We start from the raw sequence: 144,179 nt of genomic DNA, 5'->3' as shown, positions 1-144,179 counted from the left end.
CAAGAGTCGTGCCAATTTTTTATGAAATATTCAACCCAGCTAGTTATAGACTAAAATCTTGTGACACACAAACATTGCGTGCTCCTTGTCTCAAGTTTTTAAGAAGCTTTTGAAAAAATAAAAAAGATTTTTGCTCAGTCAACTTGACTTAAAGATGAATCGACTACTGTAAAGGGCTTGTGTTTATTTCTGAGTCAAATGTCATGTCAGTGCATGTCAACATTTAATTTCACCTAAGTACCTTAAAGAATTTCACAAAATCCAAACTCTTTCGTGTTTCAACCACTTTCCCTGTTTCTTTTCTTTCATCTCCTCTTCTTCATCCCCTTTGAGCCTTGAGCACAAACCAAAGTTTAGCTAATGTAGAGCAGAGATGAAAGAGGGAGCTGAGATGAAAGAGCTTTGTCATAAAGTCCTGTTTATATTGTCCTAACATCAGACATGATATCAGCTCTCTTGTAATTATCATTTTTATTTCCTTGTGTGTGCTCCTGCTGCCACTGTGAGCAAACTGTGTTGCCACGTTCACTCTGGCCTGCATCTAACTGAGTCATTGGGACATTTCCTGCATTGTTCCCCTGTAATCTCCCACTGCTTTTCTTTCTCTGTTTGTTTAAGTAATGAGTTGCTGCCATCAGAGGCATAAATGACTGAGAACAGGTAGGAATGCAAGCTCCTGTTTTGTTTAATGAAGTTTTACTATTTAAAGATAAAAAAAAAAAAACACTAAATGACTGGCAAGCTGTCCAGCGTATACCCTGTATTTTGCCCAAAAGACTGCTGGGATAGGCTCCAGCTCCCCCGCGAACCTTCATCGGACTAAGCGGTTAGGATAATGAATGAATGAAACAGTAAATAAACAACATAAAAAAAAAACAAATACCTAAGATTTATTATACTACCATCAAGTACAAATGCATGTAAAGAACAGCTTCCTATTCCATTCTCAGCTGTAAAAAAAAAACAGTTTAGTCTTTTCTTGTCTTTCTTCGCACAAAAAAAATCTCCCCAACACATTAAGCCCATTCTGGACAGGAAGTCAGAGAGAAAACTCTGGGAAGAACAGGAAATGATCCACAAGCTGAAGAATGTCCATACGCCTACAGCTGCCCACTGAGAAAAGCTTACAAATAAATACACACACAACCTTCTATAGTTATCTACTAAATTCCACTCTTTGTGGACAGACTAAACACCAACCCTAACATCGATTCACACCTTAACCTGAACTCATCCAGGTCTCCAAAAGTGATTTTGTTGCCTCAACAGGAAAAAGCTTTGGTCTCGGTACAGAATACCGGTCCAGACAAAGTCAGTAAATAAACCAAAAAAGGTCCTAATGAGGCAACAAAAACAAGAACACACACATCCACAAGTTTAGGACAGATCTAACAAAGGGTCTGTGAAAACAGGAAGTACTATTGAAGAAACATTTCCAGGTCGAGCCAACAAAACACTGCTGACATTCTGTCCCTTCCAGAAATACATTGGAAAATCCTCCACCGCTTGAAAAACACCCCCGAGAATATGTCCAAAGACAAAAATACTCAGCGGTGATGACACATTGATGAAAATGTGTTGAGGATAGAAAGTTCATTTGAGGAGGTATGCATAAGATTCAATACAACAGGTATATAAGTGGTTTAACAGTACAGAAGGGAAATGACTGTAAAATATTTCTAACACAATATACATATTTCATAACAGCAGTTTAGTTACAGAGTTACAGCAGGTGTCAAAACCTTTTCTGAGTATCTTGCAGGGCCTACACACCTACAAAGAATCTCATTAATAACTCCATTATTGTAAAGCAATTCTTTTCTGATGTGTTTTTTCCTGAAAATATGCCCGGAGCTTACGGGGTCACACTCGTCGATGTCCGAGTGAGTCAAGTGATTTGAAACGTAAAGAGTAAAAGTCAACATGAGCAGAGGAGATTATAAACCAACAAGGTATAAAGCTTTATAAATGTTATAGTTTAATACTTTTTATTACTCTTCCACCCACAATCATAACCACTGTATTGCATAGTTTAGCGATAAACAATACATATAACTGACTTTCTGCATGTCTGTATACATGTAATACATTTGTTCTAGTGCAACTAAATCATGGTAATAAAGTCCTTCCACTGACAACAAACAAATTAAGAAAGCAACTGAGGGAAAATCATTCGGGTTACAATTAGATTAATCCATTTCAGAATTTGTCATTGATTCTGTTGGTATCCAGGTAGTTTATTCAGGCTGGGTCTGAAGGGAACACCAGACTATTGAAACTATTGTAAAGTTAAAAAAAAAAAAAAATTCAGGATTCTTCGAAGAAGATCGATGAAAGTATTACATAGGTTATCAGAGTGGATTATGATTTCTGCCGTTGCATACATTGGTAACACTAAGCCTACAGATAATAAAACTAAATCCATTGCCAATTAGACTTAGACAATTATTATAATTATTATAAGAGTTTTGTGATTAAATTTAAAGATACCTTTTGAAAGGGACAATGAAGGGATACTTTGTAGTAATGTGGTAGTTTTATGGAAAGATTGCCAAACATGCTGTACTTGTTTTGATATTTTACACTGAACCAATAAGGCTTTGCATCTTTATTTTGAATTAGGTACTCTGCCTTTTCCTTCTCTTTGCTTTTGATTGTTTTTGTTGCTGTTCAGTTTTATGTTGTTAAAGAGTAAAAACTAAAGTCATCAATAAATGATAAATTGGTACCAGTCCTTCTTGTTTGCTGATGATGAAGCTTCATCTTAAATCGCATTTAGTTTGTTTGAGCAGTTTTTCTGTCAGATTTTACTGCATTCTTTAAGATAGTCACAGCCTCAACTACGAGGGAAAAAAACAATGCTGGTTACTAGCAGTTTGGCCCCCAGTAGGTTTGTTAAAAAGCTTATAAAGCATCACTCCTAAATTTAAAAAAAAAAAAAAAAAAAAGGTAATATGGACCTAAACACACTGCTGTCTCACCCTGCCCTGAACTGCTGGGCAGGCCAGTAAATTCCTGCGGTTAACCAGATTTAGCCTGCAGGCCTTCTTTTGGCCCGTTTTCCTTTCAGCAGTACAGAACAAACCAGCAAACTGAATATGTTTTATTTAAAGAAAGAACAATAGTGCAAAGAATGAAGGGAAAACTCAAAAAGAAGAGAAAGCAGAGTTTTGTGTAATTTAGAGAAGGAATTACAGCATTGTTCTGGAGATTGTTCAGATGCAGTATATCATTTTCACAAACCAAACCATGTGAAGCTCACCAGAGTTTAACAGAAATGTTAGACAATTTGTTATTTTTAAAACATCTCTCCTTACCCACTTTACGTTTCCACCTGCTGCATTTACATAATATAATTAAATCCACCTTTTCCTTGCTTGGCTCATCAGCTGAAAAGGCTATTTATTCATTGGTGAATGGTAAAATAAATGTACAGGGGAGCCCCAGTGAGTAATTTCCTGATATTTCCAAGACAAACCCACAAATGACATGAAAAACTATTTTACTGCTCTCTACTTAGCTTTTTTTCACCTAAGCCTAACAGAGGGGGGCATGTAGGAAAATTCCTCATTATTACTGAAATACATGCACATGTGTGTGCATGTAGAAAAGTAAGACTGGAAATATTCTGTAAGGGTGCCATCATGGTTCCATTACATGTTTCCACACATTCTTCCATTACAGAAATGTATCATATTATCTTAAATTAACCCTTAAAACACGACTATATCTCTAACGCTCCAAGTACTAATGCTTTTTTTGTCAACACTGTCTCGGGAACGGTAATGTGCAACTCTTTGTGGTAAATTGTGATCGACTGGAAAAAATCCTTAGATCATGTAAATACCAGTCATTTATATCCTGCACTGGAGGTTTACAAAACAGGAGATCGTGTTTCCATTACACCTAGAATTGCACATAAACTGGAAACACATACATTTTGAAAAAAGTTACAAATAAACTTTTCACGCTCTCATAAGGGAGTTTTTCAGATTTTGATATAGAAACAAATCGCAAAAGTGTAATGGAAACACTTTTTTCACATTTATGTGTCCATTGGGTTGTGGGGAGTGGTGACCAGTTCCTTTCTGGTAAAGTTGACGCAATGTGGAACAAACAACTGTGAATTTCAGGGTTTTAGAAAAGAAAAATAGGGAGAAAAGCTTCACAAAGCTTTAGCAAATTCTCTACGGCAAATAGAAAACCCCACATAATGCTATGTGCTACCTTACATAAGCCGCAATTGAGGCTTAAGCGCAAAACTGTTCAAAGGAAACACCTGTAAATTGCGATTGTTGTTTGTCGAAACGCGGCAAGTGTTTATTCAGACTGTATATGCTAAATCCACCGAGTTGGTGTTTTCAGAATGGTGAATAGTAGCATAAATGACCAAATAGCAAATAATATTTTTCCACAGAAAGCCAGACCAAGAGAGAACGATATGCAGATGAAAAAAAGCTTAGTCACTGTTGATATGTGTGTATTTCTATAAAAAACTTTTTTTTAAAAATGTTATTGGTTTTTGCTCTGTCTGGTGCTATTGATACATTCAGGTTACATCATTTTAGCTTCATAGTCTGACAACTGAGACTGTGCTGAAGACATGGTTGAAAGCTATAGCTAGCTGGGATATTATCAATTAAACCAATTGAAAACAGGAAAAGACTTCTGCATCTGCTTGTTGTTGCTCAGTATCTTCTTCTCTTGAAATAGTAAAACAAACTTGGTGGATCATAATCAATACCCAAATCCTAATCAAAAAAAGTCTTAATGCTGCTAAAACATAAGACACAAGCTGAAAACCTTCAACACTTAACTGGTTTCTTACCGACATGACAAAGTCTCCATCGTGGATCTGGATCTGCTGTGTTGTTCACGTGGATGGTAAATATCTATCCGCCATAGCTCTTCTTTGACTCCAGGGGCAGTGTTAAATAAAATGTGGCGCAAACTAAATCATAAGATTTTCTTTTTCTTTTTTTGGCAAATTGTCAGTTGTAAAACTAAACTTATTGCAAATGTGATATTGGCGATATATATATTTTTTTTTATTAGACTGTAAAATCATCTTTAACTAAATTATTCGAAGGTGAAAAACTATCTGGCTGTCACCTTTTAGACAAGGTCTACTATTCAATCCCTCAAAGAATTCATGATATTATAATTCCAGCTAATCAAGCAAATTTAGCCAATTGTTGCAAATTCTGCATGTCCTTGCAATTATGCAGTTTACAAACAAAATATTTTCTACTGCAATGTTCTAGCAGGTGAGACAAATCAACATGATGGAGTTAATAGCATCCAGGTTGACTATCCACTTTTTTAACTTGCAAAAATGAAGCATTGTTCTGTGTTAGTATCATCAGGTGGTTAAAATAAGACTGCTGCATCGAGATAAGGAACATTTCCTTTACACCTAAATGATTACAGAAATATTGGACAATTATAATCAATCCCTTGTACAATTAACTAACAAAATAAAAGGTAAAGTGGTGCCATGTATGTTTATACTGAGTGTAAACAGTTTTGGTTGAGCCACCTGCTTCAACATATCTCTACAGCTATGCCTTAATCATATGCTTTTATACACTAATAAAGAATTAATAAGAAACACAGAGCTCCATCCATAAAATAGGTGGTAATGAGTTCTGGCTTTTGACTAAGAGGCCTTTTCCACTCTTAAAACCATCCAAAAAGAGCCAAGTTTGAAAATGTGAGCATTTCATCATCCCTAAAACAAGCTGTGTATGCTGTCTAATAGAGGAGTCTTCCACCTTCCAGAGGTTTTGCTGCTCCAACAGTCATGACATTAAATCAGACCAGTGTGCGATGTGACGTGACTGGATGTGAGTCAGGTTTAAAGTGCCACCTGGTCCCACCTCATTGCGAGGCAGAGACTGGCTATTAATATCAGTGACTTGACTAGCAGAGTGTGCATTGCTTATGTGCAAATGGCAGAACTAAGACTTCTGCCAGGAAAACAAGTAAAAAGTTTATGTGGACACAGAATGGGAAATATTCCCATAAAGCATTAATAAAGACAAAGTTCAACCAGATTAAAGGTGGTTCTAACAGTAAATGTCAGCGTTTCGTAGCTTTTTCTGGCAGGTTTCTTATGGAATACTATTGAAGGGTTAAGCTTGAAAATGTCAGTATTATATTACTATATAATACTATCTATCTATTGATCTGTTTTTTTTAAAGGAAGTGTTGGATCACCCTGAATTTCCCCCGATGAATAAAGTACCCACCTATCGACCGACCAACCTTCCTACCTACCTACCTACCTACCTACCTACCTACCTACCTACCTATCTATCTATCTATCTATCTATCTACCTATTGACCAACCGACCTTCCTACCTACCTACCTACCTACCTACCTATCAACCAACCTTCCTATCTATCTATCTATCTATCTATCTATCTATCTATCTACCTACCTACCTATCTATCTAGCTACCTACCTACCTATCTATCTAGCTACCTACCTACCTATCTACATATTGACCAACCGACCTTCCTACCTACTTACCTACCTACATACCTCTTGACCAACCAACCTTTCTATCTACCTACCTACCTACCTACCTACCTATCTATCTATCCAGCTACCTACCTACCTACCTACCTATCTATCTATCCAGCTACCTACCAACCTACCTACCTATCTATCTAGCCATTAACTTTACTACAAGTTTTAATCTCTGACCTCTTGAACACAAAGTAATAATTTCTGACCCATTACCCTTACACGTGTGTAGATCATGTTAGTTCACACCAATAAAGTCACAAGCAAACTCTGGGAAAGCCCCTTTGAGTCAGACATGCAGCACATACCAGACACTGACACACACAGCAGATTAACTGAGTGAGATTCTCATCATAGGCAGTCACATTCCTAAAACCATTTGTCTGTCTGAATCCCTCTGAATGTGAACGTCCAGCATACGTGGTTGGCTGCATTAGGCAGGGGTCCGCCTGCAGCAGGAAACCCCCTGAAAAGGTCCGAGAGCTGGACCTGACCTGGTTTCAGGGCCAGAAGGAGACGCGCTGCTGCCAAACAGCTGTCTGAAGCTGTCCAGGAAGACAAAGTAATAGTAGCAACACCAGTAAAATCTTCCACACTGGTTGTATGCTTTAATCAAACTGGGATTAGGGAAAGTATCAGTGTCAGGATGACAAGGAAAGAAAAGCAAAACACAGAGAAAAGGGTAACAGTGCTTCTGCATGCTAAGTAAAGGCTTTAGTTCCTGCCGTGGGTATGCGCTGCATTTCAACCAGCATCCACTGAGGGGCAACAGCATGAGGCACAACAGCCTTCACATCTCACTGGCACATTGGAAAACTCTTGCACACTTTAAAGTAAAGGTTTCCTGATCCAGAGACATGTGATGCCCCAACTGGTCAGATATATCGACACCAGCGTCATACGTCAGTCCCATTTTAGTGCTGTTTAAAAATATGCCAAAACTTCAAAGTGCACACTTTAATTTGCTTGTTAATATAAGAAACTATTATTGATAACTTTACAAACCATAATCATAACAAATAATATGTATATTTGTGGGTTTATATGTCTTCACTTTAGTCTGTAAGGGCTTCGTCCTACCTTTTCCACTTCTTGGTATTTTACAGGATATTTTTTAGTTATTGTCAGCAATTTAGCTGCATTTGGTTGAATCTAAGCAGCTGCTTAAAATTTACACTGCAAAGTACAAACTAATGAATATCAGTTCATCTTCATACTGATTTAACAGAATTCATTTCTTCTTTTAGGCCTTTAAACAAAGATGAATAAATGTTTCCAACAGCCTAGCTCATTACAATATAAACTTTAGTGTTTAAATGTGGAAATGTTGTCAAGCCTGACCTAAAATCCAGTTAACGGATGGCATTTTTAACCCACATCCTCTAATTAAATGTTAAGATGCCAACTGGACTTTATTTCAGAGGGGAAATGTTCCTGCTGTTAGTTCTGCTTCCAGAGCCAAACTACTAATGACGGGATGAAATGTGCAGAGAAGAAACGCTGCTTCGTCTCCTATAGCGGCTAATGTCCTGCAGCAGCTGCGCAATAACATTTCATTTACAGTTTAAGATTCAAGTCACTATGGAAACAAGATAATCCAGATAAAAAGCTAATTGTTAAAAGAAATCTTCTTTAAAAGACAAAAAAAAAAGTGTTTTTAAAGCAGATTACCTTCAGCCTTCCCTCAACACGTTTCTGCTCAAATAAAGATGGCAGTGGTAACATATATTAACCCTTTCATGCATAGTGGCCCTGCAGTGGACACCTACTTACAAGCTTTTTTTCTTGCATTTTTATGAATGAGGATGGTATTTTTGTAAATAAACCACTTCAATGGATGTCAGTGAATCATCCAATACGTTTCCACTCACTGGAGAATAAATAAATATGTGATATAATTGAACAAAATGTAATTACGCAAGTTTGCCTTTGCAATAAATAGGAAAAGGAAATTATTCAGCTATATTTTATACAAGATTTACATAATATAATTATGATCAGATATTATTTTATAAATCCATCCATACATTCATCTTCTGCTGCTTATCCGGGGTCGGGTTGTGGAAGCAGCAGCCTAAGGAGGGAAGCCCAGACTTCCCTCTCCCCAGCCACATTTGCCAACTCTGCGGGGGGGATCTCGAGGCGTTCCCAGGCCAGCTGAGAGATATAATCCCTCCAGCGTGTCCTGGGTATTCCCTGGGGTCTCCTCCCAGAGGGACGTGCCTGGAACACCTCACCAGGAAGGTCCAGGAGGCATCCTGACCAGATGCCTGAGCCACCTCAACTGGTTCCTCTCCATGCGGAGGAGCAGCGGCTCTACTCTGAGCCCCTCCCGGATGACCGAGCTCCTCACCCTATCTCTAAGGGAGAGCCCGGCCACCCTTCAGAGGAAACTCATTTCAGGCGCCTGTATACGAGATCTTGTTCTTTCGGTCACGACCCACAGCTCATGACCACAGGTGAGGGTAGAAACGTAGATCGACTGGTAAATTGACACCACGACAGACCGGCGCAGAGCCCGCATTACTGCAGACGCCGCACCGATCCGTCTGTCGATCTCACGCTCCATCCTTCCCTCACTCGTGAACCAGACCCTGAGATATTTAAACTCCTCCACTTGAGGCAGGACCTCACTCTCGACCCGGAGAGGGCAATACACCCTATTCCGGCTGAGGACCATGGTCTCAAATTTGGAGGTGCTGAGTCCCATCCCATTTCTTTTATAAATATTTTATAGAATACATTAAAATTAATAATAAATCATGATAAATAATAAATATCACAAATAAACAAAAAAGAATCAATGCATACGTCTGTAGAGGCAAAATACTGTTTTTAAAAATTTGTTTCATTGTTATTTTTTATTAAGTCATGCATTAAAAGGTTAATTATTCAATATTGCTTCTTCAAATTTTACAAATTACAAAACAGATTTGACCCTTTGTAATTTGTAAAGTCATAAAGTGTGGAAATACATTAGTTCTGTTGAAACTGATCGTATATATTTAACAGCTATGTGCAGCCACATTGTTTTAATCAGTTTCAGGCAAAATAAATAAAATACTGAACTAAAATACAAAAAGCTTCCTGCACAACAGCACAAAACAGACAAAAAAGAGGCCGAAAAATACTTTAAAAGAAATGAAAAGTCTGCGTTGGACTGGCAACCTGTCCAGGGTCCACCATGTTTCCCTCCTGGTTAGCGTCGCGATAAGCTCCAACTGCCTCGCGACACTTCATTGGACTAAGCAGTTAGTTAAAAATTCACTCTGTCACTGCTGGATGCAGCTGAAGAGAAGTATTCTTTATTTTAGAAACTTCATAAAACAAAAACATGCCCCAAAACAGACCACAAAACAAACTTCATGCCTGACTGCACACAGGACTCTGTCTGCTGGCAGTCCCACCATGTTGTCAGCCTCTATGATCCTCTCTAAAGGAAAATCCGACTGTCAGCATGTTATTACTGCCCTACATCATTCAAACTAATGTTTGTGACTCATAAAAACTTATCATTTGAAAAATCTTCAATGTTTGGTCCCTTACGATACACGTGCTATGCATTCTGACCCGATGATGTCAATGACCTCGAGACAAGAAGACGACAAAGACGTGAAGGTTAACGTGACTTTTCCTTGAACGGTGGACACACAGAGACAATGCTGAGCTGCACTGTGAAAGCCTGTGAACAAACATGACTTCTCTCTTCATGCCTTTGAGGCATTATTAAAACTAAAGCTGCGAAAGGAGCAAGCTGAGCTGGCCAACGTGAATGAAGGCTTAAACCAGTGTTTTCCAACCCAACATACACTACTGTGCCTTGAGAGATTATCGGGTGTGCCAGAAGTTTCACCTGACTGGTGTAAAAAGCAGCGCTGTGTTCATCCAAACTGGCACAGGTGTCACTCAGTAGTGAAAAAGATCCTAACACTCATTTTCTTGTGTTTATCTGATTTCTCTTTGAGACACTTTGACAAGATGGGCTTTATTTATATTAGGGCTGTGACAATATGCTTTCGTCCCGATTTGACTCTGATTATTTTGGTGCCGATTTAAATTGCGATTCTCATTATTCTTCAATATTGCTGATTTTTGTAGATTAAAAACAAAAAAAAACTGTACAGAACTTCATTTTGCTTGTCATTTTTCTTGATTTCAATTAGGAAAAAACAACACAGTTGCCAGACCATCATTCTGCTGCTATAATGCCCAAAAAGACAAGTAAAAAGATCAATGAAAACAATAAAAGTAACAAAAAAAAAATTTATAATCAATTATCGGTATCTATTTGTAAGAAAAAAACATTTTCTTTTCAGAAAAATATCGATTTTTAAACTGTGAAGCAAAAAATCCCCATTTTTCAACCCCTAGTAGACATGCTGAATAAAAACAATAAAAAATGACCAAAAAATTTATAATAGGTGTTTTTATTTATTTGAAAAAAATCTATTTTTTTTAATGTGACGTCACCCATAAGTTTCTGAAGAGCTGAACTGAAGCTCGGTGGACGGTTCCTACCATCACCATCGTGGCAGAGGCATCCACGTTGTCTCACCCGGACAATACAAATATGGGCACAGAAGTGGAGCTGAGAGGGCAGCCGTGACCGTCATGGTGGATGATTGACACCGTGCGAACTCCAAGCTGCTTGTAACTAAAAGCTAACCGAGCTAACCCGGAGATAACAGGAGCTAACCAGCTAAAGGAGGTAAGCGGGCTAACATTAAGTCACGTTGTTAACCGGCTAAAAACCGCGGTTGTTCTGCATTCTTCTTACTTGAAGCGGGAGATCGGGTACCTGTCAATCAAAATGTCACACCCCTAAACATGCCGAATTTCAAGATTAAATTACTTTTAAACAGACGAGTTGGAAAAAATTCATTCCCCCCACAGTTGTCATGAAGTTAAACCTGACCTATTGAACCTAAAATGGATTTTTGAACCAGGCTGTAAACATGTTTATTTCTGCCGTGAAGTTGGTCTTTTTAACATGGGAGTCTATGGGGATCCGCTCTGTTTTGCAGCCCGGAGTCTCCGTCCATCTTTCATATACGGTCTATGGTAATTCCTCTCAGTCTGAATTATAAACACACTGAATCTCCCAATGATCACTTAGACCTGCGTAAAAGAAACTGTAAATGCTGGTTGAAGCAGAAACCCACTCCTTCCTGCTCGGCTGAGTTTGTCAGCTTTCATTCAGACTTCCCAAAAGAGTCAACTTCCTGTCGAAGGAACGCAATTCCTGAATCTCCCAAAAACACATTTTAAGTATGTTTTGCATGTTTGGCAAACATATTTTTAACAGAGCAGGAAACGGACAGTCCCCAGCTTCACCTTCCTTCCCATCCCACCACAGTACGCATCAAGTGTCAGGAACAAGAACAACAAAACTTCCGGTGACAACAATGCATCTGTTTCTGGGACAAATAGTCATTTGATCAATTCTTCAGGAGGATAACGCTCATCCATGCTGGTTTCACTGCTATTGTGTGTGTTTACCTCCTCACTGTGAGCTTCAGTATCCTGTAGGATCCCTTGATGAGGATGAGGGCTTCCTGTCTGCTGCCGTAGAGCGCAGATCCATTTATGTTGATGAGTTCATCACCGACTTTCAGCTTCTTGCAGTGGGCAGCTTTCCCTCCATCCTCGATCTGAAGACAAAGACGAGAACTTGTTGAGATGAAAGCGAGAAGCTGGAAAAAGCCAACAGAGGGGCATTCAAAGAAGTAAAAAAAAGAGAAAATGCATCCTAAAAAATAAAAGACAGTGAAAGATACCTCTGTGCTGCCAAGGCGACAACTCCTTTTAAACCCATTTTTGAGAGCATTTTTGTTAAATTGTCTCATTCTCCAAGGCAACGCTGCCCTAAAGAGCATCTCCAAAACAGCCCGAACCAAACATCCCAAGAAACCCATCAAATTCCTCAGGAACAGCCTGTTTGTGTGGCGGCTGCGGGTCACACAGTGGTTAGGCCTGTTCTGTTAATGCATTGCTGGGATGCTTCGCTGAGTTTTTTAGGCTGCAGAGTGAAAGTTGGTGGGAGTCTGGTGCAAGACGGGACGAAACAAATAAAGAAACACAGGAACAGACAGATGGACTGGGGTATGCAGACGGCTTGTCAAATGGCCCGCAGAGAAGAACAATACTGGCTTACTGATATCATCGCTGTGAGCATGTTAGCGTGCCGTTAGTCTCTCAGAACAACTAGAATGAATGGAACTATTTATAAATCAAATCAAAGTTTATTTATAGAGCACTTTATCATCCATAAAATACAACTCAGACATTAAAAACGTGATGCTCAACCATCCTTTGCTATCAAATACCATTGTCACGTATACATAAAGATATTAGTATAGGCTCATACACACCCATATACGCCCATGTACATGAAACAATGTCTCAGAGTGCTGTCCTAACCCCCACTATTCCCATCAGGTAAACCAGTACACTGGAGAAATAATATAAAAACTAGGGGTGGGAAAATCGAATCGAAAAATAAAAAATCTGGATCTTTTGCTTCACCATTTTAAAATTGATTTTTTTTTTTTTTTGTTAAAAAATCTTTTTTTTTTTTTCAAAAAAATAAAAATAATCCATTATAAAATTCTGGTCTTTGTATTATTTTATTGATCTTTTTACATGTTTTCTTAGATATTATAGTAGCAGAACGACGGTCTGGCTACTGTGTTGGTTTTTCCTGATTGAAATCAAGAAAAATGACGAGCAAAAAAAAAGTTGAATACATTTTTTTGTTTGTTTTTAATCTCCAAAATTCAGCAATATGGAAGAATTGTGAGGATCACAATTTAAATAGAATCGGCACCAAAAATTGGAATCGAACCGGGACAAAAGCATATCGTCACAGCCCAAAAATAACTATTACAAATCAGTTTTCAACTTAATTTTATAACAAAACAATTTTAAAACTCTTTGTCCTTCTTTGTCCATTGCTTCATTCTGTTCATTTTCAGAATAAAAAAATTGTTTAACCTGTTGATAAAATTATGTGGTTTTTTTTTGGTCGAAAATAAAAAAATATTCATCAATCAATATCAACCAAACTTAACTTATAAATTACAGAATTTTTACAGATGTTTCTTCAAAATGTTGTGCTACAAAATTTGCTACTAAATGCTAATTTAGCAAAATGCTAATGCTAAATGCTAAAGTTGTGTTAATGCTAAATGCTAATGCTACTAAATTTCCCAAGTTGGGATTAATAAAGTACTTCTATTCTATTCTTCTATACAACAAGCAAAATGAATATCTGAAATACAGAGCTAGAGGCAACATCCAGTTTTAGGGAGCATTCACATCAGGATAGTCTGTTAGACTCGGTCCAATTAGGGACTCGGCTCGGTTGTAGGGGGATGTATCCATGTGGACCAAGATCATGTTCACGCTGCACTTTGGTCAAACGAGTCGACCCTTTCCAAACTTTCTAAACATGGAGCCGAAACTATCGCTGTTTTGAGTTTATTTTGTCTTATGGAAGTATACTGCAGAAATTCACTGCAGCAATGGACGCAGAATGAACACCAGACGGGGTAGAGGACCTTTAATGCCATCGCTATTTATTTACCCACAATGCAACACTACGCCATCAGCAGGAAGTGATTCCCCACAGCTAAGGCTTGAACCAGTGTCTTCTTGATGTAAGGCTACAGTGCTAACCACTATTCCACCGTGCAGCATAACTCGGAACTCTCACACATAAATCAGAAACAATGACATGATAAGACCAACAAGTGCTGATAGTTGGTGTTATTTTAAAGCATTTGTTCAACTTGTACTGAGAGGATGAGTTACTCTGAGCAGCGAGCGACTCCAACTGTCTGTTCAACTCCGAGTTGCAACTTTAAAGGCAAATTGTCCTTTTAAACAGATGCTATGTATCTTAGGAGGCTAAAAATTTAAACATTTGTTATAGCCATGAAGGCTCTGATGGACTCCTGATCAGGTCTATATATATCGGGTATCATAAATTGATGACACAGTAGTATTTAATATGAGTAGAAACCACATAGGAATGACTGGTTTCAGTATTAATTCCACTTTCAAGCCTCCACAAAGGCTCAGTACGGATGTATAAAAGTGATTCTAAAGAAACAAATTCCTGATCACATAGCGTGGAAACAGCATGGACGTGCCCCTCCCTCCATCATTCATTCATTCTTTTTCCTGCTTCTTCTGCGGCTAAATCAAAGGACTGTGTGTCATGGAAACACAGGTCTGATTTCACAGTTTTAGACTTTTACAGACGCACAGCAGGGAAACGCTGCTCTGTGAGCCAACTAAAACATAAATCAAGATCTTTCATATATTAACCAGAACTGGTGGCTCTCATGGGCTCAATTCTGTTGTGGATTGTGACTTCAAAGGTTAATAATTTGGAATTTGATCCTGCTGTAATACCACTTTACAACATGGAACTGGTCAAGCACGTATGAAGCGGGCAGCTTTATCATAAGAGTGGGTTTAATACTGGCATGGTTTCTTTTTTCTGTGTCTGAAGCAATTTTTAAATTATTTCAGATGCATCTGTGACCTAATTCTGCATCACAATCATGTTTGAAAGTGTAAAAAGAAAAGTCAGTTTTACACAGGAAACATCTTCATGCGTATTCAGGCTTCCTATTATCCCAAAACTGGAAGGTGGAAAACAGGAAGTAAAGTTATAACTGGTGTGTTTTAGACCCAAGTCTGTGCATATTTTTGAAAGAAACGGGAGAAGACACACAAAGAAAGACAGCCAAGCTAAGCCGACAATGTTTTCATTCACTTGTTTCAAATGAGGATTTCATTAAGAAAACAAACTAAAGTAAAACTGTCTCTCTCACACACACACACACACACACACAGTTCCTAAAGCACAGCAGCCACAATATAATCTCTTATTAATCATCAGTGCAAATAATTCAGCACCAATGAAATAAACGTTGCAAGTGAAAGATTTCAACACACACACACACACACCGCTTGGATGAGCTTAAACTATCTGTGTACCATTAAGCCAGAAATATAATGTAATTTTCCCACAGATACAGAAAAGAGCCAGCGAGAGCAACGAGGGAATGAAGCAGAAAGTAAGACAAGATGGGAATGTGATGGAGGAAGTAATCCATTATAAAATTTCTGTGATTTTTATTGATTTTTTTTTTACTAGTCTTCTTGGGCATTATAGCAGCAGAATGATGGTCCGACTTATTGTGTTGGGTTTTTTTCCTAATTGAAATCAAGAAAATTGATGAGCAAAAAAAAGTTTTATACATTTCTTTTGTTATTAATCTGCAAAAATCAGCAATATCAAAGAATTGTGAGAATCGCAATTCAAATCGAATCGACGCCAAAAAAATCAGAATCGAATTGAATCGGGACAAAAGCATATCGCCACAGCCCTAATAATCATGCACGGCAGAGATCCAGCGCATGACTATGCAGAGTTAACACGCATGTTCTCTTCTTCATGTGTTGGTTTATGAATAACCTGTACAAATACAAAAGTGGCCAAAAAGCAGCAGAACCAAACAGATATGCGCTTTGTTCCCGTGTGCAGAAATGATAAAAAACAACGGATGATGATCATCTGCCTTGTGCTGGCTGCATGTGATGATAAACTGCTGCTGTGAAGGAGATTTTCTTCCCTCCGTTTGTACAATAAGCCATTTCTCAGTTGTTTTCTGGGTCAGTTTCGCTCTGTCTGACCTACGCGTCTGTACAGTATGCGTGCACGTGTTTGTGTGTGTGTTGTATCGCTGTGAGACGGCCAGACCGGGTGAGGTCACCTCGGGCATTGGCGAGAGGGAGAAGAATACCCTCTCTGTGTGCTGAAACACACACGGATCAGACACACCCTTTTATATTTAGATTTCAGGAGTGACTTCATGGCCTTCTGTATGTGTGTATGTGTGTGTGTGGTGGCACTGTGCCGATTACTGTTCCCTAAAAGAGAAAAAAACAAACAGAGGAATCCACATGCTGGTCACAGGTTGTCATCACTTGGCTATCACCTGACACACACACACATACACACACACAAGAGCTTCTTTATCAAAGACTGAAACGATCAGCTTCACACTGATGATCGTTAACGCCACTGTGGGTGTGTGTATACTTGTATTTATGACATTGTGGGGTCATTGTGTGTTTTCACCACTGCTCTGTGGGGACTGACATTCTTTTGGGGACCAAAAGCAAAACCTCACAAATAAATCTTTAAGTTTTTATGATGGAGATTTGGTTTAAGGTTTTAGTAAAACCTAAGGCAGACAGGCAGTGTTTTTCATCAAGTGAAAGTCAGAGTGAGGCCTCTGAAGTGATGGAAATATGGTTCTGTCAGTCTCCCACTGCAAGGCAGTGCCTCCACATGTGCATTTAAACCTCACATTACAGCCAAAATGAGTAGTTCTCTGCATTAGACAGCTTTGGGAAGGAAGATCTGTGTGTATACAAGCACCACAAAGCAGAAAAAAAGCACACACTGCATGAAAATGATCAAAATGCTCACATTAACTACATTGGTGTGGTATGCGGCGGTGGGGGGGCACACAGACACACAAGTATTGGCAAGAAATGAAGAGAAGGAAACAGTTCTTCACTTGTTTATGTGAAGATTTCCAGAGATTTAAAGGGCTTATGAGGGATGCAGGGACGTATTTACACTCAGGCGTCAGAAGAGACGCATCATGCAACTGAATGAAATGAGCTGAAAGGAGGATTTTACTGATAACTGACTTGCACTTGGAGCCCACTTTGGGAAAGTACACGCATCTCTGATGATACCGTCTCTAAACGGTACTTCTTCTGTTTCATTAAATGAAACAAACAAGCAGCAACGTCAGCTTTTAAAATCCAGACTCATGACAGAATAAGCTAAACGCCTTGTAAACGTTACCACAAGTTGTTTTTATTGTGTCATAAACAATTTTGTGATCTTATATGTCACCCTCTGGGTGTCGGAGCTTACAGTATTCCTCACTGAGTCAACATGTTGGAGTAAATAATCATCCCTTTAACAATTGGTGCAATGCTTAAATGGCTTATGATTAAATATTCATCTTTCATAAGTTTATATTTATGAAACAGCCAAATTAGTTTTAAACAAGCAGCAAAAACAGACTTGAAACTTAGGCTGTCATAACATATTGTACAACTGAATTCAGTTTATCCAACCAATAACGTATCTGGAGAGGTTTGGTTTGATTAAGCATCAGAGCCACATCAACACCTCGTCCACCTCATCACAGTGTTGCTGGAGCAGAACTATGTTTGTACCGCAATTTATCTGAACAGATTTAAAGCTCATTTAGCAGGAGATGGGATTTAAATATGGGATGCTGTCACATGTGTAGATGGTTTTACTTTAGATAGAGAGTCTGAATTGACAACGAAACAACAAAAGATGGAAAAACGTTGCCAGGACTGATGAGAGTCCATTTCAGCTCCACATTCGCATGGTTGGATCAGATTTTGGTGGAAAAAAACATGAAACCTTGCAGTGTATCAACAGTTTAGGCTAACCACAGTGTACCATTTCCTGACGGATACTTCTAGAAGGATGATGCACCATGTCACAAAGCTCAAATCCCCTCCAACTGCTTTCTTCAATATAAAGTTCACTGTCCTCCAACGGCCTCCACAGTCACCAGATCTCAGTCCAACAGAGCAGCTTTGGGATGTGGTGGAACCAGAGATTCACATCATGGATGTGCAGCAACTGTGTGATGCTCCATGTCAATATGGAGCAAAACCTCTGAGGAATGTTTCCAACACCTTGTTCAATCTGTTCCATGAATAATTAAGACAGCTCTGAAGGTAAAAGGTGGTCCAACCCTAAACTAGTAAAGTAGGCTGAATAAAGTGGCCGATGAACCCCAAAATAGGCAGCAGAATGTAAATAACAGCAAGCAGACATGTTGCTAAGTGGTGCCTTTAATAGAGCTGTCAACCTGACAGGCCACCACATGCTCCGAGATCCTGCAAAAAGCCCCAACAATGCTGACTGCCCCCTTGGGAGTAAGACCCTGAGACCATGAGAAGGAGGAGGAGGAGGAAGGTGGAGCACAACAGTTCTGTGCTCTTGCTATTGTCTGTCGCTGCCACCGTTTGGCTGCCAAACATAATGTCTCCACAGAGGACTTATTTGGAAACAGAGGTTTGCAAAGCGGAAATATGAGTGGAGGTGGTGGAGGCGGAACTGTCAGGGGTTTTTTTGTTGTTGTTGTTTTTCAGTAGTTTTGAAGGTTTATTCCACATTTCCTGTTTTGACAATGTTTGAATTCACCTTTATTTCCACTAGTGGTTCAGAGCTACTTCTAGCCACAAGTGGGAGTCGCTATGCGTGTGACCTGCACTCCAGAATGAGGTCTGTGAATGAAATATAAACTCAACCTTTGTAGAATGAATAAAGCTATGTCAAATCCAGAACTAGTGGTTTTCTAAGCTGGTCCAGTCAGTCAGCAGGTTCCAAATAGTTGATCCTTGATGCTCCTAACTTAATTTGGAGTAATGGCTTTTACTGTACATATATTGTGTGGTTATGTCATTAAATACCATACCATCAACATTGAATCAAGTTTAGTTTTATCTATTAATATTTTTTTGTTGTTTTGTTCTTTTTTATCATTTGGACTTTGTGTGTTACATGTACCTGCTGTACTGGGTGCACAAAAACAGTTTTTTTTAAAAAACATGTCCCATAGTAAAAAAAAAAAAGGGAGTCATCAACAATATTTTTAAATTTATTTCCTTAGTTAGGGGGGGAAAAAAAGCTACCTAGTGGACCACATCCTGCATATCCAGTCAGTTTTTGCTGTAGTTTACTGTGGTTGCTGAGCCAGTAAATCTATAGTAGTGCAGAACTTAATGTCTATCCGGGTAATGATTTTATCATAGTCTATGAATAAGCAAGATATATTGCAGCTGGATTGCAAACATCCTGATGGGATATAAAAGCCTGAAAAACTTTCACCAAAGTTAAAACACAGTGTACTGTCAATCTAAATTTACTCCACAGTGTTATACACTAGTCTTCCTGAAAACTTGCTGACAGTAAAAGTAATAGGGCACGAAGGTGACATTGCATTAGGGGGTCCTCAAGATGCATGGTGTGCGGAACCACTGGTTTACAGGTCAGAAAACATTCTTGTAAAGTGAAAAAAGAGTGCATCGTTGTGGCACTGTCCTCTATATACCTCTACGTTACTTCCTGCGTTTGATGTAGCATTGCATTGTGGGTAAATACTTTGTACTGTATTTCTGCAGTATACTTGCATAAGACAAAATAAAAAAAGCCAAAACAGCGATAGTTTCGTCTCCATGTTTAGCTCACAAGAGGAGGAAATCATAGACTGTATATAAAAAAAATGGACGTAGCCTCCGTGACATCACCCACAGGTCTCTGAAAAGCTGAATTGAAGCTCGGTGGGCGGTTCCTACCATCACCATTTTGGCAGGGGCATGCGCGTCGTCTCACCCGGAAAATACAAATATGGGCAAAGAGGTGGAGCTGAGAGGGGCACTGTGAACATCATGGTGGATGATTGACATCAGGCGAATTCCGAGCTTTCTGTAGCTAAGAGTTAACCGAGCTAACCCGGAGATATCAGGAGCTAACCAGCTAACGAAGGTAAGCGGGCTAAAGCTAAGTTACGTTGTTAACCGGTTAAAACCGTGGTTGTTCTGTGTTCTTCTTACTTGATTGGGTACCTGTCAATCAAAAGGACATGGCCTTAAATATGCCAACGCTTGAAATTAAATTACTTTTAAACAAGCAAGTTAGAAAAAAGAAATCACTGCCCCCAAAGTTGTCATGAAGGTCTTTTAAACATGAGAGTCTATGGGGATTCACTTGGTTTCGCAGCCAGCCCATAGCGGATGAAGGGGGAACCGCAATTTTATGCACCTCCACATAGGCTTCACTTTTAACCGCCATAAGTTGCCGCTTATGGCGGTTCCGCTGGGGAAACAGAGTTTTCTTCTTCATGTGAGTCTTGTTCTCTATCGTGCTAAATACTAGAGTAGCTCCACCTTTGGTGGGAATGGGGATATATTATAGTAACGGTTTGGCTCGTTTGACCAAAGTGTAGCGTGTACACGATGTCGGTCTGAATGGATACACCCTTCTAAAGCTGAGCTGAGTCCCCAATAATTGGACCAATTCTAGGGGACTATCCTGATGTCAATGTACCCTAAGTCTGTGTCAGGATGTGGTTGTACACACAACACGATTTGCATCTTGAAATGCTACATTTTATTCCTTTTCGTACTTTATCTCTACCTTGATAAGCTGTTAATTCAAATGATTGGTTCAACCTCACATCAGCAGAAGTGGCAATTTTCCACTCACACCTTTCTGCTTTAACTGCGTCCACCTCAAATGTCCAATCAATCACAAAATACTTCTCGGATACCCAAGAGAAGAAAGTTCTGCTTGGCTAATGCATCAAGAACAAGCCGCAAGTTGTCCCCAGTCATGAACAAAACAATTTTGTTCTTGTTACCTTGAGAACAAGAAAAAACTTCCTCGCTTGTCGTGGAGTTGGTAACAAGCTTGAGCGTCACTGCTGCAAATCTGCTGAATGGAAACAAGGAGGATCCTTAAGAGTCAAAGTAGGGAAAGTACTCCAGTTCTTTGGGGGAAAATGTCTGAAAATAACCACATTTACACCCAACTGAAAAAATTTTATTTATTTTCTTCATTCATTTCTGGGAGCTGTGCCGAGTTCCAGATCCCCAGGTTACATTCCACATAAAACGAGGCCTTCACTTTTCTATGGGCCTTTTCTTGCATCTATGGCTTCATGTTTCTGATGTCTTGCACATATATGACAAGCAGGCTTCTTTTCCCTCACTCTTTCTCATACCAACTGCACACAAAAACACACACCCTTTCCCAACCTCTGCCCTCCAGTCTGAGCCTTGTGAGGTTCTCCTCCCTTCCTCACACCCACGCTCGCACAAGGCCTTCCTTTATCAGGGTGGGAGGAGGGGAGCTGTCGAGGTGGAAAAAGAAAAAGCTCCCACGGTTGCGCCAAAAGCAGCAACAGCAACATGTGTGTGTGCTTGTATGTATACTGCTGTTGAGCTTCATTGATCAGAGGTGTTGCAGCTGGGGTGTGTTGTCCTCAAACGGCCTTTCCATTGGAAAGACTGAGGGGAGCGAAGCAGACAATGATCCCCCAGACGGTTAAGCCCCTCCTGGATGGAGTTTCAGAACCGAGACCCTGGGTCACTGACACACTTGGATCAAATTCAATACTAGTGTGACAGAGGAGGAAAGGAAAAAGTAAAAGACAGGAGTGGAAAAGAAAGTAAAAGACTGTAATAGAAGGAAAATGAGTTCACAGGAGAAACGAAGGAAAAACTCTCAACACTGACTTTTCAATAACACACAATGGTGAATCTACTGAAAAACAAGCACTGTTGCCAGTTGTGGTCCAAGATCATATAGCAGCAGGTTGTTCATGAGACAAGATACCACAGCAGTCTGATCAGTCTGCAGGTGTCCAGCAAACCTGACCAGTAAAAAGACTGGTTTTAATCTACACAGTATGCAGGAGAATTGATTCATTTAAAGTCTAGTTCTTACAAAGCAAACCTTCAAATTATAAAGACAAAACATACTCCTGAATAGAGTTGGGACCAATCTAATATCGATATAGGCCTCCAATATCGACGTGATTCATGGACTGGGTATTGGTCCGAATGATCCACCTTACTGATTCAGAAAGGAAGCTTTCATAAGCCTGTGTTTACAAATGATAAGAATTAAGCTTGTTTGTTCTCCACAAGAAGCAAGAACTTGGATCTTGCTCTCGATGCCACGATGCCTCGTCAATTTATACTCCAAGAGAAGCTTCATCTGCAACAGGGCAGGGATCACTGCGGCCGGCGATGTCTGCTTTTAAGTGCAATTAACCCGTTAAATCCTTATTTAATGAGAAACTTTGTCTTTGTCATCCACACATTTGTTTTGGTTGTGTTTACCCATGATGCCTGGCGCTGAAGCCACAATGCACTTTGTTTTGCAGTCAGCTTCCCATGTTTGGTCTGTTTGAAATAGACTAAGACTATGAAAGTTAATTTGCATACTCACAATACCCCAAACAAATCAGACTTTTTGAGCAAACAAAATAGGTTTTTAATAAAACAAGCTGATGTGAATGCAACCTAAGAATAGGAAACTAAAACTACAATTCACACAAAGTCACCAAAACTGGATAATAGTGCGTGGAAAAACATTTCCTGGCTGATGAATCTCCATTTCAGCTGCAACATTCAAATGGTACGATCGGATTTTGGTGGAAAAAATACAACCTGAAAGCATGGATCCTTCGGAGAGGGTGAGTTGGCACTAAGCAGCAACCTCCAGCTTTTTTAATGTGAAGCCGATGCAGAAGTGCCAAAAAATTGCAGTCCACCCCTCATCCACTAGGAGCTCCAAAACAGAGCAAATCCCCATCAACTTCCATGTTAAAAAGACCAACTTAACGGCATGAAATAAACATGTTTACAGCCTGGTACAAAAAACATTTTAGATTTAATCGGTCATGTTTACCTTCATGACAACCATGGGTGGAGTGATTTTTTCAATCATTTCATCTTGAGATTTGGGGCATGTCCTTTTGATGGATGGATAACCAATATCCTAACGCGAGAAGGCAGAATGTAGAACAAGCGCGGTTTTTAGCCAGTTGACAGCATGACTTAGATTTAGCCTGCTTATTTCTATTAGCTGGATAGCTCCTGTTAGCACCAGGTTATCGAAGTTTGATAAACGTCAAGCATTCACCCCCATGCTCCCAGTCCCCCTCTCACCTCTACCACTTTGCCTATTTTTGTATTTTCCGGTAGAGATGTCAACCGTGACGCTGCCAAGATGGCGATAGGACGTTCGATTCAGCTCTTCAGAAACCTACTGGTGGCATCCAAAGGCTCCGTCCATCTTTTATATACAGTTACATCACATCACCACCGCCTAACTGAGTATTGTTGCCAACCAAGTCCATCCCTTTACAACCAAAGTGTAGCATGTTCTGGTGGATACTTCTAGCAAGATAATGCACCATGTCGTAAAGCTCAAATCATCTGAACATGACAATAAGTTCACTGTACTTCAAAAACCTCTACATTAATCAGATCTCAATCCAATAGGACATCTTCAGGATGTGGTGGAACAGGTGATTCTCATCATGGAGGGGCAGCCAACACACCTGCAGCAACTGTGCTGAAGAATTTTTCCTACGCTTTGTTGAACTATGCCACCAAGAATTAAGGCATGTCTCATTAATAGCAAGGTGGCCCAAGGTAGCCAGTTGGTCTATTTCCAACAAGATCAATGTGGATTACTATGGATGACTACAGCCCCTCCATATGATATTAACAAAACCAGTTCAAAATTTCCACCACTACCACACAAACCTAACATTGATGCAGAGGATTCTGCTGTTTGTTTTTTTGTTTTCTTATTTTCTTCAGAACAGTTTCAGGAATTATCTAAAAATGTGATGTGGTAACTTTCTGGTAGGTCTCGTCGTTGGTATATTTTCATTAGCTGCACTCCCAGGACGAGACCAAAATATTTTAATTTCAAACTAAAAAGTCCCACAGTTACTGCGTTTGAAGAAGTGCCAAAAATGCAGCCATTCAGACTGTCCCCATCTCAGGCGCCGCATAAATTAAGGAGTACACAAGTATGGCAACAATATAGTGTATGTGAAATAAACAGCAAAAAACATCTCAGTTTGGCAATTTGTGCAGGATGTTTAAGAGTTGTAGTACATTCCCACAGTGTCTCTAAAAGCTTCAACCTTAAAATAAATAATAGTTGCATTGAGGCAAATTGAGGGGAAGTGCCTAAATAAAGAGAAAATTGTTTTCTAATATTCTGTGTTGGGTTATGAACTGTTTTCTCCAATGATGGAATATAAAGATGAAGAAAAGAAACTTAATTACCAGATAAATCAAAGAAAACAGACGTCTCTTTGCTTCTCAAGGTGGCTGACTGACAAGTAATCTTTGGGAAATCCAGTGCAGAAACCCCTCACCTTAACACAAAAGATGTTCAAAACACCTTAAGGTGCAGTAATTCTGATAAAACCCACACTTAATCTGTGAAAATAAATCCCCTCGTTACAGTCAAGCCGGCGGGCCACATCAAAGCTCTACCACATGCAACCCTTTCCAAAGAAGCGCAGCACACCACACTAACCCTCTGACCCTGAGGAAACGCCATCCTGTCATTTACGCCCATCCATCATATAGCATGCCTCCATCTCCCATAATCCACCGCTACGACCCTAACACTTATCCCCAGCACTGACCCCTTTCAGTCCACCACAACAGCCCTGACGCTCAAAACAGCGACACTTAACCTTACTAACACTTAACTGACAATCCCACACAAAGAAACAGAGACTGAATGCTTGATTGATTTATCTATTTTTAAATTCGGCCAACACACATGATCTAAAAGATTCATCTTTGACAGGTGAAATTATAAATATATATGTATATATATTGCTCTCCTGGTTGTAACCTCAGGAGCTAAACGCACTCTGACAAACCACAAGATTTATATGCATCGTTTGCAGCGGTGACATGACCAGCATCGTGTTTTTTCAGTCCAACCCCACACACACACACACCCAGCGGTGTGTTTTTCTGGTGGGGTATGGAAGCCATTAGATCTAGTGATCAGCGCTGACAACAGAATGGGTTAAAGGGTCAGCGGCCTGGTGGGAGCAGAGACAGACTGGATTGATCCATCAATGTCTTCAAAACAACAAAAACTTTGTATGAATGTGTGCCCCTTTATCTCAAACCCAAACACACACATATAAACACACACTTCAATATGAGTGAAACATTAACTACTTAATGCCAACTTGATGACCTAACCAATCCTCACGCGCCTCGGGAACAGTTTCATGACTAAATAGAGCTGTTTACGTGTGCAACAAAATGAAAACTCGTGAAAATTTTATTAGCATAAAATCAAAGGTGATTTGATGGTTTTCAGACTTAAAAACTGTTTCTGGGTCCAAATACAGCTTTTTTTTTTTTTTTTTTTTTAAAGAGCCATAGCATAGTGGAATGGTCAAGCTTTAGTAATGATCAGATCACAATGAGAGTTTTTAATCTGATTGGATATTTAAGAAAACTTGCTGGCACACAGCAATGAACTTATGACCACTTAATGACACCAAACTTTGGTTCGGTGATTTGTTCAAATGAAAACTGGTTTATTTGCTGTCATTCTCGGCCACCTAGTTTTGTCTTTTATTAAATTAAAAAATTTACAATAGTGGAACATGCCTAAGTGGCCTACACCAGTGTTATTAACTGTGTTTTTACAGGGCCAAGACCTACAGATGGCACAGATAACTAGATTTTTAACTCAGGCATTTCGCATTTACATGATTATAATTTAATAAGTGTGACTAATCAGTTATGTTTTATAGATGTCACCGTAAACTTTGTACCACAAAAAAATTACTTGTTTAATAAACAAAAAAAATTTCTACACAAAGAAATGGCTTTCTATTGACACAGAGCAACTAGTTAGTTTTGATATACATGGACACATCGTCATGTATTTGGGTTGATTCAACTTATATACTAAGACAGGGTCTGATTCACTTTAATTGAGTTGATTTAAGGTGCATTCACATCCCGACAGTCTGCTAGACTTGATCTAATTGGCGACTGGGCTCAGTTGTAGGGGGGTGTATCCATGAGGACAGAGATCGCGTTCACGCTGCCCTTTGGTCAAATGAGCCAAACCATTAGAATAATATACCCCCATTCCCATCAAAGGAAATTTTGTCCCATAAATAAGGGATTTAAAAGAAACATGTGTCCCTACTTACCCTGTATCATACCAACAAAACTCACATACTGTACCCAACGTTTATTGGTCATCATCTCGCCACACAAACAATATGTGCAGTATGGCACTGGTCTAGGCTGCAGCTGGATCGCTCACCCAAATGTTTTCAAAGTTCTGTTTAATATCCGATTGGTTGTTAATGTCTTTAGTTGAGAACAAAGCTGCATTTGTCTTGCACCACTGGTAGATGAACTCAGAGGGACAACTGTCCACATTAGCACGCACATTAAATGATTAAGTTGCCTTTCTTTTTTTTTTAATTCCAAAGAAGAGATCCAGTGGACATCCAGCACGGTGGACCCAACACCAGACCCAACATCATGTTGGGTTATCAGACCCAACATTACGGTGTGTTCAGACCAAACGCATTTTGAGCATCAAGAGCGGCAGGTTTCCATGTATAGTCTATGTGGAGGCGCGGCAAGGGGGCGTCGAGCTTTCTCGCGTCGCGTTTTGAGCGTCGGCGTTCCACGCGTCAAAAGCCAGAGATGGAAAATCTGAACTTTGGCCGCTTGACACAGGGCGTCAACCAATCAGAGCGATCAGCTCGCAGCTCCTGGAGGATTTCTGTGGTGAACCCAGAAGGGGGAGGGGGGGGGGGGGGGGGGGGGGGCTTCTCTGCTGACTGTGACTCTTGTTGCATTAACATTGACGATCACTGCCCTACGACGCGTTCTCTAGCTTTATTTATTAGATAAAATCATGCCATAGCTCTACTGAATCCGCCATCATTCAAACTGACCGGAAGAAAAGCTCCGCCTCCCTCCTCTCTTTTCCGCTGGTCTGGAGCGAGCGGCAAACACGGCAGGAGCGTTTTGGGCATCGGACACAGCAGTTTAGTGACCAGCGCGTTTGGTCTGAACACACCGTCAGAAAGTTAATTCAGTTTAATATTCATGGATGTGATCAACTTAATGCAAGACTGGAATTTGTACCAATGCTAAATTAGTTCAGCCATCACATTTAAATTAAATCAGACCACACCATAGTAGTCTACATTAGCCCAAACGCACCACATTGACCAGGTTAGAAAAACCAAACTTCTAACATATTATAGGAAGGGCAGTCATTTAAATGTGTGGAAATCCTCTCCAGGTCAGTTTATTGTGAACTGTTTTAGTCTGTTTAGGTTTTTTTTTCTTGTTGTTGATGTTGTAGCTTTCAATACGGGGATTTGTTGAAGTTTTATCAATGAAGACTAGCATGTATCTGCACTGTCTGGTAATTGTTGATGAAAAGACATCTCTCTTTGTTTTACTACCAGTGAAAAATTATTCCTCTTACGAAGCTCAAATGCTAACTTTGTGACCAGGGACCCTTATTTGTTTTCTGTACGAAGTTTCTGTTCTTCTGTAAAAGCAACAGATTTCAGGATTTAGCAACAGTTGAATCAAATTGGTAAAGTCTGATTGGGAAACAGCTGTATGCTGAGGGAATTTTAGCACCATTAACACTGACAGCCATCAACAATGAATTTCATAACATTTGTGAATAAAATGAAAGCTTCCAGTACCATATGAATACAGACACTCAAGTGCTGTTGCACATACATCATGATTTATTCATTAGGTCTGTTTCAAATTTTGAGCTTCGACTGATTCCAATCAGATGTTTTTAAAAGAAGAAACCAAACAATTTGCCAATAAATGCCTGGGATGAGGAAGCCGGACGGCAACCTAGCACAAATAAATATTGCAGAGGCAAATGGTAGTTTAAAAATTAAACTGTGAAAATGTTTCCTAAGAAAAGAAACATCTTTTCACAAGTGTTGGCTTTATTGAGCCAACACAGGAGGTATAAATTTAAAAATTCTAATTCAGCAAATACCAAAAGGCCCTTCTTTTTCCTTAACCCATAAAAACCAAACCCATGAAAAAATGGTAAGACAAGTCCAATTTTAGTATGTACAAACTTTATGTGTGCCTCTGACAAAATGTAAAATAAGATTTGTAATGATTTTTGGGTCCTGGTATGATTTAAATTGCTATTTGCATATTGCAAATTTTTAGTTTGTTTTTTAAACAGCAGACCATGTAAAGAAGTTACATGATGACCAAGTTTACAGACTATATAACAAGCCAGATTTCCCAGATAAAAAAAATTCTCTGTGTCAGTTTTGAGATTTATTTATCAACAATATATTTGAATCAGCTGTTTGAACTCATACTCGTGTTTCAAAAGCTTGAACTGCATATAAAAGTGCTGGTTTGAGTGTCTGTTGGCTTCTTGCTGCGGTATGTTTGGTCTGCATTTACCTCCGGATGGTTTCTTGCTAGGTGGGCAGTAAAGAAAGTGGTATTATTGCAGTACGCAACATGTGCATGACAGAGTTTACAAATAGCTTATGACATGTCAGGCTATGCTTTTCCCTTCAAAGCAAAAAATCCTAAATATGTTCACACTTTTGACTTATAATGTGATGGTGGAGGATTTATCTCTGCGCATTTTCGGCAGTTGTACGCAGTTCTCCATCCAATGTTTACGTGTTTTCTAAAACGGATATAACATCATGTTAGTCTGAGAGAAACATTTTACCCTCTGTTGGAAAAAAGCGGTAACTTTTCCACCATCTGGCGTCTCAACATATGAACAATTAAAATTGTAAAAAAAAAAAAAAAAAATATTGACCCAAAAAAATATATTTAAAAATTTTAAAACAAAAAAATCAACACTTTTATGTTTTTTTTATACAAGCCCCATACATTTTTATACAACCGTGTAGTGATATGTAAATTCGTACAGTGTAATCTTCTGCTTTCTGATGTCCATTCAGGAGCAGAACATGGAAATCAGATTGTGTTCTACAGGATGTCTCAGAAACTGTATGTTTCCTGTTATATTGGGCTTTTCGGGGTTAAATTTTTACATCTAACATTTTCAGAGCTTTAAAAAGACAATGAGGCATTAATCAGAAACATTATTCTTCATTTCGTGCCTTTTTCCTTTATTTTATTTTATCTGATATCTATTTATAATCATTTTTACCCAATAACCCAGCGTTTTTTTTAACACTGTGCTGTGGGAGATCATCAGGTGTGCCATGAAAATGATCTAATTTCACCAAATTTGTCTAATAAGCCACTTTGTGTCCATCAAAACACACCCAGGCCTTTGAAAGATCATAAAATTCCTTTTTCTTTTGTTTATGTGATTTTTATTCAAGACACTTTGATAAGATGGACTTTATATTATTTATATAGGCTTTAAAACAAACAAACAAAAAAAAAAACATTGTTGGTTTGTGGTGTGCCCTGTGATTTTATGAGTGAAAAAAGTGTACCTTGGCTTGAAAAAGGTTGAAAAACACTGCAATAATCAACAAACAGCCAGAGACATTAAAGACATTAAAGCACTCTTTTCCGATTTAAATCAACTCAGCTTTGGTCTTTCCTTTTAGGCATGACACATCCTGCCTAAGTCTTTTCACATCGTTTAACTTTCATCCTCTTTAATCCTCCATCTCCCTCCATACTTCTTCCATTTCTCTCCATCTGTCCCAGTTTATCCATCTTTCACTCCAACATCAGTCCCGATCAAACACCAAATCCCTCTTTCATCCACCTTCCTCAGTACATCTTTCTGTCAGAGATATGAATCATTTACTGTTGTGTGAAATTACTGAACAAACAAAACAATCTGAACACACTCCTCAATCCTAAGCATGAACAATGCAGCACATCCACAGTCGCCATCCTCCCCACACCCACATTTTTTGGTTGCCCACACAGATGTTTGACTGGTCCCATTTCAAATGGAGAAAGCGAACATGAGGGAAGTTGTGACTCGTAAAATCCCACTTAAAGTTCCTCAAATAACCAAGCCAACCGAGGACAGACAGCCCAGAGTCGAGATCCAGTACACAAAGTGACTTTTGTGTGTTTTTAGACCTGATGCTGGCGTCTCGCGTCAGAGCAGCCATGATAGAGTAAAATAAATGGTGGAAGGTGTTGGTCCATATGCGTGTGATTCTGCACATTTCATGGTCAGGGGTGTGACTATATCACAACAAACTGTAAATATATAAACACAGATGCAGACAAATGCACACAAACACTGCCTGTAAGATGCATGTGTAATTTGACATAATAGCTCGGAAATAACTGCTGAATAAAACAGCTGGAAAATGTTATGTAGAGGAGCCAAAAGCAGGACCAATTTTAGATGAAAGGTAATCAAGATCATGCAAACTGACAATACATGCAGAATAAAGTGGAGCTACAGTAAGTAATTCTTCAATAAATAACTATGATTAGATAATTATCACAATTACTATCAATTGAGTAAAAGCACGTTGTACACATTGTTTAGTTTATTCGTAACTTTATATGCCAAACATAACCAAAGCACATAATTCCAATGAAATCCCCTTTGCTCTGAAACAATAAATACTCCATAAAAGCTCTGGATTTCTCAGAGTAAACTAGTTTGTAACATTGTTTTGGACATTTCCTGTGAACCTAAATACATATGGAAAAAGCATGTGGTTTGCTTTAGACTTAAAGCTAACTTCTTCTACATGTCATTGTCACTGACAAAAAAAAGGCATCGACATCACAATACATCAGTTGTTTGAACAGCAAACTTTTCAATCCAAAAAGCTTTTAGGATCCATTCGAATATAACTTTAAGTGGATTAATTTCTATTAATCTGTAGGGGTGGGAAAATCAAATAAAAGAATCGAACATTGAGATTTTTTGATTCACAATTGTGAAATCGATTCTTTTGTTAAAAAATTGATTTTTTTAAATAAATAAAAATAAACCATTATAAAAGTCCACTCGGGGCTCCAAAACAGAACAAATCACCAACTTCACAGCAGAAACATGTTTATAGCCTGGTTCAAAAATCCATTTTCAGTTTAATAGATCAGGTTTACCTTCATGACAACTGTGGGGGGAGTGAAATTATTTCTAACTCGCCCGTTTTAAAGTAATTTAATCTCGAAATTATATTTAGGGGCATATTTAGGGGCGTGTCCTTTTGATTAACAGGCACCAATGTCCTGCTTCAAGTAAGAAGAACACAGAACAACTGCGGTTTTTAGCTGCTTAACGCCATGACTTAGCTTTAACACGCTTACTGTCCTGTTAGCTCTGGGTCAGCTCTTAGCTTCAGTTCACTTGATGTGATTCATCCACCATGATGCTCACAGCCCCCCTCTCAGCTCCACCTCTTTGTCCATATTTGTATTTTCCGGGAGAGATGACACGCCCCTGCCAAGATGGCAATGGTAGGAACCGCCCACCGAGCTTCAATTCAGCTCTTCAGAAACTTGTGGGTAATGTTGCCGGGGCTCCGCCCATCTTTTTATATGCAGTCTATGGGCGCACCGCATTAAAAGGTGCAGTCTCAGTTAGGGGTGCTATTTCTGTATTTAACACATACATAAGGCGCACCAGATTTTAGGGCACAGCCATGGTAAAACATACCTTAAAACATGCTTGCATGCTTGCGTGTGTTTTACAAAAAGGCAGCGGAAGAAAAACTACGTTCAGTTGTACTTTATTGAAGAATTTAGCAATGTTTTCACGTTTTTGATCAATCCTCATTAACAAATCCATCAAAATCCTCATCTTCTGTATCCGAAATGAACAGCTGGGATAGTTCTCCATCTAACACGCCGGGTTCCTGCTCATTGTCAGAGTCAGTCTCGTTTCCGTGAGGCTCCTCATAAATGATGCTTTTGCAAAATCTTGAACAACAGTGCCAGCAGACACATTAACCCAAGCATCCGCAATCCATTCACAAATTGTGGCATAACTCGCCTGGCGCTGCCTCCCAGTATTCTCAAAACTGTGTTCGCCCTCTGTCCATTGCTCCCACGCCATTCGCAACTTCACTTTGAACGCCCTGATTATACCGATGTCTATAAGTCGGAGTTCCTTCGTCAAGCCTCCCGGAGTGATAGCAAGCTCCGAGTTCATTTGCTGCACTTGGTTCATCACAGCGGCTGTGAGATGGGCGCACATGGCACACCCACACTTCCCCCTTTAACGTTCTCATGCTGCCCTCTGTCACGTCCAGCTTTTATCTATATAAGCAGCGTGTCGGCAGAAATGCTCTCGGTCAGTCAAGCGGAGCGCTCATCAAAGTCACACAACAACATTTACAGATTTTGGAACTAGGTGAACACATAAGGCGCACCACATTATAAGGCGGTCCGACTTTTAAGTGCGCCTTATGATCGCGAAAATACGGTACATTGTCATACAACACCAGGTGGTTATGGCTGCTTTAGAAGGTAGCGACACATTTTTCTCGACAACCTCAAACTATACAAAGTTTTAGTATCAATCACCATCTGATTTTCTTTTTTTATGGTAAAAACACGACCTTAACCTAAAAAGGAACCCAACAAATCCTGCTCTAATTTCGGTGGGTTTCTATTAAAAACCAGTTTTTCTATCACAACAATTTTCTGGGATACAAAACTTACCTCAACCTGAAATTAAGGGGTTTCATTTCTGCAGTGCTGAGCTGAAAATGAGCAACTCGGTGCCAGATCAACAGAACACAAAGCCGAGTGGGAGTGCTAAAAACTGTTTTCCATCACATTAAGATGCAATTCAGGTGTAATCTGAGTTAACATAACATGCCTGAGGTGTGTGTGTGTGTGTGTGTGTGTGTGTGTGTGTGTGTGTGTGTGTGTGTGTGTGTGTGTGTGTGTGTGAATGTGTTGCCCCCCTGGTGAGAAGGTAAAGACAGGAGGGTTCTAAAAACGCAGAGCGTCTGAGAAAAACAATAACAACTGCAGCAGCCTCAGGGTCAGGACTTCACCCATAAAACAGACACGTATGATCCATATATCTATATGTTCTCTGCTTTTTCAAGAGACACACACAGACTGCAATCATAATACAATATTTTTATATAATTTGTCTGTGTGTGTGTTTCCTTTATGTCTGATTTTAAACTGTAAAGCGCTTTGAGTCACATATTTTATGTTGGAAAAGCGCTTCATAAATAAAGTTTGATTGATTGATAACAATGTTTCATGCTTGAGGTTTTCCGTCGTGACACAGCCAAAAATGTTATTTTAGTGAGGACCAAGAAGTTGTGACATTTGAGGCTTTTGGCCAACGCTGTAGGTCAGCTGTAGAGACTGGGGTTGAGGAAGCAGGTTGGGATCATGCACAGGTTTGTATTCAACAACTCGGGGCTCGGGTGGGTCCTCACAGAGACAAAACGTGTGTGAGAGTAGAAGCATCCAGACGTAGCCTAAAACAAACAGCTAAAGGCTCCACAGATCACAGATAGATGCATTCCAACCCCACCCAACACACACACACACACACACACACACACACACACACAGATGCCAGCAGCCTCACCAACTGAGCGTTCCTGCAGCAAACGGTTTATCTGAAAAACATTTCATGTGATAAGTGTTGCATTAACCTCAATGGCAGGCTGGATTCTTTCTTTTTCTTTCGTTCTAGGCCAGTCTGATGGGAATTTGCATCGATGTTTTCTGCAGTTTCCTTATCAAAAGCTGAAAACTGATCCAGGTTTCCCGGTGATGTTTTTTTTGTTGTTTGTTTGTCCTGCTGGTTTTATTTAGATAATACCATACTGGGTACATTAGGCAGAAGGACATGGCTGTGAGCTTGGCAACGTTGGCAGAATATTAATGTAATATTGTGAATAAATGGGAACATACTGGGTGATTTGACAGACATTTCATTTGTTGGACAAGAGGACAGAAAATATGAATCAGAAAATAAAGTAGCATTTTTCAGTAAAAGTGGTTTCCAAGCGACATTAACACAAGATGCGCCGAACCAAAATCTCATATCTTGATATAACTTTTTTTTTTATTTTTTTTTTTTTATCCCCATCACGTTATATAACAATATAAAATTGTTTGTGTAACTTTGATTCAGTCATCAGTTATGTCAGATGTTGTCTTGGCAACAGCAGCAGTGATCTCCTCCTGATCTGCGGGAACTATGGTCGTATGACGTGTTTTTATGGGTAAATACCTGTTGCAGCGTTTGCGTCTGGAGTTTGTTATGAGCACTTTCATCACTACTTGACGCTGCTTTTGCTCGTTGACTCTATTCTTTATTCTGTATTATTTATCCTGATTCCTGCGCAGGTGATAAAATGAGTTAGTTGTGTCGGAGTCCGTTGTTGGGACTGTGAGCTAGTCTGTTGTTGGTTCCATGTTGGTCTTTTTATATCCAAACCGCATCCATGCAGCAGAAATTTCCCCTCTGCTATGAGCAAACTCATCAGTTTGGGTTGGCTGGTCATCTTTTAGTGAATTATCCTGCTCTGAAACGTGTCTGCTACCGTCTTTCTCCATGTTTGTTCATGTATTGTAGCGTGCATGCTGTAAAGCACCTTATAGTGGCATAAACGATAGAGCCTTATATGACACGACAGACATCATCTATTGTCCAGATGATATATATCGTCATATCACACAGTCCTAACATACATTGGTGTTTGCAAGTCTTTCAGGGAAGATAAAGTGGTTCATCGCTGGAACAAAGAACCTTCATGCCCACTGGCCTGATCAATTTGATCAATCTCTGGTTGCACTGGAGAGAAACTACATTTACATGTAGTTTTTTTTTGTATTATATGTCCAAGTTCATTTTGTAAGACTGTGTCTGCGTCACTCATCTTTTGGGCTCCTGCCATTTCTAAATCTTCCAGTCTGGGTCTGACATTAACAGTAGGAAGCTTGTTCTGTAATCCAGGCTTGTATATTTACTAAGGAAAAAGATACACAGGCTAGACTGATTCATGACTAAATTTAGCAAGTATTAAGTTGTTTAAATTTATTCAACTTAAATTATTTGATTTCTTTATCTTGGGAACATGAGATTATTTTGTTCAAACTACATCTTAGACTCCTGTCAACATTAAAAATCCAACTAGCTTCACTTTTCTGAGGGAAGAATGGAGCCAACACACAACAACTGAAGATTTGGTTTTTGCCATTGTAAAGAATTATCGAAAAGATTTTTCATAGATTTTTTTGTATGTTTTCTTCATTTCTTGCCAAGAGTTTGTGCCATGATGCAGAAACTATTTGAGTTGTTTGTGGTGACCGAAAGCAAGCTCTGATTGGTTTTCAGTCACTTTAAACTAAATAAAACAGGTCATAAAACTAGTAAAAAGAAGGAAGTGGTGAACTTCTGCCTCATAAATAACCTAATATGATCAAATTAAGGCCTAATTTGACTTTAAGATTTCTTTTCCATCCTGTTACCAACACAAGACTGAGTATAAACTGTTGGTCTGCATCATCAGTATGCTGTGTGGTGTACTGTCCTGCTGCACGACATATGCTTTTAGTTAAATAAGACAGTTAGAGAAGCTGAGCAGCAGTCATGGAAACACACACACAGCAAGGACAATAGCATCTTTATCTGTAGACATCCTCATCCACCCCCAACTGTGCAGATTGCTACTGGAGGCTACCTTTACTGGAATGCAGAGCGAAAGCACACAAACAGACACTGCTGTTTACCAGGCCAAAACAACTGGCTGCGCACCCCTCGACCAAATGTCAAAACATTCTTCTGTAAAACCTCAAAGTTTCTGTTCGCGAAGAGACCAGAAACTCTTCTGGGACAGTTTACTTCTCAGCTTTTTCAGACACGTTCTGTTGGAACGCTCCACTAAAGAAAAACAAATGTATTTTCCATCAAAAGTGTGAAGAGGTAAAATCTTTTCCGGCCACAAATGGACAACAAATTCTCCGAAAGGCTTTTCTTGCAAGAACATGAAGTGATTTACAGTTTAAAGATGCTTCTGAATCTTACAGCTTCTTCCTTTTCCACACATGATTCATCATTTGTACACAAACGCTCAGTCATATAAAGGAATCTTAATCCGGATGGCTCGGCGAGGAGTTAGGAATTCCCACACTAGTGAGGATAACTCATGTATGGCACATGCAACAAAAGGAAACATCCACCATGTGCAGGATCTAACAGGCAGCAAATAAATTATCCCATATCAAAATCTTTTGCTGAGTTCATGAGGAGTTCGCTGCTCAGCACGAATTTCCTTTTTGGAATCCCGACTCGCAATCTCAGCTCAGCTCAAAGTTAGCAGAGCTGCTGGCAGCCAGTAAAGCCCTGCTGGTTTCAGTGGTGGAAGATGGGCTGATGGCAGGGTTGCTAAGAGGACTAAAAAATGGTGATGAATCCAGCTTTAAAAGAGCATTTAGACCTCATGGAAAAATTGATCATAAACAAGATACAGAGCTTCTTTGTCAATACAAGACAGATGGATTTAACCTTTACAACACCGCTGGTCTTTCTGTGCTAGCAAGGGCACAGCAAGGCTAAATAAAACTTGGGAGTTTTAGCACTGGAAAAATTTGTGAAAGTACCAATGATGAAAGATGATAAATCAACAAAAGAGACTTTAAGTACTAAAAAAAGAGTAGAACATATGATGCAGCAAATCTGCTCTTGCTTGAACAGGTAACAGTAATAATCAATGATGGGTAATGAAGAGACTGCGGTCTTTAGCATGTATAAAAATAATATATTCTAATATTATGAAGTATGAAGTTACAACAAGTTACAACACCACTTGGGGACTTTTCTTGCTGAATACAAAGAAAATCCTGTAGGTTACTATAGAAAGTTTTACTAAAGCAGCATCCGTCTCATCGAAAACTCGGCTCCCCTGAAGAAGTTTGAAGAGATTCCTTGTTTAAATTGTTTCACACGAAAGCAGAAGAATGGTTCATAATACTGACACTGACATGGTTTTAACTACAATACAGTCACTACACTAATGACGCATTTCTTAGTATGTTTCTTTGTGGATGTCAAGCCCCCCCCCTCTGTTTGTGTGACAGGGGGGGGGCTTGACATTGTTGTCGTTGATGAAAGGGGGCCCTGCCGAAAACGTTTAGGAACCACTGCCTTAGAGGTAGCGTGTTAGCTGGATTGCGATATATGCCAGTTACGTGATAGTCTAACGCCATCGCAGTGCGACGCCCTCTTTAAAGACTAACCAAAACACAACTCGGACACAGAGGAGGAGAATGGCGTCCATCCAACTGTTTGTGGATCAGTGCTTTGTAATGCCTTATAAACAGATATTTAATTTAAAAACCAAAAACAAGAAGAAAGAAAATCTATTGCTCCAAACAAGGAGCTATTCCTGCTTTGTTTTTATGTCAGATTCCACAGGGAGTGACTTTTTTTTTTTCCAACCAATCAAAGGATAGATGTGAGTCAAGCACAACCCTTTTGGGTCAGATGTGTTCGACTGGTACCCCAACAAAAGGATCCCAAAAAGGTAGGATGGGTTGGGTCAGATCAAGCGGCAACTTCCGGCAGTAAAAAGTGAAGCCTATGCGGAAGTGCATAAAACTGCAGTTCCCCCTTCATCCACTAGGGGCTGCAAAACAGCGCAAATCCCCATAGACTCCCATGTTAAAAAGACCAACTTCACAGCAGAAATAAACATGTTTACAGCCTGGTACAAAAATCCATTTTCAGTTTAATAGGTCAGGTTTACCTTCATGACAACTGTGGGGGGAGTGAATTTTTTTCTAACGCGCCCGTTTTAAAGGAATTTAATCTCGAAGTTCGGCAAATTTAGGGTTGTGTCCTTTTAATTGACAGGTACCAATCTCCTGCTTTCAAGTAAGAAGAACATAGAAGAACCACGGTTTTTAGCCGGTTAACAACGTGACTTAGCTTTAGCCCGCTTACCTCCGTTAGCTGGTTATCTCCCGTTATCTCGGGGTTAGCTCGGTTAGCTTTTAGCTACAGAAAGCTCGGAGTTCGCTCGATGTCAATCATCCACCATGACGCTCACAGCTGCAATCTCAGCTCCACCTCTTTACCCATATTTGTATTTTCCGGGCGAGACGACGCGCGACGGTAGGAACCGCCCACCAAGCTTCAATTCAGCTCTTTAGAAACCAATGGGTGACGTCACGGAGACTCCATCCATCTCTTTATATACAGTCTATGGGTCAGATATTAAGGTACCCTTCCCAGTTTCACAAGTGGAAACAAAAAAAAATCATCCCAGCATGACAGGACAGGGGGAAAACTGCGTCCCTGTCACAGACGGAACACACTTTTCTATGAAAACCCTGATGAGGAAAAGACTTCAGTCCAACCAGACTACTTAAAGAAAATGGAATCAAATAAGAAGTTCATCCAGACTGGTGAAGCAAAAGGCGGATGCCCCCCCACCCCCGTCCCACAGCAATGGCTGTGACACAAAGCAGCAGAGCTCCCAGTAGATCATAAAACCACAAATGAAAGTGAGCTGACATCTCCACAGGGACGGCTGTCAAACACGACAATGGTAGGAACTCATCACTTACTCATCATAACCACATCTGACAACACACACAAATACACTTTAAAAACTGTCAAAAAACACATGTGAGCTGACAAGCGGTTTTAAATGACAGAGTGCTCTGAAACATGCCTATAAGCCAGAAAACATCAACAGGAAACACACAGAAGACCATATACGTACACAAGACTCTTATTTGTTTATATCTTTATCTTGTTAATCAAAGCTATTGACCCTTAAATAACTGTAATTTTATGTGTGATGGATATGGGGAAAGTCTTGGGAAAGAAGATGGTTTTAAATAATCTCAGTCATGACATAAAAACACTGTCAAGGTCAAAATCGAGCAATTCATTCGCTTCTACTGGACATATTTGCATTCATTGTAATGTTTTGCTGAATTTTGCAACAGCAGTAACACTAAATGGTGGGCTGTTCTTTCTCAGGATGGGGGAACTAAAAAGTCCCAGCAGGCCTGGGTCGCAGTTAAATCTCAAACTTCTGCTAAAGCAGTAAACACACAAATAAGCACTTTGCTAAGAGCTCCATGTAGTAAACCCCCAAATTAGGGGAAAATGTCTGTAAAACTTTGGCCTCTTTTTTATCTCTAAGGGTCCAAATTTGGAGTTGGTCCAAATAATTAGATAAAATTGTTGGCTGACTTGTTTGTTGGCAAAAATCATCTGTACGTAGTGGTGCAAAGGCAGAGAGCCAACAGGACAGCCCTGAAACACCAAGTACCCCAGAAAACTGCTTACTGAGGGAAACTTTAGCAGGACGACCTGAACTTGGTGACTGAACACTTGGAAAAACCATCCATGGATGTGAAAAATTCCAGCTGGGGAACTACACAACTGAGTTGGAGCTTTCATTGACATTATGTGTTTAGACCATTGACTGTATATAAAAAGATGGACGTAGCCTACTTGACATCACCCGTAGGTTTTTGAAAAGCTGAATTGAAGCTCGGTGGGCAGTTCCTACCATCGGCATATTGGCAGAGGCATATGTGTCGTCTCTCCCTGAAAATACAAATATGGGCAAAGAGGTGGAGCTGAGAGGAGGCTGTCGTGGATGATTGACATTGAGCGAACTCCGAGCTGCCAGTAGCTCAGAGCTAACCGAGCTAACCCGGACAAACAGGAGCTAACTAGCTAATGGAGGTAAGCAGGCTAAAGCTAAGTCACGATGTTAACCGGCTAAAAACCACAGTTGTTCTACATTCTTCTAACTTGAAGAGGGAGATCTGGTTCCTGTCAATCAAAAGAACACGCCCCTAAATATGCTGAATTTTGAGATTAAATTACTTCTAAATGGGCGACTTAGAAAAAAATTCACTCCCCCCCCAGTTGTAATGAAGGTAAACCTGACCTATTAAACCGAAAATGGATTTTTGAACCAGGCTGTAAATGTAGATGTTTATTTCTGCTGTGAAGTTGGTCTTTTTAACATGTGAGTCTATGGATATTTGCTCTGTTTTGCAGCCCCTAGTGGATGAAGGGGGAACTGCAGTTTTATGTACTTCATCATAGGCTTCACTTTTAACCGCCGGAGGTTGCCCTTTGGTTTCGACGCGTACTTTCACCTCCTAAAATCCTCAATGGCTACCACCAACAGCTCTGCACAGAGTCGGTAGCATGCATTTCTATTTTACATGCATTCAGAAGGCAGAATTACGAGTCTATTTAAAGTCTGTTTTAACAGCAACATAGATGAGCTCTCTTCTTGGAAAAAGTCTACCAAAAGGTGTTTCCACATGGATACCTGTAGGTCATGTGACAAATTAAAGCATTGTTTTCAGTTGCTTATAGTTTTCCATCTTTTTCTGAGTTGCATTTGTTCCTGTTTACTTTACAGATTTTTAATTCAGATATTTGGGTGCAATGATTCATAAACACAAAGGGTGGAGTTTGTGACGTACCCAAAGCTTCCTGGATAAAAAAAAGTTCATAATTACTTTTTTCTTTCGCTGCTTCATCCTTCCTTTGCTCCCCTAAACTGCACATTTTTAAGATAACCCGATGTCTGACCACAACACATGCCTCACTGATCAACTGTGCTAATGCATGACTGGCTAACATGTTGAGCAGATCAAACTTTACCCTCACCATGTCATCACACAGCTGATGATCCGCCACAAGCAGCTAGTATTCCAGTCTGTGGATTGTGTGTATCAAATCTCCACACCCACTGCGCTTCACGGTAGTAATTAGTTATGCTCCTGGAGGAATGTTGACCAAATGGCTTATATCCCTGTGCTGTCTGAGGCTGGAGAGGCCACCCCTCCCCCCTCCTGCAGCATACACACTCTCACAAAGTCTTCAGAAACATGGCCATCCTGAATGGGCGACTGGCAGTCACACACATGTGCACAACTCCCCCAAAGAAACGGCGCCCAAACTCAGTCTTGTTGAGAGACACTGCTGTAAAATATAAACTTCTTCCTCTTTGTAATTATGATGTAAATTTTTAGGGAGATGATTTTTATTAACTTATGAGCTTTCTGAACAATAAGTGAGTTCCTTAGGCATCAATCAGGAACATGGCTTGAAGAATTATGTACCCGACCTGGCCTGGGAATGCTACAGGATCTCCCAGGAGAAGCAAAAGTTGAGGCATCTTTCGGTGAAATAATTCATGTAAATAAAGAGGAGATACAGAACATTTAACACTTCCATAACTAATCAGACATGACACAAAAGAAAGCCGACACAACAGAATTATTTGTGGGTCCGAATTGCCCAAGAATGCCATGCTTGGAAATTCAGAGGTGGGATAGAGGGTCTGGGTCAGGGCACATTCAGACCAGCCTGTCTGAGTCCAGTACGAGTCCGTTCGCTGGGACAGCCCGCTTCTTTTGGAGTATCATGAATACGGAAACAGATTCTGATTCGGATCAAAGAACCGGGCTTGGTCTGCCAACAAACGCAGGTCCTGGTCCGTTTCAAGAGGACCAAGTACAGGAAGCAGACTACAACACAAAGTGTTGCTTGTAAACAACCAAAACCTGCACGCACGTGGGGCGATGGGCGTCTCTGGATGGGAGAAGCCGCTCATGGTAAGACGTGGACGAATTTGGTCAAAGTTCTCGCAGAAATCGAATCAACAAGACCACTCGGACCTGATACAGCTCATATTTTCTGGTCTCTGGTGGAGAATGAAACACATTTCTAAAAAGGTCTGACTCATTTGAGAAGTGCAGCGTGAAAGCAAAATCTGTCTGGAATAATGTTGCACTCCACAGCTGAACAGTCTAGCGGACTATGCTGATATGAATGCACCCATAATCCACCGCTGCTTTGTCTCTGGGCTGGCGATGGCCGTAGAATGGCGTCCTTTTCAGAGCCATTGTATGCCTTACCAGAGATATCTGTCTGCATCACTCTCAGCCCAACATAGGTTCATTTCCGCTCAGGCTGCAGAGACAACTCTGAACAAATAATGCTTCATTAAAAAATTTACTTGAGTCAGTTCAAACAAAAATGGCCAAAAAAAAAAAAAAACAATCTTTTTTGGTAATTAACACACACCAAACATCAGTGTGTGCTTACACAAGAGATGTGCACGACTAATCCATTTATCAGAATAGTGATGTCGTGATGACTATTTTCAAGAGCCAACAAACCGTTTGGGATGGGAAAAGTTACGTTTCGCTGTGCAGAAACATTTACAGCATCGTTTCTGCTGGAATTTCCACCTATTGAAGAAGCAACAGACTGAAGCGGATGCTGAAAACAGCAACAAAACTAAGGGAAGTATGGCGGTTTTTCACTCAAAAAGACAACAAAGTCAAATGGAATCAAGCTCTTCAGAAACCTTATGGGTGACGTCATGGAGGTTCCGTCCATCTTTTTATATACGGTCTATGGTTTGACCAAAGTGCAGCGTGAACATGGTTTTGGTTCGCATAGATACACTCCCCTACACCTGAGCCGAGTCCCCCGGACTGAGTCTAGCGGACTATCCTGATCTGAATGTACCCTAACTATAGTCCTATAGATTAAGCTTTCCAACTACAACCCTTGGTCCTGTTTCAGAACATGTGCTGTATTCACTCATGAATGAATGGATTATGACGACATACTGAGGTGATCCATAGAGTCTTGGATGATGGAAACTCTTTTGGCTTTTCCTCAACCTGAAACTCATTATACACTCAAGTCTTTCTCACATACACACACACACCTCTATTGTACCTTCTGTCTTTCTCCTTAATCATTTTGAAATGCTCCTCCAAACCTCAGTCACCTCCTGAGCAGTCACACAAAACAGCCATAGAGCACTACTTCATTTTTATCTCTTTCAGAATCCCAGTTACATTTTCCCAGAGGCTATGTGACTGTGTGTGACTCAATGTGTGTGTGTGTGTGTGTGTGTGTGTGTGTGTTTCCAAATGACTGAGCCATGCTTTTCCATTCCCCCACTTTGGTGAATCTAGATGCAACACCAGCCAACATTTACACCACCAACACCGCTGCGACTTCTCAACAGAGTGGGCAAGAGACAGGCTGCTTGTCCTGATCCAACACACACACACATAAACAGAATCCCGCCTCCAGCTAAACACACACCAAATATTACTTGCAGTAATTCAAAGACACTTTTCCTTGTTTTCTAACTCTCCAGCATGAAGATGCTGCAAGGGAAACTTTACCCTTTTTGCACAAACTAATTCATAAGCCACGTGATAAACAAGCACGTGGAAAGTCGAAGAATGTCCCTTCAGAGAATTGCCATCTTTCATTTCAAGAATTCCCACATCCCACAAACACCCCACTGGATCCTATCTGCCCTAAACCCGGCCGTGTGAAGTGGTCTCAGCCGTCTGTCAGCACATGGGCGTTTTGCCTTGCATTAAATGAAGTAACAGGAACATGAACAGAGCCTCTTTTCGTCTGATAAGCCCATGGGAACCCCTTTTAGCACCCCTGGGGAGGGACCTTTTGACCTATAGGTTGGGGAACTCGAACGCTGCATTAGATTAAGTGGAGCTTCTTGTTCATAGACAGTGACAGCTGACAAACCAACCGTCACCGGATATTTGCTTTAGCTTTGGACAATTAACTTTTATTCTCTGCAGAAAATGAGGAAAAGAAAGAAGAGGGTCTGCCCATATCTTGTTTTTAGGACCTTTTTTTCCCCAAGCAATCCCACCAAAAACTCACCAAAGCATGCATGGATGCAGGGGCGCCGCCAGGAATTTTGGGCCCCTATGGAAGACAATAGCATAGACCCCACCACTGGATTGCAAATTTTAGATTTTTGTTTTTGCTTCAATTGGTTCAAGCCAATCAAAAATAGTCTTTCATGGGAATAATAAAGACCTAGGGCTGTTTTTAACCCTTTATGGGGCAAGTGACTACTTTTGATCACTTTGTTTCCTTTCATATTCAGCATGAAACTTTTTTTTGTTAATGTAACAACAGAATGCAGGTCTTGGTTCACACCAGAAGGACAATTTTAGGTTAAAAGTTCTCATTTGAAGGTATTTCATTGAGTGCCCTATAAAGGGCTAAATCACAGTGCATACATCTAACCAGGTTATTTCAATATAAATGATTTATCCGTTTATATTACTGCTATATTTATGACAACCTTAAAAAAATATTTATTATCTTTAATGAAGGTTTAATGCTTTTCTTACATAGTTTGTACATCACTTTGGGCCCTTATCAAGTCCTGGGGCCCTTAGAGTCTTCCTAACTTTCCCCCCATATGGTGCCTCTGCATGGATGGAAGAGGACCTCGCCACAATTCATTTGATACACTTTTGTTACAGCATCCTTGCAAATCACAGGTTCTAAAGTGTATTTAATATGGCCCAAAAACCACCAATATGAGCAATATTACATACAAGCAAAGTATAACTCCACAATAATCAACTTATAAACCCTTTTATGGTATTTTAGACCCTGAAAACGTTCAGTTTGGTTATTTTGGGCCATGCAAACTTCACCTTTCCCCATGCACGTGCAGATTAAACATCAAGTTGACTCACTTTAGTGATGATGAGGGGCTCGCCGTGTTCAAGCCCTCCTTTCAACGTGAACCCCCAAGGCGCGCCCCCGCTTAACTGGACCTGGATGTGGTGGAAAGACACGAGCTGCTCAATGGTTTCCATCCTCTCCCAGTTCGCCCTCCTGTTTCTCGGCTTCCTCAGCCAGACTGCTAGCGGTCCCTCGGCTTCTCCATCACCGCTCTGCCATCAACAAGGACTGGGAGGTGGAAGGAAGGACGGAGTGAATGAGGGGAAGAGGGGGAGGGCAAAAAGTTTTAGTTCAGCCGCGTGCTACTTCCGGTCAAAACTTCCAGCGTTAACATTTTTTGACGCTCCAGTCCTGCTTAAAACAGTCATCAAACTATTAAAATGACAAATAAGGCTCTCTGTATTATTGTAAATCGGCAGATTTCTACCATAATTCATTTAAAATAGCTTTTTTTTTAGTACCTGTAACAAGCCTTTCCGGTGTTACTTTCGCTAACTTTGTGAAAACTTTCTGGACTTTGGAAAACTTTTCCCGAGTGATCGCGTGACCACGCCCACTTTTCAAACGTAGCGATGTGATTGACATGAATGCAGACCAATGTCAGGCGCTATCCAATAGGATTAGCCGTAACTGTGTAGTAGCGTCGGACTGTAACTACAGCTAAATAACCGGTGAATGATGGTTCATGTTGAAACTCGACACCTTGGCTCTTTATTAAACTATTTATTTGTTTTTCCTTTTTATTTAATCACATTTATTTTTTAAATTTTATTTGTTTTATTCCTTTTACTTAAATTTAAGTTTAAAGTTGGACTTTCTGTTAATGTTATATGACAACTGTTCTGATGACTATGAATGTGTGCCTTTATGTCAAAATATTTTCAATTGAGTGCATAAAATGCCCTGTGTTTGTGTACAAAATGTCAATAAAGGAGAAAAGAAAAAAAGCTGTGGCTCTTTAGCTTAGTTTAGGTACAAATGACACACTTTTATAAACTGGTTGAATCTTCACATCAATTCTGACTGTTTCATGATATCTAAAATTACCCATATTAATCCTATATTTATGTTTAAAAACACTGTAAAAAAAAAAGTTAAGATTTCTCTCGTTAACTTCTTATGAGATAAACATAATATACAAGATAAACAAAGGTTTTACACAAAGCAACTATCGGAATCAGAAAGACTTATTGTCTGAATTGTCTGAACAATTCACAGACTAGAAACATGTTTCGGTGATAAGGTGCTGAATGATAAAATAATAATAAAAATGCTGACTAATAATATAAAAGTAGAAATACAGCTTTTTTTTTTTTGCTTTTTTTTTTTTTTTTTTACAAATATTTTGCAAATAAGGTAAGGGCATGCAGAGAAATGAACATATATACATACTTTTATTTTGTTTTTGTTAAAAATATATAATAAAAGTAAAGGTAAAAGTCATTTTGTATGTAGACATGCAGATATGTACAGTATGAAGAGTAGCATCCGAACAACCATGCAAATTGGCAGTGCAATAGATGAAGTGATGTGACATGACTTATTTAAGTGACTGGAGTTATAAAGTTAATCAGGAAGAATTCCTGGGTGAATTAAATTACCTTCATGTAAGTAATCATAGTTTTTTAGCACCTCTGTTAGCAATATTTCACACTAAGAAAGAGTTTTAACAGTCTGATGGTTAGATAAATCAGTGAGAACATTCATTCGTTTTCTGAACCGCTTATTCCAATTCAGGGTCGCGGGGAAGCTGGAGCCTATCCCAGCTGGCTTTGGGCGACAGGCAGGGTACACCCTGGACAGCTCACCAGTCCATCGCAGGGCCACACAGAGACGAACAACCACTCACGCTCACACTCATTCCTAGGGGCAATTTAGAGTGACCAATTAACCTATCATGCATGTCTTTGGATGGTGGAAGTTTAACATGATGCATCTTTGTTAACATGCTGGATAGTCAGTAAGAGTGTATGAGGGTGGTGTGAAGGGGCAAAAGCATCGTGCAAAACACAACAACAGTAAAATGTTTTTGCAATTTTGCTTTTTTTTTTGTATTTTCAGATTTTTTTTCTCAAACGTCTTTGTTCCTTTCTAAAACGTATCACTCTTTGATTTATTTATATTTATTTTGACAATAATTTTGTCGCTTTGTGAAATGGAGTTTTCTAAAAAGTTCTCTGGAATTTAGCATTTGTTTTTGTTTTTTGTTGTATTTTCTGAAATGTTTTCCTCATATGTAGTCTTTTCTGTTTATAAAATGAAGAATTTTCTAAATATTTTTATTAGATTTTTTTATCGAGACACTGCTTTTGTTACAACTGAATAGTTGTTTTCTGGTTGGTTTGTGTTTATGAAACATTTATCTCCACTTTAAGGCCTTTTTCCTTTGTTCTTTTTTGTTTTGTATTTCTAAAAATGCCGCCTCCTTTGATGTTATTTTCCATAAATGTTGCGTTTTCTGTTTTCTGAAATGTTTTCTGGCATCTTCTTCTGGTTCCTGAAAGGTCGCCTCTCTGTTGTGTTTTCTAAAACAGTTCTTGGATTTTTGCTTTGAATATTATGTTTTTGGATTTTCTGAAATGTTTGTTTTTAAAAATAAAGTCTTTTCGCACTATTTTTAATAATTAATTATTTTTTTTTAGACTTTTTTCTATCCTGTATTCATCGTCGTATTTTTTGTCATATATTTTTTGTATTTTTTGTGACTGTTGTTGTACTCTGTTTTCTGAAAATCTTGCTTCTACTCTTTTTTTTTATGAAAGCTAAAATGTCTTGACGTTTTAAAAAATGATGTAAACTTTGCTTTTAAAAATATCTTAATCTATCAAATAAAGTTTTTTTTGTTTGTTTTTTTCTTGTTCTGTATTGTGAAATGTTGCCTTTTCTGTTGTTTTCTGAAACATTTCCTGCCACAACCTTGTGTTTTACAGGCTTCTTTCCTAAGATGCTGGTTTGGTTTTATATTTGTGTTTTATGAAAATTGGCTTCAGTTTTTGGAAATATCCTTTATTATTTAGCAGATATGTTTTCATATATCGTGTTTTCAGAGAATATATGTTTTTGATTTGCTGTTTTTTTTGTGAAAAATTGCTGTTTTTGTTTTCTTCTTGTGTTTTCTCGGGTCCCTGTAGGTCTCTGAACCTACTCAAAGTGTAAAAATGGCATCTTTACCAAAAAATAAAGAGAATCTCCATTCATACACTGAATGCATGTCACATAAATGGAAGATTTTTGCATTATTGTGTCTTGTGAAGAATTACCGCCGTCTGTGTTTAGTATAAAAGCTGAACTAGAGAGTTGCGTTGAGAATTAGCCTTGGCTAAGATGCTGTAGTGTCACATGATTCATGAAACATATTTTCCCTATCAAATAAAGAAGAAAATAAATAAAAAGATGAATTCCCTGAAAAGAAGTGCAGCATCATTAAGATGAGCTCCTCCCCTGTAGAAAAACAGCTTCCTCACAATGGAAAATGGATTTAAAGTATTTCTTTTCTAAATTGTTTTAACAAAAAAACAAGAAAAACAAGAAAAACACAAATGCATACAGGCTGAAATGTAAAATGTGTATTTTGTAGGAAGTCAGGTTTTGATTTAAAGACAGGCTTTGCTTCTTTCCTGATTGTTTTTCCTGGTGCTCCACTGGAATGAAACGTGTTAAACGTTCCTGTCTGCGTAGTTCTCGCCGCCTACAGGCTGCGTTTTCCCACAGTCTCTCTGCAGACTGAAATGATTCAGATTGTTGATAATCACTGCTGTGGAATGCCACCACATTGCAGCACAACTTGTGTGTGTGTGTGTGTGTGTCACTATCTTTGCATGTCTCAAGAGAAAGGACAAGTATGAGAGGAGATAGAGAATCAGAGGAAGAGGGACGTGAACAAGCCCAGACACGTCGCTGTTCGTCCAGATCACATGGATGTGATTCGGTCAAATCCCTCTCTGACCTTTTTTTTCCTCAGAAAGTCTAAACTCCATAATTTCCTTTGACGTTGACGGTCGCTTTCACATGGGAGACACTTATAAAAGACTAACTATGTAAATTAAAGGGGAAATTGTGACGTGCTGCAAAGATCTAAAAACGTGCAAGCTTTGATTTCTGTGAAGCTTCCAGAAAAACAAAAACATATTTTCAGAAGGTTTTAGCTTCATCGGGCTGCGTCAGTGGTGGGATTTATCCCAGAATCAGCTCAGGTCATCCTGCAGAAAGCTGGGAACAGTACTGCACTCTGAAGACCATCCTACCCACCATGCATCTGCAGCAGTGTTGCCAGATTGTGTGAGAAAAACAAGCAACCAGCTGGATGAAAACAAGCCCAAAAGAAGCGACTTGGTCCCTCAGAGAAAGAAATTGTGACACTATTGTTAAACTTGATGTTGTTTTTATATATACATATATATATATATATATATATATATATATATATATATATATATATATATATATATATATATATATATATATATATACACATATATGTATATAAATATATATATATCCTCCAGTTTCAGGCAGACAATCACTTCATGGTACAAGACCGGTTTGGGCCAGCATGTTCACCAAGGAAATGGGTTTTTTGGACAGATCCAAGAAACAGATAAACTGTGAATAAGTGAGAAAGATTTCAGAAATGGTTCATACAGCAAATAAGTTGAGTCCAAATAAGCAACCAGTGTTTTGAAAACAAGCCTAAAAAACTGCAACCCGCGACTGGTGATATTTAAGCAACTTTACAAAAAAAAACAAGCTTAAAGTTGCTTATAATAAGCAAACCTGGCAACACTGATCTGCAGCAAGCGACTGAACGCTCTACTGAGAAGTTCTGTTATTCCTGCAGCTGCTGGATTTTAATTGGTTTATTTGGTTTTTATTCACACTTTTAATGATGGTCTTTAGTTTTTCTTTATTTTTACCATCATTTGCTGCTTTCATGGAAGAATTATTTATTTACTGTGGTGTTACGGCCATGCTGGTTGTTGGCTGTCTTAGTTGATCTGGTGGTGAATAATTTCCCCCCAGTGAGATAAATAATCAATCTATCTATCTGATATAAGGCCTTCAATAAAATAACGGGCAGCACTAATACATTTTTTGGTAAGAGGCAACCTTTTTTTTTTTTAGATTATTTTACTCCTTTTAAGGTCATGCTGCCAGGTAAACCTCATTCTTTTTATTATTATTTATTTTTCTATTGCTTTTTTTATTTTCTGTCTTTTCAATACCATTTTCTTTATATGTATTTATATATTTGTTTCAACAATAAAAGCCATGGGTGTCCTGTGACTGTATGCAAATACTGCGAAATTTTTTTAAAACTTCACATTCCCTAAAAAAAAAAACACTTAAAAAAAAAAGGTCAAAAAATTATTTTAAAATAAACAAATAAAGTCGAAACGTTTATTTTAAAAAGTATATAATGGTTGTAGCTTTTGGGAGCATTAATTTCTTTTTTTTAATTCAACAGAAAAAGGAAAATAAGAAAAAAAGTCTGTCTTCCATCCATCTCAGCTGTAAATCCACCATTTCACCACCAGGCGGCGCCAGAATAACATGAATAAACTGAGTTCTGATCATCATCCAGCTATAAAAGATCAGCCGAAGACACATTTTAGTTCATGTGTTTAACATGTTGTTACTGGATGTAAACATCTGTATTTAGTGCTTCTACATTCACTTTAAAGTATTGATCCCCGATATTTAGCTTTGATTGCAACTAAATTACAATCATGTTAGTTTTTTTCCCCAATATATCAGATTGATGTTTTTAATTGTCAAACAGCATCATTAAAATATACAGAATATCTAATACAGTGGCTTTTTCTCCTGTTGTGACAATTAAAATGTCAGTTTATCCTGCAGAATAACTGCACCTAGAAGTATAACGGCTAAATATACCTGCCATTATTTATATACTGACATTTACATTTATTAGACATTTCACAGTTTGACCAAAGCATTTCTGCTGCTACTCAAACAGAAAGTTAGTTTTGCTTTTGTGTGAAAAATGAACAAAAGAAAATCTCAGGTCATCACAAAAAATAATTTTAAAAAAAGTTAAACAAAAGAGATGCAACAAAATGAAAATACCAAACACAACTCAGGTTAGGAGAAAGAAAATAGTTTTTTGAAGCCAACAAGGCAAAAATGATTAATATACTTGGATTTTAAGCAAGGCTGAATTATCCAATGGGTGTTATGGACACAGGCCCAGGGGCCTACGCCCAGTTGGGGCCCACGTGGTGCCCGCATAGGGCAAACAACAGCAGTTTGGACATGAAACAAAATGTACATAAAAGCCAGATAGTTACACCACAGTGTCTAGTGTTTTGCTGTAGGTACCATTGGTGAGAGATGTTAGAAATGTCGTGTATTATTCACAATTTCCACAATGTTGCGGTGGGGAAGGGGGCCCTTGGAACACTCTGAGCCTGGGCACTTTTTATCCGGCCCTGATTATAGGGGTATAGATAGATGTTTGTGAATGCTTAAACTCAGTGTTTTTCAACCACTGTGCCGTGGCACGCTAGTGTGAGAGATTATCAAGTGTGGCCCTGAGAAATTACCCAATTTCACCTAATTGGTCTAAAAAGCAGCTCTGTGTTCATCCAAACAGGTCCCATCCAAAGATAATAAAATTCCTTCTTCTGTTTACCTGATTTCTATTCAAGATGATTTGATGGGATGGACTTTATATTAGTCATATGGACTTTGGTTTGTGGTGTGCCTTGTGATTTTTTTCAGTAAAAAAAAAGGGGTGCCTTGGCTCAGAAAAGGTTGAAAAACACTGCTTTAACTAATCGGTTTTCTGCCAGCAGCGTCTCCATTGTTACGCAACTTTACGCATCTCGTCACGTGGCTTCCCGCGCTCCAATTGGCTGCTCGCGCACAGCCGAGGGGTTAATTGGCGCGATCTTCAATTTCAGCAGGAAGTGAGCTGAAATGTCCAAAAAGGCCCGCCATCAGGTGCGCCTGTAAGTCACGCCCTGCGCCGTGAGGACGATGGTCGCCAACTATAGCCTCGCTGGTGGAGCTTGCTAGCACCAGAGGTTTTAAAACCAAAACATGACGGCGACCCGCGCCAAACCCAGCTTCCTGCGTGTCTGCGCCCTGACCTGTTTCATCTACCTGTTGTGCTCCACCTGCGCCGGAGTGGCGCGCGGGCGGAAGCACGCGACGCTGAAGCGCAGCCGGCGGAGCCACCAGGGCGCGAAGCACCGAGGAGCGCACCACTGGCCGCTGACCGACGAGCAGAAAGTGGATCAGAACCTGCAGTTTATGCTCAGTTTGTACCGCAGCGCGGCCGAACCGGACGGCAGGCCCAAGCAGCACCGGAAGTTCGGCTCTAACACGGTGCGCCTGCTGAAACCTGCAGCGTCGTCGGTGCGCCTCGTGCCCTCTTCAGCAGGTGAAACAAGCACGTTTTCTCTTTAAATGATCCCCGGAAATACTCCACGTTTACTAAAACCACTAACTTAAGTCAGGGATGCCCAACTCCGGTCCTCAAGGGGCCACAATTCTGCAGGTTTTCCATGTGTCCCTGCTCCAACACACCTGACTCTCAACAATCAGTCATTGTGCAGAACTTCTTTTGTTGTTGGATCCATTTAATGGAAGCCAGGTGTGTTGGAACAGGGATGCAAGGAAAAACATGCAGGACAGTGGTCCTAGGACCGGGATTGGACACCCCCGGTCTAAATAAATCAGGAAAACTTCCTTTATTTGATAAAACCAGAGTTTTTGCTTAATGGTTTGAGTCGTGGGTTATCTTTCTGATCATAGGCCTAAGTGGTTTTTGCTTTGCGTGTGCATTCTGATCCAGGTTTTAAATTTAAATCATCCAGTTTAAACTGGAACGATTTTATTTCATGAGATATTTGTGAAGCTTAAAGCCAGTCATGACTGAAACTGTAATATTTGTTCTTACTTTTGAAATAGCACTTCCAGGGATTAAAAAAAAAAAAAATCAAACTGAAAAGTGATTTTTCTGGTGATGTGATCACAGGGAGAGGCTTTAATTTGAGTAAGAGCAAAAGTTTTCAGCCACCGTAAGGGACGGTCTTGCTCTTTTCAAGGTCGGACTTTCGGCTTGGCTTCCTTTTTAGAAGATAACTCGTCATTTCGCATCGCAGAGCTTCTTCTTTAGTCTGATTTTACTAATTATGGTTTATGTGTTGGTAAGCAATACATATAATAGCAACAAACGAATACTATAAAGGCCAGTCTTGATGAAAAGTGGTTCGTTCCAGAGGGAATTGTAATGTTTCTAAACGCATCGCTGCAGATTCGCTCGTTTCTTCACTTGACCGCGACAACTTTTAAATTAAAAAAAAAAAAACAGCTGTTTTTTCCAGAGTACCTGGTGTGTTCTCTTTCGGAGAGCCTGCTCCCCTTCTTCCACATAAGTAGGACCCTAGTGTTCGTTCTCTCGTGATTGGCCCCATATTGTACCAAACTGAGGAGTCCCAGCAGGTTTTAGGAGTTGGCTCTCTGACAGGAAGGAGAGACTCGTATTCACTACAAAGAGTCCGTTCTTGGATCCGGCTCGTTCAAACGGCACAGCATGAACCCATCTGGGAAATAGCTGATTTTACGTAGATGTGTCGGTATAGTTTTTGGTTTCCAAACTGCCTCCAGTGTGACATCATTAAGGTTACAAGTTGACTGCTATTCCCAGAAAGAGAGAAGGTGGCGCTGTGGGAGGAAGCTGAGGCTAAGTATTAGCTCAAATTGCACTTCTACGATGGCACCAAAGTACAGAAATATCCTGAGACTGTCGATGTCTGTTTTTGAATAACTCGTACGTCTCTTTCCCCCCAGACCTCTGCTACATCTTCACCGTACAATACAAACTCGACACTCTTCCCTCTGAGCAGCTTGTCCGAGCTTCGTTTGTCCACCTGCGTTCATCTCCTTCCTCTCCCACCTCGGACCCCATCCAGGCCGTGGAGCCGCCACGCTGCCGCGCTCAGATCACCTCACTGGGAGGCGATGGCCTCGTCACCCTGGAGCCCCACGAGCGGTGGTCGGAGACAGACATCACCACACATATCCGTGCTTACATCCTGCAGGGGAAGGATCAGGGCGAGGGCGGTCATTTGACCCTCACCGCCAAGTACTGGTGCACGGATCCTGGACTAGACGAAGAGGATGGCGGCCCCATGTGGTGGTGGACTACCCATCGAGGGAGGAAACCGTGGAGCAGCGAGCCTCACCTGGAAGCCCCCTCTCTTCTTCTGTACCTGGAGGAGGAGAGGGAGGTGAAGGAGTGGATGAAGGACTTGCTTGGCGTGGAAGGGGAAAACGTCATGAGGCAAGCCAGTTGGTGGCACCCGACCATTCGCCGCCGCCGCAGCACCAAACAGAACTCCTCATCGGAGCCAAAAGATCCTTTACTGGACGCTCTGAAAATCGCTCCCCCTGCCTCTTCCTCATCATCGACCTCTTCCTCCACCTCGGCCTCCATCGCCTCCAACAGACCCAACTACAGACGCAAAACAAGCAGGCCAAAAAACCGCTGCAAGCTCCACTCGTTCCGCCTGTCCTTCAGCGAGCTCGGCTGGGGCCACTACTTCATCGCCCCGCAAGCCTACAACCCTCGATATTGCCAGGGAGACTGCCCCAGGATCCTCCACTACGCCTACCATTCGCCTTACCACGCCATCATCCAGAAGCGTATCAACGAGCGGGGCATCGGAGACGTTCCTCCGCCATCCTGCGTGCCTTACAAGTACACGCCCATGAGCGTGCTGCTGGTGCACAACAACAAGGTGGACTACAAGGAGATGGAGGACATGGTGGCCGAGTCGTGCACATGTCGTTAGGGACTCCGGGCGGACCTGAATGACTGAGAACGACCCAGGCAGTTTTGTCAGGTCACGTATAGATCCAGAACTTGGAGGATAGTAATAAGCTGAGGACTGAGAGGAAGACGCTCTTGTGGTTTCAGATCTTTACAGTCCCTGTTAAAGCACTTTAAAGGCAATCGCTGTGTATTCTCTCTTTCTTTTGTTTAGTTTTTTGTCTCCTGTCTTTTAAACCAGACCTGTTTCACATCAGGGCTGCAGGTCAACTATAAAAACCGCATAAGAAGGAAGATCTTTTGGATAATGTTAGCACTTTTTGAAGCTGGAATCATCTGTAAAGAATAGGGGGGGGGCATATTTTAATAGGTGAGGGGGCAGCCATGTGGGATGTCACCACTCAGGCTTTGCTATAGTTACATATTTGCTGTTTACGATCTGTACCTTTGCAGTTTGTACATATTTATAAGAGGGGTCGACTTGAAAGCTTGTGTTGCTACTGGCCTGTCTTGGAGAAGAAAAGTTCACAGGAAAGTGGCGAGGAGTGACCGTGTTGAATGTTTAGGAAACGGATGTTGTGGGAAAGAATGCAATTTTAATTACGAGTGAAGATATATAATAAAATAAAATGCATATTTTGTAAAGCTTCATTTTGTGGGTTTTGTCTAAAAGCAGAAATACTGGACGGTTGTCTGAAGTTTGAAAGCAGACATGTGGATTTAATCGAACATTTTCAGTTTTTTTCTTTGTTTTACCGCCACAGGTTCTTCTCCAATCAGGACCAATGAGAAGAATTTCCTTTTTACTAGTTTATTTGTTTTTATTCACTTTCTGAACCGCTCAGTCCGATGAAGGGTCGCAGGGGAGCTGGAGCCTATCCCAGCAATCATTGGGCCAGAGGCAGGGTACATCCTAGACAGGTTGCCAGTCCATCACAGTTACTGGAGTTTAGTTTGAGAAAATTATTTTGCATCCAGTCTGTCTGTGATGTTTTACAGTGAAGGATCACAAATCTAATGTTGCTCTAGAAGAGAGACATGAGGTTCAGCCACTACTTTTTCTTTAATGGTGGTTTGGATTTGGGGCTGTTGTTATCCAGCTGAGATGGATCCAAACTGGTTAATTCAGCAGTTCAATAAAAACTTGTTTACAATCTCTGCAATATGGAGCCCAAAAAACTGGAGCTGAAAGGCTCAGAGAACACAGACGTATCGCAGAGAAATAGTTGAGGATGATGCAATTCAATGCAGCTTTTTTTGTATAGCGCTTCTTCACAACAATGTTGTCACTGGGCACTTTACAGATGCATCATTTCAAGCCAGATCATACATAGCCTATAAAAGAAACCAACTGATTGCACCGAGTCATGACTTCGATCCAATCCCCCATCCTGAGCTGCACGAGACGACAGTGGGAAGGAAAAAACTCCCCTTTAACAGGAAGAGAACCCGGCTCAGGGAGGGCAGCCATCTGCCTCGACTGGTTGGGGTGGAGACAACAGGAAAGACAGAACAACATGTACAACTGCACTTAATCAGGAAGACCTGCAGAAAAAAGAAATAAGTTAGAGGTGGCGATATTGTCATACATTTATATGTTAATACATTAGAGAAATAGAGCGAGGTACTTCTCAGTGCATCAGGTAACATCGCCATTGCTACATAAGTAATGGATGGCTAGACTACCCATAACTATAAGAGCAATGAGCATAACCTGGACAGTTGGGTTCCGTACATGCAGACTCCAACTCAGGAGATGCTCCTATCCAAACTATAAGAATCATGAAAAAGGAAGGTTTTTAGCTTGATCTTAAAGGTGTGGATGGAGTCTGCCTCCTGAACCCACAGTGGGAGCTGGTTCCATAAGAGAGGAGCCTGATAGCTAAAGGCCCTTCCTCCCATAGTACTCTTTGAGACTCTGGGAACCACCAGTAAACCTGCAGTCTGAGAGCAAAGTGCTCTATTTGGAATATATGGAACTATGAGATCTTCTTGGTGAGATGGTGTGAAATATTTTTTATTTTCTTTAAAAAAGAAAGCGAGGAGGAAAAAGTAGCTACCGTGTTTGAACTGAGTTTTTAAAAATCAATTAAACAAATTGCACTTTAAGAATTAAAACATTAGCAGAATAAACAGACCAAAAACTGTCATGAGACACAACAGTCACGTTTTGCTAAAAAGAAAAACTAAAGATAGAAAGTTAAAGGCTTATAACATGAAACGTCTCAGATTCAGTCAAGTTTTAACCTTTAATACAAAAAGTACCAGAAAAAGCAGCAATGCTTCAAGTCCAACAGATGGAGCTCCTCTCTCAGGAACAAAGTTTCCCCATGTTGGCGGGAAAAAGTTCAACCGTTCAAATGCTCAGAGACAAACTAGCAAAAAATTTACATCAAATTAGAAAAAGGCTGATGTTTGTCTCTGTTAACTGTTTCTCTCTGGGTTTCTCTGCACTTTTATCAGGATGAAGCCTTTGAAGAACATGGAACTGGTCCCAGTCCACATGCTACATCCGTCGATCCAGCATGGGAACGTTCAGCAGATAACCTACTGGCACTGAAAGACAGAGGTGGCAATTCCTGGTCCAGAAAGTGAAAGTCCTGCCATTTTTTTGGATCTACCTGTACATTTAGAACAAGTGTTTTCACTAACAGGCTTGTTTACCTGGCAAATAAACTGTTCAGCTGGTTTGGTGACTGGTCGGAGCAGCTGCTGGACAGGACTTTTACTTTCTGGACCAGGAATTTCCACCTCTGCCGAAAGAAGAGGCAGAGCAGTAGATGTGCTTTCCATCACCTGAAATCTTCTGTTTTCCTCTGTTTTATCCTGCACTCGCAGGTCAGATCCCTTCATCTTTATGCTGCTGCAGGTCTCTGCAAACCAACAACTGAGTCCAAACGTCACGCAGAACCGCCCAACTGCATAAGAAATATTTAAAAACCAGGACAGACGTGTGTATGTGTGTACATGCTTAAGTATGTAGTTTGTTCTCTTTCTCATTCTTTTTTTTCTCTTTTTATCTCTCCTTTTCTCTCTACGAGGTGTTTTTCTGTTCTGTCTGATTCTCTTTCTGTCCCTAAATAAAAACTAGGAGAGAAATGAAAAACAATACTAAACCAACTGAGATGCAAATACAGAAATAAGGTTGTAAAACCTCCCAGCATCCGGCTGTTTTTCCTGTTTCGTTGTTTCAGTTGAAATGGTCATCCGCTGTCTCACCCAGTGGTCTAGTCCAGGGTATACGAGGGTATATGGAGCATATCCACTTATATTTCAGTCAGCATTGAGCAATACCCACTTCTAAACCCCTTATGATGCTGCTTTTACACATCAACCAGCAGCTCAGCTAATGTTACTGGTGCCACACTGGTGCAGTTGGCCAGCAGCTCTGTTAGCCTCAGCATAGACATATTAAAGATGTTTATATGTCTAGCAGCCGCGCGTCCACGCCCACTTAATAAAAAAATTGAGAGTATGGCCACTTCTTGAGGGTCCACTCCACCGCTGGTCTCAGCTACAACAGGACAACATTAACAGCATTGAGCTGTTTATGTTGTCCTGTTGTTATGCTGTTTATACAGGAGCGTAATGGGGGGCTTTTGGGTGACAATTTGGGCAATCAAACATCAGCTAAATGGAGTAATTTGTTAATGAACCTGACAATAATTCAGATGAGTAACAACATAGATGTCATGGTGTTGGGTGAAGTGTTGTATTCTTTATTTATTGTTTTTGTTGGCTTGAAGTTGTGGCTGCGATTTAATGGTCCCTGTATGAAGTTTAGAAAGTTTATCTTATTTGTTTATTTGTTTTAAGTAGGACACAGATAAAGGTTAAAGTCCTTCATCGCTGTTTGGCAGCAGCCGTGGACTCGATCGTGTCAATATCTTTATGTACAAAACTGGGCTTGAGCCGCCATTCAGGACCAGAGAGATGATGTGGACCAGGGATCACCAACTCCAGACCTATTTAGTCCATGAATGTTTTCCTGCCAAAACAAACCAGACTCAAGCGATTGAAAAGAAGCAGGACATTAGTCCAAGAGGTCCGGAGCTGGTGATTGTTGTTCTGGACTTTAAGCTGATCCACAAAACGTCAGAACTGGTCTCCATGGAAGGACGGCTGTCAGGACGCCATTCTTATAGAACGGAAGCAGGGAGAGGAGGCGGAGTTATGCCTCATGACAAATGAACTGAGCTGGAAATCAGTGGTCTGATGGAGGGATGAATCCTCAGACCAAACCTTTACATTCTGAAACAAATCAGCCCAATAGGCTACAAAATTGTCTCATAGACATAAAGACTTGGATGTCTAGAAATTTTCTCCTCTTAAACTCAGATAAGACTGAAGTAATTCTCGTTGGATCTGAAAAACTCAGAGCTAAATTTTCCGGTTTTGTAATGAACCTGGATGGCATTACTTTAGCTTCCAGTGCTACAGTGAGAAACCTTGGAGTAATATTTGACCCTGACCTGTCCTTTGGTCCACATGTTAAGCAGGTTACTAAAACAGCCTTCTTTCATTTACGTAATATAGCCAAAATTAGGGACATTCTGTCTCAGAGTGATGCAAAAAAACTGGTTCACGCTTTTGTTACTTCGAGACTAGATTACTGTAACTCTCTATTACTGGGCTGTCCTAAATATGCCCTGAAAAGCCTTCAGCTGATCCAGAATTCTGCAGCCAGAGTCCTGACCAGAACCAGCAGGAGAGATCATGTTTCTCCAGTTTTAGCCTCTCTTCATTGGCTGCCTGTTGAATCTAGAATAGAATTTAAAATCCTTCTCCTTACATATAAAGCCCTCCACAACCAGGCACCACTATATATCAAAGACCTCATTGTTCCTTATATACCAAGCAGAGTACTTCGTTCGCAGACTGCAGGCTTACTTGTGGTTCCTAGAGTCTCAAAGAGCCGAGCAGGAGGCAGAGCCTTTGGTTATCAGGCCCCTCTCTTATGGAATAAGCTCCCAGTTAGTGTTAGGGAAGCAGACACCCTCCCCACCTTTAAGACTAGGCTGAAGACTTATCTTTTTGATAAGTCCTATAGCTAGGGATGGTTAGCATCCCTTAGTTATGCTGCTATAGGTTTAGACTGCTGAGGGACATTTCCTGATACACTGAGCTTCTTTCTCTTTATCTCTTTCTCTCTCTCTTTTACCCCCCCTCCCCATAACAGTGTTGCATCATTAACATGTATGTCTCCTGTCTCAGCAGGTCTCCCTGGCCGGGAGTAGCAGTTCCTGTTGTCTGTTGTCTTTCTGTCCTCTTCCCCCCACACAGCAGAGGCAGATGGCTGCCTGTCCTGAGCCGGGTTCTGCCGGAGGTTTCCTTCCTGTTAAAAGGGAGTTTTTTCCTTCCCACTGTTGCCAGTGTGCTTGCTCAGGATGGGAGATTGAGTTGGACTCAACTCAATCTGTTGGTTTCCTTATATAGGCTGTTATGAATTGGCCTTCATTATGTTTTCCCCTCTGTCTGTAAAGTATCTTGAGATGGCACTGCCGTGATTTGACGCTATATAAATAAAGTTGAATTGAATTGAATTGAATTGGGATCTCCTTGACAGACAATAAAAGTCAGCTGACATTCCATGAAAAGTTTTGGAAAGTCCTTAAGAAGCCTGGAAAACTATTCCTGCAGACTGCTTGTGATCAGAACCGTTACAGCGACGACTGTAAAGCTTTAGAAATAAAAGAGTGGACAAATGTTACGACGAGACTGTTTCACTGTGACGCATGTTCCGTAGATTAGATCAGTGGTTCTCCACCTTATTGCAACACATTAACTCCTGGGAAATATTCACTCAGCCAGGTTCCCCCTAAACACTGCAAAGTATTTTTGGTTAAGAAAAAAACCTGAAATACAGCATTTTGTCAGTTGTGTTTGTTTTATTAAACTTTAACCGTGCATTACAATGGCAATTGTTTTTCAGATCTCTGCTATGCTTCAACCAGGACTCTGTTGTCTCCGTTGTCAAGGTGACGATGACTGACAGATATGATTTGGCTTGTTAGGTGTGGGGTTCACGTCACAATGTGGGATTTTTGGATGAAATGATGTAAATTCAGTTCATGAATGTACACTTACGTTTATTGAAATATATAAAATATTTATACAATATTATATTTATATTTTTTATTTCAGGATGTTTTAGAGAAAACATAAAAAGATATATGTTTTCAAAGAATGTTACGTACCCACTGGAATGGCTTGAAGTACCCCCAGGGGTACGCGTACCCCCATTTGAGAAACAGTGGATTAGATCACAGACAGAGGAGGGAGTCGCCACTGTGGGACTGGTTTTGGTCGCACGTCACCTGTGCAAGCCATTTTATTTTATTTATAAGACAATTCTAAATGTTTTACATAAAACATTAAAATCATTACAGAAAGCGCAAAGAAGCATAAAATACTACTACATAATAACAAATGGCAAAAATCTCAATTTTATAGTCACTTACTGTGGTTTCCTGATGGGAATCTAAAAATCTTGTTATCACGGGATGACCGACTTTGTTTTCTCAAGATAATGAGAAAATTATCTCGTTATCATGACAAAACAAAGTTTGTTTGTCCCGTGATGAAGAGATCTTTATCCAATGATCTTGAGATAACAGTGTTTAAAAAAAAACATGCAACCTCGACCGCTCTTGGCTTCCATACAAGACAATTCAGAGGATTTTATATAAAACATGAAAAGCATGACAGATGGTGTAAAGAAGCATAAAAGACAACAACAAATAGCAAAAATCTAACTTTTATCGTCACTTACCGTGGTGTTCTGATAGGAATCTAAAAATCCATGACATATAAGGTGCTTTCCATTCTTATGTTTTCCACCACTTTTATTTACATAGTTATTTATCATGTAGTTATGTTGTTAATCCATAATATTACTCCTTTTCTCACTCAGTTATTCTGTAAATACATTAGGAAATGAATAAGAAGTTATTTCTATCATTTATTTCTATCAGATTAAAATAAACAGTTAATTCTCAAAAGAAAAAGATTTACAGACAAAAATGACAGAAACTTGTTTAGAAGGGTTGAGAAAGTGTTGAAAAGGAAACCCAGTCAAACCAAATATTCCCCATCAAGCCCATTAAAAAACGTACAAATGCTGTTTTTGCCTTTTATACTGGTCTCAACCTTTATGTTTCCACATGTTTCAGTTTCACCTGTTTCTTGTTTTTGTGAAAAGAAATGAGGGGAAGCTTCTCACAGTTACAGCGGCCAATAAAAACACACTACAACAGCCCTTATGTTACGCTCAGCTGTGACTTTTGCATTAACATGATTATTTTATCAGCTTTGTAAAGGCCTCTGAATGTTTTCATTTCCAGTCATAAAAAACTGGACTATTTTATAAAAACTGCATCTGTTTAGTTTAGAAACTTTCTGAAAACATGAGGTTGAATTAGATCAGATTTGGTTCTGTGTACATAAAGTATAGAGACAGTTCTGGAAAGCTACAACTTTACCTTGGAAAGTATTGATTCTCTTTACAAATGCAGTTACTGAAATCTGAACAAAGGAAATGTGTTACGTGGAGGAATTGGCGCATTCACACAGTGGCTTTTCTGTGTGGAGTTAGCATGTTCTCCCTGTAACCCAGTTTCCTCCCATTTTTGGGCTAACTGGTTGGTCTGAACTCTCCCTCCTAGTGATTTGGATTGGTTGTTTGTCTCTGTGTGTGTTGGCTCCATAATGGACTGGTGACCTGTCCAGGGTGTACTCTGCCTTTCGCCTGCTAAGTGCTGGGATAGACTCCAGTTCCCCCACCACCCAGAAATGGAATAAGCGGTTTAATAATTCTTTCATTCAGGCCTAGTCTTACATAATGTGCTGGCCCATTACCAACCGTAACATCTTCCCATTGCAGTGACTGGAAATCCTCAGCTCTTCCTCTGAACTCTCTTTTTCCTCCAGGCGTTGTGTGTCTTGAGTGTGTTGCTCGTCATTCTCATCCTAATCTATTTTGACAGACGTGCTGTTCTAAAATCTCACAGAGGTGCAAATAAATTCCCGCACATCGGACTTTAAAAGTGTCACATGACTCATAAAACGAGATATTACTAAAAGTTTTGGCTTTAGAGCGTTATTGAGTGTGTGTGTGTGTGTGTGTGTGTGTGTGTATGTGTGTTTGCGCAGCACCAATGAAGTGTGTCAGCAACAAAGTCAAACAGACATGAGTCTGTGGATTGTATGCTGTGTGTCAGAGAGCTCCGGCTTTTTAAACTGAGCTGGGAACAATCACTGAGACTTTCTCTGTTCTGCGTTGCTTTTCTTGTTTGCCATTAGTGTCAAACAGCAAAATATTCAATGGATCAAGTAATTTTTGCACTGTAGATGCACACTTATGTGCTGAATGTAAACCATTTAACACACATTTAGTACCACAATCCATGTTTACGTAACCGGTATGGCATGGTTCAATGTGACAAAACAAAAAAATAGCAGATAACATGCCTACTGCCTTTTAATTACAATTTAAACTATCTAATTAAAGAAAAAAGTAGATTGAACCCTTTCATGCATGAATTAATGAAAAAGAAAAGAAACATTTTTTTAAATACAGTATTTTACCTCTACAGACATTTTTTAAACTTTTTTGTTTATTGGTGATATTTTATCGTGATTTATTTTCTTTATTCTATAAAATATCTATAAAATAATAAATAATCACAATTATATTATGTAAATCTTGTCATATCTTGTCATATGTCATATTGGTGGTGAGGTGGTGTGGACTCAAAAACAGGAGAAGGGAGCCAGAGTTGCAGAACTAAGAAGGTTTAATCCAGAAAACAAGGGAAGGCAGAACTAACACAAGGAACAGAATAAACGCAAGGAATTAACACAGGGTTATAACACATGGGAGATTAACACAATGATCCAGTGACAGGGAACAGAGACCACGGAGTATATATAGACACACACAAACATGACAAGACAATGGTGGAATGTTTTAACTAATGAGACCAGGTGAGCTAAAAAACAGGAACGCCAAACAGGAAACTAGACATAAAGGAACTAGTAAAACTACAAATTAAAACAGGAAACTAGAACTAAGAAACAAAACAAGAAACCAAGGCCGAAACCATAGAACAGAGAACATGACAGATAAAATCTTGCTGTATCATTTTCTTTTACTATTTATCACACAGGTAAACTTAAATAATTACAATATGTTAAATTATATCACATTCATTTATTCTCCTGTGAGTGGAATCATGTTGGATGAGTCACTAACATCCACTGAAGTGGTTTATTTACAATAATACCATTATTCACGAATATGCAAGAAAAAAAGCTTGTAAAATGGTGTCCACTGTATGGTCACTATGCATGAAAGGGTCAATACCACTCTGTTGAAACTTGGCAGCTTCTGCATGAGGAACAGAGTAAGACAGTTAAGAAAACAGTGACAGAGTTGATGTTGATTTGTAAATATGATCAAGTGTTAAGTACCCAATACTGCGCTGGCATGCAATGGTTTTCAGGTTGAAGTTGTGCTGCGCTGTGTTGTGGTGAGTAGTAAGAATGTAAATAAAAGGCTAAACATGGCAACAGTAGAGGATTATTGGTTGGTTCATTTTCAGTTAACAGCATAAAAAATGGCTGGAGCTGCATTGTAGGCAGTGTGTTTTTTGACTGGCTGTCTCTAAAATAATCATAATACACAAACTGTTCAGGAATTTCTGGGTGTTTACTACATATTTTTTGCCTGGTACTCTAGGCTACGTTACTTGTTTCAGAAGTCCCAACATGCTGACCGTTTTAGCTTTTGTAACTGATCATGCAACTGGTACATTGGTAACATTCATGCGGGGCGAACAGAAAAACAAAGCAGGCGTTCTGCTACCGACATTGTTGCTAAAGCTAACTATTTGTGACAAAAATATATCAAAAATGTAAAATAGTACGATACAATCGACTTCTCAAGGATTTAATTTACCAGTCTCCCTGCTGACCTTGAATGATGGACTGAACCAGTTGCTGCTATCAAATGAGATAACTGGAAGCCATCAGACTGTGTAGCCAGCACTTTATTAGCATTTAGCACAAAAAAGGCAAACAAAGAAGTTTACCATGGTGTAAATGTGACCGTGCTAAACTCAGTAGGATAGTTGACAAATTGCATAGTGAGGACAATGTTTTCTTCTTGTAACTATAACATTCACTCCTAAACATATTAAGATATCTTTCATTTTTACGATGCGTTAATGTTATTTGCATCAGCTGTTTTTTGTTTTTTTTTAACTCACCTTTGACATAAATGCTTTGCTTTGGACATTTTCAGCAGCTGAAAGTCTGATATATTTCCTGCCACAAAATATTTATAAGCTTTGAACAACTTGTAAACATTTAATTCATTTTGTAAGATTTGCAACACAGCTGATTCAAATTAAATTAAATCTCTCACAACCTTTGTACAAGTATGCCGATGAGCCATTAATTTGAGTCAGTGTTGCATTAGGGAAACATTGAGGACCAGGATTGGGGTTGCCTGCTTTACACATTTTTAACTCTCGCACACACCTGTGAAATCATGCATATACTGCTACAATCAATGCATCTGTTCGCTGATCATATTTGAGACGAGATGTTCATCATTATATAAACAAAAGGTTACGAATGATTTTGTGATGTTTCACATTTTACTATCAAGCCTGATTTAGAACCCACATATACTCTACTCGCTGGGTTGTAGCTTCACCTCTTCTGTGACACAATTACCCAAGCGCTTGTTTAAATTATCACATGTACAAATACTAATTCAAAGAAACACAAAATACCCAGGGTATTTAAAAGCAAGTAAAATTCTGGCATCATTTCCCTGCTGTTAGCGTAATTCTTCTTAAGATAGCTTTTAGCTTAGCTGTCAGTCAAATGTAAGCTTCCTTCTCTATCAATTAGCTGTTAGTTTTACTGTGTGTCAGTTAGCTGTTAACATAACTCTTCTTAAGTCGCTGTTAGCTTAGCTATCAGTCAAATGTTAGCTTCCTTCTCTATCATTTAGCTGTTAGTTTGACTGTGCTTTAGTTAGCTGTTAGCATTACTCTTCTTAAGTTGCAGTTAGCTTAGCTGTCAGTCAAATGTTAGCTTACTTTTCTATCATTTAGCTGTCAGTTTTACTGTGCGTCAGTTAGCAGTTAGCATCACTCTTCTTAAGTCGCTCTTAGCTTAACTGTCAGATGAATGTTAGCTTAATTTTCTATCATTTAGATGTTAGTTTGACTGTGCATCAGTTAGCTGATAGCTTTAGCTCTCCATTAGTTAATTATTAATCTAACTGCGTAAATTAACAGTAAGCTATGCTAACTGACTGTTAACGTAGCTTAGCCTTCTGTTAGAATTTGTTTGCTTCACCATACTGTGATCGTTTTGACTCTTGTCTGTAGGTCTGTTAGGGGTTTTTCAGCTGAATTTCTGAATATTTATTTATTTTTTACAAGAAAGATAAGATATAGGTGCTGCTGCTGCAGCAACTGAACTGACAGCATCTATCAAAATTAGACTCAAGGCCATTCCACATTTTAACAGACTTTCTAGGTAACCCATTTCTGTGAACTTCAGCCTGCACAGTCCACTCATGGGTTTAAAACCAGTCAGATGAGATTATGTCTGAAACCCTCTTTCAATCCATTTGCTCAAGGGCATTTGGCCAAAGTTTAAAGTTAAAATACCACAGCATGGGCAGACAAATGGTCAGAGATTTATGTAAAACTCAACTTGGACCAAGGCTTTAGACTGCCATGCATGAAATATAGAACATTTGAAAAAGCACCATTGATAATGTTACTGCTAAATTTTTAAACCATTTGCACCAGAGAAACACTTTGCATCTGTCCTGAATTAGCATAGTGCTGCTGCCAAAGAGGCAGCATGAAGAAATTTTCTCCCATTTTGACCTGTTTCTTTTCCCCGAAGCCCCCACAGCCTGTCAGGATTAGTTGATGTGTCACGCGAGGTGATAAATCACCAGGCAGATGTTCTGAGTTTGTGAAGCACGGGATTCCTGTCAGTCTCATAGTGTAAGACCTTTTCACTGACAAGCAACCTTCCTGGAAGTAGCAGAGTAATTTTCCATAGCATGATCCTGTGTTCCTTAAAGTAAATGTACTTTTACTCTCTTCTGTGTCAGCTGCTGTTCCCGCAGTGTTTTTAACTTAACATCTGCACTTTAGGACAACTTAATATTTATGAGTGTGTTGAAATAATTCAAAGGTCAGCATGGTCTGGCTTAAATTGTTTGAGGCTTTGATGTGCAGCTATCTACACAACTGTGTTTTCATAATCGCACTGAGCATTGCAGATGTTAGATTCTTTGTGAAAAGAATCATCCAATCTTTCCCAGTCTTGAAATGTTGTGAATACACTGTCAGATGAGCAACACCTAGTATCCTACGCCACACTCACCATACCCACTGACCCAGACATACCAGGATGCAGGATTCATTAGAAGTTAAGATGCGATGCAACCCACAGGTTTCCTTAGCTGCACAATTATAATAACTGACTATGACAACAGTTATTACAAATCGGACAAATGCAGATTTGTTTTGATTGGATAACAATAAACTGGCCTGAACTGGTTCTGTCTGTAAAGTGCACTGAAATGACTTTGTTGTGAATTAAACTGGACTGAATTGAATTGGTCCTGCGATAGACTGGCAACCTGTCCAGGGTATACCTTTCCTCTTGCCCAGTGATTGCTGATGTGGCCGGAGGTCCTTCTCCCCCAGGCCACTACATGGCGCTGTGCTGCCGGAGTGTCACATGTTGGCAGATTGGCAGTACAGTGCAGGTATTTAAGCGCAGGTGGAACTCATGTTGTCATCTCCTCCTCTGGCTTTGTCTGGCTGCAGTGGGTTGACGGTGGCGTGGTCTGTCTCCAACAAAAAGTTGAGCTGGTTGCTCATGTGGGGCAGGACTGGCGCACCACAAGATTGTTCGCATTTGACGCTGCAGATCTGTGCTCCCTTTGTCCCCGCTGCGCTGCGCTGATGCTGTGGCAGTGCTGGGCTGGGTACATGCAAACCCTCTTGGATTTCAAGTGATCCCGGCCCTGCTGTTTTGGCTCCACCTAATGTACTGGTTTGGCTGCCTTCCGGGCTCTGGCTTAATGTCCTGGCTCGTCCTACATTGTCTTTGAGTGCTGCGAGGGGCTTCTGACTGGATGCGGTTGGCCCTATTTTTTGGGCCCACCTTATAATTGTCTTTTTTTTAACTCATTAGATTTTCTTTTGTGTATTTTGTTTATTGTATTTGGGTTTTTGTTTTGTTTTAATTAGTATTGTATTAACTTTTTATCCTGTGTGCAGGAGCTGTGGGCCGGAGGCAGCATTCCCTTCCCTGGTGGTGGGTTTTGGTTTCTTCACGATTGTTCACTTGGGTTTTGGTTTGTAAGTTTTCTCCTCTTTGTTTAAATGCTGCAATGGCCCATTTTTTTTGTCTCCTCCATTTCAGCTGGCAGTCTGGCGAATCTAAATAAGATTTGGATTATTTTGTAATTTGTTCCAATAAACTTTGTTTTGTAACTTGAACGGTCTCTGCCGAGTGGTGACAAATTTGCGTGCCTAACCAGTGTGTTCTGGTTAGCAGTTTCCCAGGGGAAGCATCCCCCCTGGGTGGCGTTGTCAGCAACACATTTCGGGACCCTTCCCTTGCATCACGCCACATTCTGGCGTTGTCGGCAGGATATTTCGGGACTCTTCCCTTGCATCACACCACACTGGGATGGACTCCAACTTACCTGCAACCCTTAATTAGATCAAGTGGTAAAGAAAAGGGATGGATGGATGATTTGAATTGTACAACACATAAAGCTTGTCCAGAATTAGGTCAGGACAATGATCTCATGCAAACCAGCACATCTACCACAGAATCACTGAAAACCCAAAGAATCCAGTTGATGCAGTGATTAATAAGCCTGCACTTAAAATTTGATTATGATTATGAGATATCTAAATTTCTGCCCAAAACATGCATGAAAACCCATTTTTTTACAACTACGGCAAAAAACTGCATCCTTCCCACCTTTTTAATGCCTCCCATTAAGAATAGAGTCACAATGTGAGCAGAAAACCAAACAAAAACGTGTTGATGTTCAGCAGCAGGAAGTCCTGCATAATAAACAACATGCAGGATTATTACCGCAAGATGGGTAAAAATCATGTCATACAAAGACTAGATGTTTGTAAAATAACAGAAATTACATGACCACTAAAGCGTTCATCTTTCCTACTTCCTACTAAATGTTGCAGATGTTTATCTGTTAAGTCTCTCTGCAGGTATGTCCAGTAACGATTGTGTGTGCGTGTACTTTTTTTGTGCATATCATTATTACTCCACTTTATATATCTTGTTGTACTGTAACACTGTAGAGGTTTTTATTGTTTTTGCAAATATTGTGTTTTCAGCAGCTAATACATGCTCTTTTCTCATCTTTCTTTTTCTTTCCTCTCATTTTCTTTTCTCTTCTTCTTTTCCCTTGTCAGGTCCAGCGCTGCCATTTCAAGTCTGATGATGACTTCAATAAAAATAATAATAAAAATATTCAGAATATCAAGGGCAGCCTTATACATGACATGTCTCCCTTGACAGAGCAAATCTGTCTGGCACACAGATTGTCGTACTTCATACTGTAAAAAGACAAAAACAAAAACAGAAATGATGTTACGACAAACATATGTCCTGCAAATAAAATCTGTTAGTGACTGGAAAATGTAGACACACGTTTCGTTAAACACATTTTCTAATTGCAGGTAGATGCGTTTGATCAGATTGTCAAAATTATATGATTCCTCCCTGATATCTGTGGGATCCTTGTCTTATGCTCCCTGGTGGATTATTGTTTGTTTTGTTGTTTTTATGTTTTATCACAAATAAAGGCTGAACGCGTTGTAGAAACTTTCTGCTCATTCTTCTTTGGTCAGCCACTGCTTCCAAGCTTTCAAATGATGAAATACTTTGCTGAACTTGTCTCCGTGTGCACATGGCCTTGCTTCAGCTAATCAGATAAACCAAATGTTACATGCAGAACCAGTCAGTAAACTGGGTCAGCCATTGTTTTTAATGGTAAACCTTGTAGCCATTTGTATAAAATACTGATTTGTTCCAAATTATTTACGCAAATGTTTAGTTTTCAGCTTGGAAAATATGATTTTCTTCGTGAACTTAACTCTGACCTCATTTTGAACTTTAATCAGTTTCTATTCAACTATTTTAAATATGGATTTTGTGTTTAAAATAAAACCAAAAACACACAAAAATAATAATCAAAGGTAGACAGAATCAGCTCCTGCTAGGACAGCAGGCGAATGACCTCTCAGTCGTCGAAGGAAATCAGCGGCTCTGTGCCTCCAAGTGAACAGTTTTTTGGCTTTCATATCACAAAGTGGCAAATGTCTCTTTTTTATTTAAAATTCACTTGAAGTACTTTATTGTTTTCCTTCTTAAGATTTTAATTCCCCCTCCAGATCTTTTTTTTTTTTTTTTCTCTTTCTTTAATTGTAGAGTTTGTACTGCTGGACCAGAGAGGACAGACGAAAGACAGAAAGAGAAAGGAGAAAAAACACCTCATAAGAAAAGTGAAAGAGATAAAGGGAGGACAGGGAGAGAAAAAAAACCCCTAAAAAATAACCCAAAAACAAAAAGAAAAAAACAACCTACAGATGTATACATATACACAGATACATACACACACATACATATACACACACATACATACATATACATACACATACACATACATATACACACATATATATATACATGTATATATACATACATACATACATATACACATATATGTATATATATATATATATATACATATATATATATATATATATATATATATATATATATATATATATATATACATACATACATATACACATATACACACACACACCTCTATGCACACACACACACATACATACGTACAAACATATACGCACTCGCCAGTATTAACACATATACATACACATACAAGCCAACTTTAGATCATAGTAACTAAACTATGAATCTAAAAAGTTAAATATAAATGAGAAACAAACAGAAATGAGAAAACTAGCTGCTGTTAGTGAATAAAACTGCGTGACGACTCGGTGACTGTGTCACATGCAGAACATGCAGAGTGGAACGTGTTCCGGAAAAGGTGATCATGCCAGTGTGACCCCTCCCACACAAAGGCAAGAGGCACGCCAGGAGTACCCCCGAGACCCGGGCCATCGGCAGCCACCCCCAGGCGCAGACCCCAACCGCCCCACCCCGGAGCCAGCCATGCACCGACCCAGGAGGCGGCAGAGGGGGGTCCCAGCCAGAGTCCCCCACAGTTAGGGGGAACAGGCCCTAGCAGGCCCGGACCAGCGAGGACCGGCCCCGCCGGGCACTGGTCCCCCAGGGCAGACAGAGCGCGGGCCCCACGGCCCCAAGAGCCCAGAAGCAACCCCCCACCCCCGCAGGCAGAGGGCCCAGCCCACACCGACGGAGGGCCGGGATCCCCAGACCGCGGCAGCCAGGCCGCACCCCAGCGCACCAGCAGCGCTCCCCGAGCACCAAGACCCTCCTCCATGCACGCGCGCGCGCACACACACACACACACACACACACACACACACACACACACACACACACACACACGCACACACACGCACATACGTACACACATATGCACACACACACACACATGCACCCCCCCCCCCACACACACACATGCAAACCCCCCCCCCCCACACACACACACATGCATCCACACTTCCTCCTTAAACACACCCTATCCACCCATTCTCTTACACACCCTCAAACTCACACTCTCCTACCCCCGTTCTTTATACTCACACACACATCCCTGCTCCCTCTATAATCACCCATTCTTCCATACACACACACCCCACTCTACACACACACACACACCTCCCTACACCCCTCTATCCACATTCACACTCCTCATTGTACACCCACCCCATCACTCCCCCGCACCACCAACATAACCCCACATACACACCCCCACCCATCTGCATACACCCCCCTTTCCTCCTATCCCAGCGGCCACCCACTTTCCTAAATTCTTTCACCCTGATCCCCCCCCTCTACTCTAACATTCATTCACCACTTCATCCATTGGCTCATGCACGCCCTCACCTTTCTTTCCCAACGTGTCCCCTGTGAGATACCCCCGGGGGAGCAGGGGATAGGAGGGCCCCAATCAGGGCCCCACAACTACCCCCCACCCCTGTCAACACCCCCCCACCACTTCACACATACAGCTGATCCAGCACCACCCAGGGCCAGCAGCAGTCCCACCCCTGCCAGGCCAGCCCAGACCCAGGCCGCCTGAACAGCACCACTCCCCCGCCCAAACTCCTCCGGCACAGCCCCGGAAATAGGGGCGTGGCAGGACCCCAATGTCACCCCCTCCCTCCCAGCTTATGAATGATTGTGAAGTGTGTGTTGTTTGCAATTAAAATTAGGAAGAAGTAACCACATCATGTTGGGAGCGGGACCACCAAAGCAGCCCCGCCCACCGCACACTGCATGGCCCGCCCCCCAAAATATGTCCATGTGTTGACAGTGTTTTTTTTTTGTCTTATGTTGACTAAGTGTAATTAAAACTGGGGGGTGAACCGATGCTGGGTGCAGCGATCGAAACCACCTTGATGGCCTCTCTCACCATCCAGATCAACGTGTCCACCTCCCAACGCCCTGCCTGTGTGTGGTGGAAGAAGGGAAGGAGGGGGGTCCGGGGATTTAGGTCCCGAGGGAAGCGCGCCTCCCTCAAGAAGATGAGCCACCTGCGGTACGAGGCACGTCCCCCATTCCCGGGGCCCCCGAAGGCCAGGACAGGCCAAGGGCAGCTGCCCCAACAACCAGGGCCCTCAGCAACCCCAATAAAGGAGCCGCCACCGGCCCCAGAAGGCACCAGAGACACGTTGCATTCCCTCCTCCTCTACACACCAATACATTCACACCCCCTCACCATCAGCCTGGTATACCCGCACATCTACACACATACACACACACAGACCCACACATACATCTATACACATACACACCCATTCTAAACTGCTGGATACACAGATTCTGTTTGCTTTTCCAGTTCACAAGGATAGTTTTCTTTGCAATGCACAGGCTGCTGAGGATTGGTTTTGCTAAATTAAACCCAATGTTATTTTCACCTAAGTGACTCAATAGGCACAGTTTGGGGTTTGCAGGGATATTACATTTAAACCAGTCTGACAGATCTTTACATACCTGGAGCCAGAATCTCTGGACAGGTGGACAAGACCATAAGGCATGGTAGTAGCTGTCAATCATGTTGTCAGTACAGTGTGAACAGATAAGTGAGTGTAACAGACCCATCTTGAACATCCTGTGTCCCGTATAATGAGTTCTGTGTAGAATTTTGAATTGTATTAATTGCATGTTTGAATTCTTAGTCATTTTGAATGTGTTTGAGCAGATTTGTAACCATTCATTTTGATTGAAGTTGCTGGATAAGTCTGCTTCCCATTTAGAAGTTGGGAGAGAGATGGAATCTTCTAACTTCAATAGTAATCTGTATATTTTGGATAGTAGCTTCAGGGCCTTAAGATTTAAGAATTCTGCAACCCTTATGGGTAACTGTAAGTTTGTTGATCAGTGGTGTATTTCTTACTTATAATAGATTTAAGTTGGTGGTATTCTAAGAATTTGGTGCTGCTGAATTCATACCGTGAAGAAATTGCATCAAATGGCAGAAAGTTTCCATTTTCTACTATATGTTCTAACTGCTTTACTCCTTTATTCTTCCACTGAGGGAAGTTTATCATCCTTCTGTTTTGCAGGAAGTCGGGATTGTTCCAGATGGGTGTGAGCTTACATGGAATAAGCGCAGACTTGGTTACTTTCAGGAATTCCCACCAAGCCGTTAAACTGGAGCTGATGTTAATGCTTTTAAAACACTTATATGACTTGACAGTTGAGCTGATGAATGGTAAATCAGAGATGACTAAATCCTCACACAATGCTTGCTCAACATCCAGCCATGGCTCATCCAAAGAACTTGGATTAAGCCACTTGGAGATGCATTGCAGCCTATTACATAAGAAATATTGATTAAAATTTGGCAGGTCCAACCCACCTCTGTCTTTGGTCTGTTGTAAAGTTTTTAGACTAATGCGGGATGGCTTGTTTTTCCAGAGAAATCTGGATATGTGGGAGTCAAGTAAACCAAGTGGAGGATGGTCTGATGGGAACCATTGAGAAAAGGTAATTAACCTTTGGTAAAACCATCATTTTAACAGTGGAAACCCTCCCCATAAGTGATATGGGCAAGCGGTTCCACCTTGAGAGGTCATCCTCCACTGTTTTTATTAGCTGATCATGATTTAACTTTATTAGTTCGGTTAGTCTGGGAGAGATTATTATACCTAAATAACTAATATTTCCCGACTGTATAGTGGTGTTAGATATGTTTTTAAAGTCACAGTTAATGGGCATTGCTGTAGTCTTTAACCAGTTAATAGAATAGTCTGATATTGAAGAGAATGTATTTTTAGTGTGATTGTTTGAGAAAGTGTTGTTTGTGAGTTGTTAAGGAAAAGTAAAATGTCATCTGCGTAAAGACTAATTTTATGTTCAATATCTTTAGCTTGAATTCCTTTGATTTCTGGGTTTTGTCTTATGGCAGCTGCCAGAGGTTCAATAAAAATGGCAAAGAGTGATGGAGAAAGTGGGCAGCCCTGTCTGGTGCCTCTCTGTAAGCAGAAGTTTGGAGAAGTTTTGTCATTAGTCTTCACACATGCATTTGGGTTGTTGTATAATATTTTTATCCAATCAATAAATGACCCAAACCCAAATTCTTTTAAAGTTGCAAATAAAAATTTCCAGTTTACACGGTCAAATGCTTTTTCTGCATCTAAAGATATAACTGTGGACTTCAGATTGTGTAGAGTTGAATAATCTATTATGTTAATTAATCTGCGCATGTTAGTGTAGGAATGTCTACCTTTTATAAAGCCTGTTTGATCAGGGTGAATAATGGAAGGGGTTATTTTCTCTATCCTTCTGGCTAGAGCTTTGCTGATTATTTTGAGATCTACGTTTATTAATGAAATTGGACGATAACTGGATGGGAGTGTAGGGTCCTTTCCTGGTTTTAATACGACTGAAATATTCGCCAAGTTCATATTGGAGGGTATTTTTTGCTTTTCCTTTATTTCTAATACCATGCTGTAAAAGGTTGGAGCCAGTGTGGTCCAGAATTCTTTGTAGAATTCAGCTGGATAACCATCTGGACCTGGTGCTTTATTATGTGGCATACAATGCAGAGCTTCATGGAGCTCATGAACTGAAATAGGTGAATCTAGAGCCATTTTATTTTCCTGATTTATTTTAGGAAGATTGATGCTGCTAAGAAATTGGTTAATATTCTCATCTGTTGGATTTATTTGTGATGAATATAATGCTTTGTAAAATTCTTTGAAAGTATTATTTATCATGTCAGGATCATGGCTGATATTTCCTTCTGAATCTTTTATAGAGGAAATAGTTGTTTTCTCCTTATTTGCCTTTGGTTGGTTAGCCAGGAACTTTCCAGATTTGTTACCATGTTCAAAATTGTCCAATCGAAGTCTTTGCACCATGAATTGTGTTTTTTTTTATCTATTATTTCATTAAGTTCTAATTTGGCTTTTCTTATACCATTCAGTGTGTGTTCTTCTGGGGAGACATGGTAAGCTTCCTCTAGTGATTTAATTCTGAGTTCTAATTCTGATGTTCTCAAAGTTTCCTTCTTTTTCTTATGGGAAGAGAAGGATATTATTTTCCCTCTCATTACTGCTTTTCCTGCTTCCCACAGATCTTTGATGAACATTGGAAACTTCACGCAACCAAAAACAAACATTAATGAGCCTAAATTAGTCTAATTTCCAGTGACTCAGCACACATATGAAAACACACCAGAGTCATGGCAAGTTCACATGTACAGTGTCAAGGCAGAGATAAAAACACTCCTTATGTGCTCATTAAGCTATGATATGTAAAACTGCAAAGCTGCATGGATGTGATACCTAAGCCGAAGCTTTTGTCATATTTAAAGCAGTGAGAAACACGTTGGTCTACAGCACGTCGAGGGAGATCTTTGCCCTCTGACCCGTGTCCTTGTACCTTTCTGTTTTGGCGTCACGTGTGGCTCGCCAAGTCCACCTTATGTTGTGATGATTAAAGAAAGTATGTGCCACAGAAAAAGAAGACTCGTCAAGGTGTTTAACCCCTTCATGCCTGGAGAAATTTGTCATGAACCACTAAGAGAGTTTTTATTTTTTTAAATCAAACCAAATTCTTCTATTTGCTCACCGTTGTTTTATTCATTTAATATTTAACTGGAGTATCACGTATTCCAGTACTTTACAGACTTTTTTTTGTATTTATTTTGTTCTTATATAATTGTAAATTAATTCAGGCGTGAAGGTGTTAAAGTCCTGACTTGTTGAAATGACAGAGTTTTGCAGACACATCACATCTCATTTTGGTTGAATAAGAGATAAAGATGAAGTCAGCGTTGGGGGTGGGGTAGTACAGAGCATGGACTGTGACTCTGTCCCTCCCTCGTGCTTTCCCTCTCCTGGGATCACAGCCTGACTATATAAAGGAGCGACCAGCCTTCTTCAGTTAGCTTAGTCAGGTAATTAAATCTGCAACTAATAGAAGGTCTCAGTGAACTTCACACGAGCTCCACGCGGACTCAGTGGACAGCTGGTTGAGAGATCCACAGACTGCTGGAGAACGTAGAAGTCGTCTGGTCCAGGCCAACTTCTCAGGTTATCAAGAGAGAATTAAAGACGAAATAGAATTAATCGACTATTTGTACTGGAGAGCAGTAAAAGATGCAGAAGTACGTTTTCACCCAACGGAAAGCAGCAGTGGCGATATGCATTGTGCTGGTAATGCTGGCTCAACAGGTGAGTCACTTTTTTTTAACCTAATTTGTTCAATTATAGCTCAGCTATTAAACTGAGGAATATATTATGACAAAAACCCTTTTTTTAATGCAAAAAACATACAATTCAGAGAGAAGTTGGGTTACTTGAACATTCGAAGAAACAGATAAAACAAGCAGATTGTTCTCTGAACTGTTTTTTGCATTATTTACAGAAACATTAGGATGAAATAATCCTCATCTTCTTCATTAATCCTGCTGCTTTAGTTCATCTAGCATCAATCAATAGCAATCTTATGTGTTGTTCTTATTCCGTTTGGTTTTGTATCCACACATGCTTATGTTCCTTTTTGTGTTCACCAGGTTTGTGCTGGTCCGTTGCCGCCACAGGCCCAGTCCAGTTCTGACCAGACTAAAGATTCAATGGGGGAACACACCATGCACACACTGCGAAGGGTGGTTCGGATGACCCCACTGTGGAGGATCATGAGCAGCAAACCATCTGGAGCTTTCTGCCAAAACCACTTTGAATGCTCCACAGGACTCTGCAGGTAACTGTGCTGGAAACAAAATCCAAAGTGGAAGGAAAATGACAGATTCAGCAACCCTTATTAAAAGTAGGAGAGGAAAAGTAGAAGGAAAAACCGAATAAATAAAAACTAATTAGCTTTAAGATATCCTGACAAGCTACAGGATGTAAATGATAGCATGTCAGATCTAAATGTGACTGTTTTTGGGTCAAAAATGTCACCATGAGGCAAATAACCAAAGATGAAGACTTTGAAAGAGTCAAGCTTAAGTTGTTAAGTGAAATTAAACAGATGGGACGCCGCCAGCTAGCTAAGTAGTAAGCATAGCAGTGACATTTACTAGCTAGCTAAATTTTGTTAGCGAACATTTATCTTCATGTAGTGGCTGTTGTAAGTGATTTGGTTTGGACCCAAGGCTGGCAGACACATTATTCTGATCAAACTGATGCTTTTTAGCCTTTTGTATGTCAATTCGCAGTATTTGCTTTGAAAATATACCTGAATATTTCACAATAGATTGTGTTCCTTTCTGCTGCCGAACTTCTTACCGAACATTATGCTTCGGTGCAAAAGAAAAAAAAGCTGAAGATTGTACAAATTTAAGTAAAAGTTTTGGATGAAATTAAAAATTTGTATGTTTGTGTGTGTTGTTTTTAGGGCCGGACACTGCTCAACAAATCAAGGATCCTCATCAGAACCTGCGAAGTATTAAACATCCAAGGACGCGACCAGTGTGTTTACGCATCTACAGCCATAATCCCGATGGGTTCTGATTACTGAGTCGTGAATTTTCCCACAATTTATCCTATTTTGTTTTGGGTTTTTTTGTACTTTTTTTTTTTTAATTAAGATTCGTATTTATGATTATCGATATATCTGCCCTTCTAACATAAACTTTTACAGTTTGATGTTAAGTCAACTACAGTTAGATGGTTGCATTTTGGCAGAAAAGAAGTAAAAATATTAGCTCTGGTCCTCAATAAGAATGCAAATTTTAAACAAAAGAAGCATTTTTTTAAATCTCAGATTATGAGTATTGCAAGTTACTGCAACCTTGAACTTAACTCCACAAACAACGTAATGGAGTCTGATGTTCAAATAGCTCGCAAGGTTTTATCGAGCATCCAGCTTTACTGATATGAGAATTAATAGAGTGATAGAAGCAGCACGGAGCAGGAGTTTGAACCATTTTAGAGCGCTTGACCTTTATATTGTTCCACATTTTTATCTTCCATTGGCCTTGATAACTTATCACGCAACTGTGGTGTCACAGTAGAAAGTCTCAAGAATTCACTGACAGTGCTGGTGGAAATAATTCTCTCTCTTGAACGTAACTTGTAGAAATGTAATCGGGAGATTTTACAAAACCCTGAAGCTGTAATGTTCTTCCAGACCCAGAAACAGACTTTTAAAATCTGAGCAGCCATTTATAAATACAGCTAGAGGTAAATTTTGAGTTGTGCATTTAAAAAATATCATTTAGGTCCATACTTTTGAGAGTTCAACTCTAAATATATATATATAAAATACACATATTTCCAACAAACTGCTAACATATTTCTCAGATTATTTATTTTATCTTTTGTTTGGACTTAAAAAAAAGAAAGTTCTCGTTTGTTTCTTTTATTTTATTCCCCATCTCTCGTCAAATTCCTTTTTGTTTGGTTGAGAATAATAGATCACCTTCAGTTGGTCAGCTTTTCCACATGAACTAAGTGGGAAATGACGGACAGATTTTAAACGTAAAGCTGCACAGCTTCAATATTTGCACATATTATTTCCTTAAATTTTTACGAATCCGCTTTGACTCACCTGCAGTTTACTTCACACACGCGGCAGGTGTTTACTGATATTTTGTACACTCGGCGTGTCGAAGAAACGTTTGAGTAGGATTGCACTTTTAAACCCAAATTATCTTTGTACTGTGTACTGTTTACTGTACTGTGTTACCTTCACATAGAGGACTGAAGGAAAAGTAGAAATAAAGTGTTGGAAAACAAGAATTCATTGTGTCAGTAGATTTAATCTTTATTCTGGTAATGTCATATCAGTGTTGCTTTTGATTATGAAATCCAGTCTGGTTGTTGTTCCTTTCATCATTGTGCACCATCATTTTCACTTCAGTTGGACTTATAAAAGGTGAATATCATAAAAATGACAAAAAGGATCAACAAGGATATTTATTTAGATTTTTCACAACTCACTGCTTTCTCTTTTATATCATATGAACCCAAATAGGGTAACGTTTCTGTACAGGCCTAAATAAATTGCTAAAGTAGTTGAGATATTTTGGTTTTGAACAAATATCACTGAACAAATTATGTGCATTCAACTTTAACTACAAGTCAACGCGTGTGTTGTTAATTTGAGTTTTATGGCTCAGTTGTTTAAACCTGAATTTCCTATAATTTAACACATCACATGGCCCAACAGCAGTTTGTTTTGTTGTCTTTATGTTTGTCCTCATTGGCTTCGCGTAGCTACGACATAGTTTCCTCTGCAAAGCAAGATTTTTTAGTTTTTTGGGGGGGACAATAAGGTTTATGGGCAAAATTTAAGTCATACATTTGGGTTTCAGCAGAAACCATACACTCATTGGCTACTTTATTAGGTCCACATTGATAGTAGCTACTGGGTTGGATCCCTTTGCCTTAATCCATAATGACATAGATTCAACAAGATATTGGAAACATTCCTCAGAGGTTTTGCTTCATGTTGACATGAAGTATCACACAGTTGCTGCACATCCATGATGAGAATCTCCCGTTCCACCACATCTCAAAGCTGTTCTGTTGGATGTAGATCTGGTGACTGTGGAGGCCGTTGGAGGACAGTGAACCCATCGTCATGGTGGAGATGATGTGAGCTTTGTGACATGGTGCATCATCCTGCTGGAAGTTTCCATTAGAAGATGCTACACTGTGCTTATAAAGAGATAGACATGGTCAGCAACAACACTCAGGCTGGCTGTTGTACTAAAATGTTGCTCAGTTCGTGGTAAAGAGGAAAAAGTTGGCAAAGAAAACATCCCCACCATTTTACTGGCAGCAGCCTGAAGCGTTGATCTGAGACCAGATGGATTCATGCTTTCATGATGTTTCCACCAAAATCTGATCCTCCCATCAGAATGTGGAGCTGAAATCAGACCAGACAACATTTTCCCATCTTGTATTGTCCAGTTCTGGTGAGTGTGTGGGAATTGTAGCCTCAGTTTCCTGTTCTTAGCTGACAGGAGTGGCGCCCGGTGTGTTCTTCTGCTGCTGTGGACCATCTGCTTCAAGGTGTTTTGTTTTCAGAGAATGTATTTTGCGTACATCTGACAAGGCATTTTGGTCCAGACAACTGCTGCTCTCAGGATATTTTCTCTGTAAACTCTAGAGATGGTTGTCTATGAAAATCACAGTAGATCAGCAGTTTCTATTAAACTCAGACCAACAGAAACACCATGGTTAAAGTCACTTAAATCATCTTTATTTCACATTTTGATGCTCAGTTTGAGCTTCACCAAGTCGCCAATTTTATTCAGTACAACTACATGTGGGATTTCTTCAAGCTCATTGCTCATGCAGGCTTTTTATCTGAGCACCATCTTTGTATACATTTTCAGGAGGAGAAATAAGTTATAAACCAAAGTATGTCTACAATTTTCATATGAAAAGCACTTTACAAATAAAAATGGAGTTGATTTGACAGACATTTTGCCATTTTTTCGTGTGCAAGTATGAAGCCATGTACATGTGTTTTGTTTTTTGTTTTTTTTTTAAAACTTTCATAACCCTTTGTGCTGACATTGATGGATTTGCTAACCTGGGGTCGTTTTGCAGTTTCATTTGCAGCACAAAGTAACTTATGGTTGGTTTTCTGGTTATATCATTGCTACGTGTAACTGAGTGAGGAAGTGAGAAGCAACATGCGGGTCAACAGAAAAAGAGTCTAGAGGAGCAGCTCCTACACTTGGTTGATCATGGAAAGCAAAACATGAAAAGGATCCAGAACTGCTGAGCAGGCAGAAGCCTGTCAAGCAATAACAGGACATCATTACTTTCCCCAAAAGTCTGATAACCATCTCTGAAGACCCCAGTTGTATTACAGGCTGCTGCTAAAACAAAAGAGAGGATGTTATGTGGTGATAAACAGGCAAACTGCCTTAGCTTTACTGCTCCCAGCAAGCTACATATAAGTCAGTTGTTCTGTTTCAGCTTGTCACCACAGTGGATGTTTGCTCTAGTGAATTGGCATGTTATATACCATTCCTAATGCAACCCTCTGCATTTACTCAGGCTTTGGACCTCAGAGAACCAACCTCCTCAGGAACACAGCAGTGTAGGGGAGCAGGACTCAAACCACTGACCATCAGGTCACAAGACAAGCAGCTCTACCACCTGAGCCACTGCCACCCCCCAGCTAAAGATAAGTCAGTGTTATTCATTAAATAGTAAAATGTCTCACTTTCAACATTTTGATTGTGTTTATGTCTCATAGTCAATGAAATAGTCAATGAAATGATTGTGTTTTGTTTTAATTTTCACATCAGGCCCTGCGATGGACTGGTGACCAGTCCAGGGTGTACCCTGTCTTTCTCCCAGTGATTGCTGGGATGGGCGCCAGCTTCCCCGACGTGACCCAGAATTACACTACACAGTTAAGAAAATGAACAAATGAGTGAATTTTCACATCATTTAAACCTATTTTGAATTGAGGTTGTACTCCACCACCACCCCTCCAGTCTCCCAAAAGTCATCAAAAATACCATTTAACAGCTCAACATGGTCAGATTTTATCCACTATACATATGTTTTTATGCTTCTGTCTTAATCAAACATCAGCAATATTTAGAGATGCAACAACAAAGAAAAAAAGTGTTCTGGAAACAATCACAGTGTATAAATAGTTGCTGACTCAGCACATCTCTGGTCGCGCTCATAAATGTGCATGACATATTGGTTCCAGCTTGGCTTAACTCAACACTATAAAGCTTCTGTGACTCATATGCAACATCTGCTGCAGGATGATGATGAGAGAGCATGGAGAGCTCGCTCGCTCTTTTTTTTTTTTTTATTCTGTTCAAAAGTCAAACAGCTGCTGTTATAATGTTCAGTCTTTCACAACAGTAAACTGAGTCAAATGTGTGAACCATTATGGTCCTGCTGAAAACTTCTCCCCTCCCTCCTTAAAGAATTTCCCCACCTTTTGTAGGAAGACCCAAAATACAAGCAGAGTGGAAAGTGGACTGGTTCAGGGGTTGCCCGAGTCCAGTCCTCTAGCGGTACCATCCTGCAGCTTTAAGATGCATTACTTCTCCAACACACCTCGATGGAATGGCTGAACTCCCGCATATCCACGTCATTCCGCTCTGCAGAGGCCTGGTAACGCGCCATCAGGTGTGTTGGAGAAGTGGTGCATCTAAAAGCTGCAGAATAGTGCATCTGCAGGACTGGACTTGGGCACCTCTGATCCACTTTATCTTCCCACTGAACTTTGACCTCATTATTTCCTCATTTTTGTTTAACCATCAAAGCAGGTGTTATCTTTCCTGCTTTCCAGTAAACTAAACGTATTCCTTGAACAGAAATCTTAACTGCATCTTAACTACGTGGATTGTTAAATTCCGAACATTCTTACGGGACACTGCTACCCAGGGTCAATTCATGTGACGTGTATTCAGACAAAGAACACAATTATCTCAGGAGGTGAGAGTGTGTTCCCTGAAAAAGTTACTTTTCTCATTGTTTTCCAGTCAAACTGTCTTCTTTTCCTCCTTATTACTTAATTTATTGATTAATTCAGTCAGTTTAGTTAGTTTTTCTTTCTTTTAAGAAGGAAATGTGATGATCAAGGCAGGATGTTGACAATGCAGGGATGGGCATATGACCATGGTCAGCAATTATACTGTTTGGTTGTAGAGCAGGGGTGCCCAAGTCCAGTCCTCGAGATCTACCATCCTGCAACCTTTAGATGCAACCCTGTCCAGCACAGCTGAGTCAAATAGCTGAATTCCTCTTCTGCATGTCATTCAGCTCTGCAGAGGCCTGCTGACGAGCCACTTATTTGATTCAGGTGTGTTGGAGAAGGCTTGCGCCTAAAAACAGCAGGATGGTAGATCTCCAGGACCGGACTTGGGCACCCCCGTTGTAGAGTGTGAATGAAAACTCAGCTGGTACTGAGGGGTAGTAGTTGTGGCTCAGGTGGTAGAGCCTGTTGTCTTGTGACCAGAGGTGGCCATTCCTGGCCCAGAAAGTAAAAGTTCTGTTCGGTAGCTGTTCCAACCAGTCACCAAATGAGCTGAATTTAATGAGCAGAGTTTATTTGCCAGGTAAACGAGCCTGTTAGTGAAAACACCTGTTCTAAATGTACAGGTAGATCCAAAAACATGGCAGGACTTTTGCTTTCTGGACCAGGAATTGCCACCTCTGCTTGTGACCTAAAGATTGGCGGTTTGAGTCCTGCCGCAGCCCCAAGAGCTTCAATATTGGCTTGGTAGGTGAAAGCTAATGTTGTTAAGGGGCCCAAACTGTGCCAAGAAAACACCCCCTTACATCATTACATCAATTAATGCAAGACAAGATGGATTGAAGCTTTTTTACCATCTGAACGAAATGGAGACTTATCAGACTGTACAACATTTTCCACCTTTAATGGTCCGATTCCAGTGAGCCTGTCAGAGTTGTAGCCTCAGTTTGCTGCAGCTTATAGGAGAATTAAACAAAAGGTGTTTCCAGCTTAATGTAAAAGATATCCAGAGGAATTTTGCTGCATCATTTAATCTCTTTGTTATCTGCTGATTGAACTTGACTGCAAACAGACAGCAAACAAGGTCTAAACAACAGCTGATCATCGCCCGCGGGTGACTCATCTGACTCTTTATACACTGATGTAGTGTGAGACCCACCCAAGCATGTCGAACGAGGAAAATCTGGGTGACTGCAGCCTTCAACTAGAGAGACTATCACATTAAATCAAATACCAGTCATACCAGTTCTGTTTTCTAAACAGTGTGTACTGTTGCTTCATATCTTACTGTGTAAACTTTGTGCTCTTGTGGCCTGATGTTGTATTTGGCTATTTTCTCTCCCAGTAGGGCAGAAGTCACATTGTTCAGTACACATTGTTCTTTAATGCTTAACTCCTCTCTGTGTGATATGTTGGTCGTTTAACATGGTGGTGTGGATACCGTTTAGCCCTGAAGAATCTAAACTAAACTATGTCTGAGATAAGCTCACAATGTCGAGCAGTGGCAACGTACAGTGGTACTTCCAGTGTCAGCAGAGCCTTGCTGCTGCTGTTGCCACTGGCCGATAATCGTCAACAATTTCTACCTATGGATTTACCACCTGCCCACTCTCTGCCCATTGATCCCCCTTGAACCCACCCCACACACTGCACCCATACTTGTAGTTATGCAAAACATAGGGGTGTACTTCCGCTTCAAATTTTCATGCTAGCTTAGCATTCCTCTTAGATTTATGCTAGTTACTAATTAAGTATTCATGCTAGTAGCATTAATAAAAACTAATTAAAGTTGTTTTCTTTTTTCATTTAGGCTAATACTCATGTTAGCTTAGCATTTCTCTTAGATTTATGCTAGTCATTCATTAAGTATTCATATTAGTAGTATTAATAAAAACTAATTAATGTTGTTTTCTTTTTTAATATAGGCTAATACTCATGTTAGCTTAGCATTTCTCTTAGATTTATGCAAGTTATTCATTGAGTATTCATATTAGTAGCATTAATAAAAACTAAATAATGTTTTCTTTTTTCCTTTAGGCTAATACCCATGTTAGCTTGGCATTACCCCAAGCTAATGTTAACATCAGAAACTGGTGGTTATTATTGACTTAACACAAACTGCAATGGATGCTTACAAGAAGCAGGCGTAAGTGTTGATATTATAACTTATTTTATTTTTAAAATGTATTTTCTTTTGGAAATCCTGCTTTTTATCAACAAAAACACCAAGATAAATAAATAAATAAATACATTAACTGGCAACCTGTCCAGGGTGTACCCTGCCTCTTGCCCAGTGATTGCTGGGATAGGCTCCAGCTTTCCTGCACCCCGTCATTGGAAACAAGCAGTTAAGAAAATGGATGCATAAAAAAAAAAAATCCCGTTTTACACAGGAGATGGTCATTCTACTAGAGGTGTGTAGTTTCAAAGAAATTCATTTGTCAGCATCTTTTATCTGCACCAGAGTGATTGATCATTGTGTTCTTACCCACATCTGATTATACTTCACACTGCATATGTTTTTGCTTAACAAATCCACCAAATAGGCTTCTGCTGCTAACGTATTGCTGACTGCAACAAACTTATTTGTATGTTTTCAATTTCAGACATTTTCATCAGTTTTTAGATGGAACGTCTGGTTATTCAGCACACAGACATCAGGTGTGTTTTGTGTGTGTGTGTGTGAGCATGTGCGTTATAGTCACAAATCAATATTATCAGCCCTGCACGGCATCAGTCCGTGTCTATCCCTGTCTGTCTGTTTGCCTTTCACAGGTCATGTATTTTTGGTATTGCTAACATGACTAAACTTTGAACTCTAAACACTGTAAGTCCAATATTTCTGATTTGTGACTGTTTTAATGCCAGCAGCTGATATCACAAGATATTAAACTGAAATTAATTTTCTCTGCCTGTTATGGCCTCTTATCACCATCTTGTGCTGCATATTGGACAGTTGATTAACTCAGATAAAATTATCAACCAAAATATTGACTTTAAAAAAAAAAGCACAAATTTCTGAATAAAACCTCAGATGTAAAATCTGCTCCAGACTTCTCAGTCATGAAGGATGGACCATTAACATGCAAGTTGTCATATCTCGCTAAATGTTTGATTTCCGCAGCATTTTGGTTAGAAATCTATTGCTGCTTCATATTTCTTCCAGATTACTGATTATAGTTACCTCACAGACTAAATATAACTTCAGAGACTGTTGTATATTTATTGTTCCTAAATCTAGGAAAGGGCTGAAACAAAGATGTTTGTCTTTTTGGAGGTGTTCAACTGTGGAATGAACTCAGAAATGATGTATAAAATTGTAATTCTTTATTTCAATTTGAAAAGATGATTTAATAGTTTAATTTTGAGAGATATGCAACTTTATAAATTATTTGCTTTGTAAATGTCACACATTGAGTTTGTAGTGCATTTGTTTTTGTTGGTATTTTGTATATTTTAAGGTAACTCTACTTGTACGTGTACATTATTAGGTAGACAAGCTTTGCTTCTGGCCATTTTGTTTTTGTTGCTTGATTGTTTTTTTATTGGAAATGGACAAGCTGATTGTGACTGATACAGAACGAACGAACGAACAAACAAACAAACAAACAAACAAACGTATGTTCGGCTCATATGTATGAACCATATCTTCTAGCAGTGTATTCTAGTAATATAAATTACAGCTGTACAAAACTAACCAACTAACCAACTGACTAACTAACGTTACACTCATACATATGAACCATATATTCTGGCATTGTATTATAGTAATATAAATTACAGCTGTACAAAACCAACCAACCAACCAACTAACTAACCAACTAACTAACTAACTAACACTAGACTCATACATATGAACCATATATTCTGGCATTGTATTATAGTAATATAAATTACAGCTGTACAAAACTAACCAACTAACTAACTAACTAACACTAGACTCATACATATGAACCATATATTCTGGCATTGTATTATAGTAATATAAATTACAGCTGTACAAAACCAACCAACTAACTAACTAACGTTACACTCATACATATGAACCATATATTCTGGCAGTGTATTATAGTAATATAAATTACTGTTAGCTGCAGACCACTTTGTTTTATAGGAACGTTTTTCTCGTACAGTTAGGTAATGTTGCGTAACAGTCTAAACAGAGTTTAGTTAGCATATAGATAGTTTAGAAAGCAGTCCTGTCCTGTCATGAGTCTGAACTTTTACGCAGTTCAAACTTCCAGCATGCATCCATATGCTGTTTAAAATCATACGCAGCACATGGATCCTTCTGGAGCGAAGCTGAAAACAGCTGCTGCCAACCTCAATGCAGCAGAGTTCATGATCCTGCTGATATTTCACTGCCTCTCGTACGAGTCCTGCTGATATTTCACTGCCTCTCGCACGAGTCCTGCTGATATTTCACTGCCTCTCGCACGAGTCCTGCTGATATTTCACTGCCTCTCGCACGAGTCCTGCTGATATTTCACTGCCTCTCGTACGAGTCCTGCTGATATTTCACTGCCTCTCGCACGAGTCCTGCTGATATTTCACTGCCTCTCGCACGAGTCCTGCTGATATTTCACTGCCTCTCGCACGAGTCCTGCTGATATTTCACTGCCTCTCGCACGAGTCCTGCTGATATTTCACTGCCTCTCGTACGAGTCCTGCTGATATTTCACTGCCTCTCGCACGAGTCCTGCTGATATTTCACTGCCTCTCGTACGAGTCCTGCTGATATTTCACTGCCTCTCGTACGAGTCCTGCTGATATTTCACTGCCTCTCGCACGAGTCCTGCTGATATTTCACTGCCTCTCGCACGAGTCCTGCTGATATTTCACTGCCTCTCGCACGAGTCCTGCTGATATTTCACTGCCTCTCGCACGAGTCCTGCTGATATTTCACTGCCTCTCGCACGAGTCCTGCTGATATTTCACTGCCTCTCGCACGAGTCCTGCTGATATTTCACTGCCTCTCGCACGAGTCCTGCTGATATTTCACTGCCTCTCGTACGAGTCCTGCTGATATTTCACTGCCTCTCGTACGAGTCCTGCTGATATTTCACTGCCTCTCGCACGAGTCCTGCTGATATTTCACTGCCTCTCGCACGAGTCCTGCTGATATTTCACTGCCTCTCGTACGAGTCCTGCTGATATTTCACTGCCTCTCGCACGAGTCCTGCTGATATTTCACTGCCTCTCGTACGAGTCCTGCTGATATTTCACTGCCTCTCGCACGAGTCCTGCTGATATTTTACTGCCTCTCGTACGAGTCCTGCTGATATTTCACTGCCTCTCGCACGAGTCCTGCTGATATTTCACTGCCTCTCGCACGAGTCCTGCTGATATTTCACTGCCTCTCGCACGAGTCCTGCTGATATTTCACTGCCTCTCGTACGAGTCCTGCTGATATTTCACTGCCTCTCGCACGAGTCCTGCTGATATTTCACTGCCTCTCGCACGAGTCCTGCTGATATTTCACTGCCTCTCGCACGAGTCCTGCTGATATTTCACTGCCTCTCGCACGAGTCCTGCTGATATTTCACTGCCTCTCGCACGAGTCCTGCTGATATTTCACTGCCTCTCGTACGAGTCCTGCTGATATTTCACTGCCTCTCGCACGAGTCCTGCTGATATTTCACTGCCTCTCGTACGAGTCCTGCTGATATTTCACTGCCTCTCGCACGAGTCCTGCTGATATTTCACTGCCTCTCGTATGAGTCCTGCTGATATTTCACTGCCTCTCGCACGAGTCCTGCTGATATTTCACTGCCTCTCGTACGAGTCCTGCTGATATTTCACTGCCTCTCGCACGAGTCCTGCTGATATTTCACTGCCTCTCGCACGAGTCCTGCTGATATTTCACTGCCTCTCGTACGAGTCCTGCTGATATTTCACTGCCTCTCGCACGAGTCCTGCTGATATTTCACTGCCTCTCGTACGAGTCCTGCTGATATTTCACTGCCTCTCGTACGAGTCCTGCTGATATTTCACTGCCTCTCGCACGAGTCCTGCTGATATTCCACTGCCTCTCGTACGAGTCCTGCTGATATTTCACTGCCTCTCGTTCGAGTCACTTATGTTCAGATGGGTGAAATCAACTTGGTTTAGTAACTTTGAGTCACAATTAGTCATGCAGTCCTCATCCAGCTGCACATTTAATACAATGTGGGTCAATACTTTCAGTATCACAGAGATTACCGTGTCTTTCAGATGAAATATTTTCATACTTATCTATGTATTGTGTGTTTATTAAAGAGTATTTCAGTCTCTATTGTTTTTCTTAAACAAATGTACACACATGTGTAGGCTATGTATGTGTGTAAACGGCTGCAACAAAACACAAGAAATGTACTTGGCATAAATCTAAAACAATTGAACGACAATTTGAGAAGCAATTGGGTTCATCTGCAGCAGGTGAGCAACACGACTTGGTATGAAAGGAGGGTTTCGGACTAGGAGACGATCCTCTCACATGTAAAGATGGACGGAGGTTCAAATATGTGGTGCAAACTTCATCCTCTGTAAATTAGGAAGACTGAATATCCCGCCACCTACTGTGTATGTCATCAAAAGATGAAGAGAATCGGGAGGAATATTTGCGTACATGACACAGGAATAAAAGTCGAAACTGGATTCTGGTTTAAACTGGATACTCCGCAGGTCAGACGCAGGTCTGATGCAGCACTGCGTCACAAACAGACATGGTTTTCAACTGGAAATTGCTGCATGGAAGACTTCATCATGCAAAGCAGCAGGGAAGTGAACAGGATCCAGAAACGCTGCTATATGCTGGGACCAAAGCTGATCTAAAAGGATCCGAAGCGAAGTGGGAATTGGTCTGTGGTCAGATGAATCAAAATTTGAACTGGAGGCTAAAAAGCGGAGGGGGCGTCCAGCTTGTTCCACAAAAGCAGCAACATCTGCTCCCATCCAGATGACGCCTCTTTCAGGGAAAGTCTTGCAGATTTCAGCAAGACGATGCTGAACCACATCCTGTATCCATCACAGCAGCATGGCTTCACTAGAGAAGAGTCAGGGTGCTGAACCAGACCTTAGTCCTCTCCATAGATTGTATATAACAAAATGGGCGGAGACTCTGTGACATCACCCATAGGTTTCTGAAGAGGTGAATTGAAGCATGCGTGTCGTCTCGCCCGGAAAATACAAATCTGGGCAAAGAGGTTGAGCTGAGAGGGAGGCTGTGAGCGTCACGGTGGATGATTGACATCAAGCAAACTCAGAGTTTCCTGTAGCTGAGAGCTAACCATCTAACGGAGATAAACAGGCTAAAGGTAAGTCACGTTAACCGGCTAAAAACCACGGTTCTACATTCTTCTGACTTCAAGCGGGAGATCGGGTACCTGTCAATCAAAAGGACACGTTCCTAAATATTCCAAACTTCTTTCATATCTCCAGTCCTCTCCTGAAACTCCACTGACTGGACTCCTCGCTTCCCAGCCACGTTTTGCTGCTTTGAGTTGCTGCCATCAGATTCTAAAGAAGCTTATATTTTCCATGAAATGTCTCAGTTTGAGAATAAGAGTTTAAGTTGAACTATTATTATATTTATTAAATCATTGCATTGATTTTTTTATACTTTGAATTTGAGGTTTGAATATTGATTTTTTTTTTTTTTTTTAATCATACCAGCCCTTTTATGTTATATTAAATAAAATCTACTAGAAATGGGAAGAAACGTTTTTAACTTGTTGAAAGTTTTTGTAGAAAATGTTTTTTTTTATTAATATTCACATATTAAAAAGCAATGCAAAGTCCCTCATACAAGATGTATAAAGTTGGTTTTTTTTTTTTTTTTTTACTAAAAATTATTGTTTCCCAAAACACTACGGCTGTTTTCATATTCATTTTTATATTAATGTTGTGTCTTCCTTTATTTTGTTTAATATATTTACTTATATGACAGGTGGCAAAAGAACAAAAAGAAATTCCTGTCATCATAAATTACTCATGTTTGTACAGATGTGTCTCCATTAGAATCAAACCGGAAAAAAAAGAAATAAAGAAACAAATGCAAACAAATTAAAGACTAAAAAAAATGTAAACTTAGCTGAAACAAATGAATATTGTGGATGCAAACATCACCTTTTCATCACCTGGTCCCGCTGCAGCAGCCAGACAGCAGTTTGCATGAAAGTGTTGTGAATGTGCGGCGCACCATCTGCTGGACGTCTCCATTAAACCATCTGAACGCTTTTCTCCCACTGCAGAGACGGAAAGACTCGCCCACCGGACTTTTCCATCCAAACCATGTTAATTAAACCAAAAGCTCATTTCTGACTGAAAGCCGCCAGTTTCTTGAGCTTTAACCAACAAAACACCTTTCAATATAAAGTTTATTCCGGAGGTCATGAGAGTTTTAAGATTATAAAACAGAAAATGTTTTGACAAACAGTGTACTGTTAAAAAATACGTTAAACAATGCAGGAGTTTTCAGCTTTAGATAAACTGGCTAAATCCATTTATTGACAAACAGGTTTTTACTGTTTTCTTACAGAATTAGTTTCTACAGCCAACAAGCAGTTTATTCAGACGTTTCTGACTCTTTGCAGCTCACATGGAGTGTTTCAAACCCCACATAATGGCCGATGTCATCTTGTTCTTCACCTTCGTTCGTCCTTTATTCACACTTCAGCATGAGATGTGTTCGAAGTCGCGAAAAACACGTTCAGGTTCCTGGATTCACAGCGTTGCCACAACTCTTCATGCTGAAGCTTATTGATGGATTAATGCAATAAAAACTAATAATGCACCAGAAAAAGAGATGGTTTATGACCATGTGATTTCAGAATGCTACGTTTGCATGTTAAAAAAACCGCACACATACAGCTGAAGTGCAACATTACATTGTTCAATAAATGTCATCGTTCAGACGTTTCCACTTCGCCGCTCTTTCAGCTTCAGTTAAAACCTAACAAATAAATAGATCACATATATATTATCATCATGTTTTTAGATATATCCTTTAGTTTACACATTTCAGGCTAAAGCACATCAGGCTGGCACTGAGCTACATGTACGGTGATCAATCAGATATGTTAGAAAAACATCCTTTTAATCAATCAGCCATCAGAAAGGCGGGTTTTATGAGGAAAACTAAAAAAGGACGACGAGGGGGAGGGGGTGAAGACGTCAACAGTCTTGGGATAATCTCTTATGGAGCATCTTGTCCAATCACAGGTTAAAAAATAAATGACACAGTGAGCCATGCTGCCTTAGCCGACACACATTCACTGGTTGTTATTTTTAGTCTAATCCGTTTCAATCTGCAGCGGGCCAAACGACCCAAACATGCAGCTACTAGTTACTTTTAGTTGGTGTCCTGTTTGATGTTTTCATTCAGATGTACATAAAGTCGACAAAACGAGGAGTAAAGGCGACGTTTTGTTCGGATGAAGAGGCTCCCTTAACGGTCATGACCCTGAGGACGATGCATCGCGGACCTGCGTATGAAACTAACTCGCAAAACACAAAAAACGAAACCTGCTGGCGTCGTTAAAGCTTAAGAGTCTGACAATGCCAACAACACGCCACTCTGCGTTAAGCACACGGTGAAAATGTAAATCTCACTGCACGGCGCACGATCCGCTGGGCAGGAAGTCCTGCACGTACACCGCCACCGCCTTTGTGAGGTAGGTCATGCTCCCGAAGCGGCCGCTGGGGGCGCTGTCGTACAGCAGCCTGCACACTCCTGTGGCCGGGTCCTTCTCCAGGATGTGCTCCTCGGCTCCCAGGTCCTTCTGCAGGAGACGGGAAGATGGAAATTTCCCTGAATTAGTTGCTAAAATGTCTGCTGGCATTTCGATTCGCGCGTACTGATGCTGACCTGATCCTTGTAGAACATGTCGTTGGCCAGGTGGACGATCTTCTCCACGTGGATGATGGAGCCGATGCTTGGGATCTCCACGTCAGCCAGCATGGTGAGCACCAAGATGGCCTCCACCAGCAGCTGCCGGTACTCAGGCTGAGGGACTCGGTTCAGAACGGTTTCCACGTGAACGGAGAACTTGATCTCTCCGGGAGTCATCTAGAGGTGGGGATAAAAATGAAGATGGATGAATCAGGTCTCCATAGCAACACCGCAGCTGCTTCTTTTATCCTCAACAGGTAACTTCTTTCAGAAGGAATACATGCACTCGCTGGACACTATCATTTATCTATATATTTATGCTATTTTTTTTAATTTATATTTTATTATCTTATTTTATTATTATTAATCTTATTATTTTTTATTTTGAAAAAAAATGTTTTTTATTATTATTTATTATATTATTATTATTATTTTATTTTATTATTTGATCTATTTATTTTTTATTTATATTTATGTTATATTTTTATATTTATATTTTTTTGTTAGACTCCTTTTACCTTCTATTCAACGAGATATTGGAAACATTAATCAGATTTTCTCCATATTGACTTGAAGCATCACACAGTTGCTGCACATCCATGATGAGAATCTCCCGCTCCACCACATCTCAAAGCTGTTCTGTTGGATGTAGATCTGGTGACTGTGGAGGCCGTTGGAGGACAGTGAACTCATCGTCATGGTGGAGATGATGTGAGCTTTGTGACATGGTGCATCATCCTGCTGGAAGTTTCCATCAGAAGATGCTACACTGTGCTCATGAGCAACAATACTCAGGTAAGTTGTGGTGAATAAATGATGCCATGTTGGTATGAAGGAGCCAAAAGTTTGCCTTTAAAAATGTCACCTGCACCATTACACCACCAGCAGCCTGAAATATTGATACAAGACAGGAAGGATTGATGCTTTCATGATGTTTCCACCCAATATGGACCCTTCTTTCTGAATGCAACAGCTGAACTGGAGACTCATCAGACCAGAATCGTTTTCCATCTTCTATTGTCCAGTTCTGGTGAGTCTGTGTGAACTGGAGCTTCAGTTTCCTGACCTAACCCGGAGATAACAGGAGCTAACCAGCTGAAGCCAAGTCACGTTGTTAACTGGCTAAAAACCACGGTTGTTCTACGTTCTTTTGACTTGAAGCGGGAGATCGGATACCTGTCAATCAAAAGGACACGCCCCTAAATATGCCAAATTTTGAGATTGAATTACTTTTAAAAGGGTGAGTTAAAAAAAATCACTCCCCCCCACAGTTGTCATGAAGGTAAACCTGACCTATTAAATCGAAAATGGATTTTTGAACCAGGCTGTAAACATGTTTATTTCTGCTGTGAAGTTGGTCTTTTTAACATGGGAGTCTATGGGGATTTGCTGTTTTGGAGCCCCTAGTGGATGAAGGGGGAACTGCAGTTTTCTACACATTCACATATGCTTCACTTTTTACTGCCGGAGGTTGCTGCTTGGTTGGAACCAGTGCTTATTTGATTTCCCATTGCCTATCTACCATCTCCAACCAGTCTGATCATTCTCCTCTGACATCAAGAGGAAATTTTCATCCAGACAACTTCTGCTCGCTGGACATTTCTTACTTTTAGACCATTCTCTGTAAACCCTCTCTGGTTGTTACCATCCCAGTAGATATTTTATGTTATACTCAGACGCATCAGTTTCAAAGTCACTAAACTTTTAACAAGGCATCATGTCAACATGACGAAATGAACTGAAGCACTGATCTGATTGGCTGATTAGATATTTGTCTTAAAAGAAGAGGAACAGGTGTATCTAATAAAGTAGCAGGTGAGTGTGTTTACAATGCCCCAGATGCAGCAGTCAGGGAACCAGAGTCCTCAGCTCGACTATGTGCTGATCATGTCACCACCTGCAGCACATATCGGTTTCTTAAGTTTGTTATTTATGAAGTTTTGGTCATTTATGTTTGTGTTTTAGCTTGTTTCAGTAATGTCTTCTGTAGTAAATAAAACTGACTATAAGGAAATATTAACAAGATCAAAAACAGACAGAAAATGTGGCCGACATCTGCTGTGATGACGGCTGGCAGCCGATGAGTTAAAAACCATTATAACTATTCAGTTATCCAGTTCTGCCCTTATCTAAAAAAAAAAACCACCTCCATCATTCAGTCCTTCACTACTTTCTTTTTATATTTTTTACCAGTAAAGTTTGATGCAGAACATGTGTCAGAGGCGCTATATCCTAAAGATCCTGAATTTATTGAGGACTGTTACGTAAAGGTAGATACGCATGTACAGGCATCACAGGTACCTGAAAGGGATATTTAGCATTGGACTGGATACCAGTAAAACCTGAAATCCAGGTGTGGTATTGTAAATATGAGAACGAAAAGAACAAAGAAAAGTCTTGTTGGGCTCATTTGCATGCAAACAAGCAAGACAGTGGAGGAAGTCTCACCTCTCTGGTGGTAGAAGATGGAAGAACGAATCCCTCTATGGACAGACCGTGGCACTGCAACATGACACAGATAGTTTAGTTCATCTAAATAAAAACTGCATCAAAATTTATCATCTGGACTCAGTTCTGATGAAGACTGTTCATGTCTGTGCTGACTGACATGATAAATGACACTATGGATGAAATATTTCTGCAGCTTTGTTCTATATGTAATGAAACCAGTTCTAATAAAGGTTTGCCTTAAAAACCAGTTCTACTGGAGGTCTGCCTTAAAAACCAGTTCGAATGGAGGTCTGCCGTATAGAACCAGTTCTAATGGAGATCTGCCTTAAAAACCAGTTCGAATGGAGGTGTGTCTGAGTAAACCAGTTTTAATGGAGGTCTGTCTGAGTAAACCAGTTCTAATGGAGGTGTATCTGAGTAAACCAGTTCTAATTGCCTTATAAAACCAGCTGTAATGGAGGTGTGTCTGAGTAAACCAGTTCTATTGCTGGTCTGCCTTATAAAACCAGTTCTAATGGAGCTCTGCCTGAGTCAACCAGTTCAAATGGAGGTGTGTCTGAATAAACCAGTTCTAATGGAGATCTGCTGTATAAAACCAGTTCTAATGGAGGTCTGCTGTATAAAACCAGTTCTAATGGTGGTCTGCCTGAGTAAACCAGTTCTAATGGAGGTCTGCTGTATAAAACCAGTTCTAATGGTGGTCTGCCTGAGTAAACCAGTTCTAATGGAGGTCTGCTGTATAAAACCAGTTCTAATGGTGGTCTGCCTGAGTAAACCAGTTCTAATGGAGGTGTGTCTGAGTAAACCAGTTCTAATTGCCTTATAAAACCAGTTCTAATGGAGATGTGTCTGAGTAAACCAGTTCTAATGGAGATGTGTCTGAGTAAACCAGTTCTAATGGAGATGTGTCTGAGTAAACCAGTTCTAATGGAGATGTGTCTGAGTAAACCAGTTCTAATGGAGAAGTATCTGAGTAAACCAGTTCTACTGGAGGTCTGTCTTATAAAACCAGTTCTAATGGAGGTCTGCCTTATAAAACCAGTTCTATTGCTGGTCTGCCTTAAAAACCAGTTCTAATGGAAGTGTATCTGAGTAAACCAGTTCTAATTGCCTTATAAAACCAGTTCTAATGGAGGTGTGCCTGAGTAAACCAGTTCCCCATTCTCAGACCTTCTGCAGGATCTTCCAGACTTTCTGGTAGAAGCCGACAGGAACTCTGTTCAGCGCTCCATCCAGCCTCCTCCTGCGCAGCCACTGGCCGTGCCTGCTGTCCTTAGCAACCGGGATGTTCTCCGAAATGTCGAGTGATTCCACTGACGGCGCTCCGTACCTCTGATGGGGGAGGTTCAGGGGGGAAAAGAAACGAGTTACTTTCAGCTCCGGAGAAACGGTACCCTCTGCTTTGAGGCGCAATGCAACCTCACAGCGGTAAAACACGCGGTGCTTTTCATCATGCTTCCACCACTCCTCTCATCATGGGACATCTTCTGTTCCCTCGGATCCCCCTTGAGGAACAAGGAGAGGGGAATTTTCTTTCAGAGCTTAAAGTTTGGGAATATTTTGGGGTATATTGCATCAAATGGTGTGACAAAGACGTGAGATAGGTAACCTGTAGCCTTGTGTTAGTTATGCAGGAGAATTTATAGCTGCAGCAGGCATTTATTATCATCAAGGGATGAATCTTAATGATCCAGCTGAGTTTGGTGATTTAAAGGGCAACACATCGTGACGGAGGCAAAGAGGGACGTCAGCATCATGAAAAGCACCCACAGTGGCTCATAAGTGTTTAGTTGTGTTTCACTCTTCAACCTTTTTCCCACTTCATTTAAAAAAAAAAAACTCAAACAAAAACCCAAAAAAAGATCAATCCAGGAATAAATCTGGATAAATCCAGATGAAAGCAAGTCTTTACCCCAGATTCGGTGCTTTCTATGTCCAGTGACTGAGCCTGCACGCCCTGAGAATCAAACAAAAGTAGAAAAGAAAGAAAAAACAAACAAAAAGATGGATAAAATGAAAGTGACATGGAGTGAAGATGGAGCCAGAGGCGGCGCAGCATGCATGAATCCAAATCAGGGTGCGAAATGACCGGAGTTAAAGTCGGAGCTCAGCAAATTACCTGCAGGAATTAAATTCACGTTAGTCTGAAATCAATTCATAACAAGCACAACAAACAGATCTTTTCCTTGTTTTCAATTAACTTTATTCCCGATTTCTAAATTAAAAAGTTTCCCAACAAGTTCTGCGTTAGATCGTTGAAGCTTTTAGCTCGAAGCGAATTCCAGCCGATAAAAACGGGCTGATTAGTCAGTAACTACTCGGCTTCACCGTTTTGAACTGTTGATTTCAATCAGTTTTGCGCATCAGCAATTAAACATGATGGTTAGATGTAGCTGTGAAGAAAAGTCCACATTAAGAGCCGTGATTTAGAGTTTTAAAGCAGCCAAAGTGATTTCTATCAAATTAACACCCACAGTTTGCACTCAATGTCATCGTCACCTTACAAGTGGGCGTCAGTGGCTGGTCGAGCTGAAACGAAGAGAGAAAATCCACCTGTATTAATAAAAACAACGTACTTCTTTCCTGGGGATACAGACCAGGTGCTGGTTCTGGTTCTGGTGGTTCACAAACCAAAGAGGTGTATCATTAGAGTCAACTGTGGACATCTGAAAAGATTTTCTCTCTACTCCTGAGTCATGTTTTTACTTTTTCTTTTAAAGCACGGTACACACCGCTTTGTTTGGCTCTCCATTTTATCTAACTAATATGTAGAAAGGACTGTTGGAACCATAGACTGTATATAAAGAGATGGGCGTAGCATCCGTGACGTCACCCATAGGTTTCTGAAGAACTGAATTGAAGCTCGGTGGGCGGTTCCTACCATCTTGGCAGGGGCATGCACGTCGTCTCGCCCGGAAAATACATGTATGGGCATAAGGGGTGGGGATGAGAGGGGGGGCTGTGAGCGTCATGGTGGATGATTGCCATCGAGTGAACTCCGAGCTTTCTGTAGCTAAGAGCTAACCGAGCTAACCTCGAGATAACGGGAGCTAACCAGCTAACGGAGGTAAGCGGGCTAAAGCGAAGTCACGTTGTTAAACGGCTAAAAACCGCGGTTGTTCTACATTCTTCTTACTTGAAGCGGGAGATTGGGTACCTGTCAATCAAAAGGACACGCCCCTAAATATGCCGAATTTTAAGATTAAATTACTTTTAAACAGGCGAGTTAGAAAAAAAATTCACTTCCCCCACAGGCTGTAAAAATGTTTATTTCTGCTGCAAAGTTGGTCTTTTTAACATGGGAGTCTATGGGGATTCGCTTTGTTTTGCAGCCCCTAGTGGACGAATGGGGAACTGCAGTTTTATGAACTTCCACATAGGCTTCACTTTTAACCACCGGAGGCTCCGTCCATCTTTCTTATACGGTCTATGGTTGGAACTTATGTTGAAGAAAAACATCCCTATAATTACACTATTTGGGCTTTTTTCTATAAGAATTTTACGACGAAAACAGGAAGTGACGTAAAATAAACAAAAAAGCATCTCTGACGTGAAAAGCATCCAGTTGCAATAAGTGCAGTACCAATATATCACCTGTAGATGGCGTGTTTTCATTTTTACCCTAAAATAGAATAAATACACGCCATCTACAGGTGTACACTGTAGCTTAATGGCAGTAAAACGTTGATCCAGCACAAACGCTTAGAACATGAATGGGAACACATCTGTCTAGTCACCAGACTAACAAAATTCCACACACACGTTAGAAATGATCTGTTTTAGCAGGTTTTGGGACTTTTTACATTGAAAAGCTTCAGACCAAAAACAGCTTGCAGTATTTGTATATGGCTGTGTCATATGATGCATTCACTGACCAGGAGAAAAAAGAAAATAAAAATAGGATTACTCGTTGCAACTTTCAGCATTAATTTGTAATATAACTAAGATTTAATTTATTCGAAACTTTATATTTTATACAATTATAAAGAATTACTTTGTGTGTTGCATGTGACTAAAATAACTACTTTTAAGTATTTTATTTAAATTCCTTTCTGGGATAATTTTTTGTTTCTAATTTAACTGTAAAAAAAACTAAACGAGCAATAAAATGTTTAAAAAAAAAAAAAAAAAAAAGCAAAATAATTTATGGAGGGAAAACAACGAAACAAAAAATAATAAAAAGCAAAAAAAATTTAAAAAAATCTCCACCTTCAACCAGTTTGAGATTTTAACCACAAATCTCCCCCCGTGATGCTCATCCTTCTCTTTTCCCCGCAATTACTCTTCCCATCAGCACCCAGTAAGGTGAATTAGCACCCAGTTTAACCATCATCACCTTACTCTGGTCCAAAGACAACCTGTGATCCAGCTGTGAAAACACACAAGTCAGCTCATGAGATCATCATCATCATCATCATCAGCCTCGTCTTCCTCCTGAGCAGCTGCTGAGTCATCGTCTGCTCACAAAATCCTCGTTAAAAATGCAACAAGCGTCAACTAGTGAAGGAGAAGTGATGAATTTCGGTGCATGAAGTGCTTTTCTCCTCCGTTTCTTACCATCTTCATGTCGCTCTTGAGTTTGCTGATGCCGGCTCTCTCGCTCTTCGTGGCGCCGACGTTCCCGAGGTGATGGATGGAGATGGCGGGGCTGACGCCGGCATCCAGCTCTCTCACTGCGGAGCAGGAAGAAAAGATTCACACATTCCTGGTTGGGACACGCGGCTCAGACATCCATGCCTCTTTCCAAGCTTTCTGAGAGTTTCTCTTTGGACTGGAAGATGTGGAAACATCTGGACAACGGGACGAAGCTCTGCAGAGTCTTTCAGAAAGCTAAGAGATCGATCTATAAAGACTGTTTAAAGAAACTACCGGAAAAAGTGTCTAAGAGGGCTCATGTTGAAACTATATATTTACCCTGAAGACTCCATTTCTTTGCACCATTTTTCTGCATCACATAAAGAAATGAGGAGTGGTTCAGGACTTTGGCACAGTAAAGGAAACCTATTTTAGAAATGATGCTTCCTTACGTACGAGAATGGGGGGCGTTTGTTTGAAATGTTTACTTTTACGTTGTTAAGTCCGTTCATCCACTAAAGGGCAGCGTCGAGCTCACTTCTACATTTTAACACCGTTTGCTCGCAGTCATTTACAGATATAAAGTTGTTTACAACTGTCCAAAAACACCAGAAGAAGAATAAAAATAAAAAAAAGTCATCTGTCTGAATGTCCACCCTCTGTCCACGACCCATCATTCACCACACAGGACCAGACCAGCCTGTACGGGTTTGAGTCTGTAAAGAGGCACAAATCTGTCTGTAAAAGAAGTTTTGTTTTCTCCCTACTTTCATCGTGTTTGTAGGAAGGATGGGAGATAAAATCTAAATTAACTGAATTTTATTGTAACTATAATTAAAACCGTGTCAGTATTATCATCCATTCAGTGTGAAGCATTTTAAACCAGGAATCTCTACAAACTACTTCAGGTGAGTGGAGTTTTCTATGAGACGAAGCTGCTTTAGTAAAACAACTTTGCTCTACATGATCGTTTATTTCTAAAATAACCTGCAGGATTTTCTTTGTGTTCAGGATGAAAAGTCCCCATGTGGTGTTGGAACTTGTTTGGCTTCATACTTCATTATATTAGGCAATATTTTGGTTAAAAAAAATGCAAACTACTGCGTTCTCATTATTATCCACCATTGATTATTAATATTACTGGTCAAACTGGGACAGAAATGCTCCATCATAGTTTGTTCTCTTTTTTTTTTTTTACTTGAAGTCGCTCTTGTTTATTTATCATCATTTTCTATGAGTATTTTTACAAATGTGTCCAGTGCCAAAACTCAAGTTTTATTTCGCCTTGCCGCACCCCCCTGTAATAACTCTGAGCCCCCCTGGCGGGCGCACCCCCCTGTTGGGGAACCAATGCCCTAACCCATCGTCCACCACACAGGGCTAAACTATATAGTGAAAGAACTCTGTTGCTGGCTATTTTCTCCTTGTTGCAGATCATGTGACTACCAACTGTTACCATGCCAACTACCACGCTTTGTTCCCAATCCAATTTAACCTCATGAATGTTTTTATTTTTTCTTTGTTGCATATTTATTCAACTAATAAAGATATAAAAATGAACTATTGATAGTTTTTATTAACCTGTTTTGACATTTGTGTCACTTGCGTCACTTTGAGCTCCTGCCTGCAATGCATTGTGGTCTATACTAATCCACCTAGTGACCATCGATGGTCGCTACTTTTCAGATGCATTGTGGGTCATTTTGAGTACTCTACTTTTTTCTCTAAACATTCAGACGCCTCTCGAACATGGCGTGGGCACCATGTAGGGGACAGTGTGGGGAATAGTTTGGACATTCAAACGTTTTTACTGTTTTCTACTTCGGAGTCTTTTCAGGTACTTTTTATTCTGCGTCGTCTTCCTCCTGTTCCCTCTTCTTCTTCTCTGGTTTGTTCCTTTTGTGGATTGTGAATTTCTTTCTCCGCGTTCTGCATCACGTGAAGCGCAACGTTAGGCTGGAGACGGGAAAACCGGTTTCTCTGTGTTGAACGTAAAAGCCTCAAACTGAGGCGGTTAAGAAGTTTTTTTTTTTTGCTTCTGTTGTTGTTTTGTTTTATTTGTTTAACATCTTCATCACCACCGGGTTGCCGGTCACCATCTGATGTGTCCAAGAGGCTGATAAAGTGTCTTAAAGAGCTGACAGAGGGAGCATCAGCGACTGTCAGACGGTTTATGTTTGGCCTGCAGGAGATGACTGACCGCTGCGCTGCACGCCGAACTCCTTCCCACTGAGGATGTGATGCAGCAGATTCTTCAGCTCAGATGGACTCAGACTCATCAGACTCTCCGTGGCTTCCTCTCCTGCAAACACACACATTCATATGATTCCTGTAAAAAACAAACAAAAACAGACCTCAAACGTATGATGTGCAGATTCTGCCTCAACACTTGGGCTCGGCAATGTGGCAGAAATGAATGAATGAATAAATAAAGATGAAAAATGATGTGGGATATCTTAAAACTTTTAACCCTCTATAGGGCACTCACTGAAATACCCTGAAATTAGAAATTTTAACCCAGATAGAAAGTTATTTCTTTATTTCAGACAAAATAACACAATTTAATCAACAGGTTAAAAAAGTAGTAATTATTCTAGCGTCCGAAAAGGAGCAGGATGAAGCAGTGCTGATGTATTCCTGCCCCCCTTTACAATTAGAATCTTTTCTTCCATGCAGTCATTTAAATAATCCCTTAGTCAGTTTTCTTTTTTAAAAACAATTTTTTTTTTAACCTAAAATTGTCCTTCTGGTGGGAACCAAGACCTCCATTCTGTTGTTGCATTTATTTTAAATAATTTGTTTTATGCTGAAAATGAAAGAAAACAAAATGATCAAAAATAGTAACTTGCCTGAAAAAGGGTTAAAATGTCATTTTAAGTTTAGGTTTAGAGACCAGACCTGCTCCTAAAGCCCCGCTCAACTCCTGGCAGGTTAGTCCCGCGTCTGCTTGTAGGAGAAGCTGCGCTGGCTTCCTCCCTAAACGAACTCAGCTGATGTTGTAGGAGCCATACTATAAGTCATGATTGTCTGCGAATATGCTGATGTGTGATTGGCACTTGGGTGGAGGGTGTGTCACTTTGGGTGTGAACGCACACATCACAAATAGTTGCACTCACCTGAGCGCATCGTTTTGGCTGTAAGGATGCAGAAGTGGGGTGAGCTCGGGAGGAAACTTTTTGTTGACCACAATTAGATGTTTTTGCTCTGCGTATTGTTTGTTCATTGTAATTTATTTAAAGTAACTATAAAAATAAACAAACGCAATAAGGAGAACATACATCTTAGTGCGCGTCATCACTATCTCCTGTGTTCAGCCTGCAGTGGCTGAAGTAGATAATGGCGTTGGACAGTTAGCTGCAACCGATGTGTTTATATCAGAACATAAACACGTTTCTGCCAGAAGACCCTGAATAAAAAGCTCAGATGACCAAAAGGTTCTTAGAAAGCAGAAAATGAGTCTAGTCTGAATAAACAACCGTTGGATATCTCTTCATCACATTATCCGTACGTTTTGTATTTTAGTTGTCACGGTAACTGTGAGCTCTCAGCAGTCCACACTTCCCGTTTCCAGCTCCTCACCATTAACCGCCACTGGGAGACTGAAACTGAGCTGGATCTGGTCTTCAACACGGACACACATCACCTCCATCCAGCTCAGTAGCGTTTCCACCTGCTGGGGGGGAACAACGTCGGCAAGGACGCCCTGTTCAGTCTACAAATCCCTCATAAAACCCTTCAACATGGCGTCTGGTTCGACTTGCTCACCGCGAAACATCCAAAGTCTGCCAGATGATGAAATGGTAAGAATCACAATTATTTAGACTGAAGTTGAGATCTCAATTATTTAACACAATTTAACACACATTATCTTTAACAACATGAATATAGTTAACATTAAACCGTGGTTTTAAACTCATTCCTCAACTTTTAGAAAACAAACTGACAGCAGCCGCGTCTGCTTGGAGACTTTCAGCCGATTCACTTTAAAATCCTCCGGATTTAAGATTTCAGGGCAGCTGTTGCCATGGCGATGAATCTATTCAGAGTGGTCCTGTCTGGCATGTGCAGAAAGACGTTTACATCACAGGATTTATTAAAGATGGAGGTTTCTACAAACTGATGGTCACAGCTGTGGTTTCAGGCAGCAGCTGGATGCTCATGCGCTCCTGCAAACTATGAAGAGGAAACTGTGTGGAGTCAGCTCCTTTTCTTTGAACCCATCCTGTCCGGCATCGTCCCAACAGAATGATGGTCTGGTTGCCATGTTGTGCTGAACAAATTCAGCCTTTTGGATATGAGTCTCCTCTTGGTTTATTCTATTTATTTTCTTATTTATATCATAAATATTTATCTTATTATTATTTTTTTTTTTATTTCTGCTACTAACTGCTGGACCGGAGGGAAAGAGACACTGGAGGAAAAACTTGAAAAAGAAAAGAAAAAAGAAAAAAAGGTTTAAGAAGTGAAGAAGACACTCCTACTGCAAACAGCGGAGAGAAAAAGGCAAAGACAAAAATCTGAATTAAAAAGAAACTTTCTGCAGCGGTTCAGTGTTTCTTCGCCACCTTCCCCAGTGAGGAGACGCCACTTGCTGCGCGTTTACGTCCGGTCAGAACATCGCTGTGAGAACGCAACCTGACAACTTTCTGATTCAGTGTTTACATGATGGCTCTGAGAAGAGGAATATTCCTCCCCTTATGAGACTGAATAAAAATGCTTTCAGTTTGACACTTTTCATTCAGAATGAGACACATAAATGGCCCAGTTTCATTCCAACAGAGCCTTCAGTCGGTATATTTGGCTCCATGTAGATTGGGCTGGGCGATATGATGGTATATATAGTTTGGACAATAGAAAACGTCTATTGTTTCATATGAGGTTCTATCGTTTACAGCACTATAAGGTGCTTTACTGCAGTATTTTCCGTCAGGATGTGCTTTACGGCACGCTGCGATACATAAACAAACATGGAGGAAGACGGTAGCAGACGTGTTTCAGAGCAGGATAATTTACTAAAAGATGAGCAGCCGACCCAAACCGATGAGTTTGTTCAGAAAAGAAAGGAAATTTCTGTTGCATGGATGCAGTTTGGATATAAAAAGACCGACGTGGAACCGACAACAGACTAGCTCACAGTCCGCTCACAGTCCCAACAACGGACTCCGACACAACTAACTCGTTTTATCACCTGCGCAGGAATCAGGATAAATAATACAGAATAAAGAGTAACGAGCAAGTCAACGAGCAAAAGGAGTCGAAAGCTCATAATAAACTCCAGACGCAAACGCTGCAAAAGGTATTTACCACTAAAACGTCATACGGCCATAGCTCCCCCAGATGGATGGAGATCACTGCTGCCGTTGCCAAGACAACATCTGACACATAACTGATGACTGACACAACATTACACAAACAAATTACACAGGTTTTATATTGTTATATACATCATTATAGGGATATAAAATGATCAATATTGTGATATGAGATGTTGGTCGTCTCGTCCAGCCCGACATGTAAACATACCAACTAACTTCTGAACTGATTCTGCAGTTTAACCCAGTTTAAACACACTTCAACTCCCAACAAATACATGTTACCGCTCATAAATTCTCCAGTTTTATCAATAAATCTACTGTTGCTAAGCTCCAGCACAAAGTCTGCAGCTATTTATCTTCAACAGCGTTCCGGACTAATTCAGAAAACATGATTTACACTGAGGAATATTTGCCGTTCCTACCCTCACCTGTGGTCATGAGCTGTGGGTCGTGACCGAAAGAACGAGATCTCGTATACAGGCGGCTGAAATGAGTTTCCTCCGCAGGGTGGCCGGGCTCTCCCTTAGAGATAGGGTGAGGAGCTCGGTCATCCGGGAGGAGAACAGAGTAGAGCCGCTGCTCCTCCACATCGAGAGGAACCATTGAGGTGGCTCAGGCATCTGGTCAAGATGCCTCCTGGACCTCCCTGGTGAGGTGTTCCAGGCACGTCCCTCGGGGAGGAGACCCCGGGGAAGACCCAGGACACGCTGGAGGGATTATATCTCTCGCCTGGCCTGGGAACGCCTCGGGATCCCCCCCGCAGAGTTGGCAAATGTGGCTGGAGAGAGGGAAGTCTGGGCTTCCCTGCTTAGGCTGCGGCCCCCGCGACCCGACCCCGGATAAGCGGCAGAAGATGAAGATGAAGAATATTTGCCATCTATTTAAGATGCGTAGGTTTCTGCTGAACACTTTTCATTCCAACTGGACAAGAACATCCTCTTTCTCACGGTCTCGTCTGCTTCCTGTCTCACCCGAGCAGTTGAGAGACTGCGCCAGTTCAGTCGCCATGACCTGGATGATGAGGCCGATCCGTAGCCTGAACATCTCGCTGAACAGATTGGCCTGAGTCCTGATGCTCATGGCCAAGTAGACCATGATCTCCTGATGGGAAAGCAGGAAAAAAAAAACACAAGTTAGTCAAAGAAGGAACACAGGAGAAGCATTTTGTCCAAGGCTGTAGGTGGTGTTCCCCACCTGAGTGAGAATGGCCACGCTGATGTTGTTGTCGCTAGCCTCGTCGATCAGAGCCGCCAGCTGGTCCAGGGGGATCGGAGCTGTGATGGTTTTCTCTCTCGGCTCGGGAGGAAGTCCCACGGTCAGGTGCTTCTGGTGCGCCAGCAGGTCAGAACACGCCTGGCGAGAGAAAAAGCAAAGAAAATATCATTCATTCGGCCATTTTCGAGCGCGGCCCGTTGTTACATGACCTTTTTTTCTCCTTGACCCCCCCCCCCCCCACCCCCCCATGATCCGAAAGTATCTCTGTTCTTATCTTGTAAGGCAGCGCCGGGAAACTGGCTGCACGGCCTGAGCTTAAACTTCTGTGTTACTCTTTTGTCATGAATGTTACATGTCTGTATGTCTGACCTTGGACCAGCTGGCTTGAACTCTGGATTCCCCCTCGGGGATGAATAAAGCATCTTTGATTTGACCTTGATTTGATTTTCTGGAAATTTCCTGCGTTGCTGTCGACCTGCCAGACCCCTCTCAGGATCCTCATGTCCATTTTCTGTCACCTTTTCTTCAATTTTAACAGAACGCTGTGTCTCTTCATCAAATATTTTTCCCTTTGTTTGATTAGAAATCAATCTATTTCCATGGAATATGACAAACAGCCAGACTGGTGTCCAGATGCTGAAGCTAACTGAAACTTGACTTCCTGTTAAAACATCACGGCTTTTTCTGCATTTCATGGCGTTAAAACGTCGGTTTGAGCCGGTAAACGCCACCATGTCAGCGTTTCGTACCGAGTCCAGCTCCTCCACCTTCTTCTTCAGCATGCCTGAAATCATCCTGATGAGGCCCCAGTGTTTGAGATCACCTGCTTTCTCGTACAGGTCGGCGAGCAGAGATCTCACCGTGCTGCCTTTCCCGTGCAGCTGAGTGTCCCAGTCCATACCCCTGACAGAGACACAAACACAACACAAAATGGTTCCTTCGCCCGCTTACAAGCTTCCTAATTCTTCTGCAGTCCCACTTCCAGAAAAGTTCATGTATAAAGTGTAAAAAAAAGACAAAAAAACCCCCGAATCATCTCCTCCCATCTGAACCTGCCGTTTGCTTTGTTGGAACATTCAACAACAAGACGTGCAGCTTACTTGTCTTTGAAGAGGATGTAGAGTATGTCTGCCTGGTCCTGCAGGTTTTTTGTGTCTTTTAGCAGCAGAACCAAAGCGCTGTAGTCGATGGCGCCGCTGGCGTCTCTGGGGATGCCGCTCTCCACGGTGATCTGCACCTCTGGAGCCTGGATGTGACCAGGATGGAGACAAGAGAGAAAGTATGGGGTGAGAGGTTTAATGCAGTGAAAACACTGATGGGGAGGAGTGGAAGAGAATAAAGAGGAATTAAAACCTTTGCTTCTTCATGGACGGAGTTTTCTGGGAGATTGAGGTTGAGCGACGGCTGGCGGGAGCGAAACAGCTTGTTTGGGAGGTACATGTTGACGTCTGGACAGAAAGATGGAAACATCCCGTCAGAAGCCAGAAGACGGAGTTTCACTGTTTCCATCCGAGTTCTGGTCTCAGATGTTTGCTTCACTCACTCTGAAGGTTTTTTAGTTATTATTTTGGATCTGGTCCAGCAGAAAGATGGTCTGGATGCCGTGTTCTGCTGAGCAAACTCACTTTGCCAACGGAAGCTTTATAGATATAATTCTGAGTTTTTATTTGATGTCTAGATTTATTTTGCGTTATTGTTTGAATTGTAGAGTTTGTAGTGCTGGACCGGACCGGAGAGGACAGAAGAGAGACAGAAAGAGAAAGAAGAGAAAACACCTCATAGGAAAAGTGAGAGGGATAAAACTCACTCTGAATGTTGAGCTCTTGAGCCTTGTTCATCAGAGAAACCATCTCTTTGGTTTTGGTGGCCACGGCCTTGAACCTGCCCAGTCCTCCCAGCTGACGTTTGGGCTTCTTGGGAGCAGACTGGGCCAACAGGTGGTCCAGGTACTGGGCAAGGTCGTCGGCTTCTGGGGGACGCCAGAATAAAGGGGATGAAAGACGAATTAAACAGTATAAATAAATCTAAAATAAAAAACTTCACCTTGTTTAACGTTACAAAATAAATCATCAGAATTTCCTCATTTTAAGAAAATCTAATGATTTTAGATTAAACATGTTTATTTGTATCATTCATCAACAGATAACCTGCAGTTTTTAGAGGTCAGTCACCAGTTCTAACAAAATGTTTAGATTTCTAAAGTACGTCACTTCTACATACACATCTTCATTCTGTCATATATAGAAGCATCCACCGTCGCCTCAGCAAAGCATTAAAGTTTCTGACGCTCACAGAAACATCTTTTCAGAAAACACTGATTAAAACAAGATGCATTCAGGAGCAGAACACAGTTTTCAGGCAAACTCCTTTAAAACAAGTCAAGCACTGAAGATAAGCAACAAAAACCCTCCATGCTTTTATCATGCTTTTGTTTCAGTCCATCTGGCGGTTTTTATGCAGATTAATTATTTTAACATCCCATACAAGCAAAGCCGGCATGCAGATTTCTTTTAACGGATTGATGGCGAAACTACCTGACATGGCGTCTCAAAGCACAGAGGAAACAACTGAACGGCGGGAAGGTTCAGTGATGAATGTCAGAATGAAACAGGAAGTGGTGATTAATGGGAATCTGGTTACCTCGCTTCAGAGCGTCTCTGCTGCGGTTACAGATCATTCGTGTTAGATATGTGTCGTTTCTGAGTGGGGTTAGGTCACTTATGTCAGTTAATAATGACATATACAGAAACAAATGACTGGAATTAATGTAAACATCAGAAGAAAGAGGAAAAAACTGATTTTAATACTTGGGCCAAACCGATATATCGGCCGATATGGGGGTCCAGGGTGATATCGGCTATCGGTAAAAAATTGCCGATTTTTTTATTGATTTATTTTTGTCATGTTTGTTTCTGAGACGGCCAAGTTAAAAATGTAATTGAGCTACTTGTCATGGGCGCCATCTGCTGGATAAGTAGCGGGGGTGGGGTCATCCTTGCTCATGGCTGCCTACCGTGGAAGCCGAGATCGCAGCTGAGCCTCGTAAAGTCAAGTCTGCTCAGGAGTATTTTATATTTTGTCATTGGTAAGTTGAAATGTTAAATAAACAAACACAGTTATGTTTTCCCTCTTACATCCTCTACACGCTTGTCAATAGCGACTCTCGTCATCATCTCTAAAAATAGCCATAATCTGACGGCTATTTTTTCCAACAGTGTCTTTAAAAATGACGACTTTACATGTTATAGAGGCGCCCCCCAAAACACCCGTAGTCATGAAGCAGGAAAGTCATAAGAGTGAGGAAAACTTGATGTTTTGCAGCAAGGAATGCAGTGCTTAGTGTTTAGCCTCGTGAACGTGTGTGAAAGTTGGTGCCATTTACACAACTTCTGAATACTTATTATTATTAGTGGTGCAACGGATCATCATTGATCAGCGATCCGTTCGGATCAGTATCTACGGTTCGGCACACACGCGAACCGCGGATTGATATGAGGGGGAAAAAAAAAAGAAAAAGCTGCGTGCATAATCGTTCCACACAAATGCAGCGTGGTCATGGCGAGCGGAGGAACTTGAACGCCTCAGTGTGGGAACACTTTGGTTTCCTGTCAGATACGATGAAGAAGGAAAGAGATCAGCTGATGAAACAGTGACGGTGTGTCGGCACTGTGGAATAAGAAAACCGTATTCACATTTTTTTTAAATCAGTGAATAATTCAGATAGTTCATGGTGTCTAACAGGAAGACACGAGTTCAAGAATGAGCTTAGAATGTAGTGTTTTAGCTTTGAGTAATATTTTTTAATTTTTTATTTTATTTATTATTATTATATATATAATTATATATATATAATTTTTTTTTTATTTTTATAAAGTCTTTATATCGGTATCAAAAAATCCATATCGGTCGGGCCCTAATTATTACTGTATTATTTGCATTTCAAGAGTCTGTGTAATGCTGCACATTTAAATTATTTTAAGACAGAACATAAAGGCAAGAAAAGAGATTTTCCAGCATGTTTCCACAATCTATCATGATTTCTGGAGTTTAAAAATGCAAACTACCAGGAATGGTCAAACCAACCATGAAACTTTTCGCATTAAATCCATTTTCTCCCCAGCTGGTGTCACCATTCCTCTCCATCATCAATCCTTCCTTTTCGTTTTTTCTTACCATCATCACAACGTAACTCATGCACGTATCCATCGCCGTTATCATCATCATCATACTCGTCGCCGTGGCGGCCCATACTGCCAGAAGCCTTACCGTCCAGGAAGCTGAGGTGAGCGCAGCAGGAGGTGGTCAGGAACTCTGACAGCTTCCCAGTCTGGATCCTAAAGAGGAGGGAGGAAGAAATGAGAGCAAAGCAGACAAAGCGATGATGCACCATGCTGACGCAGGAGCAGGATGAAGGTAGGACTTCCTGTTTTAAGCCTCTGATGCATCATGTGATGCATCAGCACAGTGAACACCTATTTAAAGGCTGTATTCATAGGAGAGGATGAGGTTTTTTTTTTTTTTTTATAGTTTTGCCACTTCATTGGTAATCAAGAGAGTCCTCCAACACAATGCACTCACTGAAAAATAAACAACTAGAGTATAAATTTCATGTAAATACGTAAGTAATTATCACCGTTACCTCAGCGATAAACGTCAAGTCATTTAAATTCATTTAAAGAAAAAAGTCTGAGAACCTGAAAGGTTTCTGTGTCCCAAACAAACCAGCAACTGCAGAGGAAAACCTGAAAACTAAAGGCTGTGCTTCACATTGAAGGTGTCACAGGGAGTCCAGCTGATTTTGCTTTGGTTCTTATGGAACAAAGTGGCTGTAAGGATAAAACGGTGTCGGTGTGAGAATTTATATTTTACTCATATCTTTAATGGAAGCTGGAGAATGGAGGCTAAAGCTGGAGAAAGGTGATCAAACTGGTCCCTTGTCCAAGAGTTTTGTATCATTTTTGGACGCCCAGTTAAAATGTCAAAGCAGAAATAAAGTTCTAATGAGACAAAACATGAATTAAGTTTTTCTGCATCTCTTTGAGACTAAATGATGCAGATGTCTGGCAGTCATCCATAAATGAAGAACTGCTTGATATGAGAAAGAAAGGACGCGTTCTGGACAAGCGGCAACCTCCAGTGGTTAAAATTGAAGCCTATGCAGAAGTGCATAAAACTGCAGTTCCCCCTTCATCCACTAGGGGCTGCAAAACAGAGTAAATCACCATAGAATCCCATGTTAAAAAGACCAACTTCACGGCAGAAATAAACATGTTTACAGCCTGGTTCAAAAACCCATTTTAGGTTTAATAGGTCAGGTTTACCTTCATGACAACTGTGGGGGGAGTGAATTTTTTTTCTAACTCGCCTGTTTAAAAGTAATTTAATCTTAAAATTTGGCATATTTCGGGGCGTGTCCTTTTGATTGACAGGTACCAAATCTCCTGTTTAAAGTCAGAAGAACGTAGAACAACCGCGGTTTTCAGTCAGTTAACAACGTGACTTAGCTTTAGCCTGCTTACCTCCGTTAGCTGGTTAGCTCCTGTTATCTCCGGGTTAGCTCGGTTAGCTCTCAGCTACAGAAAGCTCGGAGTTCGCTTGATGTCAATCATCCACCATGACGCTCACAGCCCCCCTCTCAGCTCCACCTCTTTGCCCATATTTGTATTTTCCGGGCGAAACGACACGCATGTCCCTGCCAAGATGGCGATGGTAGGAACCACCCACCGAGCTTCAATTCAGCTCCTCAGAAACCTATGAGTGACGTAACTGAGGCTACGTCCATCTATTTATATACAATCTATGGTTCTGGACAAAGACGCCCCCAGCGGGCTTTACAGGTATACTAGAACAAGAAGATGTTTGAAGTAAGCGAATCCTTTGGCAGAGCATTGGATTGTTTTCTGGATGCAGAACAATGGCGTCCAGGCCTTCTCATTGCATTGCATGATTTAGACATGTTCCTCCTCCTGAGTCAAATTATTGAACTTCCTCATCAAGTTCTTTGAAGCTCGTTAACAAGCTCTTTTTTTCATTCAGGTGTGTTAAGGTAGGGTTGCCTATAAAACATGTAGGGGGGGGGGGGGGGGGGGGGGGGGGTCCTGCGGACAGGAATTGAGAAACACTGTTGTATTGCATGGTGACAAACAATACGGCGCTAAATAAGGAAACCCTGTGGAGCACCTTAATGGACTCCAGTTTATGTAGAGAACACATCAAACTGGAATTTTTCTGATGAATATTATCTAAACCAGTTCCAATGTACCCCTGATTTCAATGCAGTTTTTTTGGTTGTAGTGTTTGTCATTGGATTTTATGGTCAACAGCGTCAAATGCAGCTGAGAGACCATCGTAAGGCGCAACAAGGACATCGTTTGTAACTTTAATCTATCACGTCTATCAAAGTTTATTTTGAAATCCGGGTTTTAACCCTACATGACGAAGCTCCTGATTACATCAGAGCTCCTACAGCCCTGTCTTCCCAGCATGTCCCTGAGATCACGTGATCAAAGTCTGCTAGCCTTCATAGCAGCAGCTTCTTCCCTACGGAACTCCTCTTCCTCTCACCGTTGGGACCCATGGAAGCGCCGCACCTTCGCAGCTGATCGCGGCAACACTAGAACAAAGGACTGGTTTTACTAGGTGTGCTGTGGTGCGTTTCTAAAGCTTTCCACTTCTCTAAAATACGTGTTGGTTCTATTTTTGCCGCTTTGAAACCTCATCAGTCCATAGTCCTGAGCGGATCGTTCAGGCAGGAAATGAGTTGATGAAAACCAAAGTGGATCCACTGGATTTTCACAGCAAAAGACAATATGTCCACTTTGGTTGCATTTTACTCTGAAACATCTACATTTCTTTGTTACCAGCAGCACCAAGCAGTTAGATGTGATATGGTTTCACTTTAATAAACGACAGCGTGGAAAACACGCATTTATCTTGGAGAAAGAAAGCTGTTTGCAACCTTTTGTTTTGACACCACACATCCATACTATAAAGAAAGAGCAGCACGTGAGACATGGTTAAACTGTGTCTACTTCTTTTAATTTGTTGGTTTATCGTTCACTTTAAAGTAGTTTTAAGAAACATTTTAAGTCTACACCAGCTATGATGCACGATTACGCAATACTCCGCTCTGAAATTCTGCTGGTGAAATACGGTGTCGGGCGGAAAGCTCGCCGCAGCCGCTCCGCATCGCTTCCAGAACGCATCCGAATTGTGTGGATCCCCGGAGTTAATCTGAGATCTGTAGACTCAGGTATCTCTTTTAAAATGCTGATAAAAACACATCTTTTTAAACTTGCTTTCACGTAGTTTTATTTTTTTTATGTTCTGCGTAGTTGTTTTTGCTGCTCCATAAATAAACCTACTTACGAATAAATTTCAGCCATGTGATGTGTTTCAAATTCCTACTAAATAAGCCTTTAGTTGATTTAAAACAAGTCACCTTGCTCCGCCATAATATCCGTCCTGCAGCTTCTTCAGAGTGGCCAACACAGCAGGATCCAGGTTGGTGTGATCTTCAGCTGGAGCACAGAACCAGTTTTTAAACAATCAGACTAAATGTGTTTGATACTGCAGACACTGTGTACGAGTCAACGCTCACTCAGCATCGTTTGTGAAATGGGGAAAGTGACTGTCGGTCGTCCAGTTATCCTCCACCTGGATGACAGGTAGGCAATTTCCGTCCTCAGCATCTCTACGATCATCTTGTTGTCCAACGCCATGTAGAACTGCTGGTGGTCGATGAACTGGGATGTTACAGGAGTCAAAACAGAGGTGAAGGTCAGAAAACAAAGACTTTTGTTGTCTTAAATTCTGACTTTCGCGCCAACCTGAGGTGTAAATGAGAAGATGGTGTTCCTGATGATGTAGAACTTGGAGGTTCCCAGCACTCCTATTCTCCTGTAGGGTCGACCTGTCAGACCCAGTCTCGGGTTCCGGCCTGAAGCAGGAGAAAAGGTCAGCACTAGTGCAGATATTACATCTCCTACTTTGGAAAAGTTTCAGCTGAAAGAGAATACATGAGGGATGGGTGTTTCAGTCCTCTGGTATCTGTCAGGTAACATATCGGATTTAATGCTCAGAGTGTCGAGATATCATTCTGCCCTGTCGGACTGTTCAACATGATGATTTCAGCCTATCAGCTGTCATAGATATAAAATATTTTATTTTCCATTTAATAAATGTAAATAATTTAGTTTAGAAATTCAAAGTTTAATTATTTTATCACTTAAAAAAGAAATATTTTATCTTATTTTTGGTTAAGACAATGTTCATCACTGCTCACTGTTCACTACTGCTTTAAAATCATTTTGGTAAAGTATTGATGTTCTCAAGTTTTATTTATATTCCATATTGCTGTTACATATAAGATATTAATACATGCTGTACAATCGTGATTTTATTTAAAGGGACAAAAAGTATCAATATCAGTATTAGTATCTTAAAAAAAATATATATATATTCCAGAAAAAAATACTAGAAATTCATGGTATCAACAGGGAACATTTTGGTATTTTGGTACAGCCCATTCCCAACAACATTGTGCTTTTATTTTGATAAGGACTGCTGTGTTTGGGGAAATCAATATCATAGCCACAGTAAGTAAGTTTTTAGAAGTGAAGATAATGAAGAAGTAGCTAGATTTTAATCATATGAGCTAAAGTAAAGATTGAGAATGCAAGGTGAGTAAAATAAAACCATCCTGGGGGGTCGTACCGAGTCTAGCGTAGATGTGGCTCAGGACTCTGGAGGGCTGCACGTGGATGGGATGGATATCGGCCACCGTCTCCACCTCTATACCGTTCTTCAACAGCAGCTCCTTAATCTCATCCGTCTCAGCCAAAATAGACACTGAAGGACGAAAACAAAACGTTTAAACAATCGTGTCCACTACAGCGGACACTAGGGCTGCACAATTAATCAGATTTTGATCGTGGCCACAATTAAACAAACCTGATACTCAATGATATTTGCGTCTCTGATCACACAATTCTCAACCAGTAGTCTGCCAACCACCAGGGGGCGAATGCGTGGTTCAGGCTTCATTAAGCTGCCTAAATACTAAACGCACACATCTTTTACCAACAGCCAGTATATATATATATATATATATATATATATATATATATATATATATATATATATATATATATATATATATATATATATATATAAAATGTAGAGTTGCCATGTACGTTGTTTACAAGTGGTGCATTAAAAATACATGTTTTTCCAGACACAATGAATGATCGTGATTAATAATCGTGATTACAATATTGCTCAAAATAATCGTGATTATTATTTTGGTCATAATCATGCAGCCCTAGAGGACACCTATTTAAAGGCTGTTTTCTAGAACAGCTGGTCCTCGGTTTATGAATGAGTTCCGTTCCTCCACAGCGGCGTAACCCGAAATTTCACGTAAATCAAATTTACCTCAAATTTACCCTTAAATCACTTAACCGCTGGCGGTAATTTGCTCCCTCTCAGCATCCTTGCCTTTTTGGTCTTTGAGCGTCTGAAAAATATGCCATGCCTTTTCCTGAATGGAGAGTAAGCTAAGGGAAAGTCTATGCTGATTCTGATCCCCGATCAAAGACATAAGCAGCTTCTATTTTTTTACGTACGCAACGACGCAAGTCGAGCACCATGTAACCAGAGAACTGCCTGTATGTTCATTAGTGAGGATAGTATATTTGCATATTTACTACTTCAGTGGACATTAAGAGTCAGCCAACACACTGCAATTCACTGAAGAATAAACAAATATAGCATAAATTTAATATATTACCAACTTTACCTCAGAGATAAACAGGACAAGAAAATGATACAAGTCAATTTTTATCAAATATTTCTATTATATGAATATGACAATATATTTTTTCATAAATATTTCTATAGAATAGATAAAATAAAATTAAGAGGCAAAACATATAAAGAGACAAATAAAGCGCCTAAGTACATGTCTGTAGAAGTAAAATACTGCATGTGAAAAAATGTTAATTCATGCATCAGGGGGTTAAACATGAAGTACATCAGCGTCAGTAACTACCCTTCTGCCATGAACTCACCCTGTACGACCACGTCAGGTTTAGGGATGGTGGAGAAACGTCGGTTAAGAGGGTCAATTTCTCCAGGGGCGAGGAAACCCTGAGAAGAGAAATAATAACATAAGAAGAGTTTAGAAGTCAGGAGGCGAGCAAAGGACACCATCAGGCGTGGCCCGCATGGCAAATCTGTCAGATCGCCTCCAGGAATCCGCCAGATTTCCACCACCAGCTGATAAAAAGACATCACAACAGACGTCGCGTGACGTTTCTGATGAAAACCGACATGACAGTCAAAACATATCAAACAGTAAAACCAGTTCTTTTCCAAAAACAACCTCATTGTCTAATAAAACGGTAATCTTTTATCTAAAGTCAGAGTAGACATAAGTCCCAAAACAACCAAACATTCAGTTTGTTTAATGTTTAGTGTCCAGACTTCATCTGTCTGATCAACTATTTAGTGCAATTTTAAAAACGATTAAAATGTTCCATCTTACAAGGATCTCAACCACAGGCTTCTTCACATTTACTTTATATACTTCTTCACACTTTGACGTCCCTTTACGACGGCTTATTCAGCATTCGTCTCTCATCTTGTCTCTTTTCCGAGGTCTCTCCAGCCAGTAAAAGTCAGTCTGATCTTGACCTTTGTTTTATCTCTTTTTTTTCTTCACTTCCTCCAATAATGTGCTCTTCTTTGCTAAATGAGCCACAGTGCACATTCAAACAGCCAACGTGCTACTGGTGTACGACGACACAGTACCGTAAAGCAAAATGCAAATGTAACGTGACGGACAGGGCCACAGAGAAAAGGTTGTCAAGTGCAGTTCTCAATGTCAAGGACAGATCCAGGAACGCGTCCAATAAACGTCACTGAACCATCAAAATGAGTAAGAACCACCGAGTTTAAAGACTAGAAAGAAATAGGGGTAGGAAAATTGAATCGAAAAATTGAATATCGGAATTTTTTTGTTTGACGATTTCTTTTGTTAAATAATCTGTTTTTTCTCAAATAAATAAAAATAATCGATTGTATCAAATTTTTCATTTTTATTGTTTTTACTGATCTTTTTACTTGTCTTCTTGGGCATCATAGCAGCAGAATGATGGTCTGGCTACTGTGTTGTTTTTTTCTAATTGAAATCAAGAAAAATGACGAGCAAAAAAAAGTAGGTTTTTTTTGTTTTGTTTTGTTTTTTTTTTTGGTTTTTAATCTACAAAAATAAGCAATATGGAAGAATTGTGGGAATCACAATTTAAATCAAATTGGCACCCAAAAAAATCTAAATAGAATTGGGACAAAAGCATATCGTCACAGCCCTAGAAAGAAACATGTTGTTTTAATACGAGGAAATAGAACCTTATTTCCACAAACACCTTCACATGAAGAATCGTGTGATTTCATTTATTCATTTAATTATAAATATAATATAAATCAATGTATTTTTAGTTTTGACTTTTGCTTTTTATGGCGAAATTTATCCAAAACAAATTAGATTCAACTCGGTAGAGGAATAGTTATGACGAGTCCAAGTGAACGACATTTAAAATATTGAAAATGATAAAATATAAGGGGAAAGGGGAAAATAGTGACTTATCCTGGTGGCTTAAATTCAATTCAAACACACATAAAAATTTAACATTCAGTTTTGAGTTTTAAGTTTTAGGGAATAATTACTGAAAGAAAACAATTATTGTGACAGAGAGGTGGAGATATTGATAGCTGAGGCAGTTTAATCATATAGAAATCCACTTGTTTTCTTCCTGCCTCACCATGAACACAAGGAACTGAATCTCACAGGACCACAAACCCAAAGAGGGTCCACTTTCAGAGCTAGGTACCCACTAAAGTTTTACTAATGTCCCCTAAATGCATCAATGGTACATAACCAGCAGCTGTGAAACATCTGAGATCATCTTGCATCGCCCTCAACCTGCCCAAAAAGTTGTGTTTTACTGAAAGCTAAAGAAAACACTGCTCACCTCAGCCAAAAGTTTCCCCAGGATGTACAGAGATTGCCCCCATTTCAGGGGGCATTTGCCCATAGGAATCCTCTCTACTGAGTGGGGGTTCATATACTCCTCCTCCACCTGTTGGCATGTACAAACGCATGTTAGTATGAACAGCTTTGACAGACATTTGTTCAAATAAAATGTAAATACATTTGCATAAATTAATCCTAAATGGTCTTGGAGCTTAAACGGTCTTGAAGCTCTCAGTTGTGTTTGGCATTATGTGTTCTGGTGACCTGATCATAAGGGGACATTTTCATTGTTACATCTGCAGTTACAATGTGTCCCAAGTGATCCCTTACCTGTTATGAAGTGCAATTAATAGAAATTAAAAATGTAAATATAAAATAAATGTTTGTAGTTTCGTAACTGAGGCAATATATTGTTGAAAACACATTTAGTTTACTCAAGAAATTCCATGTTACCATACTGTTTTCCATAAAGATATTTAATTAAATGTAAACATCTTGATGAAACAAAGGGGAAAAATAAGGAATCTAATTATTTATAGGCTATTATGATGTTATTTTACTGGGGCGGTCAAAACTGTGCTGAACTTAAGTGTAGATGGTTAAGCGGTATATGGCCGAAAAGTTCTTCCATAGCTGAAAAAAGACTGAAAAACTCCATATTAAAGCTATAGTTGGTAATCTTGCTCTTTTTTTTTTTCTTTTTTTTTTTCCTACTCTGGGTGAAGTGGATCCTCGTCCTGATAGTAGTCTATACATTTTGTAATCATGAATAATAAGAAATATAGTTAGACCCCTCAGTTTACTGTAAATCTGTAAAAACTCTGACCAATCCAAACGTTCGGACCGAAATGAAGTTGTTAATTTCTTATATTTCGAAGCTTCTCTCGGCTCCCCTCATCCCCCTCCAGCAGTGCATACCTGATAGCCACGCCCTGCATATAAACAGCGTGTTAGGATGAAGATACAAAATAGTTAAGAAGAAACTCGGAAGTTTCTTCTTCCGTGGCTGAGAAAATGCAGGAAGGATTTCCCGACCCGGCTCAGTTTATTTGCCTCCTCCCGCTAATCAGCCGAGAAAGAGAAAATCGTTGGCGGAAAAAGCTGCAAATAAAAAAAGCCTTGGATCACGCAAGGAGCAAAACCAGAGGGGGAGGAACCAAGACAAGGCACCACTTTCACATCTTGCTAGCTCCCCAACATTACCTACCCCAGCTTTTCAGCCACCCTTAGGGTTAGGCCACTCAGGCCTGTTTTTAGAGCGTTCTACCTGCGATCGGATCATCCAGAGAGCATATTAACACAATGAGTGAACACGGTCGCTATGTTATTGAGAAGAAAAGGGTTTTACCTTATCTGGAGGGACGCTGTAGAGTTCAGGTACTAATCGAATCCCATCTTTCTGTTTGATCAGGATACCTTCCAGCGCCTCTTGATATTCCTGCACCTGGATTACAGACAATACTTTCCATTTGAAAATGCAAACAATATGTGAATACACAAACTCACACAGACTGAGACATGAAAACCCACCTGAAGGTGTGAATTACCTGCTCATGACTGTTGCTAAAAATGCCGTCCAGTATAAGGTAGGTCCAGAAAAGAGGCCACTCGCACTCGATGTTTTCAAAAAGCTTCAGTTCTGCAGACTCATAATACAGTCTGTTTGGATCCTTTGAAGAAGAAGAAACAGAAATAGACTCAACATGGGATGAAAAAAGGGCTTTTAATGTTCAACCAGCAGTTCACACGGGCACATGTTTATTTAAAAACTCTGCTTCTGGCAGGAACCTTCTTTAGTAGTTGACATGAGGGAGAAAGGACTAATACTTCAGCCATACAGAAGTAGGTCTAGAAAAGTTTTGATTGGAGGGGGGGGGGGACGACGACACACTACAGAACATTTTCTCCGTCACGCGCCCCCTATCAATCTTGCATCCTACTCATAAACCGTATATGAAAGATGGACGGAGCCTCTGGCGGTTAAAAGTGAAGGCTATGAGGAAGTGCATAAAACTGCAGTTCCTCCTTCATCCACTAGGGGGTGCAAAACAGAGCAAATCCCCATAGACTCTCGTGTTAAAAAGACCAACTTCACAGCAGAAATAAACATGTTTACAGACTGGTTAAAAAATCCATTTTTGGTTTAATAGGTCAGGTTTACCTTCATGACAACTGTGGGAGGAGTTAATTTTTTTCTAACTCGCCCATTTAAAAGAAATTAAACCTTAAAATTCAGCATATTTAGGGGCGTGTCCTTTTGATTGACAGGTACCAAATCTCCTGCTTCAAGTAAGAAGAACGTAGAACAACCACAGTTTTCAGCCTGTTAACAACGTGACTTAGCTTTAGCCCGCTTATCTCTGTTAGCTGGTTAGCTCCTGTTATCTCCAGGTTAGCTTGGTTAGCTTTTAGCTACGGAAAGCTCATAGTACTCTCAATGCCAATCATCCACCATGATGCTCACAGCCCCCCTCTCAGCTCCACCTCTTTGCCATATTTGTATTTTTTGGTCGAGACAAAATGCATGCCCCTGCCAAGATGGCGATGGTAGGAACCGCCCACCGAGCTTCAGTTCAGATCTTCAGAAACCTACGGGTGACGTCATGGAGGGTCCGCCCATCTCTTCATATACAGTCTATGATCCTACCTGACCTGTTAGCTCTCTCCAGCCAGCAGAAGACAATCTTAGGTTGACACTTGTTTTGCCCCTTTCTCTCTCTTTTAATCTTCTTGCATTTCTTTGCTGAATCAGCGATGCTGCGCTTTCAAAACAGCCAGTTTGTTATTATACCGCGAAGCAAAACGTCACATCGCGTCCTGGATGTAAAAGTCGTATAGTGTTGGTTTATCAGCCTCGGGGCGCTGCTGGTGTAGCAGCGGCTTTGCATCACTTTATGCTAAAACTTTGCTCAAAATACTGTAGAACACAATCTGATTCATGTCTTCTGCCCTCTGATAGATACCACGAAGCAGAAGATTACACTATAATAATTCTGACATATTAAATGGTAGTAAATGGAAAATATCCCCCCAAAAAATGGTTAAGTTTTTTTTTTACATTTTGTCAAATTCAAAAAATTGCACTTTTCCTATCTTTTTAATGGGTATATAGGGTTAAGGTCTAGATTAGTTGTAATAATCTGTTCAATGTTTCATGAAAAGTGACAAACTAATGAAAAGAAAAACGGAGAATAAAAACTTTTACAAACAAAAAGCCAATGATGATTTTTACATCTTTATTTATACCTCAATGGTAAAAAGAAAAATACGTTCTTTGCCACATCAAGTTTAGATATTCATTCATCTATTTATTGTCTCGCGTTTAGTCAAATTAAATGTCACGGCTCAGTTTAGATATAAATCATTGAATATAATAATATAAACTAAAATATAAACACTGAACAATACATTTTTAATGCTAAACCTGCTTTTTCCTTCAGTGTTTTCACCAGCAGGTGTCTGCAGACATTCAGCTCACAGCCAGTCAACACTTTGCATCCTCAACTACTTGGATTTGTTCAGCTTCCTGCCTTTTGTTGCTGCTTTTGGCTGCTGAAAGCTTCAGAGGTTCATAACAATAAAGGGAAAGAGTTTAAACAGCCCGTGAAGAGTCAGGATTAGCAACACTAAGCAGAACCTGCAGAAAAACATGGATGCATCCTACTCCTACTGCTTGTGATGAGGAAAAGGTTACGTGTGATAACACGTCCACTTCTAGTCCGATACAAGTGTGTGATTTACAGTCTGGAACAGCTTCCCTCTGCAGGTTAGACAGGCTAACTCTATTGCCGTTTTTAAAAGTCGTTTAAAAACCCATTTTTATTCTTTGGCATTTGAGCGAGACTGAGTTGTCATCTGTCCTTCTACGTATTTTTCACTGTTCTTATTAGATTTATTTATTTTACCATTTTATTGTTAATTTATTTTCTAATGCTGTTTTTATTCACTTGCTGTTACTGTACAGCACTTTGATCAGCTGTTTGTTGTTTTTTAAGTGCTTTAGAAATAAAAATAGTATGGTCCAGGTTATGCTCTTATGGGTAGTCTAGCCATCCATTACTTATGTAGCAATGGGGATGTTACCTGATGCATTGAGAAGTACCTCGCTCCATTTCTCTAATGTATTAATGTATAAATATATGACAATATTGCCGTCTCTAACTTATTTCTCCTTTTTTCCGCAGGTCTTCCTGATTAAGTGTAGTTGTACATGTTGATCTGTCTTTCCTGTCCTCTCCACCCCAACCAGTAGAGGCAGATGGCTGCCCTCCCTGAGCCGGGTTCTGCTGGAGGTTTTCTTCCTGTTAAAGGGGAGTTTTTTCCTTCCCACTGTCGCCGCGTGCAGCTCAGGATGGGGGATTGGAACGAAGTCATGACTCGATGCAATCAGTTGGTTTCTATTATAGGATATGTATGAATTGGCTCGAAATTATGTGTCTGTAAAGTATCCTGTGACAACATTGTTGTGAAGTGGCGCTGTCCAAATAAAGTTTAATTGAATTATATGACATTATGACATGAATTTTGCAGGCTTTCTACCTCTTTAGGTGTTCTGTGTCCGTCTCTCAGAAACCTGCAGCAGCCGTATCGACCCTGAGCAGAGACAAGCAAAGACACAATGATCCTAAACATAAACGTAACCAGTGAAAAGGGAGCAACTGGTTTACACCTTTGTGTCGTTTAACTACGTTTGATCTCTCGTCTCACGCTAGCGATACTTTATAACTTCTTTACAAAAGGTTCTTTAATGATACAAACTTTAATTTTATGTATTCAGGTATTCAGAGCAGAAAAAAAACCCTAAACGGACTGAATAACGTCAACAAATGTCTGGCTCCACCATGGTGACGATGAGAGCAGGTGGGTTGGTGAACACAGCAGATGATGCTAAAAGAAACATTAGAATCAGACATACTGTAATAATCCCACAGGGCAATGATATAATTTATATCTTGTCATAAGTAGTAGCTTATTTTAATCTGCTCTGTGTAAGAAAAGAGAAATTCACCAGAAAAAAGGCATTAAAAATATTAAATGATGTAAAGAGTTTCAGCTTCTTTTTAACTTTGTGTCTTTGCTTCATCAATATATCTGATTTTTTTTAAGGAATCTCGGTGAAAGATGTGAAAATATTTTTACATGGTCATAATTTCACAAAGCATTTCTTTTGTTATGTCAATTTAATGAAAGATAAAAGTAAATAACTAGCAGCTGTGTGCATATGCTTTTTAAACCACATTAGTGTTGATGGTCAACCTGCAGTTTAGAGATAATCTCCTCCTTCGTCATGTTGACGATGCTCATGTCCTCCACGGCGAAGGCGGGGTACGTGAGGATGGCCAGGACGCCAGCGTCCACCTCTTTAGACATGGACGCTCTGGGTAACATGGATGTCAGGATGGACTGAGAGTAGAAAACGTTAAAAAGATTATGATCTGGACTGGGAACGCGTCTAAAATGATTATACAGACGTGCACCTGGCAGTGCTGGATGTCATCAGCCAGCGCGTGGACCACAGACCCAGGCCCTCCTTTTGCTCCGAACAGGTTGAGCTCATCCAGCGCCTCTAGAGCTGCCTGGAGGACAAACCGCATCACACCCTGATCAATTATACATCCTGGAGTTGACTGATGTGGTTAAAAATGTCAATAAAAGGATGCAGGAAGGGCTAGTGTGTGACATTACAGTGCATGTTGAAGCGAACTCATTCAGTGTTGTTGTTATGGATACTATTAATGCAAGTCATTAGCAGAGCAGGACACAACCTGCAGTGGTGCCCGTCTCCAATGTCTGAAATTAAACTCCGAGTGTGCTCGTTGCAGTGAGTACTGCGAGTACTGTGTTATTCTGAGTGAGAAGCCATTCTCAGAAGACCAGAGAACCCAACACCCCCGTTCACCGCCGGCCAAGGACAGCCGCGGTCCCACAAAGGTAAAACCTGACCAACGCATGCTAAAGCTTCAAAATGCCGGCAAGTTTTTTCAGTTAAATTAATTCTTTAATTAATTACAATAAAGATTGGAACCAATTGGATCAATTTACAAAACAAACAAAAATAATAAATTTCAAGGAAAAAAAAAAGATCTTACAAAACAATTGTTAGCCCCTTAAAAACAAAAGTTCAATAAAATTAAAAAAAAAAAAAATTACATTAAATTAAATTAAAAAAAAAAAAATTACATTTAAAATAAAAATTAAAAAAAATACAAAAAAAAAAAAAAAAAAAAATTATAAAAAATAAAATTAAATTAAATTCTTCTGACTGCATTTATCACACAGCTGCCACTAAACCTCCCGCGCCAAAACAAAGCCGTCTCATCTGATCCAGACGCCGTTCGGGGGAGTCTGGGTCACATAAATGTCAGCGTAAAGGCCGCTGCAGTGACGGGGCACCATCCGCCATGCCAGAGATATTTACTGCAGCACCTGTTCAGCCTGAGCACTGTGAGCTTCAGCTCACACTCCTCAGACTGAAACTCTCAGCTTTATTCACTGCATGCTGACGTACTAACCTTGGCCGTTCCTATAGAGCTGGCGTTGATCTCAGTGATGCCCTGGTTGGTTTTGTCTCCTCTCTCCCACATCCCATAATCCTGCAGAAAAAAAGCGAAGAATGAAGCTGACATAACTAATCTAGGTCATTTCCACTCGTATGGACGTATGAACGAAACTTACAGCGACTTTATAAGCTGCCTCAATGTAGAACATGAGATTCTGAACCACGTCCACCTCATCCTGGGTGTAGATGATATGAAGACCTGCCACACACACAAGCAGGAACATTAACTCATAAAAAGATGAATTTTACTGACAAACAGATGCACTGTTTGATCAAACTGATTCAGCGTTGAAATCCTTCGTTTCCACGTAAACCTCAGAGGAACTCTCTCATACCGGACGCCGTCATCTGAGCGAGGAAGAGCAGGAAGAGTGAGGTGGCGTCAACCTGCAGGTGACCCCACTGGTCGTCCCCAACGACGGTGGCACAGGTCCTGGTGTTGTACTTGGCGTGGAGCGAGTCTGAGGTGCTTCGGCTGTATTTAAACTTCTCCACCTTGTCTAGCTGTGGAGAAGGCGGGTAAAGATGGTGAGAAAAAACACACAACTCATCGCTTATAATCTGAAAGATCTGCACAGTAACTTTTTCATCATTCTTGCTTTTAATTAATTTAATATAATTTAGGATTTTATTGTGATTTTGCTATTTGTATGGTCTTTTCTTTTTTTTTTTTTTTACACATTCTGTAATGCTTTTAATATTGCATGTACAGCACTTTGAATTGTCTTGAACATGAAAGGTGCTGTATAAATAAACCTGCCCTGCTTAATCCATTAAATGAAAATCTGGCACACAGAAGGACACAGAGGTGATCCACAATCGTGTGTATGCTCACGAGTAAACATCCCCCATGCCCTTTTGTTGTTTTCCTTTTTTTTTTTTTAATCATTCACTAAAAACTTTTTTCATATTTGACTCAAATGAAAAAAATGGACAAAAAATACACTAAATAAGAACTAATGTTACAAATACAGCTTTAGAAGTTGCACAGTGAGCTAAATAAGATCAGGTAGAATGCAACCCTGGTCATTCACAATCTTATGTATGTGTGTGTATGTAATGATAAATAAATCATAAAAATGATAATATTAAATAAAATAACAATAATGATAACAGTAAATAAATAAAAAAACAATATTAAAAATAATAATCGTAATAATAATCCTTTCCATTTTGTCTCATAAAAAGAGTTGAAATGAATAACACTGGAAATGTGACACAAGGTTGTCAGAAATGTGTTTCGTTTTTCATTCACTTATGTATGTGTGTGTTTGGGGATTAATAATAATAAATAAATAAATAATATTAAAAATAATAATAATGCTTTCCATTTTTTCTAATAAAAAGAGTTGAAATGTATAACACTGCAAGGATGTCAGAAATGTGTGTTTTGTTTTGTTTTTTTAATTTAAAGCTACTCAAAGAGGCAGTTTGAGAAAAGAAATAATATTCTGAGATGAATATAAGTTGGAGTTTCAGATGGTAACCCCCGCTCACTGTGGTTTCCCTTTCAGCTGGTCGCCACAGCGAATCACCGCACAGTTGAATCGGCATGTTTTACGCCAGATGCCCTTCCTGACGCGGGCCTCTGCATTTATCCGCGCTTGGCACCGGCCCTCGGAACAATCGTGTTCCCTTCGGGGCTGCAGCAGCATAGAGGAACAGGAATCGAACCGCAGACCACCAGGTCACAACCAGAGCTACTGCCACCCCCAGTAAAAGCCTCATTGGGTTGGTTTTATCAGAAACACACCCGTTATGCTAAAAACAAACAAAAACGCTCTGACAATCACCGGCCCTTTACAGCACTTTTATTTTAATTTGCCTTGAAACAGATTCTACAAGACGCCAAGGTTTTTCAGCTCTGATCCCTCATTAAACTATTTTAATTAAAGAAAAACATTAAAACATGAGGCTAAAACGGCTTTTCTGGTTGTGCTAATTCCTCATTCTGTCTACATTTGTTTGGTTTATATGAATGTAAAAGAAATATTCATGGGGAAAAAAAGCTGCAAAAGAGCAGAACACAGATAAGTAAAACCCTGGCTGCAGGAAATAAAGTTCAGGCATCTTACCTGCCTCATGATGCACTGCAGGACCCCTCTCATTAGCTTGACGACACTCTACAGAGAAGCAACATGGGTAATATGTCTGACATCATGCTTCTTCCACAAAAGGCCTGATGCGAATGTGCTCATTTTCTACCTGCTCCAGCTCGTAGGCCTTGGCCTTGTCCTCGTCCCTGTCGGCATTCTTCCTGTAAGCCAGGCTGAGGGCCCACACGGACACGATGCTGTAAACATTGTCTCTGACCCAGGCGTCGGGCATTTCTGCGCTGCCTGGAAGCAGACCCGTCACTGGATCCTGGAAAATGCAGTTCAGACGTGTGTAAGGGTGAACTCACTGTTATTGCAGTGCAAGCGAACTGCATCAAAAAAAAAAAAAAAGCATGAGACGAGGCTCTGGCTTGCGGTTGAACGCTTGTTTAGTGAACTCTTAGTGCACAGGTACAGAGAAAAAATCTTCAACTCCACTTTACCTTGTTATATTCATCACTACTTCCTGTTTGTACCAAAAAGAAACCATAGAAACAAAGCGTTCCTGACCCATATGCCTTGTGGGTAATTAAGTTCTCATAAGCAAATCTGGGCGCACTAACCTATGTCCAAACTCTGGAACAGATTCATTTTTTCTAACTATTAAATCATCAAATTATTTCAGTTAAACATTTAACATAAACCTCTATTAATGAACCCATGAATTATTAACACTTATATCATTCTTCACATAAGGCACAACACTCACATCAGGAAAGTCCATTAAACTCGGTCCGATTGGTGACTCGGCTCAGTTGTAGGGGTGTGAATCCATGCAGACTGAGATCGTGTTCACGCTGCACTTTGGTCAAAGAAGTCAAACCTTTACAATAATATATCCCCATTCCCACCAAAGGTGGCACTGCACTCGTATTTAGCAAGAGAGAGGAAAGACCTGAAGAAGAAGAAAAATCTGTAGCAAGCTAAACATGGAGATAAACTATGGCTGTTTTGGTATTTTTATGTTGTCTTATGCAGGTATACTGCAGAAATACACTGCAACAATGACCGCAGTATGAACAACAGATCAGGCAGAGGACTCTTAACGCCATCGCTATGTGTTTACCCATAATGCATTGCTATGCCAAATGGAGGAAGTGACTTTTTTTGTAGTACGCTTTCTGTATTTGGTCGGCTTGAAACGGGCCAAGACCTGCGTTCATAGTTAGACCGAGTCCACTTCTTTGGTCCAAATCAGAAATCGATTGGCGCGTTCACACTTCCCCAAACAAACCGGACTTTCCAAGCAAACAAACTAGGATTCAAATCCAAAAGGCTGAAGTGAACATCCCTGTCGTAGCTGTGACACAGACATCACGAAATAGCAAACACGTGAAATGAGCCATTTTAAAATTAAACAACATACATTAGTAATGCTGATATGGATCTCTTCTAAAGACTTCCATCAACGTTTTATAGATTAAATGCTAATTTAACGCAATTCAAGCTGTTCTATAATTGCTTTACATATGGTGCCAAACTTGATTTTTCACAACCACAATAATACAGTATAATATAGATTAAAAAAAACAAACAGTAAAGTCAACATGCAGTGGTACAAGGGTCTTGTATCTTTTCTATCTAAATTTTATAGGATGTCCATATTTGGAGTAATTCAGCATTAAAACCTGCTACATTAAACAGGTGGAAATGAGCCAAAAACAGATGGTGGATGAAGCAACTTTTTTTAAACGTGTTGACAGATGAACTTTTAAGCTGGCTTTTGGGTCAGCGTCATCAAGACAGATATTGTTCAATGCCCACATGTCTTTCACTCTTAACCATATACACAAGGCAAATAATTTGTCTTGATCAGTTTTTTTTACTCGGATTACTCGAGTTACCCAAGTAATCGTTGCAGCTCTAGGTTATTTTTTAATCTAAAAAAAAAAAAAAAAAAAAAAAACCTTTTAAAATTGTGAAGTAAAAAAAATCACTATATTCAATTTTTCGATTTCGCCCTTAATAAATATCCTGCACAATTCCCTCCATCACTGTTCTAAACATGCTGAAGCTGAGGCTGCTAAAGCAAGGAGCATCACTCTGAAACACTGCTGGACATCTTCAAGGCAAGCCGAGTCCTAAAGTCACCACCAGAACCTCGCTACAGAGGTCTCGTCTTGGTGTCGAGCTGCTTAAATGGTGGAAAGAAAATGTAACTGATTTGAATCTATTGGCACGGCTCGTCCGAAGGAACCCCCCCCCCCCCATTTACCTTCATGCTCACAGCCCCCCCCCCCTCAGCTCCATGAGTGACGAAACATGAAACGCCGCCAATATCGAGACGGTGGGAACCACTCAAAGAGTTTAATTTGGTTCTTGAGAAACCAATAGGTGATGTCACAGAGGCTCCATCCATCTTTTTATATTCAGTCTATGTCTATGGTTTCATCTATGTGGCATTGTTTAAAAAAAAAACTTTAAGTCAATTAAATGTTTTTTTGTTTTTTTTTTAGGACTTGTGACGATATGCAGGAATTTCCAATTCGATTCAATTCTGAATTTTTTGGGTGCCGACTCTATTTATATTGCGATTCACATGATTCCCCAATATTGCTGATTTGTGTAGACTAAAAACGCAAAAAAATTGTACAAAACATTTTTTACTTGATTTAAATTAGGAAAAAAACAACACAGTGGCCAGACCACCATTCTGCTGCTATAATACTGAAGCAGACAAGTAAAACAAATAAAATAAAATAAAATCAATAAAAACAATAAAAATGACTAATTTCATTATGGATTATTTTTATTTGAAAAAAAAAATTAACAAAAAAAAATATTTTAAAATTGTGAAGCAAAAAAATTCTGATATTTTCGATTAAATTTTCCCACCCCTAGTTGTCATTGTGTCTCTTTTAGCAGGTGAATTAAGAGAGCACAAGTGTATTCATGCTCCAAATATCAGCTCATGAAAATCGGCATCCAGTATCAGCCAATAGGCTGAGGCTGATTTGGGATTGGCACAAATAATATTGCTTGTCGCTTGTATTGTCTTGTTCTTTTCCCCTCACCTAGCATGAACAGGGTTAGCATAGCAGCTTAGCTTCTTTACTGCACAATCAGCATTAATTTTTTTCTCTGTTGCAGACCTGTGTTGCTTAAACTGCTGTCTGAAGGGCAGCTGAATGTTTTTCTTATGGTTAACACTCCTGAATATGGTGCACAGCAACCAGCACTGTCAGCATCACAGCAACTTTCAGTGGTTAGTGGGCAAGTTCCACAAATATATTGCAAGGTAATTTAGCAGTTAGGGTGTTACTCACAAACTTAAGCATGGTACAATATATAAATTTAGAAGATACCGCATCAATGTTCGTAGATATTAATTCTGTCATGATACGATTTAGATTTGATTAGATTTCTAGACAGGATTCAGTTCCATCCCCAGCGAGTGCTAAACCACCAACAATGGTCAGATTCCTGCCACTGTGTTTGTCTTTCTAAATGAAGAGGAATAATGTTGACTCCTGGCTGTGGGAAAACTCTGCTCTAAGAGAGCAATTATGATCTATGGTGCAGTGATCCATCTGAGCAGTGAAGTGGAGACAACTACAAGTTGGCTAAGCAATCACTTGGGACCGATTCAAAAAATGGCCTCACACTCAGTTCAGCCACTTTCATATGACCAGTTTCTATTGTTTACAAGACAGGAAACTGAGGAGTCAAATAAATTAATAATGTTGCATCCCAAATCTCTGGAGTCAGTCTATAAGTGCCTCGCATGGGATTTGAACAAGAGGGAAGGCAAGTTTAGCACCTTTCATGTACAAGACTATTCAAAGAGCTTTACGTGAAACATTAAAAGCAACAAGATGGTGGGGAGGAAAAAAAGCATAAGAGACAACACAAACAGCAAAATCACAAGAAAATCATCAATTATATTCAAATAATTAAAAGCAGAACAATTAAAAGTTGCTGTGCAGATTTCATCCATAGGCGCAAGAGAAAAGAAATGTTTTTATCCTGGATTTAAAAGTGTCTACAACAGCTACGTTGCTTAAAAGTGAAGAAGAAGCAGAAGCGCCAAACACTGCAGTTTCCCCTTCATCCCGCAGGGCTCCAAAAGGGAATCAATTCCCATTAAATAGTATAATAATATTAAATAGACCAACAAAAAAAGGACAACTTTAAGCCTGCTAACAGCATGAATTAGCTTAAGCCTGTCTACTTCTGTTAGCTGGTTAGCTCCCATAAGCTCCAGGTTATGAATTTGATCATCCACCCTGACGCCACCAAACCCCCCTCTCAGCTCGATCACTTTGACCATTTTTGTATTTTCCGGGAGTGACGGCATGTTGCTGCAGCCTACGGACAACGTCACAGAGACATTGTCCATCTTTCATTCAGTCAATGGTTCTTAATAATAAACATACAAACATAGACATACATAAAATACTTTATTTGCTATGCTATATACACCATATATTCAGGTGACTTTCTTTACAGCACTGTTGCAATCCAATCCATCAGCTCTGCTATCAATTCTCCGTTTGGATGCTTCTTTATTTTCAGTTTGGTGATAATGTTCTTAAAAAGGTAACAATACAACTTTACAATAAAGTTGCAACGATTTGTTGACAAAGTCGACAATGAAACTTCATCCGACGCAAAATTTCATTGTCGATGCGTCGCGTTACCCATAACGGCTTTGCTAATAAAACACTGCGCCAGGAAACTTACCGCCATTTACTAACCACGGCTTTTCAGACAGTATAAGATAGGGGTGGGAAAATCAAATCGAAAAATCGAAAATCTGGATTGTTTTTGCTTCATAATTTTAAAATCGATTTTTTTGTTTAAAAAAAAAAAATCGATTTTTTTTTTTCAAATAAAAAAATATAATCTATAACAAAATTTTTGTAATTTTTATTGATCTTTTAACTTCTTCTTGGGCATTATAGCAGCAGAATGATGGTCTGGCTACTGTGTTGTTTTTACCAACTGAAATCAAGAAAAATGACGAGCAAAAAAAAAAGGTTTTATACATTTTTTTTTTTGTTTTTAATCTACAAAAATTAGCAATAATCGAAGAATTGTAAGAATCGCAATTTAAACCTAACCGGCACCCAAAAAAATAAGAATCGAATCGAAACTAAAGCATATTGTCACAGCCCTAGTATAAGAACTCTAAATACCAAACAAACGACGCAAAGCACCACAGGAAGAGCTGGGGGCAGTATTGTCATTTTGTGCAGTGTCTTTGTAAAAGTCTGCTCTAGTCAGGTCGTCCCTCTGGAGTAAAAGTCAGATTTAATATACCGTTTTGAAAGACTTGAGGACAAACATGACTTTGGATCCTGTTTTGATAATAGAAGATGCCTTTAAAAAGCCTTTAAGGACATATTTGTTTAGGAACTTGAATTAAATATTATAAACAAATCAAGAAGTAAAAGACAGCTGTGCATTTAGTAAAGCTGGCAAACAAAAACAGGACAATTAATGAGGACAGTTGCACCGATAAAGAAGTCTGTAATTAAGTAGACTGGTGTCCGGTGTGGGTGTCAGGATTTGGTATAAAATAAATTAGAAAAAGGAATTATTTAAGGTAGTGCTGAACAATTAATCGTTAAAAAATCTCAATCTCGATTCATACTTGTATGCGATCTCATTTTCAAATGACAACGATTAAAAAAAAAAAAAAAGACAACGATTGTGCTGCATTTTTATCTGGGACGTCACCTGCATGAAAACAAGCGCTCCCTCTTTGTCCCTCAACAAATGACAATGGCGGAGCCTTATACCACGTAATGCAGAAGCTGTCTGGTAGGGAAAAAAACAACAAGAGCATGCGAGAGACAGAAACACCACCAGTTTGTACAACCAGCTTAAACATCGCCATAAAGTGCAGTATAACGAAGCTGTAAAGGCCAGGCAGACGACAGGAGAAAATCCATCCCGGTCCAGACATCAATAACCTTATACGATGCTTCTCCATCCCAGTCAACCTCCAGCAGGCACAAAGAAATTACAGAGGCTATCGCTTATCACCTGGCAAAAGAGATGGCTCCAGCCAACACTGTGCAAAACGAGGGATTTAGGAAAATGAGTGATGAGTGAAAAAATGGTGTTTGTTAAGGCTGAGTGCGACATATCACATTGGTCACCTTGCAAAATCCAATAAATCCAAAAATCCCACATTTAATTAATTTAGGACATCATTTCTACAACTATCAAGTGACCCTCTAAAGTTATCTTCCAAACTCCAGCAGCAGATTTACTGATTGAAAAAAAAAAAAAAAAATAGACATAATGTCGAATGAAAATATTGTACAGGTCTTTACCTGAATTACTTAATAAAATAAGAACAAATTTAGTGGCAAATTGCACCTTTGGATTAATGGATGTGCAGCAAAAATATCAAATAGGTAAAAATAGATAAGAGCCCAATCAATAGGTGGAAAATGTAACTAATATGACTACTTGGCATGGCATAAAAACTCAAAATCATAACTGATTTGGGCTTTTATAAGGTTCCACAAACTTCATAATAGCTTCAACGTAGTTGCTTTCCAGTAAATCCATGACATGAACCCATTCATAACCATCTGCATCATTTTTTAGACGACAAGTTACAGGAGCTCACGTGAACTGGCATAAATACTCACACATAACCATTAAAGGCACAAACATTTTTGTGCACAAGCGTGTTTGAGACCACAGCCTTGCGAAATATCACCTTACCTCATTCACTGTCTGCAGAAACACAAACTGCAAGTATGACAGCTACACGGTTTTAATTGACCAACAGTGTTTTATTAATAATTTAAACCTCTATATTGGCATACAATACACCATGTAAAACTAGTTTAAACACTCACTTGGTGCCGGAGGATAGTTTGTTGGACAACCCGGGCATAGTTGTCCAGTTTAACGCCGGAGTTGCTCCGACTTCTCATGCTGACAAGTAAACCTTTGACTTCAGGCGGTTTCCAGCAGAATTAAACAAAAACTCTCTAAATCCTGAACAGAAAAGTCATGTTTTCTGCGCTTATTTTCAAACCTCCAAAGCCGAGAAGTAGGCTAGCTTGCAGAGGAACCAGGAAAACTACAACCTGGCTGCACTGTGCACAATTAAACAAGCGGAGACCGAAAGGAGGTGAAACACGAAGCTGCAACTAGCCATTCACCGGAAGCAGCGGCTGGAACACCGGAAGTGGAGACACCATACCTTCAAAATAAAGCATCTCATAGAGGAAGTTGCCCCGTCTGTATAAATAAATAAAAATAAATCATTTATTCATTTTCCAAACTGCTTCACCCAATTCAGGGTTGCGGGGAAGCTGGAGCCTATCCAAGCAGTCTTGGGGGAAAGGGCAGGGTACACCCTGGACAGCTTACCAGTCCATTGCAAGGCCACACAGAGATGAACAACCACTCATGCTCACACTCACTCCTAAGGGCAATTCAAAGTAACCAATTAACCTAATATGCATGTCTTTGGATGGTGGGAGGAAGCCAGAATGCCCTTAGAGAACCCATGCATACACAGGGAGAACATGCAAACTCCACACAGAAAAGCCACTAACCAAACCTTGCTCCAGCTAAGGATTGAACCAGTAACCTACTTGCTGTGAGGCCACAGTGCTAACCACCTTGCCACCAAGCAGCCCATTATAAGCTCATATTTCTTTAAAAAAAAAATAAATAAAAAAAACATAAATAAGACACATGCATGTCAAGACACATGCAATGTTCACATACACCTTACACATGGTTCAGTCCCTGCTTTGTGTTTGAAGGTTTCCACCGGCTCTTGAAAACACAATGAGCTTATAGGGATGTAGAGAGGGGCACTTCTCGAAACATGTTGCTCCAGTTAGCATTTTCCACCATTTCATGAAAACACAACTTTGTGTACCAAAACCAACAAGTTCTCCAACGCTTCCTCTCAGAATAGCATTCTCTTTGTTAAAGCCATGTCTCCGATAAAGTGTCTTTCTGATTGCGACAACAAACAGAACCTTTCATCACCCTCAGATCAAGATTAGCCTTGTTTGCTCCACCTTCCATATGCCTGTCTTATTAACCAAGCCCTGCAAAATTGGTTTTATAGGGAGATTTGTTAAGCAGCTGCTGCCTCCGTTATGGATCCATTTTCAGACATGCTCAGTCTTTACAGTCACATCCGTTTTATGAATGCTACACAGAACCTTTCTGAGCGTAGGTGGGAATAGGTGGGAAAGCCAGAATCAGATGACTCAAAACAGATCCCGGCTGCAGTCTGTTAAACGAGTGTGGAAAAGCCTTTCTTCAGAATGAAGACAGCAGACTTAGAGCTGGACAAAATTGACATTTGAACTTTCAAGCTTTGAAAGATTATTCCTTTGAAAATCATTGTGCTAAAAGAGAACATTTTAATCAGTTTTTGGAAAGTTTCTTAAGTATATTTTACATATTCTATCTTATTTAATCATAAGTATAATCTTACATCTTCTTTCATTGCAGAAACAGAGTACCTGACAAGATAAGTCAGAGAGTACTGTCTTATTAACTAAAGCCACACACACACACATGGCTTGAGTTATTGAGTTATCAGTAATTTTCACACAGAGAGAAGCAGACAACTCATTAAAAAGATGGCAATAGCAAGTTTGTGAAGTCATGAGAAAGAGCAGGGAAATGCAACTTTCACAGGAACTTCACCTGCTGACCCAATGCCAGGACCTAAGAGGAGACCACAGTCCAGAAGAAGAAGCTACGTTCTCAACATAAATACACATGCATCATACCTCCCAATAACTCCTCCAGGTCTCGCTGTCATTGAAGTCCCCCACCAGAACCAGTTGGAGGGTGCCCCCAGAGGGAGCACCCTCCAACACTCCTTCCAAGGACTCCAGAAAGGGTGCTCCGAACTGCTGTTCAGTGCATAAGCATAGGCAACTGTTGCCCCACCCAAAGGTGGAGGGAAACTACCCTTTCATCCACTCGGGTAAACCCCAATGTGCAGGCACCAAGCCAGGGGCCAATGAGAATGCCCACACCTGCTTGGCAACTCTCACCGTGAGCAACTCCAGAGTGGAAGAAGGTCTAGCACTTCTCAAGGGAACTGATGCCAGAGCCCAAGCCATGCGTTGAGGTGAATTCAACTATATCTAGCCACAACCGCTAAACATCATGCACAAGCTCAGGTTGGGGAAGGAGCCAGTTTCTGCAGCCAAGAATCGGACCACCATCCCCGCCTCATGCTGCTGCCCAGCTCACATTGCACCATACCCCTACGGCTCTTTCCACAGATGGTGAGCACACGGGAGGTGGGGCCCATGCAACCCTTTCGGACTGACCCTGACCAGGCCCACAGGCAATGGTCCAGTCACCGCACGTTCCATCTCGTGCCCCACCCCCAGGCCTGGTTCCAGAGAGGGGCCCCCGATGACCCGTTACCGGGCTAGGGAACATTTCCGTCAATTGTCATCATCATCATAGAGGTCTCTGAGCCGCACTTAGTCTGGTCCCTCCCCTAGACACCTGTTTGCCATGGGTGATCCTACCAGGAACATAAAGCCCACGACAACATAGCTGCTAGGATCTTCAGGACACACAAACCCCTCCACCACGATAAGGTGGCGGCTCATGGAGGGGGAATTTTTTATTTATTTATTTATTTATTTATTTATTTATTTATTTTTAATGGGTTTTTTTTGTTGTTGTTTTGTTTTGGTCTTTTTTCTTTATCTTGATTTGGATCACCACCTGGATCCTGGATTTTTTTTTTTTACTGTGGAGAAATAGCCATTAGAGCTTCTAACATTAAAAATCATAGTACAATCATTGGCAAAAATAAACAACAAAATTGCCATTTTTAAAGTTGTTGTTGTTTGTTTATTTTGCTTGTATATTGTAGATTACTTGTTGGAGGTGGCGGTGGCTAAGGTGGTAGAGCTGCTTGCCTTGTAACCTGACGGTTGGCGGTCCGAGAGGTCCCACGCCTGGATAAATGCAGAGTTGTGTTGGGACAGACGTCTGGTATAAAATGTGTGCATATTAACATGAACGATGATCTGCTGTGGCAACCCTTTAAGAGGGAAAAGCTGAAAAGGGAAACAACAACATTGTTGATTATTTGTCTTGTCTGTTTGATCTCACCCGCCAGGTTGTAGGTGTTTCAACAAACCAGCTGAGATGGACGGTGAGATGGGTTTTAAACCTGTAAAACTGTATCTGTTAAGATGAATTTAGGTTTGTGAATGATGCAAGCGTTGATTTATTGGTTGGATTTGTTTAAAGTCTATCAGTCAATGTGGGCTGTGCAGCAGAAACATTTGAAAGGTTTCATTAAAACCTTTCCCAAAGCTTTGAAGAAACGTGCAGCCTTGCTTCTCTTTGGATGCAGACTGGTACTCAAGTGGATTTTCAGATGCTTCATAACAGCCTCTTCAAAATATGTGTCATCTGAGTTTATTGCAAGCGTGAGCATATTTTCTGAGGTACCAAAGTCTCTACAGAGCTTTCTAACAACTGACTCTGGGATTTGCTTAATGTGTTTTTCTGTTACTAGCAGGACAGTGTTTGTTATCTCGTCATTCTCCATCACCATGTCTACAAGCCGATTTATGAGGATATTGATATCTGATGACTTGAAGGATATTCTCTTTTTCTTTGGGATTTTTGAAAGAAGCTTCATGAGAACAGAAGTTACGAGGTCATGAATAAGATCCTTACTTGGTAATGGTGAGCTTTTGGTAGGTTCTTCTTTTATATTGGGACTTGCCGTGCCAGTGCTTGGTTTGATTATTCCCTGCTGCTGGATCAAAGTAAGCTCTTCAGCAATGAAATCGGCAGTAATATTTTCATTCTTCTCATCAGCAACAAGATCGGTTGGTGAAAAAACTCCTACAGCAGGTGTAGTTAACATGTCAGATGGGGAAACCCCCCTTACCTCCGTTTTGGAGGTTGCTGGCAAGTGGGTAGGAAACTTGAAGGTGACAACTTTACCGTTGGATGTGCCATTTGTTTCACTACCAGCTTCTGATAGTCCTGAAGAAGATGTTGATTGATAGTCACTCTTTCCATATTTTTCATGGTTCAAAGTAAGAGAGTCTGTATAACGTGAGAGGACAGTGTCATGCTCTTCAGAACTAGAAGATGGTACAGGGCACCCTAGTGAGTTGACATCTGGTGGTGACATCATCATTTCTCCGATCAAATATTTAATATCCCTTAAAGCGTTTGCCACTTCTTCACTGTGGCTGCTTTGATCAAAAGTTTTCTTCTCGATCCATAAAATGAACGTCTGAAGGAACTTTCCTATCTCATCTTCTGCCATAGCATACAAGACTTCAGGAGAAAAGTGTACATGACTATTGCTGTCCATCATCCCTGTTTTTCTAGAGAGAAGAGACTCTGAGAGAATTCTTTCTGGTGGCACAACAGGAATTTTATACGTCAGGTCCGTCATCAAAATATCGTACATTTTATCAGTCAGTTCTTTTGCAAAGGTCCGAATTAAGTTATTGTGCTTGATGTTTTTCATTACATGTTCCTGCAGTGTACCTGACTGGTTTAATCTGTCATAAAGTTGATCAATTTGTGGTTTGATGGCCTCAAAACCTGATTCAAAGGAGAGCTTTTTCGTTACATTGGCCAGTGTTGTGCTGTTCAGAACTGAAGTTGACGGTTCTGGCTCTGATAGATATCCTGGTAACATATCTTTGGAATCTTGTCTTGGTGACAGAGAAGAACAACATTTGAGATTAACCAGGAAATTTTTCTTTTTCTTTTCCTGCCATGCCTTTTTCAGCTCTGCCACAACTTTGCCATACTCGGCATGGAGAAACTGAAAATCATATAATCTTTGATGGTTTCCCTCACTAGGTGTCCTCATCATTCTTTTAGAGTTGGAGGGGAAAATATCTCCAGGTTTATTTTCCTTGCGAGGTGTCTTTATCATTGGTTTTGATTTAAACGTGAAAATGTTTTTGAGTTTATCAATTATTTTGCAGTAATTAAAATGAGGTATACATACACAACAGCCCTCAGTGGATCCATCAGATTTTCCTGATTCAATATAATGCAAGTCCTCAATTATAGTTTTGAGCATTTCCGACGATGCATTCGAATGATCTACAATATCTAATGAAGTGTTGAGAATGTGGGGAATATCTTCAATGCCAAACTCACCAGAATGTGTCTGAATGATTTCATTCATTCTTGCAGTGGCTGAAGGCAGAGAAATCATAGCTCTTGCTTGCTCCGAGTCCACTTCTACTGGTGTTTCAATCACCATCTCAGAGGCAGATCCTGGTCTTCTTGTTGAACTCTTTTTCTTTTTCCAACACTGTCCCAGGCACTTTCCCTTCAGTTTATCCAAATGTTTTCTAATGCATGAAGTAGCATTAAAAACCATGATGCGCAGACATTTTGGGCTTGAAATTGAACCACTTACATAAACAGCAGGTTCCGACGGCCAAACTTTGGTGGTCATAAATCCAGAAACAATGGAGCTGACTTTCTGTGATATCTCCTCCTCAATCAGTGTGGTTAACTCCTTAGAAATCTCACAGGTTTTCTGCGGGACATCAAGAGCAGAGGCGATGCTGGCGGGGATTGAGTCTCCAAGCGATGGTTTTATCTTCTTCTCAGGAGGTAGTGGGCCTCCGTGCCTTGCAATCCACTCTTGAATCATTGGGAGATAAACTTTTAAAATGTCCGTGGTAACTGACTGTATAATTTCTACAACCATATCAGTCAGGGTGGCGTGTGTGGCAGAGTCGCAAATCCCAACAGCAAGCATACTCCACTGAGCTCCATCAATTTTTTCCAAATGTTTTTCCACAATCGGTTTAATAGCTTTGGATGTCACTTGGACTTGTCCTTCTTCTTGAAAATCCATTGTAAGTTTTCTTCTTTTGAAATATTTGAAATGGTCAGGAAAAAAAAATCTTTGATGTATAGCCTTCAAGTTGTGAGATTGTCTCTGTAGTCTGTCTGTCCTTCAGTCAGAATGTGGCAAAGTCGATTTGAAACTGAGTTACAGACTAAAAATTACGTCATAAAGTCTTTGTGACGTCGTAAAGGAGTTGTTTATCTGGCCACACCCATTCAGGGATAAACAAGTTCAGGCACGCATGCGCAGTGCTTCAGAATCCGTGCGCATGTCCTGTTGTTACCATGGTTAAAACGGCAAAAACTACACACTGTTGTCATGGGAACGTCTAAAACTCGTGCGCGTGCACACTGTAGTTTTCGGTTTCCTTATTGGATGTACTTTGGGCGATAATTTCTTCTGTATATAAAAATGTTTCTAACAGGTGTTTGTAGTTTAAAATGTAATCGATGGATAACCCAAAGAGACGCATCATGTCGTGTTCGGGGTCCGTAATGACTGAACAGGCGGACATGCTGCTGTCTGTGGACTCTTTGGTCCTGCAGAGGAAATAACAATGTGAGTTTTCACCCAGCCACGTTTGTTACCAGCTTGTAGGAAAAGCTGCCTCCTGTCAATATTTTGTCTTTGCAGGTGAACATGCTCGTCCACGACGATCGCGCACCCATCCGGTAAAAACCTTAATCTACGGTCACGAGACTGAAACCAACTTGTTTTTTAATAAAGTTACTTTTACATCTTTTAAACATTGAGTCGACTCAGTATTATAATCATAAAACATGTTACATCCATTTCATGTTACACTGAGAAACACTCAGTTTGTTTAAATCCAGGTTAAAGACCCGCCTGTTCTCAGCTGCAGTTCAGTAGTTTTACATTTAAAGTCCAAATCTGCATTATTTCTCTTATGATCCATTTTTAACTGGATCATGTTTTTATTAGTTTGTATTTAATGTCCTTCCCTTGTTTTTGTGTTTAATCATGGTTTTAGTGGTGTCTAAACATTTTAATGTGTCTGTAAAGCACAATGAATCACACAGTTATTGAAATTCAGGCTTGTTGATGGTCTGAAAACTGATGACTGCTGGATAGTTACTAAAAATGACCTACAGATGTTCTCATAGAGATTCCCCCTCAGTTTGGGGGATTCCTACAGTGGAAAACAGGCTAATTTATCTTTTATATATTATGGAGTAATTATACAGTTATGGTCTTTGCATCTTGGTTAATTATTCCCCCACAAGCCTTCCCAGTTCTGGTACCAAGACACCGACTGGGGAGTTAGTTGCTGTGGGCCAGGTCCCTTTTATCGAGTGAACTTAGTTTATAAAAGCACAAATTTCAGTTTAATAATTAAATATTTAGTCCTTGTCAAAGCGGAAAAATATTTTCTTCTACTGCTGAAAACAAGAAACTGCTGGATCAAATCTAATCCAGCTGTTATCAGCTGTAACACGACACATTTAACAGAAATTCATTATTTAATTTATTAATAACAAAGTCAATCTAGTAATTTCTACCAGTTATAAACTTTATAATGAAATAGCAAAGGCTACTGTCTGAGGCCGAGATTAGTTAAGCAAAAACACCTTAACAGTAACAGTGAGTTACGTTCAGATCCATGGATCAAATTTTACACAAAGCAACACAACGCTCAACACAGTGCAGATGTTTTCATCATGATAAAGCCACTCATCAAACTTCTACATCTCAGTCAAAGAAAGACCGTGGAGGAAGAATCTGTTACTAACCTGCACAAATAATGTAATTTTAGAGAAAGACTGACCCAAACTGAAAGTGGATAACTTTGTAAAACATCAGGAAACCTATGCAGCAGACAAAAACTTACTAAAACACATTAAAAATGTCATTTACTACAATTAGTAGGGATGAGTTGGACTGAATTAAATTCAACTGCAGACAGTAAAACAATTTTTTTTTATTTTTATCAGAAGTTTTCTTTTGTAAATAACAAAATGTCTTAAAAATATCCTTCATGCTCACTGAAGTTTACTCTGATTTTGTGTTTAACTATTGATTAATACATTAGACTGATGTACTGAAATGAAAGGATGTGTCCACCAGAGGGCAGTGTAACACTGATTTACAACAAAAAGAGACTGAAACCCTTCTGCCATTTTCACTTCTTCCTATTTTATTCTCATTCTCCGTAAATAAATGCATTGATAAAAACCTGAGGTGCTAACAACACAAGCAAGAAATCCAACAGTAGAAGGAGTAGACATCATAGGTAGGTGCTGGTCAGGCTGCTGCGAGTCCAGTTGGACACAGGTGTTGCCAGGTCGTGCTACAGGCACAGATGTTTTTTCCTCCTCACTAAAGTCTCTTTGTTAAAATACAGAAACAGTGAATCCCACAATGTTTGTTGCAAAGAACTGGGCCATGTTGTGTAACTCCTCTGACAAATAGCAGAGTTAAACTAAGTGTGGAAGTTCTCCTTGAAGAGCTGAGTCTTCAGCTTGTTCTTAAAAGTAGATACAGACTCTGCAGATTTCTATTTGTAGTTATTCTGATCTCCTTCAGCTGTTGCAGTACAGATATTCTTCCTGGAGTCAATACAACATGCCTCTCATAATACAATGATTACACCAGTTTTACATACAACCTTAACAGTGATAACGTATAATCACAACCCATCCTCACCCCACACACACACACACACACACACAAACACACACAGACCCGGACACAAAGAGTTTAGTCTGTTATTATTCCTGCAGTAAAGGAGAGATAACTTTGCTCATTGTGGTCTTTTAAAGTCATAATTTATCCAGTGTTGGGAGAGGTTACTAAACAATGACTACAAAATGGAATTTACAGTCATCAAGAGTCGATATTAAACACAACAATTTAGTATATGTGGAGATGCCTTTTTAAAAGGATTTTCAACAAATATGCAGGGTTTGCTTTAATGATGTCACTTGGCAATGTGTTCCAGTTGTACATAGCTCTATACATTCCAGTACTTTATCCACAGTTTGTTTGTACTTTGGGTCGTCTAATTCTACATCTACCCTCCAATGTACGTCTGGTTTCATAATTGTGAAACTTTATGGAGTTGCAATTCCAAAAAAGGCATCTGGGAAGCAAGAGCTGTATCTGGAAAGAGGTGTTTTCCTGTCTTCAGGTCACCTGGCTGGAATCCACTCAGGCAAGGAAGGATGACCTTCGTTTATTTCATCTTCTTGGTGGATTCTTCAGTCCAGAAGAAGGTCAGAATGCAGTGCTGTTTGGAGTTATCCAGGACACTTCTGGCACCTTTCTGTGTCTCCCAGAGTCAATGGGGTTTTTAGCAATAAGTTAAATATTTTCTGTCTTCCTACTTTGTCAAGTTTGTTTTTCCTTCATTTTATTATGAATTACTCCCACATGCACAGGTTTGGTGAAATGGTCAGAGCGAGGGAATGAATTTAATTGGCATATAAAGAAATAAGATGAATGAAACAGAATTTTGTGGGATTGGAGAGGCTTTCTGAATAATGTGAATCTGACCTTTCTAGTAAATATTCACCTGAGCTTTAAAACATTTTTATTTAATCATTTTTATTAAAATAAAAATATCTTTTTTCCTTTTCTATTCATGTCAAAGGAAAATGTAGGATGTAAAATCACAACTCAAAGACTAAATCTGGTTTGAAACTAAGTCAAACTTGTGACAAAAACATTGTTGACCGCTTAATGACATGCATTTCATTTAGTAGTAAATGTACTTGTAAAGTCAGTCTTTTATTTCATGTATTGAATGTTACTCCCAAGTAGAACTTTTGTTCTAGATTATAACAGATCTGTTATTTATCTTCTTCATCGATTTACTTTGATTTCAAATCACTTTCATGTCTTCAAATGAGTTATTAAGGCGGTAAAACAAACACCGTAACGTCGTGAGTTAATATATGAAATCATTTGCACCATATTGACGCACCACTGTCCTCCACACTTCCCAGTGAGCGGGTTGAACAACCACTTTTTTCCAGCATTAAAATAACCTTTTCCCAGCAGTTTTGTACAAATGTTGCTGTAGTTCAGGGATCACCAACTCCGGTCTTTTAGGGCCGTTGTCCTGCAGGTATCAGATGTTTCCCTGCAGCAACACACCTGATTAAAATGATTGGGTCATTAACAGACTTGTGCAGAACTTGACGACAAGCTGTTGGAGATTCCAGTGTATTTGAATCAGGTGTGTTGCAGTCGGGAAACAGTGAACAGGACTGAAGCCCTGAGGACCAGTGTTGGTAAACGCTGCTTCAGTCACTGCTCTAGTCATCTCTGTGACTGGATCCTCTTCTCCCACCTCTCTCCTGTTGTTCTGTGGGTAAGGTGTGTTGGAGCAGTGAAACATTGAAAACCTGACTGCCAGTGGCCTTTTCTGGACTGCATTGAGTAGCCTTGCTGTAGATGTTTCAGATATTATTTGTTCTCATATGACAACGTGGATCATGTGACAGTGTGTGATAAAAGTGTGGGTGTGTTTAGTTACGGGACATCTTTGTGACATGGGGCTGAAGAAAGGCCACT

At 40.2% G+C, this 144,179-nt stretch overlaps 4 protein-coding genes and 1 long non-coding RNA gene across 7 annotated transcripts in view; 3 read left to right on the top strand and 2 right to left on the bottom strand.

Annotated features, from left to right (window-relative positions):
- Window positions 1-44,855, bottom strand: part of shroom4 (shroom family member 4) — a 94,891-nt gene extending 50,036 nt beyond the window's left edge. Inside the window, exons 1-2 of the mRNA XM_079258046.1 lie at window positions 44,723-44,855; window positions 12,032-12,183 (exon numbers count right to left, since the gene is read on the bottom strand). Coding sequence (XP_079114172.1) covers window positions 12,032-12,183; window positions 44,723-44,845 — 275 coding nt within the window. The 5' untranslated portion in view covers window positions 44,846-44,855. The remainder of the gene's footprint in view (window positions 1-12,031; window positions 12,184-44,722) is intronic.
- A 6,918-nt stretch (window positions 44,856-51,773) lies between these two features.
- bmp15 (bone morphogenetic protein 15) lies at window positions 51,774-54,532 on the top strand (the record flags this gene model as incomplete). The annotated part of the gene is made up of 2 exons (XM_079257563.1): window positions 51,774-52,116; window positions 53,529-54,532. The coding sequence occupies 2 exons, from the start codon at window positions 51,774-51,776 to the stop codon at window positions 54,530-54,532; spliced, it is 1,347 nt and encodes a 448-aa protein (XP_079113689.1).
- A 21,856-nt stretch (window positions 54,533-76,388) lies between these two features.
- On the top strand, window positions 76,389-77,683 carry leap2 (liver-expressed antimicrobial peptide 2; the record flags this gene model as incomplete). Its single annotated transcript, XM_079257523.1, has 3 exons — window positions 76,389-76,463; window positions 76,805-76,992; window positions 77,629-77,683. The coding sequence occupies 3 exons, from the start codon at window positions 76,389-76,391 to the stop codon at window positions 77,681-77,683; spliced, it is 318 nt and encodes a 105-aa protein (XP_079113649.1).
- Window positions 77,684-91,149: 13,466 nt separating this feature from the next.
- Window positions 91,150-133,935, bottom strand: phka1a (phosphorylase kinase, alpha 1a (muscle)). 3 transcript variants are annotated; one of them, XM_079258144.1, is made up of 31 exons: window positions 133,639-133,935; window positions 126,927-127,085; window positions 126,797-126,844; window positions 125,057-125,225; window positions 124,838-124,920; window positions 124,675-124,755; window positions 123,640-123,738; window positions 123,419-123,565; window positions 122,702-122,755; window positions 119,710-119,832; window positions 119,511-119,606; window positions 118,161-118,268; window positions 116,199-116,277; window positions 114,844-114,978; window positions 113,958-114,067; window positions 113,729-113,873; window positions 113,570-113,648; window positions 110,302-110,462; window positions 107,936-108,097; window positions 107,482-107,576; window positions 107,229-107,374; window positions 106,878-107,031; window positions 106,108-106,266; window positions 105,885-106,014; window positions 101,799-101,900; window positions 99,581-99,696; window positions 96,936-96,980; window positions 96,194-96,355; window positions 95,021-95,074; window positions 92,549-92,749; window positions 91,150-92,462 (listed from the first exon to the last, which is right to left on the bottom strand). In XM_079258144.1, the coding sequence occupies exons 1-31, from the start codon at window positions 133,714-133,716 to the stop codon at window positions 92,289-92,291; spliced, it is 3,654 nt and encodes a 1,217-aa protein (XP_079114270.1). In that variant the 5' UTR covers window positions 133,717-133,935; the 3' UTR covers window positions 91,150-92,288. The 3 variants fall into 3 exon arrangements, with proteins under 3 accessions (XP_079114270.1, XP_079114272.1, XP_079114271.1); XM_079258146.1 differs by having other exon boundaries at window positions 110,395-110,462; XM_079258145.1 differs by lacking the exon at window positions 96,936-96,980.
- On the top strand, window positions 124,019-126,338 carry LOC306769518. Its single transcript, XR_013771690.1, has 3 exons — window positions 124,019-124,093; window positions 125,041-125,249; window positions 126,236-126,338. It is a non-coding gene; the product is annotated as an uncharacterized lncRNA (long non-coding RNA).
- Window positions 133,936-144,179: the final 10,244 nt, after the last annotated feature.

Source organism: Telmatherina bonti, assembly GCF_933228915.1.
Source record: "Telmatherina bonti genome assembly, chromosome: 18".
Classification (NCBI taxonomy): domain Eukaryota; kingdom Metazoa; phylum Chordata; class Actinopteri; order Atheriniformes; family Telmatherinidae; genus Telmatherina; species Telmatherina bonti.
Note: the sequence above shows the minus strand (reverse complement) of the source record. Positions and strands in the feature narration are given on the sequence as shown.

Bases quoted from the DNA above. Each gene is read 5' to 3' on its own strand.
- phka1a (XM_079258144.1), bottom strand. From the start codon at position 133,716: ATGAGAAGTCGGAGCAACTCCGGCGTTAAACTGGACAACTATGCCCGG. The intron at 124,756-124,837 runs GTAAGTTTCGTT...TTTTTTCTGCAG, and splicing joins AGGCAGCTTATAAAGTCGCT to GATTATGGGATGTGGGAGAG. The intron at 107,577-107,935 runs GTGAGTTTTATC...CTTTCTGTCCAG, and splicing joins TCAAGAGCTCAACATTCAGA to ACGTCAACATGTACCTCCCA.